The sequence below is a fragment of the Leptosomus discolor genome, chromosome 1 (assembly GCF_034619465.1).
Source record: "Leptosomus discolor isolate bLepDis1 chromosome 1, bLepDis1.hap2, whole genome shotgun sequence".
NCBI lineage: Eukaryota > Metazoa > Chordata > Aves > Leptosomiformes > Leptosomidae > Leptosomus > Leptosomus discolor.
In genome coordinates this window covers 191,542,537-191,661,886 of record NC_141391.1, presented here as the reverse complement: position 1 = coordinate 191,661,886, position 119,350 = coordinate 191,542,537, and the positions used below count along the sequence as shown (strand labels likewise).

At 40.3% G+C, this 119,350-nt stretch overlaps 1 protein-coding gene across 1 annotated transcript; it reads right to left on the bottom strand.

Annotated features, from left to right (window-relative positions):
• Positions 1-8,435: 8,435 nt before the first annotated feature.
• On the bottom strand, positions 8,436-99,794 carry CFTR (CF transmembrane conductance regulator). Its single transcript, XM_086473119.1, has 27 exons — positions 99,742-99,794; positions 86,643-86,753; positions 85,226-85,337; positions 78,364-78,579; positions 77,366-77,455; positions 75,845-76,008; positions 75,246-75,371; positions 71,330-71,576; positions 69,614-69,706; positions 68,906-69,088; positions 64,660-64,851; positions 53,065-53,159; positions 50,311-50,397; positions 48,713-49,445; positions 47,488-47,616; positions 44,564-44,601; positions 43,104-43,357; positions 41,989-42,068; positions 36,828-36,978; positions 35,494-35,721; positions 33,241-33,341; positions 25,136-25,378; positions 21,820-21,975; positions 13,802-13,891; positions 10,554-10,726; positions 10,098-10,203; positions 8,436-8,642 (listed from the first exon to the last, which is right to left on the bottom strand). The coding sequence occupies exons 1-27, from the start codon at positions 99,792-99,794 to the stop codon at positions 8,436-8,438; spliced, it is 4,458 nt and encodes a 1,485-aa protein (XP_086329245.1).
• Positions 99,795-119,350: the final 19,556 nt, after the last annotated feature.

Here is a 119,350-nt window from a genome sequence, read left to right as displayed (position 1 = left end):
TCTGTTTGTGTATATACTGTACATAAATATATTCTATTAAGTTCACGTGTTAAACTGCATTCAGATGAGTTGCACAATATGTACAGCAATGGCTTAAAGCTATTGTACATGCATTTTAAAGACATGTTTTTATCTTCACTTAATGAAAAATTAATGGAATGTGGCAATAACTAAAATGATTGGAAATGCAGATCAATTACTTTCAGCTACAAGCCATATTAAATACTTTGATTTCCCCATCATCTGCCTGCTGAATTGTGATTTTGTTTCTCCCAAGCTTCTCTTCATCTAAAATGTCATGAATTTCCGTTATAACTTTTCTCTTTTAGAAAAGGAAAGAGATTGAGAAATTAAAATGCAATAAAAGTTATTTTTCTCAGACTCTTATTCTTTGATAGAATTGAAGAAAATGTGATCATTTATTAACTTAGTTTTTCTTCTATACTGTAAAAACTTTTATATACTTCATTAGTGTTTTAAAAGTATCTGAGAAATAATAGTGTTTTACAGAAACAGGTTTTACTGAAAAGGAATTTGAGCACAAGCTTAACTACAGTATTATCAGAGATCATGTAGTAGCGATACCACGAGTTACTATGTAATTATCAACTTCTATTGTGGATTTAAGATGTAATTGCCGTGAAATGATACTTGAGTTGCAGTTAAAATTAAGTCTTTATCATATTTCCCCCCACTACAGAGGTAGATCGTGTTCCCACAAGGGAGAATTGCTATGAAGGGAGTATTTACCCCGTATCCCCTTACGGTAGCTACGTTACATACTTGTGAGCTGTAGTAACGTGTAAACGCTCACTGTCTCGATACCTCATCTGGTAGGCAGAGGAAGGGGCAGAGTTTTCTTGAGATGAGGCTTAGATGCCTTCCGATGGGCTACCAGGAGATGGTTTTGAGAGCTATGGACAGTAACACGGTCATGCCTATAATTTCCAAAGTAGCATTTTTAATCAAATTAAGCCTGGAAGAGGAAAGGATTACCTAACTGTTTCCTAACGCTTCACCTTTGTATGTAAAACATTCATCCCAAACCCATGTCAATAAAATTTTTGTACTGCATATTGTCTGTTTCTTAGTTTGTATGTGTGTGTGTTGTCTCTATAGGTACAGAATATTACAAGCTTATTTCTGTAATCATTTCCTGCACAATATTTTTAGAAAGTACCCTGTCTTTCGGTAATCACTGTTTTATTAAAACAATTTCTTATGTAACAGTAACATATAACTGAATACTGATGATTTCTCCAGAGGTTGATTTTTTTTTTTTTTTTCCCTGCAGTAATTTTGATGCTGAAAAATAGGATGCTACTTTTGCAGTCGGTTCTTAGCAAAATTGTCAGCTGCAAACGGCTGCGGGTCAGAGCAGTGGGTCTCAGCAGTCGGGATCCCTTACGTGCTGAAGCGGTGTGAGCAGCGGTGTGGTAGCTTGTGTGGGAGGCTCAGGCATGGACCTCGTGGTGAGGAGGAACACAAAATGGAAGATGTTTTCTGTAGTGATCACACGAGTTGCAACTTCAGGAGTTGTAATAGCAATAAATCCCTTTTTTGTTTTTTAAAAGAGCTCTAAGAAAAGAAGAAAAATCCTGACATGCTTCTAAGCCAAGTTTGTTCCACATTGAAATGTCAGACCTCATTTAGATCAAGAGTTAGCAGTGTGTTTCTGTGTGGGAAGATCTTAGAGAGAGTGTCCTACAGCAGGTTTTGAGATACATTTTAAGGCTCTGTATACTGTCTGTGAGAATCAAAATTCTGTACTTTGAGTGAAAAATCTGCAGAAGACAGAGTGACTTTGATCATCTGTTCCTGGTTTGAAAGTTAGGTCTCTTGCTAAATTTAGCATTGCCTTTCAATGCCCTCATTATCCTTTCTTTTCAGCCTGCTGTCCTAATATCTCTCCGCCTGCATCTTTTACCTGGTTGACTTCTACCTGCTATCATTTTGTTTGCCTGTCTTCCAGTTCAACGCAGTCTGTGATCTTCATACATCTTTAATCTCACGGTATTTTGCAGGTCTCCTAACCAAATCTTACCTTCTGTAGTAACTGCTAAGCTGTCTTGTTAACGCCATATCAGTTCCTGCCCTCAGATGGTGAAAACCCCACAGCCATAAAATAGTTTGCATGTGAACATACTGGCTTCTCCGTTCGTTTATCCTTTGGATTGTGACAGATTGTGCAGAAGCAAGGCAAGGCTCTGTGCACGAGTTTAGGGCTTCACTGCAACTTCAGGTTCTTCCTGTGGTGCTGCAAACAGCGCTCCTCATACATGGCTTGTAGCATCAACTGCTCTCAGTTTGGGTTAGTAATGGGCAAAATCCTTCTTATTCGTTCCTTCATATGTCTTAAGCAGAGAGGGTTTGAGTGTGTTGCCTATGGTGGACCACGCTGCTCCATGCTGCACTCTGCTCCCATCTGTCACCCCTTTACTTATCTTTAAAAGAGGTGAGATAAGTGAAGAGAGAGAGACTCTGTCTACGTGGAGGAGTATCTTGGAACGACAGGGAAGCTTCTAAGGTTGCATCCATTCTACAGGCCACTAGGTCAGTGAAAAGACTTATTTTAGCCCCTGACTACACTGTGCTCATACTCGGCTCAGTCTCCAACCAGAGGATCATTCTCATCCACCAATGACCTTGGTAAGCCCTGAACATTCCAGCACTCTGCTTAAGTCAGTCCTCAAAATAAAAGCTTTCAGCATGTCCAATTGTTCCTCAAAAGAATGTCTGAATCCATCAGACAATGTTTGCCTCAGTTATTTAGTTGCTGAGCATAGGCTCCAAAATGAAAAGTGGGAAGAAACCTGTGCCATCATTCAACAAAGGCAGCAACTTTCATCAACGAGCAAAATCAGAGGGCCAGAATTTCCGAGGCATGTCTCTTCGCACAGTGCAGCTCCAGTGATTTACAAAACAAATCAAACACCTCCAGCTTTGCAGTAAACCTGGAGAAGCAGAATAGCCTCTACAGGTAGAATATGCTTGTGGAAAGAGCCAGTTTGGAGAAAGGGTGAGGAGGGACAACTTTCTTGGTGCTAACTCTGGCTAAAGTGATATTTATGGTCAAACCATAATTACTTGTAATTACAAAGTGGGCTGTTCTTTAGAAACTTGAAGGCAAAGCGACTGTCGAAGCAGCACGAGGTGTGTTTGTGCTGAGCTGTAGCAAACTCAGAAGGCAGAAGTTTGCTTTTGCATACAGTTAAGATATCAGAAAGAAAGGACTGTTAATCCCAAGGATTTAGAGGAACAGAAGAAACTCTGGAAGAGGGGTAATACTTTCCCAGCACAGTGGAGGTCCAACTGTAGTTGGCTAATAGTACCTCAAAAAGGAGCCAGGGTGAGGTCCCCTGTGTCACACAGTGCAGGCCAGGCTTAGGAGAAAGCAGAGCACAAGTAACAGGCATGTCCAGTCGGTCGCATGTTCCTTTTCCAGCTGCAGAGGCTGCACCAAGTTCACAGGCTCATCACAGACACGGCAGCAGTAATTGTACGCCCCTGAACACATCAGAGTGACCAAAATTCAGTTTTATGTACTATGTTTAAAAGGTTTGGGGAGAGGCAACTAAGAAAACCCATTCACACATTAAAGCTTTGATCACCATGAGCAGGAACCTGTTAAGAAAGAAGAGAAAATAACAGGCAAGAAATTCAGACATCACTTGAAAACCTCCAGTTGCGTTTACAAGGGTTGTATTTTGCAAATGAAGTAAGTCCTGGTGAATAAAATCAGTAGTAATATTGTTTATCCTAGGAACAGGAAATTGTTTTTGGAAAACATGGGAGTTTCTAAAGGAAATGTGTTACTGTATTGCATTGCACCTTGCTTAATTTGCAAGATTTTCAGGCAGGGATTAATTGTCCATTAATGAACAATTGTACACACAGTTCTAAAGTGCTTCCCCCCCCCCCCCAAATGTTAAATCATAGCCAAGTAATGGCAGAGCTAAAATAACAAATTTATATCAGGAAGAGGAGAAAAAAAACAGACTACTTTTTAGATAAAATAATTAAAATGCAATAAATTTTATAGTTCTGAACTGACCTCCAACAATTAACACCAATTCAGAATTAATCTTAATGTGAGGAAATGTTTTAAAAGCACCTTTTCCAAGGGCCACCACATTTCAGAGAAATAAACCTGCTGCTCGAGCAGGGCAGAAATCAAGAAGTGCGGAGGCCATCGGGTGTTTAGCAGTTCTGATGCTGGAGGAGCAGGCTGCGGGATGTGAGGCTTGTGGAAATGGAGGAGGTGGAGCTTAAGAAAGACTTTGGAAATAGATACTTGATGAATAAAATACTAAAGTCGGTGAGGCACCAGTTAAGCAACTGTGAAAGCAAAATTGTTTTTTGGAATAGCCGGCTTGTTTGACCCCAGTGAGATATCAAGCAGTTCCCACTAGTGACAATTATCAAAGTTGCTTTCTGTAGTTATTTTGCGTGTAAGATTTACGAAGATGGCTAAATGTGTACGGTTCAAGTTTGTTTAGGCTGATCTTGCTTGGCCGTTGCTGTCCTAAGAGCTTCTTAGTGCTGCGTTAGCAGTTTGGCCACCCTTTTCTTTTCTGTGCTTAAGGAGAGACTTGGATCCTCTGCAGAGTAATTTCACTCTTTTCAGCTTTCTTTGTTTTTTTCCTAGCAAGCTGTAAAATTAAATCTTCATGATGTGTAGTGTAAGAGTCTGCATGCTCTTGTCTTTGGCCGTATGTTGCACACCACCACCCCCTTTTAATAATCCAAGTGTGTTTTTTAATAACAAAGTGCTTTGGGAGGAGTATTTTTTTTTTTTTTTATCTATCAAATGTATGCAAAGTGAAGCATGTGAAAAGAAAAATCCTCTTAAATAATGCTCAGCCTGTGTTTATGAAGGTCGTTGTTTGTTCTTTTCTCCCACTGTGCTGGGTTATAGCCTCATTTTCTTTCCTTTTTTTGTTTGTTTTTTTTTCCCTCTTGTGCTCCATTTTCCACCATGAACAGCACGTGCAATTTCCCAGCTCATCTTCAGGCAAATAACCGCGAGAGCTGTTAGCCCACCGACAGCAAGTATAAGAACGTTCTAGAAGGTAACGTGCTCCTCTCAGCCTTTGTTGGGAAGCAGATGCTGTCCTCCTCCTCGTTATGGAGGCTGGTACTGACTTACCATCCTGTTCCAGCCCTAACTCCAAAGTGTCTGAACCCGTATTTTTTGGACTGAAAGAAACAGCACATTCTTCTCCAGCCTTTTCCCACTTGCCCTCCGAGGGCAGAGAGAGAATTCCTGCAGCATCTTGCCTGGGGCTCTTTGGGACAGGCAGTGCGGTGGTGGTAGGCAGGTCCTGGTGGCAGAAGCTGGTTTGAGGAGTGGTGTGCTACAGGGCAGGGGCAGACGGTTGACTTTATTTTTCCCTTCAAAGCACTCCTTCTGCGTGTTTGTATCAGCAGCTTCCACGTATGTCCTGTCTGCTACGTGCTCCTGCTGCATTTACCTTTTCCTTTCTTGAAATGTTTCCTTGTCCATTCAGTCCAACTTGCCACCTCCTAACTCTCTCTAACAATGAGACACACACCCCCCCCCCCCAATTAACACTGCTAATTGTGCAAGCTTTCAAGCACACGCTGATTCTGATGACACAGTGGTTCTTTTCTGCTGATCTTTCTGCATAGCCTTGTTTATTTAGATAATAAACTCTCCAGCATGGTATGTCTGCTGCTCTGAGTAACATCCTGAAGAGGAGTGATCCTTGGCATTCCTCCTTGGGCTTGGCTGCGCTGCTCAGGCCCGGCCTCCCGGCCAGGCCTGGCCACGTACACTGTAAAGATTTGTTCAAAGGGAGAGCTGGCTGTGTGAGAGAAGTGATAGATACACAGCGTGAGGTGTGAACAGTTTCAGGGGGTAGGGGGAATGCAGAGAGGATTCAAAAGTGATGTTACTTCAGTATACAGTTGGGTTTCAGTTGTTAAAAGGGGTAAAGCAAGCAGAGCTTAGCAGCAGAGAAACAGTGGCATGGCAACATCGAGATTCGAGCATATCCAGGACTCTCTGTAAGCAAGAAGTGGAGAAAATCAGGCAAAGCAAGGATGCCTTCATTTAGCTTGTACCCAGGGCTAACCTGTGACGGTTGCTCTATCACCCGACAACCCCTCACCAGCCAGGGAGGGGAATCAGGGAGAGAAGAGATCTGTGGGTACAAATTAAACAGATTTGATGAAACAACATCAATGCCAACAGTTATACAGTTATACTCAGCCAAATGAATATCCAGTCATCACAAATGACTGGAGAGCAGTCCTCAAGAGGAGGAAGAGGAGAAACCCCAGCAGGAACCCCACAGGAGCTCCGCTTCCTTAGCAAACCTCCCTTCCTTTACAATGACCATGACATTATGGGATGGGTTACGCCTATAGCTAACTCAGGTCATGTGCCCTGGCTGACTCCAAACTGCTGCCAGCCTGCCCAGCGTGGCTGGGCTGTGATTCTGTCCCAGCCAAACCAGGACAAAGGAGAAGGTGACACAGCCACAAAGGAAAGAGATCCAGGTACGTGCTGGAAGACAGACAAGAATAAAAGATCAGTATGAAGGACGAAGTGCGAAACCAGTAAGACAGAAGGAAGAAGTATATTTGCAGAGGCAATGTGTAACGAGGGACAGAAAATCCGTGCAGTGGCAGTGCTGGAGGCACACGGGCGGGGGAGCAGCTGCTCCGTGGGATCCGGCGCCCCCTCGGGCGGCCTCGCTGCCCTGCCCGGCCCCGCCGGGTGCCGCACGGCGCCTCCCGGAGCGGGTTTTCGGCGCCTGCCGGCGCTGCTCGCCGCCGCTCCGGGGCCGGGCCGGCGAGAGCCGCGGAGCTCCTTGCCCGCCGCCTCCCACCCGGGGAGCGCCTGAGCGCCGCTGCCGCTCACCGGCCGGCGGCCGCGGCCTCCAGGGGCTCTTGGCGGGGCCCGCCTGGGCCGGGTCACGGCCCCGCCGCTCCCCCCAGCACCGCGGAGCCGCCGCGGCCCCGCCGGCGCCCCCCCATCCCCCGGCGCCGGAGCTCCCCCCAGGCCCCCGCCGCGCCCCGGGCCCGGGCGGTCGCAGGGATTCAGGGGCGGGGACGCGCACGGCTTGACAGGCAGCAGGGACTGAAGTGGAAGCAGCAGAACTGGCCCGCGCCCCGGGAAGCGCGGTAAGGGGTCGTACAGGCAGAGGTTTGGGGTGGGGTTTTTTTTGCGGGTTTTGGGGTTTTTTTTATTATTTAAAGAAAAAAAAAATAATCCAAAATGTCTGGATCACCAGAATGGTTTAGTGCACAAAGACAGCATCGGACAGTACCTGGCCTAACGCTGGGGCTGCCCTCGTTTTTAACAGCTCTATCATAATGTGACATCAAAGACTAGTAGCAAAAAAAAACAAAAAAAAAACAAAACCAACAAAACCCACAACCAAAACCAACAATCCAAATATAAAAATTTTGTACAAATATATTTTTCTTTATAGTACATAATCACTCTTAAAATACATCATTTCCTTAGTAAATGTTTGCAACAATATTAAAATAAATAAAATACCCTAGAGAAAGTTCAGTTTCATCATAAAACTGCAAACCGGAAGAGTATAAAAATTAATTTCATTATTAAAGTCTACTTCAGAGAGGCTGCTGCTCCTTTTTTTTTTTTTTCAGGCCGGAGCAAAAAGCACGTAAGGGTTCCACTGCCAGGAGTCCTGCCTTCCACCAGATACTGATGTCAGCCTGCATTCACCCCGCTGCGAGGGTGCGCAGGGTCAGCTTGACAGTCTCCTAGGTTTTAAGAGGAAACACCAGTTCTCCCTTAACCGTGGAGACGTGACAGATGTTGACTGGCTTGCAAGTCCATATCCTCTCTTCATTCTCACCTACACACACGGAGGGGTGCACTGGCAGGAAAGGGCATTTGGCCTTTTCTGCTAAGTTGAAATTGCAGTTGCTGCAGGGAAAACAAAGAGAAGGAAGTTTTCTGTGCGCCTTGCTGGTATGATCCCTTCATTTGTTTTCAGCAAGGGAATCCAAAGAAGCTTTTTACATTATGGTTTTTCTGTTTTCCACCCAGGTTTGAGTATTCTTCTCACATTCTTCCTGCAGCCTGGACCTCTCACCCCAGCAAGAACATTTCTAAAAGTTTTCTGAAACTATTATGTCGGGCAAAGCAGGTTACTTCTGCTTGCCATCTCGTTTGTACCGAATTAGAGCAGCTTTGCAAAAGAAGTCTGGTTTTACCATTAAAAGTGGCAAAACTTCAAAGAATATACTACCTCGCACACAATTAACCATGTGAAGGGAAGTAATTCCCAAATGCACATGTCGTCGCTGCAGTGGACACCTCCTGCGAGGTTCCATCTGTGCATGGCTCCCGCAGGTTCAGAAGTGCTGGTCCTGTCATCGTGGGGCACTGCTGACCATTCACTCCACAAAGAGGGTGCCCACACCGCGTCTCACAGCCTCGTCTCCTGCACTTCTTCCTCCGTCTCCTCCTGCAAGGCAGTGATCTTGGGTCGAGGTTTGCGTTTGCTGGAGTTCCTGTGGTGTACCGGGAGCAGCTTAAGGCGATCAGCGTGGCTGATGGCTTGTCTGAAGGAGCTCTTTTCGTTCAGCAGCTTCTGAATGGATTCATACTGCCGCAATTTATTGTCCTCGATTACCTAAAGAAACATACCACTCTGTTAGAGGGTGGATGGTGGTGCTGACAGAATTCAGCTAACACAAATGACAAGAAGACGTAACAGAGATCATCTGACAGGAAAAGCATGGTTTACAGTTTGCAATTTCTAATTACAATCATAAAAGCAGATGTTAAAATATTAACATGTTGAAAAGGTGCTCAAGTTACAAAATGCCATTGGGCTTGCTGGGTTCTCCTTGCAACTTGATTTTACCTCTGAGGTTGTTTGTTGAAGTCCACAGGTACCATGGCACTTCCCCAGCCCTGCTGAATTGCCAGGTTAAGAAAGCGTTAACTGCAGAAAACAGAGTTCTACCACAAGCAGAGGGAGAAGGCTGCCAGCAAGGTGCCAGGCCTTCTTTGCTTTCTTCTTGCCAAACAAGGAAGCGCTGCTGGCCTGTGTTTGAAGGAGACAACAGGTTTGCCCTGTATGGCTGTGCCAGCCTCCCCTCTTAGGCAGCAGACAGGGAAAAATCAGGCTCCTCCACTGGCACTGCAACACCAGCCTGTCTCGGGTGAGGGCACAGGTCTGATCGGGGAGAGCTTTCAGCACCTCTGTTGCTAAATGTTGTTCAGAGGGTGGGAAACCTGCTGCGGGCAGAGGCTGCCTGCCTGCCAGGGCACTGCTGACCCGACCGGACCCAGCCGAGTGCAGGATGGGCCGCGGGCTGGCAGCAAGGCTGAAGCCCAGAATGGGTACAGGAGCAGCACAGCCAAAAGGACGTACAACCTGCCTATGGACTAGCCTGCTTCAGCTTCAGACTGTATTCCTCCTGCTGTGCTTATACACCCAGAAAACGTTTCACTCTGTTAATAAAATGAAGGTCATCTCTCAAGGAAGAGTCACAATACAGAGGAAGGAACCTAATTTTTAAGAACAAGTACATAACTTGCCTTTTATTTCCTTTACTAACCATTTTTATATAACAAAGGAAATACGCCAAACTTCAATGCTTTGTCACCTTGATTAAATGAGAAAGGAATATTCACGTGGCTTGATGAAAGAAAGCAGTGGTTCAGACCATCAGATGCTTTCTCAGGAAACCCCTCTGCCCCATAATAGAGCCTCCCATGGCTCAAGAGCAAGTGCAGCTGTTTCTGCACTAGCGATGGTAAAGCTCTGTGGGATGCTGGGATTTTTCTGTAGCCCCTGAGCCAATCGGCAATGTAAGGCACCTGGATCAGCAGCTGGAAAACCTACACAACTGTCCTTCTGATTGAAAGAGGGAATCCACGCCTTCCATAATGTGACCCAGCTCATCTGGACACAGCTCAGGTGAAAGAGCAAACAGCAGCCTTCTGCAGGTGACTAGGTTCCTCAGCTGCCTTGAATGACCCTTATCAATCCAGACAACTTCATCAGTTCTGCTTGGTCTGTTCTGCACGTTCAATCAAATGCAATAAAACAGTACGTGAGACTACGAGAAAGGCTCACCAAAAATCGCTGGCACTCCAGCATCGCCTCCAGCCTGTGTTCGGAGAGTATCACCGTGCAGTTGGCAAACGCATGCTTCAAGGTCTTCCTGATCACCTGGGAAGTTCTGAAAGGCAAACGAGCATCAGCGTTCAGACTGCAGTGTACGTGCCAGCACAGCTCATAGCTTTATCGATGGTATTTAACAGTCTAGCTGTGTGTTACAAAGCTCACGTGCATGGACACCAATGGTGCTGTGTCTCAGTGTGCTGCATTTCTGCTGTGAAAGTGCGTATCAGCCGTAAAGCTAAGGCGGCAACTAGGCTTCCCCGATCCCCCATGCAGAATCACTAACATACATTACTGAAACCAGGTTTAGTAACGGACCAGACAAGATACAGAAGGTCTCCTCTGGTGGTGCTGCCTCACTGATTTTCTTATTTCATATTAGAAAATCGAACAAATGATCAAACTTACACAGGGTCCAGGTGAGCACTTGGTTCATCGAGCAGCAAGATTTTAGCTTTGCTGAGAACTGACCGGGCAAGGCACATCAGCTGTTTGTGGCCGTGACTGAGGACACAGCCTCCATCCACAAGAACGAAATCAAGCTGGCCTGGAAATTGCTCAATTACAGACTTCAGCCCAACCTGCCGGGAAGAAAAAGGGCAGGAAAAATCAGCGAGATCCAGTTACCGCTGCCTGTGGGTATGGCAACCAACGCCTTTGATTTCCTCGCCTTCCATTTCTGACAGCGAAGAGAAAATATAAATTGATGACAAGGACAATCTGTCCTATAAAGACTACAAGCTAGTATCTGGGCGATGTGAAAAGCACTGAAATATTTGACTCTTACAACATGCTAGGATTTATGTTGGGAAGTTGAGAGTTACTGTTTCATTTGTTTGTCACATACAATGAGTTTTGGCATTTTGACCAAAACATCCTGAGTTAGCAGGCTAGAGAAAGCAATATATTTGAAACTTTTTATCCAGCAGAAATGTGCGTCATTGGAAACATTAAGGAAAGTGATTTCTGAAAGGAAACCAGGCCTCTTTGGTTACTAGGAGGGTGAAAAGAAAGGACTAAAATTCACATGCTACATTACAGCAACAGAGAAAACAACCCAGGTCACCATGGCCGTTGTCTCTGTGGCTCTGAGAGCATTTCCATCTGCTCCTTTTGCTGCCCCAAAGGTCTTGTGCACTTTGTTCATATTAACGGCATCACAGGCTTCCCTCTAGCACTGCTGACAAAGTGTTTAGAGGGGTGCCCATGCCAAGTGAAGCTGCTTCACTTGGACCATAAACCAGAATCCAGCCCAGGAGATGTCTTCTGACTGTTTCTTCCAGTGCTCCTTTCTGCTCTCATTGGGAGATGCATTTTGTACACCTCACAGCAAAGCTTTGCATCTTCCACAAGTCCAAACCCACTGTACTCCTTGGCCTAATCAGCAGCATTTACAGAGAAATTTTTGTAAAATATGAGAACTGGGAAACATATGTGAGTTGCACTGCTCCAAAAGGCATTATAAAAATGCGATGCAACATGCATAGAAGATCCTCCCCCCCCCGCCCCTTGGATTTTTTAAATATTACTGATCTGCAATTCATTTTCTTTCCAGGGCAAAAAAAAATTGGAATTCCTCCTTCATGTTTCCATTTTACATGGAAACCATATTAAACTGTAGTGCGTGGGTATGGTTTCTGAAGAGTTCATGATTCTATTTATAAGCAAATTAAGGCCACTGCTTTGTTCCTCACTCCCCTTTTGAACATGCATCATGCCATTTAAAGAAATTTTGCAACTAATGGCTGGCAAAGGTGCTTTCTTCTTAAAACTGCACAAGGTCTCTCTGTGTACCTGTAGGGCCCAGACAGCTGACTGCAAACGTAAAAACTTAGCCTCAAAAGTTGACGCAAGCCTGACAGATTAAGGTCCTGAAATATGGGGGCAGTAAAAAGTGAAGCATCTGACATCTGTTCAGACAATGCCTCGCGCTCTGCAGCTGATTGCAAGGAGCATAAAAATGATGCTGATCTCAGCAAGATCTAAATCCTCAGCAGCCAACATGGGTCAGGGATAAGCTGACAGTTAACTTTCTTTCTGCGCCATGCTCCCAAAGTAACACCGACTCACTGTCGCTAACAAGCCAGATTTCAGGAGCATGAACTTTGTAAACAATCCAATCACTCCTACCAAGAAGTATTAAGCTCTTTTTCTTTTCTATTTGCTTTGCTCTCTCACTTGTGCAATGAAAAACTGTAGCACATATGGATTTGCCAAACTCCTTAACAATAAAATTTTTTTCACGCTGTTGTGAATGAGGTTTAGCTCTTTAAAATCCCAGGCTTGATTCAGGAGAATTTGAAGCAGAAGAAAGGGATGTTAATCCACACTCCATTTTTTCCCCAGCCTCAGAAAAGGGGAGAAGCATAGCACTGAGCTCCCCGTTGCCTCTGCTAGGACTAGCTGAAATGCTACCATCACATCATTTAACCAAAAATGTCATGATGTTTTTGTTTGACAGTAAATTACTCATAGAAAGTGTCTACTTCCCTCTTTTCCGAGCATAGGAAAGAAATTAGATAAATCCAAAAGAGAGAGAGCAGAGACAGCAGAGAGTTAACCTTCTGGATGGGAAAGGAGGAAGCTTTCGGATTAAGTCCCACACTTGTAAGCATTTTCTGATACTTGAGACTTGCTATGAGCAAGGAGAATGGCACCAGTTCATTACTGAGTCTGCATTTATTAGGTCATCCCTAACTTGGGAAGAGAAACCTGCTCTCTAGACTGCAGCCCTTTCCCTCCTGTAACTCTCACCTGCCTTTTTCCTCCAGGCAGTGCTGTGCCTGTGCAGCCCAAGGAGCACGGCCAGAGCCAATAGGTGGCATCTGACAACCGCAGTGCAGGGCTTCCGCACAGCACGGGAACAGAACTGCAAAAATCCGGCCCCTAATCTTGAAAAAAAAATGTTGCTAAAAACCTCAACATAAAATTAGAAGAAAACCTTCAGGTCCATAAAACCTAATATTCCATGAATCTCATTTTCCATGGAGGAGGCAGCTGCACAAGTGACACAAGCAGCACGTAAGCCTGAATGAGGCGTCAGAGGGTGCTCCTTCTCAGCTGGCTTTACGTTGGCCTGAGCATCGCAATTAACTGGAAAATACTCTGAGGAAAGATTTTTCTAAGCTGAATATAAGTATGTCCTATTGCAATAACACCGGTCTTATTTCGAGGACAGGCCACAGTCATTTTTCTTTTTTTTTTTTTTCCTGGCCTCCAAAACGTTTACTAGTAATTTTTACACATCTAGGTAGAAAAATGCCTTGCAGAGATTTCATATATTTGCCAAAGCATTAAAATGAGAAAAGATTACAGGACGTTTTGCTGTATCAGCTTCCTCCACTTTTTTTTTCTCTCAGGGTCACTCAGCAGAGCCAAACATAAAACCTCACCTATGCTAAGTCCCTGCATGAGGAACCCAGACTGTGCTGGGTATGGAAGTTTATCCCCTTTTTTTTTTTTTTTTTAACTCTGACAAAGGTGCCTTTTTATTAGGTAATAAGGAAACATGGTTTATAGCATAGAATTATCTTTCCTCAGCACTTTTTTTTTCTAAGACTCTATATAAAAGTAACATATCACACTCATTTGACCGACACTGCACTCTGCTGTAACCATTGCACCAGAGGGACATAAATAACACTGAACAGTCTTACCTCCTCTGCAACTTTCCATATTTCTTCATCACTCCACTGCCCATAAGGATCCAAATTCATGCGAAAAGTCCCAGAAAATATGAACACTTTCTATAAGAAAAAAGACATACAGACACAGGTAGATAAATACTCTGAAACACTGTGTAAAGCATTGTAAATTGTAAAGCATACATAGAAAGAATAACCTGCCACCATTACTAGACAGAGCTTATGGCACGTTATGCCATAGTTTTAGCGATTGTCTTAATAAAAATTTACCCAAACTTGCCTGAAAAACAGTAAAAATCACGTATCAGCAGTTTTCAGGACAGAAGATTCCTTTTATTTTCAATTTGGAGTAAGCCTCCTAAAAATTATTTTGGATTCTTTATTAGGTGAAACATATGCAAACAAAGAAAAGATCACTCATCCAAAGCATGTGTTCCCACAATTTTGTTTTGAGACAAAAACCCCCTTCTCCTGGATATTTGTTGGTATTCAGGGCCAGTGTCCTAAGTTGTTTTTCATCAATGAATTTTTCTTTTTCTAATCATGTGTAGCCAAATATATATTAGCCTCCTACTGTTACCTGACATTTCACCATGTCCCAGTCCTATCTCAAAACAGGGTTTTTTTCCTCCCTCTCTCTCACTGTCACATCCCTGAGACGTGACACAGCACGACCCGATTCACCACTGTAGCAGTGACCACCGGCTGCCTCCTACGAGGCCTCCCTGATTGACCCCACGGCCCGAGCTCTCTCCCTGCTCTGCCCCGCACCTCCCCTCTGTCACACGAGAGGAAGAGGATGCACGTTTCCCGGCACCGACAGCACATCCTTCTCTCACTGAAGTTACTACTCCGTTCTGCTTTTCTCATCAGTTAAGGCAAGCAGATTTAAGCGAACATCCCTTAGACGCACGTTTTGTAGCTCAAAAAGCAATGACTCAGACAAAATTAAATATTTGTTTAATCTCTTTTTACATGGGATGGTGCATCAGATTCTGGTGGAAATTAGGTTCTTTAAGGGACACTGAGGTTGCACAACATTTCTTAGGAGATAAAACCAGGCTATTGCTTTCTATGCTGCGAGGTACACCTGCTGCTTGTAGCAAGGAGAACTTGCTCTCAAAGAATGTAAGTGCCTTCTTGAGAAATATTACCATTTGCTTGCTCTTTCCTTGTACATACAGAACAAATACCAAGAGGAATGATTTGAGACAATTATTTTCTTCTCTTTTGTCTTCCTCAAGAAAATATTTATTTAGAGAAAAACGTGTTGAAATGCCAGCTATTCACAGCCACACAATTTCTGGGAGTCTTGGTAGTCAAATGCCTCTGAAAGCAGTGAAGGACTAGCTGTACCAGCAGAAAATGGCTGAGAGAATATACTTAGCAAGTACTTTCCCAGAGTTTGGACAGTCTACCACAACTTCCACCTGACCTAACCTGGGAACTTGGCATTCTTTCATCAGATTTCAAAGTGATTTATACACACTTTTACATTAATTGTTTAATTATGATTAATTAAAAGTTTCAATGTGGCAGAGGAAAATAAATTACATTAATTAATTTGCTTAATTAAGATATGTAAGCCATTGCCAATGATTATATACTGATAATAAATCAATACTGATTTGGTGTAAGAGAGAAGGAAATACCTGATTCAAGAGACCAGAGAGGAAAAGCAGCGGCACCATGGTGCCCTGCCATCAGCGGGGTGGATTTAAGTGCGACGATACCTTCACCCCACTGCCAGCAACACACTGACTGTGCAGCAGCGGAGGCAGCAGCACACACGGCTCAAAATCGGTGAAGCACTTTCGGTAGAGACTTGGGGGAAAGAGTAGACTCTTTCCTTCATAATCGTGATTGTTAATAACAATGACCGCTTCGGTGAAGTACAGCACAGCCCTTTTCCCATGCCCTGCGCTGGTTAGGTGGCATGAGCGGGGCAACATATTTGCAGCAGGATTAGACTCTTACAAGTAGTGGGTGCGGTGGAAATAATAACGCTGTAGAAACGGTGTCAGATGTGGGTTTGTTCACACTTTGAGCTGCACACATTTAACTAATGGAACAGGTATTTTAATTTCTCAATGGTAAAGAGTAGTTAACCAAACAAACCAGTTTTAAAGCAGATAGGGTTGAATGACATTCCTGCTGAAGTGCAGCAGGCAGAGAAATAAAGGGAACTACTTTCTTCAGAAACTGCTGTTATTCCTAATATATGTGCTTTCAAGAAGCAGGGCACTAAAAGCAAGCTATTCCCAAAAGTACTTCTTTTTTTTTTTTTTCCCACAAGGTAAATATTTCATTGTCCTGAATTCTGGTACTTCTCTCTCCATTTCAACATCTCCTTTCTCCCAGGTCATTAGATAACACATAGGGTTCACTCAAGTAAGTACCATGTGAGTCACATGGGCAGTTTAGAGTTCACTTAAAAGAAGCAGAACACATACCCCCCCCCCCCAAATTCTTAAAAGCTAGAAGTTTAAAGTGGAAAAAACCCCATTCCATGGACTTATGTGTTGTTTATAAATATGGAAGAAGTAGAAATAAGGAAAGTGCTGGAAGAGGGAATGGATGGCTGGGGAGCCTGGCAGCAAATCTGGAACTGTTTCCTTCTTGGTCCCTTGTTCAAATTCACCCAGGATGACAATGGGTGTGATCAACAAATAGTTTCTCAGACCTGACATCCACCCACAAGCAAAACACTTGGGAATATAAATATGGTTATGTTTATGTTCTGACCACCCCAAATATCATAAATCAACCCCTCTGAAAGGCATTAATCCCCCTCAGGGGCTAGAGCCTCTGCGTGCTGGTTACGGTGTGGGATACAACCAGCTTGTGGTGATAAGCTTCCTAAGTGACTTCTGATGTGGGGAATCAAGACCCTGGAGTACCTAAGCAAACACATACAGAAGAGTAAAGGATCAGTTGACAAGAGGCTGCTAAGCAGTGAGGGTATTCTGGTTGTGAGTAGCTGCTGTTGCAATGAAAGGTGACCCATGTGCAGGTCCTCAGCGAGACCCATGGACCCTTGTTCCCATACGCCCCAGGGCTGGAGAACCAGACAGCAGCTCCACGCACCGCACAGAGAAGTTAGAGTAACAACAATATGACCCCCAGGTAGCCTCCTCTGCTTTGTATATGCGATGGCAACAATATCAACATGAAAGAAAATCAAACTGCTCTGTGAATGCTTTAGTATTAGGTGCAGAGTTAGAGGTTTTCATAAATGTCCTTTGGGGACTTTACATTAAAATATTTACAGACAAGAATAAGAGCACGGAAGCAATGAAGACCTTCCGCAAGTTTTTTGGGACCAGTTCTGTAACATTCTCCCCTGAAGATGCTAAAACCTCTGCCTCCCATAGAGCTTACTGGCAAACACAAGTGCACGGCAACACTGAATCCATGGTGCAGGAAACAGCCTATGTACTGCCGAAAAATGAGCACGTGGGGTCGTTAATGTCCCCAGGTGCTTTGCGCGTGGGTCTGGTGCAGCAGACACTCCCCGGTGTGGTGATGCTGACTCGTCTCCATGCCCTGCAGGAATCTGGCTTCTGCAGGACCACCTCTGGGGAATGGGGCTGCCCTGTGCAGCAGTGCCCTGCCACACTGCAAAACAGCCACCAAAAGTGACCCCCAAAAGTGAACAGCCTTGACGTGTATGAGAGGCAATGGAACCATGCTAGAGACAGACAGGCAGAGACAGACAGATATAATGAACAAAATGAGACAACTACTGAAAAATTGCAACTATTAAGACTAAAGTTGTGAAATTTCACTTCTTAAGTAAAATAAAGGAGCAAAAGTGATTTTGGTTGTGGGGTTTTTTTGTCAGCTTGCAGTCCCACAAACTACAGTGATCTCATTCTCCACGCTAAGCTTGCTTTTAACGCTGTATGGAGTATTCACATGTAGAAAACAGTGTGAGTTCTGCTACAATGCAGTGGAATAACATTTAAGAAGACACCAGAAGTCACCCCGTTCCTTTGAGCTAGCAGCACCATATGGGTCTCAGGTTTCTCCTCATGTATTTTAATGAAAAATTGGCTGCAGGTCTCCTATTCTCCATTCAAATCTCTGAAGGCATTTTCTCAGTTTGACTCCATTAAACACTTCGGCATGCAATCTGCATGAGGACCTGTATGCAGAAGAACTTCAGTGGGTTGAAACCAGATGCAGCTGGATATCCTCACCTTGGAAACGTGGTGGGGAAACTCTTGCAGGAGAAGCATCAGAAAGGACTGCCCAGAAAGAAGGGATGACGGGCCGTGATTATACTTCGAACAGCCTGTTATGGCTGGGGTAATTGCTTTGCATGAGAATAACAAACGTCCTGCAGAGGCAGTGCTGTGGTCAGGCTGTGCTTCAGCAGCTCAGGCATGTGAGGAGCCACAGGAAGGAACTTCCTTGTGGGTGCTCCAGGAAATGTGTTTTATATGATTTACCCCTTCACACCACTGCAATGTGCTGACAGCTGGATTTGAGATCCTGAAAGAAACAGGGTTTTGCCTTTGCTCGGGCTCAGTGTGATCCCTGACCACCCTGCAGGCCATTCCAGCATCACCAGCATGATGGCAGTGTGTTAAAACATTGTGTGTGCTATGCAGGTGCACATCAATGAGGTTCCCACAGAGGAAAGCACTTCTTTTCTTCTAAATTGGGAAATTTAGGGATAAGGAACAGAAGGAGAGTGTTGGAAAGTTTTTATGAGGAAGCACGCCTCAGGTAGATCTCCGTTCTTTTGTTAGCAAAGCCTCTCCTGGAGACAACGAATACCCAGGTGTTGCTGTAGGTCAGCCTCCCAGGAAAGGTAAGGCAACTTTTTTCTCTTTTTTTTTTCCATTATGAAGCCATAGGTGAACAGCAAAGAATAAAAGGCCCCCTTTGTTCTGCCGGGAAAGGCAGGGTGGCATATGCAATTTCTCTTCCCTGCTGGGAAAGCGCTGGTGAAAACTTCATTTCGTTCTGAATGTGGGAACTTTTGAGGCATAATGTGCAGTTCTTTGGCAAGGCTTTGGGACAGGAGCTGCGAGCTGAAGCATGCAAACAGGCTGGCAACTCTCGTGACATTCCAGAGAATGGAGGGCTGGGATTATTTGGCATTGATCCATGAATCAGGGACTTCCAAACTGAACTAAATGTGTAATTCTAACAATGAATTAACAATGCACCTCAGTAGCAGAAGGGCAAGTTACACTGCTTATGTAATAAATGTCTCTTGCATTTTGCTGATGGCTGCAGAATGATGTTTTCTATACCATTAATGACTCTATATTAAGTACTCAGCTATGAGAATTATTAATCATACTTTTCACTGAGGCAATGAGGCTACTTGTTACCAAGCATTTAGTTTTCTCCTCAGTCTATGCGTTCCCAGGGATAGCTGGAGATGGAAAGCAGAAACCCTGCTGAGCAACCACATCCCAAGGGAAGAAAGGGCTGAGAGCAGAAGGATGACTACGGGGGAGACAGGGAAGCCCCTTCCAATACAGAAGGTTATACTTGTCTGTATAGGAAAATTTTGCGATGGAGTCATAGCTTATACTGGTAAAAGCATCCTTCACCCTGCACAGCCATCCTTCGGAGGACAGCTGTATAACATAACTGTCTGCCAAACTAAATAGGTGCAGCTGCATTTGCAGCTCACTGCAGAGCTAGCTCCATCTGAAGGGGTGACTTTTTTTCATACTTGCAAGCAACAGTCATGCTGCAGCAGTAATAAAGAAACAAAAGTTTACAGGAATAGATAGATGTGAAAATGTTGAAGAGAGGACAGAAAGTGTGATGACAGGTCAGCTATCAAAGGGCAGCTTGACAAGCAAGCCTCAGCTCAGCAGGTGGTGTGTGACCAACCAGGCTGTTGGTAGAGCTCAGGCAAGAGATGAATCCAACCAGTGGACTCACCACTACTCTCTTGGTTCTGTTTCGTTGAGGGTGCAACTTGGCAGTGAAGAAAGGGTCTGCTCTGGCAAGGTCAAAGTGCTAAAAAATAGCTGCCTTTGAGGAAATTTCAGAGCATGACAGTGGAAATGCACAGCGAGGAGAGAGTTGCCTTCTTTGCATGCCTACTTCAAATAAATGCCACTCAGGCTACTGTGGGATAACATTTTTGAAAGAGAAGCTATCACAACTCAAAACTGATCATTAAGTAGAAATATTAAATTTTGAGTCCCTCTTGTGTTTGCAAAATCAAAGCCATTGTGTTTCCAGCATGAGCATTTCAGCATCTTTTAACAGCTACCAAAGACAGTGCCATCAAAAATGCCTCGGTCAGAGTTAAATCCTACCTCCATGACACTGAAGTAGATCAGGAGTGACTATAGCGACTGAGTGACAGCCGTATTAGTTTGGTTTGCTGTATTGTGGTAGAAAGCAGAATTTAGCTTACATACCCAATGGAGGGTGAAAGTGAAGACAGACCTTTGCTTTCCTATGATCATTATGGAAAAGAAAACCACTACTTTGAAAATGTAAAACTGACATTATATTTTTTTTAGTTAAATCTGCTGGCTGTCCCAGAGTCTCTCGCAACTATTTTAAAGTACCTCATGCAGTCAGTACAAAACAGCTTTATACCACACATGTTCACTGCAGCTCACCGCTTTCTAAGACAGTAACTACCTTTCTAAGACAGCAGACTATCTGTAAAAGAAACCAGTATGCACAGAAAGCAGCTGGCAACTCCTTTATCGTGGGGATGGGATGGGGGAATAGCACAATAAGGGTTTGACAGCTGACAGTCAAAAGGAGATCCTTGGTCACCCTGGTTGGTCCACTCCTTGTGGGCATGTCAGGGAGTGGGCCAACCAGGGTGACCAAGGATCAAACCATACTTGTCAGTCTCTGGGGCTAGCAGCTACCCCTCAAGGATGGATAAACGGCTGATCCACAACTGGTGTCTCTCTGCCTCCCGATACCCCAAGTGACTCACTGCAGATTGCGGTCAACTGTTACTTGAATTAATCTGCCACACTCATAAGATTTCCAAAGGAACAAATACTGTCATGGAAAAGATTGTGTATGTTTAGTAGCTGAAGAACAATCCAGTGTATGGCTTTCAAAGAGGAGAAGGCCAATACCTGTTACTCCTGTATCACTGTTGCTGGGAAGGACTGACAGCTTTCAACAACAAAAACACAAAACATGGCATGAAAATTATTTAGTTCATTCCATCTGTTTTCACTCCTACCCTTACAGTGAGCGATCATTTTAGATTAGATTAGATAATCCAGAGCTGTAACTAATATAGGACCATGGTCCAGTGGCAGGAACATTGGCAAGGGACTCAGGAGCCCTAGGTTTAATTGTTTGCTCCTCCTTAGACTATTTTTCTCGTTCCAGATACTTGAGAGTATTAGGGTGCCTAAACCCATGTGAGGAGCTGCTTCCTTTTTTCATCCCTGAAATGGTATTACTTCCCATATGCCAGGACTGCTGCAAGCATAAATAACACAAAGTGCTCCCTTATACATGCACCCTAACACAGTAATGAGAGGTGACAGCTAAAAAAGTGACGAGTCCAAGTTGGGGATCAGCGAGTGGTCTAGTAAAGTACGAGAAAAGCAGTAATTCTGCTACCGGCCTGTCAGGGAAAACAGGCAATGTATAGTATCTACACATTAACCAGAATATGTGATGTAGGGCTTTAGAAAACAGTAGCTAAGAACACCACTGATTGTATTTTTTCTTCAGGTGGCACTATCTTATTTTGAATCAACACACAAACCGTTTCAGAGGTGCAGGGATAAGCAGGCTACAAACACTTCTGTTTGAGTATGTTACACCTTCCCATTTCTAGACAAGTTCTTGTGTGAGTAGCATAGAAACCCTCAAAAAGAAGAGCTTGCTGAGAATCACTGCATCCATCCAGCCATCCCACTCCCCTTTTCACATCATCTTTGCATTTTGTTTCTGTTTCTCAGCATAAAACAACTAACTACCTTCCAGCTTGAAGGTAACTGCACATATGGATATAGAACCCGTGAAAATAAAGGCACACAAATATACAATAATCTCATTACCTGAGGAATCACTCCAAATGCCTTTCTCCATTGTGGCACGCTGACCGTGTTCCAGGAGACTCCATCAATCTGGATATCCCCTTCTGTATTCAGCAGTCTTAAAAATGCAAAAAGTAAAGTGCTTTTTCCTGAACCAGTTCTTCCTAAAAGGCCCACCTGTAATGCAAATCATAAAAACAACCACATAATACTGCTCACATATTATACCACAGACCAAGGCAGAAACACTTAGATATCTCAGCAGCAGAGAACACTCCAAATGTATGTCAACACGATAGTAAATGTCATTCATTTGGGAATGATAAAAGCCCACAGCAAGGGCTGAACAAAACACTGGGGCAGACCCTTCTCTGTTTTGTCAGAATTAACTAAGATGAAAAATCTGTTAATCTACCCTCGGCTGAAGAACAGAAATTTGCTTATGTATTATCCTGATTAGTTCAGCTCTTTGTGCCTTTCCCCTTTCTTCTGCTATGAAGCCCTCTTCAGGAAAACCCCATCCAGCAGACAGAAAACAAGTATGGAGTGCACTTGAATCACACTACTGAGCTACTCTATTTGCATATAATGGAAAAGAGAGGGCCTAACTCTGATCAGACCATGAATTTGTAGTGGGGTAGGTTGGGCGTGAGGCAGTGGTCACAGCACACACCATGCCGTTACCCACCCCCAAGCAGCAATGCAAGTCCTCAACCTCCCCAGCTGGTGCTGCCTTTCCTTACCTCTTAGGTGGGAAGAAACATAATACACAGGGTTTTTTTTAAACATTGCGTTTCCCTTGTGGGATTGCACCAACCTGTTGCTGGAATGCACAATATCTGCGGTAACCACCAGCAAATGCTGAGATACTGCCTTTCCCAACAGCTGGGTATTACACAAATAATGATGTCCTGTCTGAGCGCGGGCTGCTTTTGTAGGGTGACAATATACATGTGAAGATGAAGAAGGAGGTTATTCCTGCTGTCTGGCATCCTTTTCATAACAGTGCCTCAGGCCTCTGAACGAGATGGGCAGTCTGCGCTGACTGACAATCTATTGATTGGGTAGATTTGTGTTCCAGTCTACAAAAAGGGCATGAGGCTTTACAGACCTGTTCGTCTAACCTCAGTTCCTAGAAAAACTATGGAAAAGATCATACTGGGTGCTATCAAAAGGCATTTAAACTACAATGCAATCATCAGGCACAGTCAACATAGGGTCACAAAGGGAAAGCCCTGTTTAACTAATGTGATACCTTTCTACGATAAGGTAACCCGCCTAGTGGACAACAGGAAGATAGTGGATGTAATTCTTCTGGATTTTAGGAGGGCTGTTGGTACTGCCCCTCACAGCATCCTTCTGGACAAGCTGTCCCACTGTGGGATGAGCAGCTTCACGGTGCACTGGGTGAAGAACTGGTGGAAGGGCAGAGCTCAACGCATTGTAGTTGGGGCTACATCTGGCTGGCGGGCGGTCACCAGCAGCCTTCCTCAGGGTTCAATTCTAGGGCCAGTTCTGTTCAATACATTCATCAATGATCTGGATGCAGGAGTTGCATGCACCATTACCAAGTTTGCTGATGATACCAAACTGGGAGGTGCAGTTGACCTTCTTGAAGGACAAGTTGCCTTGCAGAGGGATCTTGATAGATTGGAGCATTGGGCAATGATTAATGGAATGCAATTTAACAAGTCCAAATGCTGGATTCTGCACCTAGGACAGAGTAACACCAGGCACAAGTATAAATTGGGAGAGGAGCGGCTGGAGTGAATCCCTGCAGAAAGGGATCTGGGGGGGCTGGTCGACAGCAGGCTCAACACGAGCCAGCAGCGTACCGTGGCAGCCAAGGACAATGCCCTTAATAACATGCTTTTACTTCGTCAGCCCTGAATTGGTCAGGCAGTTGGACTAGATGATCTTTATAGGTCCCTTCCAACTGAAATGGTCTATTCTATTCTATTCTATTCTATTCTATTCTACCCCCTCAGCAGAGGAGAGCTCTCCCTTTTCCTCCTTGTTTTACACATGCTTCCCTATGGGGCAGAGACCAATCATCTCCACTTTAAAGAGCATGCTCCAGTTCTGGAAATGCTACCTCTGAGTCCAGGGTTCATCACTGAACTTGGACCAAATTCCTAAATCACAGCCATTGAAAAAAGGATCTTTGTTTTAATTGCTCTGCCTCCTCACTGTACGGTACAAAAGTGTTTTTCATTTTCCATACTCCATTGCTTCAAGGCATTTTCCAGGAAGTAAATCCACCAGACTGCAGTGGCACCTGCACCTCCATGCTCCAGGAATCACAGGTGCCTCTCTTCCAAAGGCAGAGCAGTTTTAGGATGGTGCTACAGGAAGTCAAACCCCTGATTGCAAAATTTTGGTGCCTTCAGACTTAGTAGATGAAACATTCAGCTCATGTAAACCAAGATATCTACCAAACCTGGCAGAGACTTGTGCTATCCAAACTAGGAGCAAAGAGCTGCCACATGGCAAGGCCAGGTAGCTGCCACTGAACCTCTTTTCTCATCCACTTGGGAGAGTTAAAATCTTCTCTTCATCCATATGGCTCCAGCTCAGGAAATCACACAAGCCTTTCTTCCCAACCCACCAAGGACAGTCTTCAGCATAAACGTAAAGCAAAGTGTTAAATCTCTTCCTAATTGCTGTCCTGAAACTAAAGCTCTTTCTCGAACGCAACCCCAAACATGCATGAAGATTAATTAGAGGTTTGTCAATCTTCTAAAGAATAGAGCGGTTTATGGTTTGTTATATAATAATTTGGGGTGGCATAGAGCCCTCATCGAATGGGCGAGACGGCACCTCCACCCTCTGGCCGCCAGAGCCAGTGGTGCGTTACCCTTGGCACAGCGGCAGGTATTCTTTCGTGCCCTGCTCCACCTGGGTCAGGCTGCCCCCAGCACCTGCGCTCACCAGCAAGCTTCCCTCTCCCCAGGAGAAGGCGTCGGATGACTTCAGGCACAAGAATACAACTTGGGGAACTGCTGCATACATATTTTATCAACGTATTCTGCTCCTTATGGCCAACAAACATCCCCACTCTGCTTCACTGAGGTGTGAAAAGCCTCAAGATTTCTAGGATAATTGAGGCAGATCTTCCTTACGTTTTTTTTGTTTGTAGCCAATAATCCTACAGATGAGCTCTTTTTAAAGAGGAGACATAAGACATTTCTGTTCTTCAGGTGCTTTAGATGATTACTTTGTTTTACAACCATTTCATTTACAAAACCTTTCTTTAGCCAATGAATAGGTTTATAATGACACTTCTATAGTTAAGCATAATAGAAGTCAGATCAAACACAACAAAACAGCATCTCACCCTCTGCCCTGGACTTATGGAAAAGGAAATGTTTTCTAACACAGCAGCTCCTCCTTCACCATATTTGGCCGTAAGGTCCTTCACAGTCATTTGGCCCCCGGATGGCCAGTTCTTCTCTTCCTTTGCATGCCTGTTTTCAATTACAAGGGCATCTGAAAGCTGCTTATTCTTCTGTGGCTTAATGTTTTTTGTCTCTTCTGTTGGCATGTCAATGAATTTAAATATTCGTCCGACAGACCGCATCTACAAATCAAAACAAACAGTATTCTAATTATAATTAATACTTAGCTATCAAAACAAATGAAATCAAGTTATTCCTAATTCCTAGCCAGAACAGTACGTCTCTTTTCTGTGTAAGTTATACCATGATATGATTCTCAAAGGTAAGCACTTCTTGTACAGAGCTCTAGATTCTGTTGCTCTTGTATAATGACATTGGTCCAACAGTGATTCCACTTGCTTCCCTTTTAAATGGACACAATAGTTCTTTCTACCTTTAAAAAATGTATTTTGAAAACTGTAGATGACCTGTATTTATGAAACCAAAGTATGATCATGAAAGCAATCTTGGAGTCTTCAACTCCTTCCTCCTGTAGGGAGTTGCCCAACCAAACCGAGGTTCCATAATTAATGATTGATCTCCAAAATCAGCAGACTGTGTGGAATTTGAAAGATGTAAAGCACTAGCAACAAGTAAAAGGAACAATCATCATACATTAACATCTGGGTATTTATGAGAAATTACCTATAGTTTTTACCAAAAAGTTAGTAGGAAGTTCCATGATAATTCATTTTATATATGTAATTATATATATTAGGTGAAATAATCAAGTCCTGTAGCTCATGGAACTTCAGAAAGAAGTTGCTAGTAGCACTCTTAGTGAATTTTCAAAGGAGCATGGGGCTTGAAGGCATCCTCTCGATTTTTTAAATTTTTTTCTTAAATGGGTCAAGGGTCAATTAATAATTTGTTAATTCTTCTCCTTCACTAGAACTTCACTGCTCAGGTGGTCAGAAATATTTTTAAGTCTATGGACTAGTTTGCTCTTGTACATTTATTAATTTTAAATTCTAAATTCTTTTTCTAGCTGCTTCCATTAATTTATGGAGGGCTACCTTAGATCCAGTCACCTTTTGTTCTCCAGGACTAAAGAAAATCCAGGTTTAAGCCTCTTCCTTAACATATGTTCTCCTTCTTCAAACACCCCAGTTCAAGTTAATCCTTCCTGTCTGACCAGAATGTACACAGCATTTTGGATGATGTTTCACAAGGACATTTTACAGAGGCATTGGTACTTTCCTACCTATATTATGAATATCTCAATTAACACATCCTAAGATCATACACTCTTTTCTTCACAGTCACATCTCATAGTCACCCTCTTAGCAGTGGTCAGCCAAGCTTTCCCCCATCTTAGCCATTTCTAAGTGACGAGATCCTTACTTACAACAGAGGTTATTCTTAGCAATCCCTGAATTCAAGACTTTGCACTTCAGTTACTAAAATCTATTTTATAACTGCCATTTGAGGTCACTTAATACCTTTCAACTCCCAGCATCCTTCATGCTAACATTGTCTTTCAGCTTTGTGCCTTTGGCAGATTTCTTCAACACAATATTTTTTTTCTTTGTTGAGAGCATTAAAAAAAGATTAAAACGAGCTCAGTCACAAATCTAATCTTTGTTGAGTAGCCTCCCTGCAGCTTAATACTTACAGCTTAATGCCATTTCCTTTCTGTCCAACTCATTAACTAGTTTACAGTTCTTGTAATAATCCTATCTCCTTCATTTATATAATTTCTGAAACAGAGCCACAGCCAGTGCTTTCCTGAAGACAAATGAGATCTACTACATTACTTTTGACTGGAAAATAAATCATCGAACACAGTTATCATGTTAGTCTGATGCAACCCCAATGTCAACAAACCAGAGTGAATTCACTCTGTAAGCATAGCATCTTTAATTACTTCTTCAAAAGAGTTTCTAAACACTGCTGCCATCCAGATTAACAAACTGATGGTGGCGTCAATGACTTCCTGTCTGTCCTTCTTAACCAAAAGTGACAGTTGTTATTCTATCATGTGCCACCACCACTGCCAGCTTGGTGGATTCATGTAAGTGGCCCTTACCAGATCTCCAGCTTCTCAGCCAGTTCTTCCTGAACCCTAGGCTGGGACGTCTGGCCCCACCTGGTCTGCATGCGTGGGGCGGCATGGTTTCAGCCTGGTTTCTCACATGTTTAACTGAAATGTCCAACTGCAGAACCCAATCATGCTTAGTTGAAGACTTCAGTTTTAGATGGACTGACTCACAGGTGGTGTACGTACAAACCGCACAGGAAACTTACGGAGACCAGGATTCTAACTCAGGCACTTCAGTTACATGCCCACAGCTAGGCTTATTTTTGCATACGATTTCCACCTCAGATATTGTAAATCTGATTTCTACCTTCTGCTCTTTCTTTTGCATTTTCAACACTCCAGATTAAACACTGCCCTTTACGGAGAACTGAGATCATGTATTTATCCAGAATTTGGGCCATTTGCAGGTCTAACTCTGATTTTGTCAAGTCTCTCTTCTCTATCTTCTTCTTGACCTCCAATGCACAGCTTGTTTTAGCTACCTAATCCATTCTGTACAGGCCGTCATTTCTAATATACTATCATTCTGGTAGTCCTAGAGTCTCCAAATTTTCCTATAGTTTTTCTCCTGTTATTCAGGAAACAAATTTCAGCCCCTTACTTGAAGAAGCCATGACTTGACTTTACATTCAGGTTCCTAAGTGCCTTAGTCCAACTAACTTAACTAACTAGATTCCCCATTTTACCAAAATTTGTCCTTGTAAACAAGAAGAGCAAACTATAAGATAGTGTCAATTCTTATTGGTCAGAATTATTTAGCAAAATAAATTAATAAATAGATAGATACCTGCATAGCTACTGTGTCCAGTAGGGCCTTGTTATTAGCATTTGTTCTCTAATCTGTATTCCCAGTAATGTATGTCTCTTTAGTGGCATTGTGGAAAACGGTTTGCATCTTTGACCTTCTTTAACTGCTTTTATATTCCTTCTGCAAAGTAATTCTAGCTGATGTATTACCATTCCTTCCTGCTCTTCAATCCAGACTGAAACATTGTAATGCGGATTTTCCATGTGGAAGCAAATTTATATACGATGCAAGGAAATACTAGGATCATAGCTTACATCTCAGCATCTTGAAGCACAATTGTGACAGAAGTTTTTAAAAGTATGCTAACACCCAGTCCTATCAATTACAATTTCCATCTCAACCACTGTGCAAGATGGAAAGGCACGGTCATCATCATGTTGATATGTAACATCATCTCATTTTGGTGATACAAACAAGAAGACCTTGGATCAAACTGACAATTTTCTTTCTATCTGGCTGTCTACAGCAACTCCCACAATGAGCACCATACCTTTATTTTAATCAGTGTCTGATGAGCACCATACCTTTATTTTAATCAGTGTTTGATGGTACACTTGTTTTCAGAAATTTTACCTGCATAGAAATATCACCACTTTAGAAATTAAGGTCTCTCTTGGCTTTATCAAGAGCTGTAAACATTTGTACAGGCAGGGATTCCCTATAATTGCCCAAGAGATCCTACCTTTATACACTAGCTAAAATCTGCTATGAAGTCAGCTGAACGAAGAGCTTTCCCTTGCAACAGAAAATTTCACCTCTATGTCCCAGCTCCTCTGACAGATTTATCAGTCACATCACATATGCAGATATTTTAGACAGCCTAATATTTTAAATCAATTCAAAAGGATGCTTTCTTGGTTCTGTAATTTGAATTATGATTTAGACCTCGGCAGAATGCAGCATAAATGTCAGTAACATTTTGCAAAGATATCCATTCTTCCTTTCACAGGTAGAAATGTTCCATCATTCATAATGACAGGTATAGTGTAGGTGACAGCAAGTTTCTTATCCATTATTCCCATCAGCAATGTGACTGCTATACTTACATTCTTTAACTAATGCTTTAGAATAAAGAAGTATATTTACTACTTCCATCTAAAAATGTCTAGAGCATAATACACTATTTTTAGCCTTGCCTAATTGTATTTTACTGAGATTTTAATAACATTGCAAATTCTTTAATTTACTTTCTCATTAATATCACTTAAACTCTTTTTAATGTTGAAGGAGAATTCATAATATAATTATGTAATGTATATTTCCAGAAAGTGGAAGAAGTAATTCTTTTACAAGCAATCTAATACAATTATTTTCATCAGGCCCGATGTTCTCTTCTGCTAGAAAGAGAGCAGTTACCCTCTCCAGACCAGGCACGCATAGTATCCATCGACCATGTTGCAAGACACCACCTCCTCAAAACACGCCATCTGGAAAGTGCAGTGTGCAATTGAGAGATCCTATGAGAGGCTGATCCAATGGCTCATGTTGTAAAAAAACCCTGTGCATTAAGTCACTGCAAAAACTAGGTCAATGCAGGCAGGTCTCACATCTTCTGCCATTACATTTTGGGTGCACTTATAGGACATACAATCCTCCTCCAAACTCCAAAAATGAAATACTAAGTTCATGTCAAACTTGTACTGAACTTTTTGCTCTTTCTCACACTGTTTTGCAGGCAGAAAAGGAAGTGTTCTAACAGATTTTTCTTGATTCTCTTCCCTTCCAGATGACCAACACCTCACTTTGAGAATTGTGATTCTGATGCAGATTTTACAGTCAAGTATTTAGTTTACTTAAGCTTTGGAAATTAACAGTGTTCTCAGGTTTTCTGCTGACAGTGGTAAAAAGCATATTAAGATCATGTGCTAGTTAAAAAAAACCAACCTAGGTTAAAGAAGAAATAGCATGGGCAAATAAAAGCATGAAAACCATCTGTAAAAGCACCATTATTTTTCACAGCCCTAATTTTTTCTTTGGTCCTCTTCTCTACCATGTACTACTTTAATTCTTCAGCATCCCTGATGTACAAGGTGAGGCACTGTGAGGTTTAGCAAGTGTGGTTTTAATATCTCTTTGGGGGATTCTTTTTATATCTCCTTACATAAGTAATCTTGGCAACAGCAAAAGCATGGCATTTTCTCTTTCCCTGATAAAAGGAATTGTCCTTCCCAGTTATATCGCTGCTACTGCAGGATACACATCAGTGAAGGAGGAGGTTATAAAGCATTAAAACAGTCCACTGGGATGAGTCAATGCTTATCGTGAAAGCAGCACTTACTGGAAAACTTATTCTCTATTTCCTTACGAAGGAAAAAAATTAAAAATACTGTAAGACTGCCTGGAGGCATAAGAAAAAGACTGAAAACTAGCTAAAGGGATATTAGCAGAAATGATCAAAGTGAAAAGATAAATCTAACCTAACTGGTAGCTTTAAATGAAACAATGGATAGCTGTCAGAGTGACCACATATGTTTAGGGAAAAAAAAAAAAAAAGTAAAAAGCAAAAGCAGAGCAGATAAAGTATCAGGGCTGTAGAGAACGAAATGCCAAAACCATTACAGGGTATTAAAAGACAATGGAGATTTTTCAGTTAAAGCCAAACCAGTTCAACAGAAATCGCTTCAAAGAGAATATTTGTGTATATAAAAACAAAATCCAACCTAGAAACTTAGATTTCTTCAGTGTGTATGCCAGTGTCACAGAAAGCTGAAGAAGGAGATTGTGTGGAATAAAGTCAGATTTGCCACCTATCCATCTGCTTGGCCAGTATTTCTTCCTGGACATTTTTTCCTTCTCCACGTGATCCTGCTTCCCTGTTCTCCTTCCTTTCTGTCCTTTTGCTTGTATTTATTTCACTGATGTCCAGTACCTTGCATATCTTGTAAAACAACTGAGTACGAGCTTAATGTTATGTACTAATTACAGCAGCTATGCCTTTGGACATGGGTTTCATCCACTCGTGGAAACTCCAGCTTATCTAACAACCAAAGACCAGGACCTACAAATGTGCTCTACACTCAGGCATGCTTGTGTGCAGGTTTGTAAGTGTGGATGTCACAGCTGCTGAAGGAAGAGCAAGAGTGATGTCATCTAGAGCGGTGTGTGCATATCTGCAACTGGAGACATCTGGAGACGTGTCAGTTCTAGTCAATCTGGTTCTGATGGGAGCTTGAAAGTACCCCTTGAGAGAAAAATGGAGTACAACTAAAATAGACTACTAAGTCACACACACGTCTCAAGGTTTTGCGGGACATCTCCCACCAAATAATTGTAAAAGACTTTAAAGAGGTAAGTGTAGAGAAAGCAAAGAGTGGGAAACAGTACACCTGCATCACTCAGCGAAGCAGTTTTGTTATCTTGAAACCATGAAGCTATTCTTACCTGCTTGTGCACAGGAACAGCTTTTCAGTGCAATGTAAACCATCCTGCCAGCAATATCTATTAGTTTGCCATCTGGGATACCTAAAAATCTGTGGGACAGGGGTGGGCAGCTTCTTTAAGAAGGCTATCATTAATATAATATAACCAGTGCTCCAGTACACTAATTTGTCTTAATATAGAGAAAAGTACTGACAAACATCTAAAGCAACTTGAGACTTTCTTTTCAGGGAAGAGGGCGTCACTTCCTTATTGCTACTAATAGATGACATGTTAACATCACTGGATATTAAAAAAGAGGAAGCTCTTCTTTATTAAAGCACTAGTGTGTCCAGCACCCTCTGAATCGTACAGTAAGACGTTCTGTTGCCCTTGTGAAACCCCTTCAGTTTGTATTAAGCTGTATAATACGTGCACATGATTCTTATACAGATCGTTACACTTAAAGTGATCACATTATGCCTCACAGGGCTAAGACGGACTTCATAGATGAAAGCTGACTGAACATTGTTGTCACTGTCGTGCCTTACCAATGGCATGTTTTACTTCACTATTGGTCATGCAACTGCTGTTCGGCGTGTCTTGCAGTTATAGCAAAGAAGCCCTTTCACAAAGTGCTTGCCCTTCAAGACAGGCTGTTCTAACAAGCAAAGAAAGAGTCAGCGCAAAACAAGCGGTGGACAGGGGAAAAAATGCGTCCCTGACTGGCAGTCAGCTTTCTGGGCTATCACCAGTCACACATGTAAACAAGAGATTAGATGTTATAAGTAAGTGGCTAATTCCCAGTTTTGGGGCTCTTAGGGATTTTCTTCAGGATGAAGGTAGTTGAATCGCTTACTTAAAAAGAAATATGTCAAACTGGCAAATAGTCTTTCACTGTGAACATCTGCCCCAACTATATTTTTTTCAAATGACAACTCATTTCAGCTAATCAGGACTTAATGGTCTCCAAGATCTGCCGTAAGAGCTGTTTGTTTCCCAGTACTGAAATGGTTGGCTCAAGAAGCTAATTTAGGGTTCAGAGAGGGTATGACTGGATGTGGGAGATTTTTTTTTTCTCAGAAATTTTATTTTGGTTTATAAGACTACTGAATTTTGTTACAAGAATTCTGTCTGAAATAAATCCTAGAATGTCTGAAATGTAAAGAGAGATGTAACTATTACACTTAAAAACATCTAAAACTTTCATACATTTAAGCTAAAGTATGATGAAAACCGCAAGAATAAACATATTCTTTTATGAGTTTCTTGTCTGTTTCTCGTATCTCACCAAATAGGTGATGATAAGTTAACCTTATGAAATATTCTGTTTTAAAGCCATTCCTAACTAATGGCCTTATGTCGGACGGTATTTTAAACAAAAGTAAAAAAAAGACCTCCAGGGAAGTCTAGGACAGATTTTTAAATCACCATTGATTTTGTGTGGAAGGAGCTCAAAAACATCTGTTGTGATCTGCTGTGCAAAGCCCTTAAGTAGACCAGGTAAGGTATATAATCATAACAAAACAACTCCAAGCCTTTCTGAAGATTTTCCCATCTACAATCTGAATCCTCAAATGCAATTATTTGCTGTTGACTATTCTAGTCCAGGAAAATTTTTTGATCATAGAAAAACTCAGTTTGTGCTGTGACAAACATTGCTATGAAAGGTATGAGGGGAGCTTTTCTGACACATCTGCCTGATACCCATCTCTGAAAATAACTCACTGAACACCCAAAATCAACAAAATAGGGCAATTCCTCAAAAGAAAGCACAGCACAGTGCATTTCATGCTTACCAAACTATCCACATCTATGCTTGAGTTTACTGCCCACTGCAAGGTTCCCATGATGTTCATAGCTAAAGTAAGTATAATGCCAACTCTACCTGGTCCATCACCTGCAGAGAGAAAAACACATTCAATTCATATGCAAATAAAAAGCCAATAGAAACCATAAAATTAGCATGTACCTCTTAAAATACATATTCACAATCTCTCCTCTCTTATTTCATGGAGAAAGCATGGATTTGTTAATTATACAAAGGACTGAGAGCTTAATCATCAGTTAAACACGTGGCTTCGGCACTGAATTCACTAGAAAACCTAATCTTGCTTTGGCAGAAGAAAAAATTAAATCTTGGTACCCTAAATTCTAAACAGAATCAGGCCTCTGCAATCTTGATTTCAGTTTCCTTTTTCCAACATACATGAACTGGTGAACTGACTCTTGTCTAACTAAAACACCACAGCTAACAACTTTAAAATTCAAAATAGTTGTGCTGGTTTACATTTTCATTTCTTAGACAAATAGAGGACATGTTCTCCTTACAGTTCCACAAAGATGCAGATATAAATCCTTTTGCTTTAATTGTCTGCTGTAACAAGTGTAGGATTTTCCAGGGATTTTCCTTTATGAGTTTATACAATACAATTTAAGCATTTAAATTGCCCCACTGTTGATTTTTAATCTCACTGTGTGTCAAATGGAATTGAGAATTTAAGCCAAATGCCTTTCTATGATTTCTCTATTTCTTCTATGGCTTTCTTCAACAAACTTCCTCCTGTTTTGCTTAAAGGCATCTTGTTAATATAGTATTTATAGAAGGAAACAATAAAAACAAAATATTCCTCCTGAAAGCTGACATATTAAGAAAAGGAATTTAGTGTTGCTCCAAGGACCTATTACCTGTAGCAGGAAAGTTTACAATGGTCGCCAGATGACAAATTTTCATGTTTTTAAGAAGTGCTTCTAACCTCTTTTCTCAAATAAAATATCCAGAAAAACAATAACACAAGAAACAGTTTTCAAAAAAAACCCTCCAAACTACTAAGCGTAAAAAAAAAAAAAAAAAAAAAAAAAAAAAAAAAAGGGAAAGCAGGGGATATTGTTTCCTTATAAATTTTAGGGGAACTAAAAGTCTCCTTTGTAACAAAAGTACTGTAGGTGCATATTTTCATGCAAATGTATTTTTGCGGTTTTGTTTTTTCTAAGAATCAGGAATGCTCCTTGTGCAGGAAACAGAGGATAGCATTTCAGACACAATACAATATTTGATAAAATGTACACTTTTACATAACTCCTTTCCAACACTGAAGTATGAGCAAATGAAATTTTGATATTGTTAGAACCAAAAATCTCCTTCACAAAATCAGCAAATTCTTGTTCATCAGCAACCATAGTATTGGAACTGCATTCAGATCCTGCACACCAAGTTCAGTGTAAAACTTGTGAGAGGGAGAATAATGCCCGAGAATCAAAATCGAAAAACATATATAACAAAAGCATGGTGAATTAAAAACTGTATTTGAAGTAATCTGTAGCTAAACCTGCTGAGTTTTTCCACAGAACTGAATTATTCCAACATTTTAGGGACATTGTTCTCTTATTCTCTGCTTGTTGGAGACTTGCTGTGCCTGGCCAGGTACTGGCAGCATTTCAAATACAAGGAAGATAGTAAGGTGTAGAGTGATTCTCATTCGTGTACTGGGTTTACTAGGAGTGGTGAGCCATTTTTCAGGGGATTTTGCAAACCTTCACATGGGAAAATGGGTCAGTTGGTTGGGAATTAGAGAACTAGATGACTATTTCTGCTATCAGTGTGGCTTTAAAAGATTATTAAAACTTTGAATGTCTTAGCCATTTACAAATGAAAGGAACGTTAACTTCTATTTACCAAAAACTTTGAGCTATGCAGATGATAATCAACACTCAAGCTCTTCAGTACACTAATGTGTTTACATTAATGTGGTTTAAACACACGAGATTATACTTACAGCAACTACAGTCACGAAAAGGAAAGTTCTGTCCCTTCAGGTATTATTTTCAGATTAATCCCTTTAACGAGTCCTCTACAACATCAGATTGCAGATAATAATGATGTAATTTCTATTTTAATTAAATTGTATTCACTATTCTGACATACTTAAATCAGTGACTCCAATGTATGCTAAAATTTGCAATGGTTTATTTCCCTGGGAAGTTTCTAAAGTTGAGCTGTTAAAACAGAAGCAGAAGACTTCCATTTCAGCACTCCAGTAAAGTTACCGTACCTGTAGTTATGATAGAGATGAATGCCACAGCAACAAAAAAGAGAACAAAAATCATTTCTATCCTCATCTGGAACCAGCGCAGTGTTGACAGGTAGAGGAACCAGTTTGCCGTGTGTAGGTTCAGGGCTTTGTGAAATAATGTCTCAAAATATGGCTGCCGCCCAAAAGCTCTCAGTGTCCACAGCCCTTTTAAGCTTGTAACAAGATGGGTGAATATAGGACTCCGAGCTGTAAAGTGTTTTAATTAGAAACATCATAAACACTCATAAGCAAATATCTTCGATATAACGCAAATACACAACCCTATGCTCTAACTCTCACTAGTGTAACTATTGTCAGTGTTTAATTTACAGATGTTGTTGCAGTACGTGGCTGAAGTAATCCTAGCACAGGATATACAATAACAGTCTTCGCATGAATGGGTTGAAATTCCATTCAGCGTATTGCCAGGAAGGGATCACATTAATTCTTCGTAGCTAGAATACTACTTGGGGAAGCTCCTGGCCTGCTGTAAGGTGCCCCAAGAAAAAGGTGGCTCCTTCCCAGCCAGAATGAATTCCTGCAATTCTGTTAACTCCATCAAATGAAATTTTTTTAGCACAGAGTACTTTAATGCTTTGGATTCAACTGCACTGATATGGTAATTTTAAGCAGACCTTGCATTAGATAAAAAGTGGTGAGCCAGTGCTGGATCCCTGTGAATGTCAAAGAAAATTAGATTTAGATCTGAGGAACTTCCGAATTAAATACACTTAAGTAAAAGGGAGGATGATCATCAGTGTTTAAGATTCAGGACTGATTCACTGAGGATCTGCCAGTTTGTTGTAAAGCCTGGCCACAGCGCCTGATTTGCAAACCCACCCTTTAGAATGGGGTTTTCCATTTTATTTGGAACGTGTTAGTCTCTTAATGGAGGGAGAGGAAGAAAATTTAGTCAAATAACTTATTCAGAAATTAGAATTCTTTGCAATCAAGATATATCCATTGTAAATTTTTCTTATAAAGAAATAAACTCATAGGGCATGTACCAAGTCTGACCACAATTTTTAAAGTTACATGTACTCTCAAGAAAACTGTATGTCAAGACTTTATTTGTTTTCAGCTGCAGTGGTGATAAAGCCCAGCTTTAAAAAGATCTTCTCCATTGCTCTTTGGTAGCAGAGCACTCAGCATTGGCTGGATCAGTAACAGCACTGGCTTTAAGGAGGTATGTGTTCTGCTTCCAGAGACAATGGCATCTTGCAAGAGAAAAGGCAAAGGAGAGTTGAAAGGGTGAATCACTTCTCAATTGATTTGTTGTGGATTTAGAAGTCTACCAATTTTGCTGCTCCTACCTTCAGATTCCAGTTGTTTCAGCTGCTGAGAAGTGTGGAGGAAGTATGCCCTTAACACAATAAAGGCTGCTATCACAGGCACTGATGCCAGGAAGATGTAGGGTTGTAATATTGAGACTACTGTTATAGCGCCAATCACAATCAGTATTAACTGTAGAATGAAAGAAAAATACTATTGATATAGTAAACTTGCCACTTCATAGACTAGAGGTTGGTGACGAATCTCCTTCCCATGGCAATTACGTATTATTTCAACAAATACACAGTACTAACCTAAGTAGGATTTGCAGCTGAGAACAAACCTCCATGAAAAAATCATGAATAACTTAGATCCATAACCTGTTGGTATAAGCTGCCATCTTTTCTAATAGATGAAAGAAGTGTTTTCTGTAGTACTAGCAGTATTGCAGGCTTCTAAATTATGAGGCTACACAAAAACAATGGCAGCTAGGCTCTCACTCTCCAGTTAGAACTGTAAGAACGACATTTGCAATATCTGCAGCAATCTCCCAAACCTACCAGTGCTGTCCCTGTCTTGTCTGGGCTAGGTATGCCAGACTGTCAGGAGCTGAGTGTCAGACTCCTGCAGGTTCCGGGCCCAAGTTGCGGGAAGTTGCATATCATCGCTTGCTCAAGGGACTGTAACCTGCATATGAAACTAGCACTACTACTTGTCCAGGTCAGAAGGCAGGAAATAAGTTGTAAGAGGACTTCTGGTATGAAAAATTAGCAGTTTCAGAAGGAAAAAAATGGTTTAAGGTGACAGATGACTCAAAAGGAACAAAATCATTCCAGAGTTAATCTATTTAACCCACCAGAGACTACTACCATTCTCATAAGACCTCATCCTCAGTAGCTCCAGAGAGATTTAGCTAAATCAGGCCTTGATCTTCATTCTAGAAGCACCTTTAAGCACTTAGAGAGTTTTTGTGTCATACCTAAATCTAATGAAAATCAAGTACATCAGTGTACACAGAATAACAAAGCTCTGCTTTGTATCTGGGTGTTACCTTTTACAATAAACAACTACATCAAACTGCAAACTTATCAGCCTAAAGCAACTGCAAATGGACAATTTGGACAAAATTATGAACATCGCATTGAAACATCACTGCAAATGCCTAGTCAGCAAAGAAATAGATGAAAAGCAAAACTAATTTCACATTAGGAAGAAACCTGCAGTTGGTGCTTTTGCTACTACATCCACATAAACTCAAGGAAGTATTTAAATTCCCAGTATTCCAAATCAGAGGTCTTTCATGAACAGGTAAGCATGTTCCAGGTTTCCCAGTCTTTTTTTTTAATCAGAAATCTGAGCAGTACAATAGCAACATCAAAGTATATGAGATTAAAAAAATACTGTAACAGCTGAACTAGTTAAAGATTTCTTTCAGTATTTTCCTCGGTTCTCTTAAAAGAATGGTGACACACATGGGTTATGCTTGTGCAGGTGGTATAAGGCTGGTCTGTAGCAATGCAAGAACGGATTTGTGTTTACTCATTATTTCAAACTGCAGAATCTAGTACCTCTTGTATCTTTAACTGTTAAGAAGTAAATGAGCTGTTCAACTGATACTGAGCCAAGTTATACGGCGCTCACATTACTTGAGATTACACAGTCATTTGTAACGTAAACAATTCCTGTTTCCATCATTTACTCAAATTTTGCAAAGGCCACCATGATGCCATATTGTTCTCACTACTAGTCCAACAGTTATTTCAGTAAAAAGCTAAATATGAAATTTTGTGTTATTTCATGAACTCCAAACACTCCAAATGACACCTTCTCTAAAAAAGGCAGTAGCAAAAATCAGCACACAAGCCAGCTACATTGGCATATGGTCAGGGAATGGCAGCAAAGGGCTCATGCAGCCCAGTTAAGAGCCACAGTGCTGTGCTGCAGTGACCCCAGGTGCTGAGTTTTCAGGCCTGGGACAGAGGCCAGATGAAGAGACACATTCCAATGCTTCCTCTGTGTCACAATTTTGGAAAATGCAGCTGGTGGTGGAGACAGCAATTCAGCAGGGCTTCAGGGTGTAAATGACTGCAGCAGCCAATCTGGTTAACCAATGGGGGTGTATCATTTAGGGAAAGCACGTCATGACCGTAGGTATAAATGTCCAATGAGTTCACTATGACCTTTTGAGTGTGACTGTATTAAAACTTAGGGACAAGCAATATATGCTAGCAGCATCTCGCATGAAGGATCTCCAAAAAATGATGACCTCACTGTAAGCACTGGCAGAAGACCAAGATGGATGTTAAGATTAGTGGTAACACTACTGCAGTCATTAGATGGCTTCAATTCATACCAGAGATGTACAGGTACAGGTCAGATGGCTGCCAGAGAAAACATCACGGAAGCTGTCTCTTGTCATTGATGTAAAGTTGATACCATTTCTTCTTTTATAGGCAACGGGATATATCCCAATGACTGGAAAGTAACCCTGGCCTCTTTCATCCTGAAGCCTCATTCATCCTGGATGAAAAGTGCTGCTGCCTAAAATGGAAGCCCCCCATATATGTCCTAACGCCTAGACAGAGTCATCTACCAACTCATTCTCATAGAAGAAGGAGCAAGGAAGCTCTAAAATTTTCTGTCAAATTCTTGAGAAAAGCTCAGAAGTCAGAAGGATGAACTTACAGAAACATAAACTGAAGGCTAGCAGAGACCAAGTCTCCATCTCCACCAGACTCAGACTTAGGCATCCCAGTACATTCAGAAGTTAGACTTTTCTGTACATCTCTGCACCTGGGAAGCAATAACCACATGCACCGGTACAGGCTGGAGGCTGACTGACTGGAAAGCAGCCTTGCAGAGAAGGCCTTTGGGGTCCTGGTGGACCATGAGGCAGCAACACCTCCCCTTCAGCAAGGGACCCCCAACAGCAGCAGCTTGTCAGAAGATCAGGGAAGGTGATCTTTCCCCTCTCTTCAGCACCAGTGAGACTGTATCTGGAATGCACTCTGCAGTCTGTGATTCTGTGATTCATACTGGAGTGAGTCCAGTGAAAGGTCCTGAAGATGATAAAGGGACTGGACCATCTCACGTACAAGGACAGACTGATAGAACTGGGATTGTTTAGCCTTAAGAGAAGGCTTAGGGGGATTTTTTCACTTTGTATAAGTATCTGACAGTATGTATTTTATTTATATAAATTATCAATTTGTGAATATATGCAAATAATTTTTATAAATTATATATATTTTAAAATTATATTATATTTACACAAACAGCAGTATGTATTTGATGCAAAGCAAATAAGCCTGACCAGATTCTTCTCAACAGCACCCAGTGGGAAGATAAGAGGCAATGGGTACAAGCTGTAATGCACAAAACTCCATTTAAACATAAGAAAAAGCATTTATATTGTGGGGATGGTCAAACGCTGAAACAGGTTAGTTAGAGAACTTGTGGAGTCTCCACCCTTGGTGATATCCAAACTCCAACATGGCCCTGAGCAATCTGCTCTAGCTGAACCTGCTTTGAGCAAAAGGGTTGGAGATGTCCCAGATCCTAGGTCCAGAGGTCCCTTCCACATTCTGTGGCTCTGCAATAATCAGCACAGACGGAGAAAGTCATATGTATAACTTTTCTGTATCTTTCACAGGACTCTGACTTCATTCATTAGCAAGAGTCCATGGAAGTCTGAAGCTGCCAAACAAGTCTGAATCTATGGAGGATCAGAAGGAATTTTTTATGAAGAGATGACTGGTAAAAAGCATTCAAGGCAGTGGGAAGGTTCAATGATCTTCACTAGAAGAACCTGGAAAGACAGAGCAGCTTAACATGCATGTTCAGGAGCCTCTGCAGTTAGGACTGAGGAGACAGAGGTGAACCTATGGGACACTAGAGCATAGGTTAGCCTCTGAAAGGCATCAGAACAGAAAAGCCAAATCTAGGGATTTTCCTTATCCTTTAAAACATGAAAAACTAGCTAGTTTCTTGTAGAGCATTTGAAATATAGAGATAGACTAAAAAAAAATAATTTTGGAATAACATCCCTATGGCAGATGCAAAATATCAGAAACAAAATGGTCACACCAGAAAAGACAGTAGTGAATTCTGATGACACTGAAGATGGCATTAACGATTCAGATTCCATGCTTGCTCATTCAGCAAATTTTCATGACGGCAACAGGACTTGAAGTAGAGCTGCAATGTCCTTGAACTTCTTCAAGTGGAGCCACACAGGCCTCTCTGAAGTCATGAGCCAAAGTTATCAATTACCGTCCAAGATATAGGGAAAGGGATTCAGTTTTGAACAGATTGTCATGTTGGTAGGGACTGTAAAGCAGAGCAAACTCAGATGGAGACAGGCAATCTGTGCAGTAGAGTGTCTGAGTCAATTAAGTTGGGCCTGCATATCTCCTGAATAAAGAGGAACAGGAGGGCCAGGGAAGATTTGTTCTTATTCTTTAAATGTTCTGTGAACAACCTGTATCTGAGGAAAAGCTGGCATTGCAGCATTAGTGGTGGGACACTAATGAGGGGTGCTGGGATACACACAGAGCCACAAAGTCCCAGAATATGCAGGATGGGGAGCAAACAAAGGTATCCTTCTTGAGAAACACTGGAATTGCCTCTATCTCTGTGTTTCCTCAACGTTCTCTTTCATGTGGAGAAATTGGAAGGTCATTCAAAACTCAAGATTTTGCAATGCGTGGAGTTTCCCAGGAGGTATTCTGGAAACAAGCCTTTCCATCCAAAAAATAAAAAGTTCACAATTTTCCAACTCTTAGGGATGTAAAATTTCCCCAAGGAGTAGAGTCATCTAAAGTTCTCCTCCATCACAAATAGTTATCCAGCGCCTGACAGACTCAGCCTAAACCCCAGAGACTTAGGGGAAGCCACGAAGATGCAAAGGATAAAAGACAAAATTAGGCAGTCAAATTTGTCTGCAGGGCAAAAATGTTTCTGAGCTTGAGCACTAGAAGTCATTTGCAGAGTGGCAAGTACTTGCACATATAGGCAAGTACTCAAAAAAGAATCAATGAAGTTGACCAACAAGATAAGCAGCTATGTAATATAGATATACAGATGGGAAAAAAGGGAGAGGGATTTAATTCCAGTTGTTATCTCTTCTTATTAATACGATTTCTTTTGCATGATGTATGACTGAAATTTTACAGCAAAATTCAGAACGTTTATTCTACAAACCTGAATGAAGTCAAATACTGTAAGTGGAAGTAAGTCATCCAGTACTGCCGTATCTTTTGAGAATCTGTTAAGTATACCACCTATGGATTAAGAAAAAAAAGTGAAACATTTTAAAACACCCAAAATCCTACATTTATTACTTTAACAAAAAGTACAACTTTTTCTGAATAGAAAATATTAATAAGTACAAAGTTTTTTCTAGTACAAGTAATTCCACCAATTTCAAGAGCTACACCTTCTTTCCTCATGGAGGAATTTGGCTTCTGCTTCAGCTCTTGGAATCTCAGAAAAACCCCAGGAAAATGTAATAAAAACAAAGAAACGCAATTAAAGAGGACAGAAACAGAGGCATGAAGCACAGGGTCTGTACCCCTTATGCATCAGGCTCTGCTGATGCACAGATAATTTGCACATCAGCATTTGTATGAGTTTGTACACCAGTTTCTTAGCCTCTGAGCAGAATTACTGTATTAATCAGCAGGTAACAACAGAATTAAGAATATAATGGGAAAATGAAGGAGAAACCCTATGTTGTATTGTCATTTACCAGTGTCTCCTGTAATCTAGTACGCACCAGTAAGAAGGATACAGGACAGGAATTTCACATACAGTGGGAGATGGAACTTGTTGCATCAGTTATATAACGAACTCTGTATCAACTCCAAAGCCAAATTTGAATATGAAACCCATTATTCACACTAACTGATATTTTATGCCATTTTAGTAGGACTACTCATGAAATAAAGCACTATTTATTATCCACACCTGACTCCTTGTCACTCATCACATAGCTGACTATATCTTTTCTACTAAGTTTTAGGCAAAGTCTATTCATTAGAAGTTACTCTAGTTTTATTGCTTCAAACAGTTAACAGTCAATTTTCTCCAACTTACAAGGTGATATTTCAGAATCTGAATTGACAACTGAAATAAGTCACACTTAAAGTGCAATCAAGGTTCATTAAAAGATTCAAAAAATACTTTATGTGGCAAACTTTTAACATTCAGCTTGACTGAAAATGTAAATGGAAAGCAACAGTATCCTTTAACAGAATGAAAACTGTTTAATTGAAATGAAACCCATACATGAGTCAATCAGTTCCCATCTCAGTTACCTGCTTTCCAAGAGTTGAATGTTGATATAGGTGCATGAAGAACTGCATGCAACATCTTTTGATGAAGAGTTTTAGACACTGTTATAAGCGTATGCACAAGGGGCAAACCTCTGAAGATTCCCATGGCAAGCAGGGTATCTGCCACTCCCACGTAGATATAAATGATGTAGTAGGTGCTAGTGTCAGTGACAATCACAGGAGGTTTGTCAGAGGTGCTGTTTTCTGATTGTGTTGCATTTGCTTTCAAAGCTGTCCTGGGTGATGGAAATTAAAAATAAATGCACTACTGGAAATTGCGAGTTTCTTTCTCTACTAAACAAATAGTACTGCAATGTTTGTCTGTTTTAAAACTATGTTAATGATTAGTTATATATATTTCCAGTTATTTGTTAAATATTGTCCTGTATGTATGAAATACATATTATGAACTACCCCATGTTCCACTAAGGCAAAGTTCTTCTTTGTGTGTTCAGGAGTCAAGGCAATAAAAGGCTTATTTATTCCCTCAGATACCTTTGGTGATTCAGGTACCTATCAGCATTTGTAGTAATTTCTGAAATTAGTTACAACTGGGCAATGAAGGGTTTTTACCAAGATGGAAATTAAGCCATTGGTATATAACTACAACCCCTCCAACAGTTTTCTCCAAACTACTGTGAAAATGTACTGCTTTGCTAGTCTTTTGCAACTGATTAAACTGCCTGCTTAATCACTGACAAAACTAGCCTAATTGAGGAAAATGCATCCTCCTCTTTTAACGAGAAAAAACAGTTTAAGTGTTGAAAAAAGTGAATTGCTATGGAAGTAAAATGCTTTAGGTGGACTATAAAAATCAAAGGCCTTAGTGACCTATTGAAGGGGACATCAACATAAATCTCTCCTCCTCCTGATCAGACCTATGTCACCGTATGCTTTCTATACTCAAACATGCAGACTTAGTGCTGCGGGACAAAAACAGGGATCAAAAGCCTTAACCCAGGAAAAGCCACACTGCTACTCAGTATGTTTTAACCTTCATCTGTCTGATCCTGTAACTTCTGGGAATTTTTCATAGGTAAACAGAGGAAATTGTACAAATGGGGTCTTACAGAAACTGCTCCCTTAAAATGTTCCTAAGCAAATGTCTCACCTGGTACCTCTGAAAGACAGCAGTGAACCACAGTGTATTCAGGATAATCAAGTCCATGTATCTCTAAAGTGAGCTGATCCCGGAAAAATCTTGTGTGTGTTGTTAGGTGCTCAATAACAAGGCACACGCCATTTGATTGTTTCACTTAAAGAAGCATCAGCTTAAAATACCACCTACATGAGGTATTTAGATCATTCATCTATGAACCATTGTATTGAATGCAAGCTAGTGCCTATTCATATAGAATTCTGGCAGAATTTATTAATTACTTACAGCAAAAATCAATATAAAGGAGACCTCAAATTCTCAATAAATGATCACCACTACTTACTTTTTAAGAAACCATAACCCGGCAACAGAAGCAGCTACCTGTGACATAAGAAAACAGAATAATTTTTTTTGTCTTATCACATTATGTATTTTTTTACTTAACTTCTTTCACTGACTTTATAATTGTTTTTTGAGAGAGCATTATAAATGGATGGAAGTCAAACTTCCCTGAAACAAAAACCTCATCATATCTGCTCCTCTTTCCACAGAAACCATTTAGCGCACCCCACCAGGAAAGCTACATTTAGACTTGTATTACAATCAGGGTCTCAAGTGCCTAAATATTCTTTTATTGTTTTTTACTGTACTATTAACAAAGGCTTGCTAATACTTTCCTAATGCCAAGGAACATGCACTGTATGCTTTAACATATTTCAAGTTTTAAAGATTAACATTTCTTGGTGACCCTAAAAGTGTAAGTCTCCCAATACTTCAAAGGCAGCTGTTCAAATATGATTTTCTAAAGGTTTAACATTGTTATATTTGTTGTTCTTGCTACCTGGTAGCTACATTTGATAGACGTATTTGTCTGATATTGTTTGGCTGCCATTCTACTTAATTTCCACATTATCTATTTTAATATTTTTTTAATGTGGAATTAAACCCTTTTTATTGTGAGATGCTTCAGTGATCAACAGATGTTTCCTCTGTTTCTTGTCTGTCTACTGAGACACTGGAGATCTTCATCTATAGTCTACCACATTTCAGTCTGCTTTATTTCTGCTTATGATCTTTTTTCTAAGGGTTGAAACACAGTTGCTGTGATCCTCTTCCCATATATTTTTATGGCAGTGGTACATGAGTGTATTGCAATAATACCTCAGCACATAATTATTCTCCTTGGGAACTACTAACTTTTGCAGGTCTTACACTAAATAACTCAAGATTGACCGTGATGCCCTGAATTTAAGCATTTTTAAGGATCAGGCTTCTTTCACAATAGTGTTTTTATATCTCCCAATGGAATTCTGTTCTCAGCTTGACTCCTCACAACAGACAAGTTTTTTCAGCTGTGAAGAAGAAAGTAGATGATATTGTGACAGCATAACTTCACAGAGCCTTTCTGTATGTTTCCATTCAAAACTACATCTAGGAAACACAGCTTTGAGCCACTTAAGTGAGCTACACACACGCACACACAAATCTAGGAAGAATGTCCAACTGATGCCCTCCCTCTTTATGGTGATCTGTGTGGACTCACCTTGGAACTTACAATACAAACCAATCCATTCTAAATCTAAAATAGTGTCTCTAGGGTTTCCACAATAGTCCCACCCAGCTCTGAAGAGTGTCAAAACTCCGCTTTCAGTTTACTTGTCACTACTCTCTCACTTCAGGACTTGGATGTTCATCACTAGCCTCTCTTCATTGTTTAAGGTTAGAAGGGTACCAACTGTTAGCACAGGCCACATAACCACTTGGCATGGTATTTCATCTCATGCACAAAGGTTTGCTAAAGGTTATATACTCTGTGCTATGACTGAATATCTTCCAGTCCATTAATTTGTCAATAGGCTTTTACTTAAGCAATAGTCACACTGGAAAGTTTAACTTAGATTGATACATTCTTTATCATAAGATTTGTTCTTCAACTAGAAGATGAGGCTTTTGAATTATTTTTAAAGGCTTTACTCTAATTTAAAAGCAAAAATTTGTGATCAAGATTAGAAATGTAAGCTGAATATATGGGGATAAATCTATCTACCTCAAAGTTAAAGGTTCCTTTTTCCCTACAACTCAGCTTTGCTGTTGTAGGTTTACACAACCATTTTGCACTACCATGAAAATAAAACTTACATGGTAAGAACAGCTACACATCTAAATACCGTCTTGCTAATGGAGGTGGTTTAAAAATTTGGTATCTCAAACTAGATCTAAGCTCCAGGCTTTATTCCTGGTCCAAAAGAACTAATTCAAATCACCTGCAACATGACATTAGTGTAAATTCAGGACACTATCAATCATATCCTTCTCCAGGTTTGATGATACTAGAAGTTCGAATGCCACCACAGAACTGCTAAAAGCCTTTCACTCACACAATGAGCCAGAAAGTAGTCCTATATTCCTAATATATTCTTCTCTTATCTCAGTTCAGGTTGCAAAATGCCAAGAGAAATTGGTATCATATTTTATAAGTTGACATATGAACACAGTCTCATTCATCTCCCAGTCTTGTCTCTGAAACATGTTCCTTCCCTCAGAAAACCCCTTGATTTAGGATATTAATTGTAAAAGAGGACACTATGAGATTCTGTATGTATGCTAAAAGTCTTTACTAAATTGGGAATCAGGCAAAAAGCAGGCAATTTCTGTTATAAGAAAAATAGTCGGACTTGCATGATCAGGCAGATGTTTTTCAGCACTTCTGACAGTGTTTTCCACTATACTTGGAAAAAGTATTCTCTGTCCACTGCAGGAACACCCCGTCCATCTTTAAATGGTGTCACAGGCATTCAGCTCTCTGCCTTACTCACCACTCTTCTTTCACTAAGAGCAAAGCTACTAACTCATTCATGAAAGCAATTCTCCAGAATTTATGTATGTGTTCATCAAAAAAAATCTAGTAATTATTGTTGTTAACCCGCCAAGGCTCTGCAAAGATATCTTTTAATGGAAAATGGAAGATTATTCACCTTTGAACAAGACACCTGCATAGGGCAACAACTCCTATTTATGGTACCACACATCAGAAAATAACCAAGATAATTTGAGAAGGTGGGTCTCACCAGTCACTACCTTTGGTGAGATATGTTCATCTCAACAGTATAAAAGTCTTTGCAATATCATTTAACAGCAGTTGCCAATAAGCGATACATACATGAGCTAATGTCTTGATGCTTTATCCATTTATCCTTTTATCACAAAGAACACAGTTCAAACAAACGTCATTTGTAGCAACATGACATCAAGTGTAGATTTTCTTACCTCAACTAAGAAGACAGTCACACACAAAATTAGAACAAAAATCAAGTTTTTGTGGATGGTAATGTATCTAAAATAGGTGTTCCATGTGGTAACAGTACCCATGCTTTCAGCATCATCAGTGAAGCATTCCTGTCAAAAGAATTGATAAGACCATAGTAAGAATGGCAGTATCTATATATGAGAATTTATGACACATGAATGCTGCCATTCCTTCTGCTAACTCACTCCAAATAATTGAAGTGCATCATTCAAATTGGCTGATAAAGGCTGGACAGGAAGGTACTGACTGGTTGAGTCATCTTTGATATAACACTGTTTAGACATTACTTGAAATTTTCAGACAACACTGAAAGAAACAAGATTTGTCCAGCACTACTGGAAGCCCAGAAATGGTTAATCAATAGCTACTTTCTTTCAATGAAGATTATTATTGTGCTGTTAGAGTAAATTTGTAAATACTCTGAGGGTTTTTTTTCTTCTGAGATCAATAAAGAAAAACAAAAATGGGTAGTGCTTCAGCAAATTATGTGTTTAAATATTTCTTGTAGACTTTTTTCCACCTAGAAACTACTTCAGAAAATTTTCCTACCCTGTGAAAATCAGCTGCCAGTTTTGAAAACGAAAGTAGTTCATCACAACCAGTTGATAGTTACTAGAAAAAAGGAATTTTGGTCCAGTTCTTGGTATAAAACTCAACCTTAATTGCATAATTTCTAGCACACCCATAAAAACAGAGTCAAGTCCAGTTTACTCCTTTATTCATTACCTGTATCACAACATACAAGCTAAGCAGTGTGACAATTTCACCAAATTTGATCAAATTCCAGTTTTAAAGACTGTGCTAGTATTTCCATAAGCCTTAACATTTCAAAAGTCAATTTTACATAAATGTTTTAAAACAATGTTTTTCATTGTTATGGTTTCAAATTTCATTTTAGCATAAGTAATCTTAAAGGAAAAGTGCAGGAGATAAAATTCTGTATTGAAATTCCCTACAGACAGCATTCAGGAACCATTAAAAAATCAGGCAAAATTTTTGAGGATTTCAGTGATTTCAAGATGATATTTGAGTTAATAAATATTCACATTCACAGATATTCCAAAAAGCTATCCCACAGAGAAGTACTGCATTAGGAATGACACAGTCAAATACAAAAATATATGAGGATATTGCGCTAAACTATCACCATATCAAAACCCAAGATAAATGCAAATGAACCCATACCTTCAAATCCTCTTCATTGATTTCATCAGTTATGTCTAAGACACTGTCTCGAGACAGACGCCTTGTGTAGATATCTATGTCAGAAGACAGGTTTGTCTGAGGCACCATAGACATTTTCCGAAATGTTGTACTTCCCTTTTTGGAAAAGTTTGGTCCATAGCTCACAGAGGTGCCCGTCATCAGGTTTAACACAGATTGCCTCCTCCGAGCTTGCAGCATATGGTCAGCGTTCAGCATGTTACTCCGAAGCAGACCTACGTCTCCCTGTTCCAAGTCAGGTACCAGCGAGAGCCTCCTTTCTGGTGGGTCATTGTGGCCATCTTCTATCCCATTGACCTGCATCCCATTCTTCTGCACTACTGAGAACTTCCTATTTGCATTAAGGGGGTTAATAATTATGGAGTTCTTCCTTTTGTCATTAAAATCTGATGTTTGTTTAAAAGATTGCTTCTTTATTTCATTTCGTGATCCCATTCCTTCTCCTTCAATGGAAAATCGACGGAGAGTCTCAGTTAGAATTGAATTTCTTCTCTCTGCACTGAACTGATCAAAAGAATCAAACCCCATCAGCTCTGAGCTGAAGTCTGGTCGTTGACCCTGAAGTTCAGAAAATGTTCCATAGAAATAACAACTCCCTTCATGTAAAATTAATATTTTGTCCGCAATCTTTAAATGTTCCAGTTTTGAAGTAACCAAGATCCTAGTTTTATTTGCCATCAACTTGCACACACAGCTATAAAAGATGAAAGTGTTAAAAATTAGATTTTTTTCTTCATGATTAAATGTTCCTTTTATCCCTTTCACCTTCAATCTATTTGCCTTTACCTCCCCCCACTCCCAGTACAAGCAGTCTTTGGTGCTCCCTCAAACTACAAAGGAGGTGGTACGGCTGAGATGTGTAAAGGGTGAGTACTTTATCGGAGGAACCAAAAAAAGGGGGGAAATTTAATGATTTTCAGGTCAATCCAAAGATCTCAGTTCAACATGAAAATGAAACATTTCTCTTCATCTTAGGGTTACTTAAATCTTTTGCTACCAAGCTTAAAAGTATTAGTCACTTATGGTGACTGAAAAGCTCATGGAATGGCAGTGTGTGTCCTATGGTTTTGAGCTACACCATCAGGACAAGCCAAAATTCCTTGCCTTTGGCCAACCTGCTGCCAATCTCTTGGTTAGTGGGTACTTTCAGGTGACCAGTCTTTCAGTGATGAGAAAAACAAGACAAAATATAGCTTTTTGTAAAAAATTATACTCACAAAGAAGGGAAGTGTTTTAACATTAAACACTTTCTAGTACACAGACACACCAGATATAAAGCCATGCACTCTGTCATCAATAGATTATATCAAGCTCAATATGTTGAGATGCAAGAGGGAGCAGTAATGCTTACTCCTGGCCCAGGCTTGGTCCCAGCACAGTACACTGTCCTACTGCTAACACAAAACACTCAGTTATGAGAATCCCTAAAAATAAAAAGTCCCAAAAGGTATAATTTTGATCACTTCAGTATTTTTTACTGTTATTAAATTTCTGATCTTGGTTTTACTTTGTGCTGCTTGGTGAGATTCTTAAATACAATCTATCAAAACATACGGTACCTTTCAAATATCTCTTTTTCTGTAAAAATGTCTAAATGTCCAAAAGGAGAATCCAGAAGATACAAATCAGCATCTTTGTACACTGCTCTGAACAGAGAAAATGGAAATGACATTAGCTTTCATAAGTCTTATAAATCTACATAAATATAATTTAAAAAGAATGCCTTTACAATTTTGTCTCAAAAACTTGTAATTGATAGACTTTTCTACAGCATCAATATGGAGCCGGAGTTCAATGTTAAATGTGCTTATAAGACACCTTTCAACAAAGCCTCTCCTTGCTGCAGATCACATTACAAACTAACTCCATTTTCTATTAATTTCTGTGCAATCAAAGGAAGCTATTTTTCCAGCTGCTTTTTCCACAGGTTACTCTAAAGATCTGTTTATGGCCTGAATCTGACAGTCTCTGTGGGTGTGCAATGAGCATTTAAATGGGAATTTAGTACCTACTGTAACGCCTACTGGTGCCTGAAGGAATATTACATATACATAAATAAGTGTGTGAAAAGACTTAGGTCTCAGCACTTAGTTTTAAAAGTACTTCGAAATAACCGGTGAGCAAAGACAATTGTATTAGTGAGCCATGATCTTGTAAACATCTGAAATGGGACTGTACAATATTTCGAGTTTGGGACATGAAAAACTATTTGTGGCATTAGCACCTTAAGCTGTGTGTGCCTGGACATGGCTCACTAAGACATAAACCAGTGGTTGAGAGATCGGTTTTTTAAAATCAATTTCAACAGATGTTCAAAAGGGCCCCTTGCCTTCCTCCATGAGTATGAAAATCATGATGCAATATGAATTAAGGTATAATTAGTAAAGAAAATTTGGACAGCTGCATTATGGTAACTTTTTAAAGTACTTTAACAATGAGTTTTAAAATTATGATATTAAACAATGTGAAAATACTTAACCACCAGGAGAAAAAGCCCTCAATAATAGTATATTATGTTAATAAACTAAGGAACTTTATTGAAAAATCCTGTCATGATGGATTTCAATAACCATACGTTATGATGTAGTGGCTGCACAATAAATAAAAGTTCGTACTGTTCTTGGCACTTTCACCAGCAAAAAGTTTGCAGGTTTCTTCCTGGAATAATGGTAGCACTCAAATTATTGCTACAATTTGTATGTTGGACTTAGTAGCTATAGATGACTGGCTTTAGGGTACCGGACCAGGGAGCTAGCTCAAACCCAGGGCATGCACTGTTTTTTTTCCCTTGGTCCTTTCTTTCCCCCAGTTGTAGCTGCAGGCACTGACAGAGCTGTGTAAGAAAGATGGACTCAGGCAATCCCCATCTGTTTCTCGTGATGGCTGGTTGATGGCACTTCCAGCAGGGATTCTCATTTCACATGACTTTGCACAGAGTACAGCAGACACACGTATGCAGCCAGTCCAAGCAAGTAACACCTAGCTTATCAACAGTGCAGACGGGTACAATCCAGGGTTGTAATCCTAAATTTTCTCCTCTAGCTTTCTCACATCTTCGTCTGCAACCCACACTTCAACACCTGTGCATCTTGCAGCATGCTGAGCTTAGACTGGAGTGCAAACCAAATGTAAAGCAGATAACAGCCACTGTCTTTGGGACATTTAATTGTTTTAAAAATAACCATTACAAAGCTGACAATAACCATATTGTATCAGTTCTGTGACCCTCCAGTAAATGAGCTGTGACCACCTGAAAAGTGACAGACATGATTATTCATAGAATCTGGGAAATACTTCACATAAATACTGCATTTTAAATGAAAATTTAAGTGGTTGGGTTTTTTTTTCTCTGAAAGCTTTGCCTGCTCCTCCCCTCCTCCCTTATCTTACTGCATAAAACAGAACCATCCATATACCTCTTCCCTCTCACAAATCCACTAGAAAGATTCACACTGAAAGCCTCTCTGTTTTAAGGAAACCATCTTTTAGCCTCACACAGACACGTACACCTTTTATGGGATGTCAGTGTAGATCACCATAATGTGATTTTACTTCTCCCCAGCGTTTTTGAGCATGGGAACCAGCACAATTTGCACTTGGCACAGAAATAAATGGGGCCATTTACACATCAGAGCAGTCATTACTGAATTTCTGATAATAGCTAAGCGATTGCACTGAAACACATAGCTAGTTTACAAGACAAACATCTATGTTATTGTTCTGTAGCCCTCCGAAATTACTTACTAACGTTGGAAGGTCAAACAGAAAAGGCAAGACCATTATTCACAGGTACTGATTAGACATTGCTTTCCACTTTTTCTTTTTACAACAGAAAAAGACCAAAACTACTAGCAAGATTTTCTGAAACATGGTATTTTTTTCATTTTTGTTACCTGTAGACAGGGAGTGTGTCATTAACCAGTATATAAACTACTTAGTAGAAGTGTCATAGCAGGGAAATATCCTGGAACACTTCTTACTTATATCTTTGTATGGGTTTCTTCGGTACTTAGAAAGCTACACTTAAAGGTCTGAATCTCCAAATGGCAACTTGCATCAGGGAGGGGAAGATACATCTTCAGCTAAGCCATAGCATGCATCTGACATCGAACTTTTAAAATTCAATAAAGAAATATGCAGGTGTATCACAAACACAATTGCATGGCAAAATTCAAATCTCTGACAGTAAAATGAAGTTCCTGATATACCTGGAGGATATTTATTTAGCAAGACTTGGTCCACATGTATTAAAGTACTCAGTCATAATGCTTTACTTATACATGAAAGAGAACACTACTTTGAGAGAAAAATACCTTGCTAGTGAGATTCGTGCTCGCTGGCCTCCACTCAAAATGATTCCACCTTCACCCAGCACTGTATAATCTCTGTCTGGGAACTTGGAAATGTCCTGTTAACAAATATTTTTTTAAGAATCAGACATGTATTTTCCATATCCAAGAAACTCAAGCTACAGACTGGATGGAAGCATAGTGTACAACAGTGTGCAGACAGGTTAGACAGAAGTTGTAAAAAAAAAAGTCCCACAAGAGGTTTATTTCTTTCATTTGTTTATGTCATCAGAAATGGTGATAAAAGAAAACATATCATTGTACTGCAGAAAGCAATCACAGGCTGCAAGATCTCAAGAACAAATATTTGTCTTAATTGCTAGATCTCCATCAAAGCAAGGAATGTACCTTCATACAGTATCAATCCAATACATTGACTGTTCGAGTTTTCTGTCACATAATCATGATAAATGTACTTGCCACTGAAGTTAGGGACAGGAAGAAGCAAACTCTGTATCTGAGCTCTTCAAAACCAAGAGAAATTTATACTTCAGGCAGGTTTATTAAAAAACGCTTGCACAAAATTCCTAACCAGTGATTCCAGAAATGCTCAAAGTTTGCAAAAGGTTTGAGAGCCAAGTTCCACCGCTTGGGCTGTAAGTTACTTACAACTCATGACTATGCTAAAAATTAATCTTTACCCAGTGACAAAACCAGAAAATATAATTTCACTCTCATGTGAGACAGAGAAAGGAGAAAAGGCATCCTCGTGCCCCTCTGCCAGAGGTGGCCAGAAATTTTCTTGAGAGGAGTATTTAGCACTGAAACAGAGGATCCATGCAAACCACAATAATTCATGGAAGTGGAGACATCGAGAATGGCTTGTTTGCCTGAAGGTTGTCTAGTTTTTCTACTTTTGCAGTTGCTCCAACAAAAACCAATTCTGCCTTCAAGCCTTACCTGGCCTATGTCCTTAAGCCAATACAGTGACACCACTATCACTGTGGTGGTGGTAGTTTCAGGGGACTTCTCCCAAAAACATGGGCTGGATGACCTCCCTGTGCACCAGAGCATGAAGGTTTCCAGCGGATACAACTCCAGGACAGTTTGCCATGCACTGAGCTGGAAGCCCAGAGTATCCCGGAAGCTCCCAGTGTCTGTGCTCCCCACTTGGCAGCACTGGACTGCCACTCTCACTGCCTGTGCACGCCCTTGTACTCCCAAGGTGGGGATCTCCTTGCAGCCAAGGAAGATGACCAAGGTATCTGATACCAGATAAAATTGTTTCCAGTGTTCTCACGCTTTACAAAGATTTTTCTTTTAGTGCAACTTCTGGAGGAAAAAAAAGCAGCATGCAAAAGTGAGCTCCTGGGAGCAGGCTTTAGGCAGTGCTCTGGAAGAGGTAGTGTGTTTTAGGGTCTCTCCTCCCCGAGGCAGCCAAGGGGCATGCAGGAACTCAGCTGTCTGCATGCACTCTGCAGCACCCACAGAAATCCTGCAGCTTCTGGGAAAAAGACTGGAAGACTGGTGAAGAACTTCCAGGGCAATATGACCTGGGATTCTAAGAGGAGCTGCTCTCTATAAGTTTGCATGTCACACAACGTCAGATATAATCCGATTTTGATCACCCTGCTGTGATTTTGACTGTTAATCACTCTCTTTTGGGCAGCCTGTTGGCATTCCAAGCCTCTGAGGTTTTGCAGAATAAATAAATAAATAACAATCCTTCCAGAGAAATGTTTCCTTCTTCCTCCCCTGTAAATTGCCCTGACCTCAGGAACAGAGTGAACAATGCTGCTCAGCCCTGGATCAGTGACAGATGAAAGGTCCAGCCACTCAAGGACTAGAAATTGACTGCCTAGCCTGTCAGGAAATGGGAGATTCTCCCAAGTCTTTAATTTGATAATAGCGTTTACTTCCTGATTTAGAGGATTCTGACCTTAAAATCAAGATGCTCTTATGTATGGAAAATCTATTGCAGGTGATTTTTAAGTTCTTCTCATGTTAACTAGTTATTTCCCTCTTGTAAAAGGAGAATCATATAAGCAAATCCCTGGTACTAACATAACAGCTGAGGCATTTGCAGAAAAAAGGATGTGAAAAACAGTACCAGCAACATTTTTAAAAGAAGATTTTTCTGAATGTGACAAAATTTTCTTCCTATAGGTCATGAATTATTTAGAGAGAATATGTGACATTCTGGCATAAAAGCTTTTCTGGCACTCAACTTGAGATGACCTGCTCAGATCACTTTGTGGTTTCACTATGCATGTGGGAATCATGTTATTCATCTGTAACTTTGATATTTACCCAATAGCTTAATCTGAACATTGGGATTTGCATGGTTAAGTACCTAGATATCTAAACTGATTTCAACTGTTCCCATTTCTACCAGTACTGCTGCCTGTAACGGTGCTGGGGCCATTGCTGTTTCCTGATTCTACTTCTTCCAGAAAAGCCCAGGTGAAGAACTGGGCCCCGTGCGTCTTCCCCTGCAAACAGGGTAAAATCCTAGCCCTACTGAAATCAATTCCAGGGCTCCCATTGTTTTAAATGGTGGTGGGATTTTGTCAGATATATTTCTTTGCACGTGTGTCAACATGGAATTTTAATCAGACTTTTAATGAGTTCCCCTTCTGCTCTCTTCCACCCTTCACCTCAGGATAATATACGGCATGGAACAGACAAAGAACCTTTCAGGCTGTAATTATAATAATTAAAAAATGTTTAGTAATTTCTTTCAAAGGCGTAAACAGAGTGATGAAGTCCAATAGACACACAATGCTATTTGTTGGAACATGCATTACCTATTGTAAAAAAGTACATAGGGCTGGTCCAAACACATCCTTGCTGTCATTTTATGCAGGAAGTGAAATCAAGCCAGGGACAAACCTAATGTAATGATGCTGAACAGCACAAACCCCAGTATACTAATGAATTAGCCACTGGATTTTCTTTAACATAGCTTTTTCACAATGATTAAATTGGGAAACCTATTGGTAACTAATCAGAGAAGAAACCCCCCACAGTTCCCACAGACATTAATTACTTTCATGGCTGCTTCTAATATCAGGAGCTAACAAATCTCAAGTTGTGCACCCAAGGAGAAGGTACACCTTTTAATATCTGTTTATATTTTTAACAGTGTAAATGTCATACTTATCTACCTCAGCAGCAAAGAGATGACCTTCATAATACCTTTGGGCTTGGTATGGAAGAATACAGCCAAGATAGTTTAAGGTAATATCTCTTCTCAGGGTGAACAGGAAATATGGTCTTATTATAAAAAAATAAAACCTCAGAATGGACTTCACACACCAAGTCTTTTCTGTAGAGACTGTTTGTTATCAAAGTAATTTGATAAATCATTAGCAACAACTAAGATAATAAAGCCCGACAGAAAATAGTTTGTAAGAACCATGCCTTTCAGCAAATAGTTGCTTTATATATCCAAGGCTACTCAAACTACTCAAGCAGTTATAATGATAGAACATACATATTTTACTTATGGGGCCCCTCTTTCTTCCTTAATCTGTCCTTAATGATGTGACTTTCAATCTTCCCTCTTCTGCTTTCCCTCCAAAGAGATAAAAGTCATGAAACTGTAGGAACAGAGCAGCAGTCTTGACTATCTCCATTCCATCTTCACTAACCCTTTCCTCTATTTCACTTCCATTTTTTCTACAGTCCCACTATCTTAACCATCTATCCCCTTCCTTTTCTTCATTGCCATTAACATTCCACATGTTTATTTCCACAGTTCCCAGAAAATCCCCCCCTTCACATTGCTACCTCCTTCCTACCTGCCAAAGTACACCCATTTTTACCTTCTTTCTCTGTTTTAGAGAAGCTGCCCCTGAATACACTTTGCAATTCTCTTTCTGTAGTATGGACTATTTGTAATGAATTAGAAGAAAAATACTGAAGCCTTTATTGTATAAAATGCCAAGTAAAGCTAAATACAAGCTAAGCAGAAGCAGCACCAAGGGTTTCCAGCAGGAGCTGCAATACTGTTCCACCTAATAAATAATTTTTATCTTTAGTTATAAGAGGAAAATGTACTCTTTTGCTTTGCTGCTTTCTCACTAACACAATTATTTCTGTACTTCCAAGCAACCATATTCAATTCTAATATACCAACAAGGTAGAAATGGAACTGAAAGAAACCTCCAGATTTGAATTCAGTGATTACTGAAAAACTTTAGATAATTAATTTGAAACGTCATTTTGCAGAATGCATAACTTTCAATTTGTCCTGATTTTCAGAAAAGAAATTACCTTGGAAATAACACAGATATGAACTAAACTGCGAAATTTGAAATTTTAAAGTTTTGAAATCAAGTCTGTGTTTCAGACTCATACATACTAGTGAACATTTCTATTAATTTTTAAAAGATGAAGAATTTTCAGTATTTTTTTTTATATCTTGGCTTTTGGCTAACCAGCTGAATATACTCAAGTCCTCATTTTCCAGAAGCCAGAAAAACAGATCTCTTTAAATTATTTCAAATCAGAATTTTTTTAAAAAGATTATTTTATTTAGGTAAATAAATCACTCCTATGATTCCTGAAGCTCAGGCTTTTGTTAGATTCCAGCTGAACCATTTATGAAGGACTTCATGATTCAAAAAGCATAAGCTTTGCTTTTGCAAGAGTTTGTAACCTTGAGCAGAGTGTCAGGCTCACCCAAAACTCGCATGAATGCTGGCAAAACTCACTTTCTCTATGGTGAAACATTCCCGAAGAACAGATTTTTGAAATATGAAGTAATTGGTATGCTGCATGTGGATAGGTTAAAGGCAGAGTAAGGGAATAAAATATGATTCCAGAAGTGACACAGAAGGTAGGACAACATCCAAGGTAACCAGTCCAGAGCCCTGTACCTAAGGGAAAGGGGCAGAGGGGAGAGTTGTCTTGACTGAAATAAGTTTTTAACTAAACGATATCAACACAGAACTTTGCAGAGAGGCTCTGTTAAACATATTTACTTGACTGCCGAGAAGCTTCTTGAAGTCAGTGCATTTGGGAGTTGAGTCTATTTTTTTTCTAATCAAGATACTCCCATGTTATAAAGAAACTGTGCTAGCCTATTTACTTCCAGTTCCCCCAGGGAATTCACTGTGTCAGCAGCTTCACAGCTGACCTGCCCACGACTTTGGGCCATAGACAAGAATTGCAGTTAGAGGAGTCTGCTCATGCCAGCGGATCATACCAGTGCAAGGTGGAAAAAGCATAAAGGTAGCCAGCTTTTGGCCCCACGTGTCTGAGATGCAATGGCTGTAGTGAGAGATTTGAAATATTATCTGGACTTTCTGTCTGAAAGAGGTATTTATGCTATTTTAGCTGTTTACATTAGGATGAGATGAACTTCACCTTGACATGCCTGTTGCTCTCCCCAGCTGTGAAGACAAGCTAAGTAACTTGCTCTCATGTAGTTTACACTGCAGACTTGTACCTGATTAGATAACCAAGCCACCTCTTAACATCCTCTTGTAGAGAATTACCTAGTACAAAGCACTCAGTTCCAGACTTGAATCCTTATTGTTCCTCTCTTCCACACACTTTGTAGTTTGCCAATATCCCTTGTGAAAAACAGGTACAAAATCAGGGCACAAAGAATTTCACTCACTGACATAATAACCCCTCAACTCCGACTGATGTAGTCATCTGCTAAACTCCTCCCTGCCAAACCAGCCAACCAACCAAAATCAAACAAACCAGCAGAGATCAAAGGGGCTGGAGCAGTACAGTGGGATTCAAGGATATATGTTTCTGTTGGAGGGTATCCTTGACATTGCAGTGAACTCATCACCCAGGAATGGATGCCATCCCTTGCGAGGAGACACCAAACATGCAGGAACATAAACCAACCAGGGCTTGGCCTATTAACTATCTCTTTCTGTAGTTATTTTCTCTATAATCTAAGCTCTTACATGAAAATGAATCTCCTGAAGTCCCTGTAAAACCAGCTCAAAAAAACACAGGATCTGGCCACAAATTTCTTTAGTACTATTATATGATTTGATTTCACATGGGAACACTTCCTCTATTTGCATGCCATGTTAAACATTACATTCATGAGCAGCTGGTGGCTCTCAAATCAGAATATGTGTTTACTTTAAAAGTGGTAATCTCTTAAAGGTAGTTTGCCATTATGTGTTTATGGCCTTTTAGGTAACCATTGAAGGATCAAATGAACTAACTAGGTGGAAAAATATCTATCTTACATTGCAAAAAGGAAGTCATGGAAGTATGGTTTCAAAACTAATGAATTACTGCACCCCTTCAAATGGGATACGATGTTTGTTTATTTTTTAACAAGAATAACTGTAACAGGCCTGCTTCTGCAGTCTTGACTGGAGGAACACATTCTCGTAGGATGACTTTGTTCATTGTTAACAGTACTTAGACACAAAAGATTCCTGTTTCAACTGCCAAAGGTGTTACCTTTTTAACTTTGCAAGCACTAAAATCAAACAAAAATCCCACACCCTGGGTATAGTAGGTTATTAATACTGATTTTTCAACCTAAAAATGTGAAAATCAAGCCACACTCCTTCCTCATTTTTCATTACAACAGTAACAAGGATTTTGCAAACCCAGCTGGCTACTCCCACAAATTCCCATTTATATTCATGTTGCCCCTGCCATGATACTAATACAACCCTTCAATCTCCAGGGAAGTTTCACTTGTTGAATTACTTCAGATTTAGTAGCAAGTTTCCATAGAGATATAAACTCAGTTCACATCTCCCAGTGGTTTTTGCTATTGAGTAATGAGAATAAAACTCAATTAATTATGCAGGGTGGTTTCTCAGTGTTAAATTTGTTCCTACTTGGTCCTCAATTTGAGGATCTAGGCAAAAGTTCACCTTCTCTTGTTAACTGATTTTCATCATGAATGTGATGAAAAGTACTTGATAAAAAGGGTAAAATACCTTGTCAAAAAAAAACCCCAAAAACAGTAGCATAAGCCAAGGCAGCACCAATTCATCTTATCTTACTTTTCGTGTACCTTTAAGCTTGCCTGTAGGGACTCTCTTTAGGAAATGAGTTCAGAATCTGTACCGATTGCATCTTGGCTTCTCTCTAATAGCATGCCAATATAAGATTTTAAAGGTAATAGATTTGTGATAGTACCTGCACACTCAAAATTAAATCCATTCAAACAATTTCTTTCAAAAAAGCTTCTGAATAAAGGACAAATGGCAAGAACTACTGATCTGTGCTGGAATGGTTTGATCTAGGAGTTGAAAGTCTTGACCTCCGTATTCGCAAACTGGGATGTTTATTTTAGAAGATGTGTTAAATTAGGTACCCACCCAGCTTGCTTGCTAAAATACTTGCTGTTTCTCAAGGAAAGGAAAAGAGAGGAAGAAGGCAGTGGAGAAAGAACAAGCAGCCCTTCTCCTATGCCTTTTTGTAAAACTTTTTTTACTATGATGTTTTACAGAGTGTATCATATAATGTAAATGTATTTGCATTCCCTTGAGTTCAACATCACACAAGAGTAAGGGCAATACCTACACTAGATTTACTTTGTGCTAGGCTTTCAGAAATAATTTTTGTCAGTAAGGCTGTTTCTATAGGATACCAAGAACACTAAGGTAGCTCTTATTTACTCTTAACCTCTGCCCATTTACAAACTCTGGTAATTAGAACGACATTGTAACACATGATTTTGCCTCCCCTGATGCCCTACTTACCCTCAAAGGAAAAATATAATCAAGAAATGTAATTATAATCAAGTTCTGAATAATTTCACACATATAAAGCAGGCTACACTACCACAAAAATACACATATGAGCTGTACAAACAGAAGTTTAAAAAATACCTTAGGCATGCTTCTACTGATGCACATACAGATGCATTTGAGAACCCTCCTCATGCTTCTTCAGTATTATGTATCTATACAGTGACTTCCTGAAATTATGACAAGCAGTGGTACTTAGAACTGACAAACTTTCCCCACTGAGCCTTTGACACACAACTGTCTTTCATTGTGGATCCTTTCAACAACTCAGATCTCATACGCTCGTACAGGGTTGCACTGTGGTGCCCCTTGCCCTTGGTACCCCCACATGCCAGACGAGGCTACAGAGCAGAGCTGTGAGGACCAAGGACACGAAACCTATGACACTATACTGCTGCCACGTGCGTGCTATCAAGTGGGGCTACACTCAAAGGAGCAGCATTAAAACACGTTTCCTTTATGTAGCCTCACAAAACAGTATCTACTCTGCGACATGATTCACTGCATCTGACCGTTCATCAGTCACACACCTGTGTGATGGGCATTGGGTGAGATAACAGTTACGTTATGCACAAGAAAAAAGGATACTTGAGAGATGTGTACACACTAATTAAGCCTGTAAACCCAGGCACAGACTGACCTACTAATGTATTATGCATTACACAAACATACTTTGTTAAACCATCCTGACAGAGTATCTGTGAGGGATGCAGTTCTCCAACATATCATAATAATTTTCTTTTTAATATTCATCTTCTGTTTCACAGTATGACATCATGAACAGGCGTACTGGCACAACTGGAGGGTATGTGAATTGCGGCAAGGCAACAAGAATAAGAAGCTGAAGGCAGAAAGCTCTTAAACTGAGTATACAAGTCAAGGAAGTACAACACGTAGCTACCTGAACTCTCTGGACTAAAAAATGTCCCATTTTAGTGTTCTAAACTGCTATATACTTACGTGAGTTCATGAACAAAACAAAAGAAATAAAAGAAAATCCTTTTGTTGCGCATAGTTTCATTACTTTCCAGTAATGTTAATTGTCCAAAATTCATTAGAGAAGAAACTATCTTTTTAAAATTCCTTTCGATGGTTCCATACACATACAGAACAAAATGTAAAGCTACAAGAGCATCTTTTATAAAAACATCAAAAATCCTTCTTCCATCCAAGAAAAACCTACCAAAGTCCACCTATTTTTCAGGTAATGGTTAATATAACCAGATTTGCCATTCTTTAGGACTTCAGGGAATAAAAATCTAACACATAACACATTCTAATCTCTAAATAAAGATCTGATTTCCTATACAGTGAAAATTTTATTCTTGGACACCAAAAAATATGGAAAGCTCTGTGAAATATTTACTTGCACTTTCCATCCTTTGTAATTACATTGACATAAATTTATCTGAAGTAGTTAGCAACTCTGAAAAGGCTGTAAGTGATAACTCCTTAGAAAATGTACTATGTACCAATTCAAAAAGTCAGGCAGAAAAACACAGCACTGACTTTTCTGAAAATTCTCATGCACCCCAAATTATTTAAGATACACTTGCTTAGTATAATTTGCATAGACCTAAAACAAGGCACAAAGCACCTTGCATGAAATCACCCAGCTTCAGTGTCCTGTTCTGTTGACAGACAAGAACAGGCTATTCACTGTGTGCCAGGAAGCCCCAAACCTATGTAGATGGTGTGACATGATCCACATAGAGTGACCTGTAGTATTTTATTGGCACTGATGAAGACAAAAGAAAAAAGGCATCAAATTTAGGAATTACACTAGATCTTCCGTACGCTTCCTCTATAGGGTGATGGTGGAGACGGCAAAGCAAAGGGGAGCATTTCGCAGGTATGTTACTTTTTGCAGTAGTAATGCATCTATTTGCCCACTGGGTCAAAAAAGATAGCTTTGCATTCCCAAAAAAGTTTTTGTGAGCATGGAGCTTGGAAGTAAATCTCACTTAGCCACCATTAAAAGCTGTATGTTAACTGACTTTCAGCATATGTGCAATAAGGAAATAAACTCTCTTATATCATCAAATCCTTGAAGAGCCCATATAAGAACTAGACTCAGCAACAGGCCTACATTGAGGTGCACTACATAACTACCTAAGAAGTTGCAGAGAAAAGGGCAAAGTGAACTCACTTAGGCAAAAACACTCTAGTAGCTCTCCTCTCTGAACAATGAGAACACACACAACCCCAATCCAACAAAGCATGAACCCTTGTTGCAATAAAGCCCTAGAAGGTCATACTAGGGAACAAACAGGGAATTAATATTTGAAATCCATCCTTCAATCTGCCATACTAAGTCCTGTTTGGTAACTAAGATGTGACAGCTAACAAGACTAGAAAGCATTATAATAGGAATAAGGTAATGCACCTGGCTTCCTTCCAGACCATTCTGCCTTCTCTTCAGGCCAGCCCAATTTATTCATTTTCAGTCCAAAAGAAAATAACCTTATAAGTATCAAACTTGATCTCAAATAATGAGCCCTGCTAGGAGGTGAAGCATATCATTCTGCACAGAGCTGCACCAACACAGATCAAAGGTGGCTTGATTGAGCCTGTTTGGAGAACAAAGGAGCTGCAGCCTACCGAGACACCAAGCCGTCCCACCAACACCAAAACAACAAGCTGTCCTGCTGACATTGAGACACTGAGCTGTCCCACAAAACCTGAGACACTGAGCCATCATTAACCACCTTCTGCTTTAGGAAGGGCCTGGGCTGGGAAGCGTCTTTGGGCAAGGACAGTTTTGAACTGCTGAAGTCAGTTGTTTCTTGGAGCTTTGGCATTAACTACAACTTTTATGACCAGGGTTAAGAGCTACTCTCTTCGGAAAGCCTGACACAGAAGTTGTTAATTCTCCTGTCTTCAGAAGCTTTCAAAGAAGATTTCCAGCAAACCACAATCCAAACACAAGCTGAAATGGCCATAAACATATAAGAAAAGCTTACTTTATCGCTTAACTATACCCTGGTCTGAGATAAAGCACAGTAACCTCATCTTATTTTTTAAACAGACTGGCTATTGTTTTCTTGCTTGACTGGCGCTAAAGGAAAATATGTTTCACTGTGTGGCCTTAAGACAGATCCTATTAAGCACAGGTAAATATTTATTGTTTTCATCTACATGTTACAGACAAAATGCCAGATCTTAAGGCACAGCAATAAGGGTGGAAAGGTCTGAAATTCTGGCTCCTTTTGTATCTTGCAATGTGAAAAGATATCTTTTCATACACTACCCTCTGGCATCATCAAACACACACAAGGACATTTTCACGCCATTGTACTAATTGTGGGCCACATGTCACATAAAGATATATCCTGCAATAATTTCCAGTGTGAGAATTTTGAATGTGCACACACAAAAACCCAATTTCAGTCAAGATTTTCCTCTAAATAACTCAGGTTTGTGACACAGAGTTCTATTTATCCCCGGAGCCATTTTTGAAGTGCAAAAGAAAGGAGGAAAACAGGTTAATTTCCAAGAATTTAAGGAAAGCTTCTTTATGGGGAAGAAATGTGAAAAAAAATCGTAGGAGCAATACTTTTTACATAATTTCTTTAACATTAACACGTTTACCCAGATTTTTAACTAGCAAGGAAGACTAAGAAGGCAAACACCTTATAATATCTGAGACAGTTTATTTAGCTCCTGTTGTGTAAACTACCAGAACTGGCACTGTCAGTGTATCTCCCAAGGAGCTAGCAACAGGCTGGCTTGAAATGGGGATGCCAGGCCGAGTTCCTTAAATCTCAGAAATGTCTCACTTGCTTAAAGCTCCACTCTCTGACTTTTTATTTGGGGTTTTTCACATGGGTTGGGTCACAGGTCTTAAGAGTCCTGGATGACTCACCTCTTCTAGTTGGCAGGCTTTGATGACACTCCTGTATCGGTATTCATCATAAGATACACCAAAAATTATGTTTTCTTTTATTGTTCCAGGCATGATCCAGGAGACTTGAGGTGAAAAGGATATCCTTCCACTGTGTTTAACTTTACCCTGCGAAGGTTCCAATTCTCCCATTATCAACATCAGAAGAGAAGTCTGAAAAATCATTAACACTTGGTTAATATATCAGAGATCTGTGCAACCATAAGAAATGCTAAACAAAGTGAGAGTCACTCTGCTAAGTCACTTAAATGGCACATTTGTCTTATAAAGAATGTCCCTCTAAGTGCTGATCTAGTGTAAGCTGCAATTAGTGGGTAAGATGTGTATGGTTCTGAAAGGCCTCTGAAATGAGAGGAAATTCATTCAATAAAAATTGTGCAAGTTATCTTGTAAGGAATGTATGCTGCTGCAAAAGTATATATTTTAAATTAAACTTCCAGTAATTTTACAAGGTAAAAATGTGAGTATCTGTAAGGCACACACAGACATAAGGTATTAGTATTTATGGAGAATGTTATTTGATTTTTAACATTATCAGTGACTATTCTGTGTGTTCTTTGTACAACACAATTCATGTTTACAATTTTGCTACTGTTCATAAGCCTTTTAACTGTACTGCCCTGAAAAATGCAATTTCTTTGTGTATGTGTATACAATTACTCACAACCATTCAGTGCGGTCTCAGTTTTCCTCTACAACTGTTAACTCATTTACGTGAATACATGACCTAAGTATATTTACTATTTCTCTTCATAAAAGAATTGATTGCAATTTCAGTACTGACATGTTATAATTTCGAAGTTAATCAGTAGCTTGTAGTAACCTTGTCACACATCACTGGCAACTAGATCAAAGAATAGAATTGAGAAATACAAGGAAAAATATGTTACAGATCCATTCCAGTGGTGTTCTTATCACTCATAAACAGTCAGCAAAGCTGGGACGTAACAGCCAAATACCTAAAAATCTGTCTAAATCACAGTTTCATGCTGTCAAGCCCAGAGATCCTTTGACAAGTTGTACAGTATGCGGGGGGAGTCTCATGAGATTCTTTCCATTATACCAGAATCTGACTTTTCCAAAATGCTGAGTAAGAAGTTTCTGATCTTGCAAAGGACAGCCACTTAGTATGTTTTGCACACTGGATGTTAAACTACTGTATCTTATGCCATATAACACAAATGAAAAAAAAAAAAAAGAAACCAAAACAAACCAACCAACCAAACAAAACCAACCAAACCCAACTCTATCTAATATTGAAGCAGTGTTAAAAAACTGATGTCAGGCTTCATACCTGTTATAGATAACATAAGTGTGGAGTCTGTTTCACAGGCTTGACAATTCCTGGAATATACAGTAACAGTTTCAAGCAACACGAAGGAGACTTAAATTTAGAGGGTGTAACGGAAGAAGAAATTTTTTTTCGGGGGGGGTGGTGGTGAACTTTATTTTTTGCAAATTTATAATTTATAGGTGTATTATAAGCCTTTTATTGCCTTGAAAAGTGCTCAGTGTAACGTGAATTTGTGTAACGTGAATTTTCCTCAACTTCCTAAGTAGCTGAATAAAAGAGATATACATACGTCCATCAGCACTTTCCAGTTGACATTTCTGAATTACAAGTTTCAGCTTTATCAATAGCCATCTGGGATTATCAGCAACATAGGAAAACTATTCTGTTAATTCAGAAGTATCACAGTAAAATGCACCTCAACATATCAGCTTGAGGACAACCTCATGTCCTGAGTTCCTCATTCTGTCCTATTGGTATCATTACTGAAAAATCATAGAATCATAGAATAGTTTGTGTTGGAAGGGACCTCAAAGATCACCTAGTTCCAAGCCCCCTGCCATGGCAGAGACACTTCCTACTAGACCAGGTTGCTCAAGGCTCCATCCAACCTGGCCTTGAGCACTTCCAGGGATGGAGCATCCACAACTACCTTAGGCAATCTGTTCCAGTGTCTCACCACCCTCAGGGTGAAGAACTTCTTCCTTGTATCTAGTCTAAACCTGCCCTCTCCCTGCTTCCAACTATTTCCCCTCATCCTCTCACTACATGCCCTTGTAAAAAGTCCCTTTCCAACCTTCTTGTAGGCCCCTTTCAGGTACTTGAAGGCCACTATAAGGTGTCCCTGGAGCCTTCTCTTGTCCAGGCTGAACAAGCCCAACTCTCTCAGCCTGTCCTCACAGGAAAGGTGTTCCAATCCTCTGACCATCTTGGTAGCCCTCTTCTGGACACACTTCAGCAGCTCCATGTCTTTCTTGTGTTGAGGGCTCCAGAGCTGGATGCAGTACTCCAGGTGGAGGGCAGAATAGAGGGGCAGAATCACCTCCCATGACCTGCTGGCCACACATCTTTTGATGCCGCCCAGGATGCAGTTGGCTTTTTGGGCTGCAAGTGTGCACTGTTGGCTCATGTTCATCCTATCATCCACCAGCACGCCCAAGTCCTTCTCCCCAGGACTGCTCTCAATTCACTCATTGCTCAGCCTGTATCTGTGCTTGGGATTGTCTCGACCCAGGTGCAGGACCTTACACTTGGCCTTGTTAAACTTCATGAGGTTGGCCTGGGCTCACCTCTCCAGCCTGTCCAGGTCCCTCTGGATGGCACCCCTTCCCTCCAGTGTGTCGACCTCACTACACAACTTGGTGTCATCAGCAAACTTGCTGAGGGTGCACTCGATGCCACTGTCCATGTCACCACAAAGATGTTAAACAGCACCAGTCCCAGTACCGATCCCTGAGGAACACCACTTGTGACTGGTCTCCACTCAGACATTGAGCCACTCTTTGAGTGCGACGTTCCAGCCAATTCCTTATCCATCGAGTGGTTCATCTGTCAAATCCATGTCTTTCCAATTTGGAGACCAGGATGTTGTGCAGGACAGTGTCAAAGGCTTTGCACAAGTCCAGATAGATGATATCAGTTGCTCTTCCCTTGTCAATTGATGCTGTAACTCCATCATAAAAGGCCACCAGATCTGTCAGGCAGGCTTTTCCCTTGGTGAAGCCATGTTGGTGGCCACAAATCACCTCCACATTTTCCATGTGCCATAGCAGAGCCTTCAGGAGGATCTGCTCCATGATCTTGCCAGGCACAGAGGTGAGACTGATGGGCCTGTAGTTGTCCCAGTCTTCCTTTTTTCCCTTTTTGAAAATTGGGGTGATGTTTCCCCTTTTCCAGTCAGTGGACACTTCACCAGACTGCCACGACTTCTCAAATATGATGGAAAGACTTGATCATATTGAAATTGATGGGTCCTTTGCCATTGACTCCAACAGACAAAGATTTTACCCCATGCAATCAGAGTATGTTCACCAACAATTTGTTAAACAGGAAAAGAAAAGTTGCCAAACGCATAATGAATGTTTATTTTGACTTTCATGTCTCCTCAGAAAACCCAGTGAAGATGAAAGACTCATCTAATTACTTGCTGTTCAAAGTGAATAAAAGTATCACAGTTCAACTGATTTTATATTAATGAGGTTAATCGGATGTGTTATCTGCAAACTAAATGTACTGATAACATTTTTGCGTTCTAAAATGATGACTAATCTAAACCACAACTTTTCTCAAAACCCCACCAGCTTCAGCAGCACCTCCCCAGGCTTTCACCTGGGACTCAGGGAGCCTGTCTGAGTGAGGCACTGTAGGAAGCAAAGCACAAGCGACCAGGTATACCACATGCCCAGGGCACCCATCTTGGTTACCTGGCTAATCTGTGTCAGGCTTGTCAGGGTATTGACTGTCTTGTGTTCAAATTTTTCCTTAAAATGCTAGCAAGGCAGGGAAAAAAAAAAAAAAAGTCTGCTTCCTAGCACACTGAGCCACCTGGATATCTATGCTGTGATCTCCAGTTTATTGTTTTAAGGGCAGGGATAGTCTCACCACGAGGATTAACTTCAGGTTTCAGTCTGCATTATTCCTGCAAATCTCCTTTTACTTCCTATGGAAAATAGTTTTGCCATTTAAATCTCTATTTTCTTACTAAGTCTGTGTCCTTGTACGTACAAAAAACATCCAGCAAACTCTTTCTTATATTGGCCACAGAGTAAAACTTCAAATAACTATTGACCATTTTATTGAAACTTACAGTTTATTCATAATTGTTCCTGCGGTCATCATTTTTTCAGCAAGCAGTTAACACAATATTATTCCTTAAAGTTATTAGGACTTTTGTTGAAACAACAGAAATTGAAATACCTTGCCTGCTCCAGTAGATCCAGAAACAGCTAATAGCTGTCCCTTCTCAATCTTGAAATTTATATCCTGAAGAACAGGAGAGGCATGAAGGGGAAAATTACTGAAGAAGAGATTGTCGTCAGTGTTAGGAGCTTTGCTGTTGTTGTTTTCCTGGTTTGCTTTTACAAACAGCTCTCCAATTCCCTGCAACATACACAAACGTGTATTTGTATGTACATAAAAAATAAATAAAACATGCATATGTGGACATGCAGACAATACTATGGAATTACGAAAACATACGAACTTACCTTTATAATGCTACTCTTCCTACCTATAACATATTTATTAAATTCATAAATATATTGGTTTTCATGTATGTATTGGACTTGCTCCTAAATTTGTAGATACAAACAAAATTTACCTTTTCCAAAACCGCTTTCCATGACTATACATGCCATGGCCTGATTCTGTTTTCAGGCTGGCTTATATCAGAAATAACTACTTATTACAGGCTTTAACACTTATTAAAAGGTCTCTTGCAAAGTTTCTCAGCCGTGGATAGTTTGATACCATGCATTAATTACTTGCCATATATTCCTTGCCTGCTGATAGCTGAAGCCAGTCAAAATGAAGCAGTGTAGGCTGCTCCTTTTAGAGAACACCAAGCAAATATCGGTAAAAAAGATACACTCTGTATTTTAATTTAGTTTGGGTAAAAGTACTAACCTCATCCCAAAAAGCTGTTACTTTGTCCAACTCAACCCCAGTGGTTGTTAGATTATACTCCAGGGCTTTATATTCTTTTTTCAGCAAGAAATCCTAGAAACATCATGAAAGCAGATGAGAGGACATGGTAAGGGATGACAGCCATATCACACAAAGCAGTACATACTTGCCAACACTGAGCAATAAATAATATTTCTGATGGTGTTATTGCACTGTAGTGTCTTAAAGAGAGGCATAAATATAACTTATACAATGTCTTTCAGATGCAGAAGTAAATGTTTTTGAAACAACTAATTCTTTCATTGCCAGTGAAAACTAAACCATAAATGTATTTGGTTTGGTTCTGGTTTAGAAAGAATACCTCAAGTTGGCACTTCCTTTGCTTTCAGGACTTGTATCAGAAAGCTTCACCCCTCTGACCTTAATCCTTTTCAAATAAAGCTTTGGTTTTGGAGTAAGATGTGGAAGTTCGCACTCTGGCAAACAGTGAAACAAAGCAGCTATGTGCTGCTATCTCCCTATTCCAAAACTGCAAGAGTTTAAAAGAGTTAGAATGATGTCTCTACCAACAACAACAACAACAAAGCATATAATGATCCTGGCCAGTGCTTCACAAAGAGGTGCTTATTTATGGATTCCAGAGCACCCACAGAGCTAATATCCCCAAAGACAAGCATTGGGCAAAGTGAGGGCAGTGGTACGACAACTGGGCTTGCCAGTTCTGTGACAGCACATTGGATACACTCTTCCAGAAACTTCCATTAACACCTAGGGCACCTAAGAGCAAAAGGACTGCCTAAATTGGGACCCAATAAAGCAGCCTTCTGAATGTCAAACAGAAAAGTTTATGGCTAGATATCTCATATTTTCTGCCCAGTTGAGAATCATAAAAATCCAATACCTGCTGCTTATTCTATATTAAGGTTCAGATTTCTGATTAAGATCTTTAAGTTCCATATCAGGTATTTTTAACACACTAAAAATAATGAAATCTATGATTTACCAAAAAAATCTAGAAATATGTAAAAAAAAAAATAGCCTAAGATTTCACTCCAAAATAGAATAAGAACTCTTTTCCTGAGGAGTGATTACAAAACAGTAGATAAAATAGATGGAGCTAGTGAGAATTCACCCTGATTTGACTCTGCAGATAAGCCTCTCACGCTGGTGTATGAGCCATTGATCTCAGCAGGTAAGGTAGGTAATAATTACTTGACCGGTGCCTTAATTATGTTTGCTACTTATAATGAATGAGATGCACATTTGCATAAGATGCACAATCTCCTGCTATTGTTGCCACTAATAGCTAGGAAAACAGAAGATCAGTGACCGCAACTACTGGAAGCCGTGCTATATAAAACACATACTAATTTTGTACTTCCTTTTCTGAAGGAAAAGCATCTCTTAAGCACCACAACTCACGCTATATTTTTATTCAGTTCCTTATTCTGCAATTAGAAGAAATAAATAAATGCCATTGTTTCAAAAAAAAGCAGCATGCAGGTAGCATAAGACTCCTGTGGTTATGCTGCCTGGGGAACCACATAACAATATCAAGACTTATAATGACATTTCATGGTGTGTAGTCAAAGCAATGTATAGTATATGTGGAAAGTCTGCATAAATACTGTGCACTTTTGTTGATCAACTGACAAGATAACATGCTATAAAGAATTAGCTTACGTACTTGGGAAGATTTTAGTGTATGTACCCTACCTGTATTTTGTTTATTGCTCCAATAGAGTCATACCAAGTCTGTACAGAACCAGGAAACTGCCTGGTCACTGCCATTCGAAGAACAATGCAGAAGGAAATGGTGGTAAATATTTTTCGGAGAATAATTCCTTTAATCACAGCATATGGAAGCACAGCTAAAAACACCACAAAAAAGCCTGAAAAGAAGAAGGCTGAGCTGTTGAAATATCTCACATAAGCAGCTTTTCGGGTAAGCTTCAGTTCAGTTCTGTTAAAAAAAACCAATACAAATAATTAGTAATGGATTCCACATCTTACAAATATTTTGGATGGAACTGTTGGTAAAACAATTAACTCAGAGGTTCATTCATCCTTCTTATTTTCTAGCATTGCAGTTAACAATTTTTGGACCTAAAAAATACTTGGAGCCAAATTTTGGCATCAGTGTTCAGAGATGTCAGGCAAAATAACAATGATCTATGTCATGATTTAGATACCTCATAAACAACAAGCCTCTACAACTTCTGGCACAACTGACCTTAAGCATCTAATGCTGTGGTATATGATACACTCCCAGAAGCATCATCTCATACTCATCTGGTCATCTAGATACATAACTCCCCTAGAAATAAGATAATTTGAAATGCCAGATTTGCTATTCATGATCATAAAAAAACTAAGAACAATTCACAATTCTAATACAGTGTCATGGCCTTTTGCAGAGCACCCTCCTAACAGCTTTACCCATGAAGTAAGGCATTAGTTAACCTCAGCTTGAAGAGGTGGAAGGCAGGAGGCTGCTCTCCACCTTCCTTTCTCCATAGAAGCTCAGTCTACAGAGTAGCCTACTGATCGCTGTGCAGTCAGAAATACAACTAGTGATTACTCCTAGCTGCTTTCACAATGTCCATGCATCTCACAGCAAGCTATTAAATAAAAAGAGAAATCATCCAGGGAGCGTAGTTAATTTTCCGAGTTGATAGCCCTAACTCACACTGCTGAAGCTTTTTGTTGGCTGCTCTCATTTTGACCCCGTTCACTTCACATTGCCCAGGTGTCCTGCAGCTCAGCTTTGCCAGAACAGAGGCACCTCTGCTGCAGTGAAAGAGCAATTGCTCTGCTGCAAGAGCAATTAACTGCGGCTAGAGATGGAGCTATACCCCAAGGCACCCATTCACTGGGTGAGTGCTCTAACCACTGGGATACTGAGCAGAATTTCAAAGTCACGTTGGTGACAGTAATACCTGGTGTTGCGAGGCTGAGCACCATAACCTTTATGTGTCTTCTGGTATTGAGCCAACATCCGCACGCAAAGTCCACCCAGGATTTTGGAGCTGTGTGGAACCCCCTTCCAGTTCCACACTATGCATGCATGAGACTTCCACATGCATCCAGCATCTTACTGATTTTTGTCAGCCAAAGTGTTCTTAAAAGTCCCTGACAGAAAGTCCGAGCTCAGCTGGTTTTGGAGCAGAGCATTTCTTGTTAAATCTGTATTTCATGAGAGGCCTGAAGAAAGTAGCCAGACATGCAGGTCACCGCCAGAGTAGTAGCCAATGCCCTGGAGAAAGGGCCTTCTAAGTCCCTCTAGAGCTTGTATCACATGGTGTGTGGCAGAACTGAAGAGGGATATCAAAGATTTTTGGGCTTGGTGCTCATCCAGTCCCACATAAATGCATGGGTAGAAGCTATCAAAAGGCTCCCCAGTGCTCAAGCGCATACCTGCTACTCCGAAGAGGGAGAATCAAAGCACTAACCCTTTTCAGTATGCTCCCAAGTACCAGCCACAAGCTGACCCAGCCACAAGCAAAAGTTTGCCAGAGGGGGGTCTGGCTGTGATACAGGCTTGAGAGCTCTGTAAATTAAGCACTCATTTGGGACAGGTCCTGTTGACACAACATGGGCACTTGGAAAGAGATGTAACGGACACTATGAGCCTCATATATGTATAGAGTGTAGACCAGTGTATGCCTGTTTTTGAAGTGATGCTGCAGGAATCAGTACAAATATGTGAGCTTGAGATTCTTTGCTTTATATAAAGATGTATCTTCCACTGACAAAGTATTGACACTTCAAACCTTGGACTTCACCTTCTTCAGTGCTATACTGTGATTCAGGGGAACAGTTTGGTGTTGTAGTTTTTCACTTCTCTGAACACATTCCCTATTCAGATGCCTGTTACAAACAGTTATTATCAGTACAGACTTCAGGGGGCACACAGGACCCATATTGGTCCCTCTGAAGTGTCACAGATCCCCAGAGGAGCTTGCCTGCAGCAGTCGCACCTGCAGGATGGCCAGCCCTGGCAGCTCAAGTCTGCCAGAATAAGGGCACAGGTCTATCTAGTTCATTAGACTTGATTAAACTGGGTTGCATCAGAAAATGCCAGCATGCAGAAGCAGTTTGTTAATGACTGAGTTATAATGCACTGTTGCTAAAATACAGGCAGGCTTCATGCATAAGGTCTCCTCTCCTACCAGCTTAACGAGACACCTAACTGGGAGGCCCTGCAGAGCTGGCTCAGCAAGCAAAACTCAACTGAAACTGACATTCCTGAGTTGACCTGCTCTGGTGATGTCTTCACCAACTGACACTAAGTGTTGGATCACTCAAAAAAATACAGTATTTTGGTGCAGAGAAGTAGAAGAGACATACTTTGACCTTGGAATATTGCTAGAATTCTTATATTTTAACAATCCATGCAGAATATAATAAAAATTTATTTCCAGCATTACAAAACTCATTATAAATTATTGTAGAAAATACAGATCATAAAAATGACAGTCCTTTTTCCAGGTTTCTGTGACCATTTTGTGGACTAAAATTTATTTAATTCATTTCTACAGGATTTGCTCACAAGTTGTCTCGAATTTCCTAAAAGCAATGCATGTGACTAGGGACACTAGGGGAATCCTAACCTGGTTCCATCCTCGAGCTGGAACTCCTGGCCTGGATTCAGACTGAGTTTTCCCTGATCGCTTTCAGTAAATCATTAAAAATTTCAAGATCTTCCTTATTCTAAAGGTAAAGAACACTTCACTTTCCCTTCATTGTCTTTCAGAAAGCAGCTGAACAAGAAGGTGTTTGTGTAATAATATCGTTTCATCTCTTTTATTTACAAGATAATGTGACACTTATTTCTTTTATTTTCCCAATCACACACCTGGCACAGAATTTTAAATCTCTGTAAAGGACTAAACAAACACACGGCAGAGCTCTAGTGCAGTATCACCCATCAATCAATATGTCACCACTTCTCCCCTCCCCCAGGACTCCCTGTTGGTAACAAAGACCTCCTTCCCATAGCTCTAGCTAACTAGGTTAGCTCTTTTACCTCCTTTCTGCTTCAGGTCTGGTAGTTCCAGTTCAATTTTGATATTAATTGAAGAGAGAAGCATTATACAAGCTATCTACAGATACTAAATGTTAATGCAGTTGCAGAGGATGAATACATGAAGCTGCACTACTTTAATCTTTTCACAGATTGCACGTAACGTTTAAAACCAGCTTTATTGCATTTCTCAGAAAATGGCTGCGGAGGACTCATACTATTTCCTTCAACACAGAATAGGAAAGGCTGTAAAGCTTTAAGTAACCATCACAAAAGGGCTTTTTATTGTCAGATGAGGATAGGGTTGGCCAGAAACAAACACAGACACCACAATTGTTTTACCTGCGCAAACTCACCACTGAAATATCAGTATAACAAATGAGGAAGCAAATTAAAAAAAAATTAAAAAATTCTCACCTCCATAGTGAACTTCACAAATTGGCAAAAAAGCCAAGCCGCAGTGTGGGAATGCATAGTTAGTTTATGGAGGATTCATATTTGTGTGCTTTACTTCTTATCTAACAAGACCACAGGTGGCGTATGTAGCCACCTAATTTATTTTTTCTGAGCACACAAAAAATTTGACTAACAAACGAGAACACTTACTCACGGATGCTTTCAATCATTTTTTCCATTGCATCTTCCCAACAATAGGCTTTAACCGACTGTATATTTTCAATTATTTCTGAGGTGATGACAAGTCTCTCATTGATCTTCCCTGCCCTCTTATTCCTACAAAGCAGAAAGGCAGTAGGTCAATCTTCATCTTTTTCATCCTGTATAGTTAGTTTGTATCCCACTATATCTTATGAAAACACTTTTCCCTATATGCCTATGTTTAGAATGTTTATTTTAACAATATTATTATGAAGAATGTGAAAGGAATTATTAGAAATCTAGTAATTGTTTTACTAAGGAGAAAATATAAACTCTAAAAAGAATAAAACAAGTCACTAACAAGGAGTTTTAATTCTACAAAGCATTATCCCTATTTACTGCATGTTAGAGCTTTCATTCTGTTAAGCTGAGACAGTTGCTGCTAAATAATAAAGGCTTGTCTGTGACTTTCTCAACACAGCCAACACTCTTTGGACTCCTCTTTTATAACAATGTCATAACTAAAGATTCTTAATCAAGTGGTATAAACATCTTAAACCAATGTGTTTCAGGAAAATCTATTGAAATATTTTAAAATATCTCGTCACCTGTATTTCATCATCATCTGTCCCAGCCAGGCTTGGAAAAAGGCTAGGACTATTAGAAGAGCAAGTCCAGAAAATGCAGAAGCTTCTAACATATCCCAGAGCAGTCCCATCAGCAGTGCCACTTGTAAAGGTGCAATCCACACAAAATGAGCCAGAGCAAGACCCTGCAGAAGCCCGCAGCAGAAAATAATACAAGTTACATGTGTGCTCTGAAAACTACATGAAAAGGAAGAAGTCATTAAAGTGACACTTTGAAAAATGTAATGAAGAATGGTTCGAATATTTCCAGTAGTAAAACAAGTTTATAAAGGAGGATTTGTGATCCTGAGCACATAGCATTCTGGGTGTTGATTATGATGACAGTGCAGCAATAAATATACATTCCACACTTAAACACCTAAACTTCGATTTTTGTAAGGCAAAGTTCAGTCTGCAATTGTCTCTTCGCTATGTATACGCACAAGGAAAAATCCCAGCTTTGTAAAAGTAAACACAATTCACTATCAATGCTGGCTTTTTCAACCACTGCAAGATGAGAAAAATACACAGAAGAATCTTCAGGGAGGCAAATATTACTTTGGTGAAGAGACTGTTGTGTGAACACAACTAATTCAAAACAGATTGCTGCCTAATTCAGTTGTGTTCCTTCACATTGAGGAGGTTTTGGATTGAATCCTGTCATCAGGCTGCACAGAGATCTCTGTTACTGCAGCTACACTGCTGCAATGATAGGACACTTGTCCAAGCTTGTTCAGAGCCAGCTGACATTGCTGTATACAGTAATGTAGTGCCCAAAGCAAAGACACCCTACAGTTCCAGCCATGCGTCTACAGTCTCTCTGACCTCGCTTGTTTCATAGAAAGCAAACCTCGTACTACAAATGCGCCAATTAAACACAGCTGAACAGAAGTTCATAGAGTTTCCAGTCCCCAAAGCCATTAGCAGGGATTTACTTCTGTGTATTTAACAAAAGAGAAGTTTTACAAGAGACTCTGGAAGTATTGTCTAAGACAGATGTGTTGGGAATGATTCCTAATAAGGTCTTACATCAACACTTCTTCACTTTTAGGAGAGTGGGTAACAGTAGCAACAGGATGCTGAACATCACTGCTTGTTCGAATGGACAGGATCACCCCAGTAAAAAGGTGCAGTGGTCACGAAAAGAGGATGGAAGGATAGAACCAGGAAGTTCTGACCTCTGTGAAACCAGCTGTGTAACCCAGAGGTTTCCTGACAGGTTCTCACTGGACTGTAGAACAAGAATGTTTTTATGGTATACCTGGTTTTTAGGTTTCCTCTACTAATCAGCATAGGAGATAAAGAATGTCCTAAGTATCAGAACAAGCATTTCCATGACCACATGCCAGCACATTTTCTTAAGGTAGTGATTCATTTTATATCTACAATGAGGGCAGTTTGTCATTTATGCTCCTTCCTTCCTTAATATTTGTCATGAACAGCTTGAAGTATTGCATTTGTATTTGATGGATCACCCACTGGATTAAACAACTGATGACGTACCTCATCAAATTTGTTCAGATTGTTGGAAAGAAGACTAACCAATTGTCCAGTACTTATTTTATCTAGAACTCTGCTTGACAGTTTTAAGATCTGTAAAAGAAAACAAAGCCATAGACAGATGGCCATATAACTCATCCCCATAAAACAGAATAAACACAGAGAGAAATAATAAGCAATGGTACAGTAGTATAAATAACAATTCACTTATCTGCTTATGCTATAAAGAAAGTCTCATTAAACTTGTTATTTATGTCACTTGAATTTAATGTAGCCATTAAATTGCTTTACAAATATTGATTTATTGACATAGCCCTTGCTTTCTGTTGAATATTTTATATAGATATATATGCAAATGCAAGTTTTAATTAGGCATGCATGCTGTGTGCTGCTGTGCATCCTCAAAAATCTCCTACTGTGCCTATCTTGACAAATATTTTTGAAAGATGTTTTCACAGTGAGCTTTATACTAGAGTAATTGACGTGTTTGTTTAAATTAGCTGCTTTTGGTATTGGTAAAACCAAATACCTTTTTAAATCTTTGGATTTGTGAACATGTGATGCATCAGTACCTGTTGATTCTTCATGCTACAGAGATCTCACACAGTATCATTCAAACTCAATCCCTTCTATGTTATATTTATTGTTTAAATCTTCGCCTCTAATCCTCTTTTGAAAATATGCTTTGGCCACCAGCATGTGTTATTCTTCCTTTGCAACACACATGCATAACAGGAGCACAGTGGTAGAACAATTAAGGCATCTCACCACATATCCAGCAAGTCTGAACTCACACAGAGGCTGACTTCAGTCAAACCAGCTTGTAGATGAGCTTTGGACTTAGGAAACGGAGAGCTGTCAGAAACTCATGTTAGCCACATTATTCTTTTGTGTACTTTGTGTACCTTGACTCACAAAACTATCAATCTTTCAACAAACTGGGCCAAATGTTACGTAGGCTACAGACAGAGGTTTGGCTTTGAGTGTAAATGAAACAATACCTTCTTATAAATCAAGCTAAACATAGCTATCCTCATTTGCATTCCTATGTGATGAAGACCAAATATAGCAGGGTGCATGAGTAGCGTTCTCACAAGGAAGAGAAGGCACAAGCCAATGCCTAGGTAGTAAGCTATGGATCTTTCGTCAGAGTTGTCTGGATCATAGGAAGCTATTATTCTTCCCAGCAGAAGAGGTTGCACAGATTTGGTGACTTCCTGAAGATGGAAATGAGAAAAACAATTTTGGTCAGTAGTTTGTTCATTTTTTCAAAATGGTTAACGTTTTAATTTCAAGTCCTGCCAACTGAGATGTACAGCTTTATATCTTAAAAGAAGAAGCCAGGTCTCTCTGCTGTGTAAACCACAGAAAGTTGCAGCAACTGCACAGAACAGACAACTCACGGCTGTCTTCATCTGTGATGCTTCTGCAACTCCACCAAAGCAAATCTAGTTTTTAAATACCGTTTGATCATTTTCTACAAAAGTGAAAATGGAGATGAGCTTCCATGTTTACTTTTCAGAGTTGTAATGGATTAGCCACATCATATGACTGAATCCAGTTTAGCAGGCTAGATCTCTGTTTTGGCCCCTAGGGAACAGTTCTCACTGCATTTTACTGGACTTATAGAACACAGGAAGACTCAGAGCTTCTGAAATTAATATCACCAAAACAAAACAGTGAGGATATAGCTAAAACATAAAGTACATGGAAACAGCAACAAAATAAAAGTATAAACAATTTGAGTCATCCTACTCAACAGTTCTAGACATTGTATCCAGAGTTGTAAAAAAAGCAGTATGAGACGGTGTAAATGGTTTAATAAGAGTCATAAGAGTCCCAGAGAGAAACCAGTCCCTCCTGCACTAGCAGCCCCAGCTCTTCCCACCCCAGGATGAGCAACATGGTAGAGAACCAGAGTAGGAGAGGAAAAAGGTGATATCAAACTGCTAAACTGTAAGGCATCTACATGATCTGCTGTAGCCCCAACTTTACCTTAGCAACCCCACTAGCATTATCTCACCTTTGCCTTCCATTTCCCTTCATGCCCCCATCGTTCTCACACTTTCACGCCTATAACCTCATCCTTTTCTATCTCTGCCTCTTTCCCCTCTTTTCTTTCCCAAGAACTGCAAAAGCCATCAGTGTGCTGCAATCTAATGATTTGCTTCACCTTCTGCATGAGCTTCTGAAGGGTACAAAGTATGTATGTGCTCCTTTGCTTCTTTGTTATATTCAGTGTAAAAATACTTAGTGCTAAGAACTTTTATGCATATTTCCTTATCCTCCTTTCTCCTCTGTCTCAGCAGAAAGCATCTGATACTTCAAAAATAGCAAGAAACTATTGAATTCTTTTTTTGTACTGATGTGTTAAATTTTGCCAAAAATTTATTAGCACTGCCTTCCAGCAGAAAACCACATAGACCACCATACAGAGACTGAGAGAGAAGGGAACTAGTGAAGTTCAGCTGTAATGAATGTTTTACAGTGATAAATAGATTGGGAAAATCCCCTTCTCGTTTGAGTTCCTGTTGGTCTCTTACACAAGAGCAATCCCAAGTACTTCTACAACCTATACTGTAACCCCTTTTGAATGTCACTGTTGGTGGAGCTGATAATCATCATTCACTTTTTCCACAGAAGTGACAAAATTTTACATCATCTCAAATAGCATACCTGTGCTACGCGCTGCATTTCCCAAATTAAACACCACTCTGCCCCAACACAAATGCTGTAAACCTGGAGGCAGCTTTGACAACGATTTCAGTGTTACTGGTAGGCAAAGGGAGGAGTGTTTATTAAAACACACATGACCCAAGGCAGCTGTGCTTAGACCATATGCATCGCAAAGCAGAAAACCGAAACTCACCAAAACTCACAAAATACAAAACAGTCACCTCTCAAGGACAATGCGGTGCTTTCATACTCTCAGAGATTCCAAGATAAGCTTTTATATATAGGTTTAAAATAGCAAGACTTTTTTTTTTTTTGTATTTACTCTTATTCTAGTGAAAGTGCCACGCTCTTCTGCTGTGTTTGTTGTGACTATAAAGGTATTGCATACACGTCTAGCTCACTGGAAGAAAAGGTGATTTACAGACTAAGGGTAGAATAATGGCTGGCAATAAGCCAAATCATTTGCTATCTCATGGGGCACAAAAATCCACTGGTTTACAGTGGAGATTTATCAGCTTACTTACTGAAGGTATTATTATCTAGTCTACATACAAATGAAAGCAGAACTACCTGGTTTTCATTTTTCCTTTTGTAAACTTCAAATTACCCACTGATTCAAATACAGATAAATAAACTGATGAGAATGACTTGCCTAAAAAAAAGGAATGGGATTTGTGCACCTGACAGCAACTGCAGTTTTCTAGAGTCATGTTTTTCCTTCTTCTGTCCTTGCTCTTCCCTCTGCATTCATCATAGGCCACTGAGAAACTCAGAAACATCCCCCTCATAGAAATTTTCATTAAAAGAGCAAAGATATGAAGAGAAATAGGAGTGTGACACAAGATACCGTGCTAATCTGACCTGGTATGGCTATTCTTATGCAATGACAACTTTTACATTGTGTGTATCCCTCCATATGCTCAATCACTCTGCATTTGAAGACAATAATGCACATCTCTGTTTTGGCATATGCCCAAGAAGTGCTTCAGGACTTTCATATCCCTCCCTGCCTCCCCACTCACACCCATGACCTATATGCAAGAACCTCAGGAAATCCTCATTAGGGTCCTTTGGGATATGATACTAAAACCATTTCTAAATTAATGTTAGCAGCTGCTGTGCCTGAGTGGAAATATACATGAATATAAGATGTATATAAGAGAAAAATGTAAGTAGAATCAAACTGATCCTCACAGCAAAGTATCCAATTTGTTAGCCAGTACCATGCTAAAAAGCAAGATTTTTGTTTCACCGCCATACAACCTTTTCTTTAAGTGGCAAGACACGTCTGCTGATGAGGTGAAGCGTGGAAGCTGTTTCAAACAGCAGGGTAGCAGATACATTAAGCACAGTACCTCAACGTGCCTAACACAACACTATTTATGAGGGAGTCGTAGTACTCTAGGGGGCCAGAGTGCAAGTGTCCACCCTGCAATAACATCATCACCTACAGCGCGTGAGGGGAAAGGGAGAGACAGAAAAACTACTAGACCTAATGAGAGCAAAGCTGTGATGCCAGTTGCAACGACAACTACACAAACAGCAGGGATGTCAGCAGAGTTTCAACCACACTCCAAGAAAGGTGCCGTGAAAACAGCTCAGGGGTTAGACAAAAGAGGAGCTGAAAGGAAAGTGAAGTTCAAAAGAATGCACAACTTGGTTGCACCTATGCCAATACGGTACAACATCCTGTCCCCATTCAAATTAATGGCAAAGCTCCCATTAATTTCCGTGAGCAGGGTCTGAAAAGAATACCAGCAGCTTTCGCAGCAAGCTTTTCCTCTTACAGCTTTCAATAAAATGAAGACTAATGATAACAGAATCAAGGGCTTAAACTAAGATTTGATCTTTCCATGTTCATTGTGAAAGACGCAGATTTTGTTTCCTATGCACTGAATTCCACATGTCTGCAATTTCGCAAAGATATGAAGAAGAAAAAAAAAAAAACAAAAAAAAAAAAACAAAGAAAGAATATGGTTTGAAAATCCTGCAGTCCTGTTCTGTCCTCACCTGGTCTAAAATTGTACTCCATTAAAAGAGTCCACACAGAGAAACCAACCCTGCACAGTCCTACATGTGCATGCCCACACACACTTCACTTGCCTGTACTCTGCAAAAGGAAGTTACCCTCAAAACTGCCTGCAAAAGCCCTCAGACACTGCTCAACTTTTAACAGGAATACGTTACTGTGCAAGTTTTGGCTGGCAGACTCTGCAGGAATACCTATTACTGTGGCTAAATTTGTAGAACTGCGGGCTGCTTTTTAAAATACAAACCTGACGTGAATTAGGAGTTGCTGGCTTGGTGAGGAAAAAGGTTGAAAAGGCAGTAATGGGATGGCAGGAGCAAATAAAAGACAGAACTGGGTAGCAGTCCACAAAGAATGGGTCTTGTCCCAGAGAAGAGTCACCAAACAAGATGAAAGAGTATACAGAAGGGTTATTACACAGCCCCTTAGGTAGCAAAAAGCCCTGTCCTAGATGGCCAACTGCCTACCCAGACAAATACAAACAATTGACTCATCAGCTTCCATTCTAGCCACATTGCCTCCTGCCAGCCCTGAACAACACTCAAATAGCCAGAGAGTAGCCCAGGGTTTGGTGCAGAAGAGCCCTCCAGAGTGAGCACAGACAGCACTGTAACCATCATCTCTCCTTTCTCCTCGTGCAGCCCTTGTGTATGGAGGGGGAAAGCACAGCCTATCTCTTTGAACCAGATCTGCAGCAGTGGTGACTTCAGACTGAGGTAAGTGACAGTGAGAGGAGACCTGAGGCTCTTCACTAGTGACAAGAGTCCAGCAAGTTGGAGACACTTGAACTGGGAGAGAACAAAGTTGGCTTGGGAGCAAATTCTTTGATTTGCCTATTTTTAATCAGAATTTGTATACACACACATGTGAATGTATCCATCCATGAGAAAGAAGCAAAAAGATAACATGTTATCATGTAACAGTATTCTATGTATTCTTTTTAAAATCAAGCCTTGGTGCTGAGAAATTTCAGAGTTATTCTTTATCAGATACACTTGGGGGACAGTCTAAATGCGACCGCAAAAGATTAAGGCCTATCACGGTTTTTTTTATTTTGAATCCATGAAGCAGCATGACAGACTGAGGTACATCCCAATTTTTGTATAGACTAAAAAGACCATGAATGCTGCCTTTTAAGTGAAGAAATTCCCATTTTCTTTAGAGAATTTCTTCCTCTTTCTTTAGACCATTTTATTTTGTGACTTTCTGGTTCTCCTACTGATACTCCTGGACATGGTGTTACAAGAGCAGTCAGTTTTTCCATAATTCTTAGGGGAAAATCTAATCTGAAGTGAAATTGTGGTCTGTTATTACTTATCCAAATCAACAGTGATCTACACCAGAACATTCACATCATTAACAGTCCAAATTAATACACTTAGGAATATTTTACAGGATTTTCATCCCAGGACCCTAAATAAATTTACCTATTTTGTAACGTGCAAGATCAGCCAGTCTTTCACACAGCCATGTAAACAGGAGGGATTCCATGGAAGTTTATTGGAGTGAAACCATTCCAGCATAAAACTAGCAGAAGTCAGGCCGTAAATTTGATGCTTAACCTGAAAAATGCTCTTTGACCTGAAATGCTGCCTGATGCATTAAAACTTTTCACCCTTGAAAAGTTTTCTTTTAATGCTGAAAGTCTGCATGTAGTTAAGGACTTCTGTTTTGGTTTTCAGGATACTCTTATTTATGTCTCAAGGTGGTTTTATATAAAATTATTGAGGGTATAGGTGTTGGTGTGGTTTCCCTTAGCATACACCTGGCACAGCTGCCATAGAGCAGATTATGATCTTTCCTCATCTACCTACTAGAAGATCTACCTAGCTTGAAATTTCCCTTCTACAGAGGAATCAGTAGCAAGTTCATGGGCATGATGACAACTCTCCACACTACTTTCCCCCTCCTGCCTGGGAGAGGGGTCATTCCAATGGGCATGAAGGTTTGCATGTCTATAACTCTGCTATTATTTTAGAAGAGTTCCCTGGGATACTCAACAGAAAGCCAGAAGAAAAGAGAAGTTTGGTTTTATAGCAAGCAATGTGAACTTCAGAGACATTTGTGGGCTCTTTTCCACGGATACCCCTTACACTCTTCTTCTGCCCAATCCACGATCTTGAAAATACAGCTAAACTAGACCACATTCAACACTAACACCAGTGGAAACAGTTCCTTTCTGCATCAGCCTTCCAAAAACAATAAAAAACTGGACTAAAGATCCATCTGACATCTGAAAACCCTATCTGAGCACATCTGACCATTTTGGGCTACTTGGGGTATTATAGCTTCAGTTTCTGATACCACAGTATTTTGAATATAGAAGCATGGAGTGTAATATCTCACTTTTACTACTAAATTGCAGAAACTTGAAAAATAACATAGATATTTAATGTGCATATTAGTTAAGAGTAATTTTCAAATTTATGGTCTGACTATCCAACATACCCAGTGAGATGCCACTAACAATAAACTATTTTCACAGCTCCTAACCCCAGTGATAGGATTGTCAAACAGGCAGCCTTTGGTAACTCAAGGTAATCCTAACTAACTTGCTGGAAAGGTGGTAAACATGATCAGTTCAGACTTTCACATTAAGCTCCTGATCACACACTTTGGAGCACTAACAGCATCACGATGCAAGGACATTTCACGTGGTTACTTATGCAGAATTTTTACCACTAATGAAGACAACTTGTCTATTGCATACATAAACCTGAATAAAGCATTGAATTATGAAACTGGTTGTTAGCCACATTGACAAAATTGGCCAAATCATGTGAAATTGCACTGTCATCTGTTTTAAGGGTAGAAAATTCTTTAGAAATTTCTTAAAAACTGTAACATAACCACTTTAGTTCAGCAGTGATGCAAAAATTTAGGTGCTCTACCTGTACTTGGAGAAGCATATGCCAGCACCTAGCACTACATACATTTCAAATTTATTAATATGTATGTTTTAAAGATATTAAGACACTATCAGAAAATACTTTTTTTTTTTTAAGGTCTCTTGAGTATCTCTCTGTCATCTTTATAAGCAATACACAGAGCATACTTTGCTAGCTATCCACAGGATTCTGTATTAATTTAGCAATCCCTAAGATTCAGATCTATTTATGGAACATCAACAGTTTACCGAGGAGAAGAACGAAGCTTACCCCTAAATACAACATTATTCCATAGAACATAAATTTCCAGAAAAAGCATCGTCGAAGAGCATTAATAAGTTTGGGTTTTTTCTTTGAAGTTGCCAGCTCTCTGTCCCACTCTCTGAAAAGGAATGAAAAAACAAGACCGTTAAGTTGCGTGAGCAAATATATGTGTCTATGGCTCTGACATACTTTAATTCACTCAAGTATATCCAAGGAGATTTAGCTAAGGTGACTAATGAAAGAAAGCTTTGCAGAGACCCCAAAGACCTGGCCTTCATTGACTTGATAGATCAATAAAAGTTCAAACCTAGTTCAGCCACATATTTGGCAGTTTTAAATACTCAGCCATACATCACCCTGCAGGGAATTAATTCATGAAAAGGTCACATTGTATGTTTCAGAGAAACCTGCTGTACTTAAGACCAAAGCACAAATAATAGGGGGGAAAAAAAACGTTTTGGAGCTCTTCCAGTCTGCAAAAAAGAAAATGCCAACAAAGCATCAAAAATGTCACTTTTCTACTTCACAGCATTATTTTTAACCTCTGTTGCTGGGACAATAATTTTCTTTTAGATAATAAATTTCTGATCAGAAGCAATGCTATCTACGGAAAGCATATGTTTACTCAAATTTCAATTTAATTCACAGATTAAAGCACTCCTAAGAATTTACACAGCTAACTCTTTTCTCCATTTTTGAACAGAATATTAAATAACAAGAATATTCCATTCATAAACTATCAAAATGCATTAAGCATGCCAATGTTCTCACTACTTTCCACCAGTTTTGAATACTTATGTCACACTGCAATCAAGTTTAATTGGATTGCCACAACAGTGCAGACATGAACTGCCCTAGCACACCAGGAAAAGCTACACCGGAGGCTAGGGGAGAAGGACCTGATTTCAGCACTTGTATCTGTAAGAGTTAGTCCCAAGCATTGCACAGTTTCTGAATCAGGTCCCACTGAAATAGGGTAGAGAAGAGAGGAAGCCTAAATGAGGAAAGTCAGGGTAGGATTTCTGCAGAAGCAATTAGTCTTTCAATAGTGGTATCAAAGGAAAATAAGAATGTTACTTAGTTGAAGAAAAAATTAAAGCAAGGTTTTACAAGGATATTTTGGGGAGAGAGAACAGCAGAATAGGGAACTAACGTTGAAACTGTGAGTCAAGCCTCACTAGTCAATGGACAGATGTCACAGGTACCTGTATACAGCAATATAGAGCATCTAGGTGATATACCTGCACCAGCGATCCCAGTCAGCTCCAAAGGACAACTGTGTGATGAACGAGGACACACTTGAGCCAGTCAATGGGTGCAGCCAGCTGGTACCCAATGCTATTTAAACATTTTATCCAACAGCTTTTTAACGAAAATTGTAGTGTGATTCCTGAAACAATGCTATTTCATTAATCCTTCATACCTTTCTAGTTTTTCAGAAAGATTATCGGCAGAGTCCGCAGAAGGGATTTGATAAATATCTGACAGCTCCAACCGTCGTCTGTAACCTTTTTTCAAAATTGGTTTTGTCCATCTAAGCAGAAAAAAAAAAAATTTAAAAATCACCAGTTTCTGAGGTTAATCCTGGAGTTGCGTTGTCTTATGCTGAATATTTCGTCCTCGGCACCCAAGTATATCGATGTGCACGCACACACACAATATGACATAATATAGTGCAGCTCTGCAATATACATACAAAACTATATTGACATACATAATATTAAAAGAATAACTGCAAAACTGTTGCATTTTATCAGTTTTGGGGTGGGATCATGCCCCAAACTTCCTATTCAGTCAGTAGCAGACAAAACAGGGGATTGATACCTTTGTACTCTATTTCCAAAGATGTGCTGTGTCCATACAAATGAATAATAAATCAGAACTACAGTAAATGGGATGTATAAGTTTCACTTCTGTAAGACAGAAAATCTTAAAACAGCTTGAGTGTTCCTTTGACAGTTTACATTGCAGTATGCACTTAACAACACACTAGATGGTTCACAGGACTCCTCGTAAGATCTTCATTGTGGCCATCATATGTAAACATTTTGCATTTCTTTTTTCATATGTCATGTTTAAAAATTTAATACCAATTTAAGAGCATGCTGAATCAAATCAAAGCAGGAAAAAACTCCAGAATTGCTACTCTATAGAGAAAATCTTAATAAGCCGTTACTAATTTTATCGAACAATTCAGTTCCTGAAAAGCCTATGGATCCTTGAGTGCCAACTCATACAAAATTTTACAGCCAGTTCTGCTTAGAAATCTTTTTGAAAGCACAGGACTAAAACAAAACATGAATAAGTAACCATAACAAATAATGGTGTATTTTGAAACTATATGAGTTTCTGCTTTACTGCTACTGTTAAAAAAATATATCCTTAAGAACATTAAATGCCTGTGAAAGAAGTTGCTTGTGGTTGATTGCTGTCATGCTTCCATATGAATACACAGTTTGCAAAAAAAAAAACCCACAAAATACAACCCTGCATGACTTATGATTATGATAAAAGTTATGATCTGCACAACCTCAATCATTTCAGAGTTTTTTCTTTTAAATTGTCTTTATAGACAACAGTTAACAAAATTGCAAAAGAAATGCAATAGTGTTTCCCATGGTCACTTAGAAAATACAAACAGCTTATTGGAGATGCTTACCTGTATGCCCATCAGAACCTGTATCATACACACAAAGTAATCCACATTCTCAATTGCAGCCTCTGATGGTGCAGAGAGGTTGATACAAAGGTAAAAGTCCATCATTAGACACTACACGAGTGCAGAAAGACCTTAGCACAAGAGCCCAAGCCTATTTGTGTGCAACTGTGTGCACACACATGCACATTCCAACATTTACTTTAATGAAGTTATGAATCGTATGAGGTACCAGTCTATAATCCCCATAACTCAGTAAAGAACAAAGATATTTTCTAAGTGAACAGTTATATCGCATCCACTGCAAAGAGAATGTGTTCTAAGAAATTAGAAGATTATGCTTCATTTCCACAACCATACTACGGCTTCAGATGGGCTTTAGGTCAGTCTGTGCACCACTGTAGCTGGGAAATAACACATGATTCGTGGTCTGTTACAGCAAGGCAGCTGGGAGAGTCCACTTTGGAGAGTCATTGGTAAAACTTCCATAAACTTTACAACTACTGGAAACAGGAGCCAATGTTTTCAGGGATGTAATAAGATGGATTAGAAGAAACCTTCTGAATTTAAAATAATACTGTTACATGTAAGTCTTTCGTGGTCACTGCAAATGATGATAAATCAGGCATTGATTTGTATTTTGCCAGCTCCTGATGGCAGAAAGGACCAGTCGCTTTTGGCTTTGTGCATGTCTTGTGGAGAAATGGCTAACCCTTGTCCTTCAGGGAGAGAAACTCTCATGGACTGGCTTCACCAGAAGTTCTGTATACACAGATATTTTGGCAATGATAAAATACACAGATATTTTGGCAATGATAAAATACACAGATATTTTGGCAATGATAAAATGAATACAAGTTATGGGATGCTAAACCATTACTGCAGCTAATGCAAGTAACTGCTTCCTAAGCAACCTCTTTAATTCCCAATACCGTAGCTAAGTAATAACGTTGCTCAGCCCCTTAATAATGCTTTGAGACTGCAATAAGCAATTCCCAACCTGTCTTGACAAAAGAGAAATGCTTGACGGTTTCAGAGTTCCTATGTTTTGGGAAAACATTTTTCATTGCACTGTTTCCTTTCACACATTTGATTTTATTTATACTTTTGATTAGCACCTACCCTGGCATTTTGCCAGCGCCTGAAGTAACAAAACATGACTGCATTTAGAAAGTGAGCAGAGTGGTTGTTTTATCACTTGGGGAAGGCAATATGCTTAGCAGATCTATTGTACTCCCAGAAATGCCTCTTTGTTCTACTTGATGCTTAACCCGGTGCACTTACCAGTGCCACCTAAATTATGTGGTTCCTAAACCATCCTCCTCTCCCAAGTCAACAAGTTTGATATAGACTTAGCGCAGCCCTTGTCCTCATCTCTCTGCTCGTCAGGGTAGCTGCAACTATGCTAAATTAATTCCTCCAGCCAGCTAAAGGAGTGGTGCTGCCACCTTCCCCTGGGGACCACCTAGTCCACAGCCAGGTTCCTACTGCAGGCTGCTGGCAGGGCTTGCGCAGAGACGTTCATCTCCCAGCTGCCCTGGCCTTGCTCGGAAGTCCCACCCTAACTAGCTCTGGCCAATTTGCAAGCTGTGCCAAGTGGCTTCGGGTTAGAGTGGTAATCGTGGGAGGAGCTGGCCTGTCACGTGCTATTTGTCTCAAGGTAGATTTTCATCAGCTGCTTGGGTTGTGCTGTCAAAAACTGTGGGAGACAGTATATATTTTAGTAAAAGGAATATATTATACCTAGAGTACATAAATATCTCCTAAAACCAACCTTTGCCAGATTCCAATAGCATCCAGCTCTGGATTCTTTTAACTGGCAATATAATCTGTAGTTACCAATGTTTCTTTATCACCAGGTAACACAGCTCAATCAGAGTCTGTCAACAAATATGGCTCTTCCATTTTTTGTTTTAATAGAAATTATTTGCCAGCATTAATTCTGAATTTTTTCTTCTTGTGGTTGCTGAGGACGAGAAATTTCTTTTGAAAGGAAGAGAGCAAGAAGGAAGGGAAACAGATTGGCTTTACAGCATTACGTTAGCAAATGCCACCGGATTAGTGGCAGGCATTTAATGAACTCTTTCACAGAGAAACCTGTAGTGCTGTCAGATTTTTGCCACTAACTAGGAATGTTATTATGGGTACACACACATGAAACCCAGCAGGGGACAAGTTTCAAGGGTGTACAGTAGGAAAGAAGAAAAGCAGGAAAACAAGTTCCACCTCTATTATTGATTGCCTGTAGCAAAAAATACCTTATGAGCTTGATATGTAAATATAATATACATAACATACTGTTTTAACTTCTCTTTTGGTAGATTTCTAATGATCATTCCTTCGCCAATCACTTTAGCAACATTTAATAGATTTCCTACTACAGCTACTTCTTTCTCCAGCATGTTCATTCTCATCCCACTCAAGCAAATTGTACTGATAGGACAGATGTCTTTGGCTTTCCAGAGAGTATTAACACAGACTGTTAACTTGTCAATAGGATTTGACTCTCCCCCTTAAGGCTGCTTTGCATGTCACTGTAGACAGAAGGAGCCTCCGTGTTGCTAAGCCAACTGCCCAGGTCTCCCTCCCGGGTGCAGGGATTCCCTGGCTCCATCAGGCCCTTCAGGCCAAGAAGCACAGGGCATCGGGACAGCAACAGAGCAGCACGGCTGGGCTGTCCAAGACCTGCAAAGCACAGCAGCTTTCTTGCAAGGGTACCTGATCAAGGTGGTACCATTTCAACAAGTGTCCTGGGCACAACACAGCAACATCTGCTGAGCAGCTCAAAGGCTTCACTTCTTTCTCTTACAAAGCACTGGTACGTGTGCGCAATATAGTTAGGCATAGTGCCTGTAGCTCCTAAGGACCTGGACCTACACCCTGACAGAGAAGAGTAAGAAAAGCATCTCTGGCATTATCTTATCCCTTCTTTTAACAGTTAAGGGAAGGGGGAACAAGAAAAGTGCCTCCGGCTTTATCTTACCCCTTCTTTTCACAGTTAAGGGGAGGGGGCGGGGAAGATGATCAAGCCATGATTATGATGCTTTGGAGCACAAGTTTTACAAAGTGTTTGTAGAGCCACAAATTCCTACTGACTGCAGGAAAGGACTGAGGTGCCACATAGATCTCAGGCATTCCTGAAGGGTCAAACCAGACTGGACTCTGCCAGAAGCTCTGCACTCCCATCCTCTCCCAAAAGATATCCATCACTCCAGCAGCAGAACAAATTGTAAATTGTTGCTTGTTTTGTACTGGAGGTGGCAGCTCTACTACACTTGAAACTGTTTCTCCAGAAGAGCATCTGCACCACCAGCCCTCTTCTCTGAGCATCCCGCAACGCAGCCGTAAAGGGTGACCCTAGCTCTGCACGATCCTTGCTAACAGATGGGACAAGGCAGTGCACCCACGGAGCACAACTGCCAGGCACCACAGCCTAATTCCTGAGCCCTGTTTACCCTCAACAGAGTAGTGTTGGGGTTATTTTGTTTCAAACAGTAATCTGCTGGAATAGCATGTTATATATTCCGAAAACTATACTAAACCTTTAGCATTTCCCGCTTTAAAAACAAATAAATGCAATACTGAGCTTAATATTTACACATAATTATTGCAGGGCTTCGACAATGAAAGGTAAATGCTAATTTCCGCTTTTTTGATTTCCCCTGGATCACAAAAAATAAGATTTAAATTTCTTCACTAATAAACAATTCTTCCTCATGAGATGTTATTTGACATGGAAGATATTTAGCTGCAATATCATTGACTCTGCCACCAGCTGTGAGCAGCACCATTTTAAGAATAATCAATGTTCTGCTGAAACCCCAGGATTTCAAATGGGAATCTTAATTAGGATTACTCCACAGCAATTCTTGAGGAAGGCTTGCCTTTTTATGCCAGTTTTTGCAAAGTGACACTTATTCGGATTATTATCTAATCTCTAAATGCTTTTTGAGATTTAGATTTTTAGCAGAAATTCAGTACTTTTTTCCTTACAGTTATATCATAACAAAATATTTCAGTTCACATAGCTACCAAGAGCTGTCTGAAAGAAAACAAAGCACATTAGGGGTACAAAGATATTTTAGTTGTGTAAGATTCAAGGAATCAGAATACATTCAATGTACTACAATATGTCAATTGTTTCGATAGCAAAGTCAAGTGTAATATATACCTCAACTATTTCTTTAACAAAGCTATTAAAATAGTGGTGGTGATGTGCTGCGAACAGGGTTTGCAAGGCTGTTTCAGGATATATCTACAATGAGACTGGCTAGGAGAGGATGTTTCTTCATCTTCATTCTTTTCCTCAGTTATATATGAGAAAGATTTCTTTCTCCTAGTCCTTTGAAAGACCAAGGAACATTGCAGAAAGTTTGCATCAGCAAAACTACTGCAGAGCTGTGCTATTCATGATCGAACTGAATTTTAAAATCTCCCAAACGTGTCACTAATGTGACAGCAAAAAATTTCACCCAATTTAGCACTCCACTGCCTTAGCCATGCATTTATAGATACATTTCATAACAAATTAGCATTGCACATCAGGTGCAATGGCCCTTTCCAAATCTGTAATTTGTTCCAACCAGTGACCGATATGTGATCAGGTATAAACACCTTCACAAACTGGTGAACACATCTGTAGCAGTTCAAACAGAGGAAGTGGAAGGTAGGAAGAACTTATTAATTTTTTTAAACCAATTATCAAAATGTAAATCACCACTACAGTAATATGGAATTAATCCTGAATTAGGGTCTGCTTCTCTTACTACTTGCTCTTTGCCATCCTTGTATCCTCATATTTATTACTACTACTCCTCAGCCTAACCCTTGCAAATTAATGAGAAAATGTCTCATATATTTTGATTTCCAAAACTATCTTGGGCTTCAAGCAAAGCAACATTGTGGGGGTTTTTGGGTTTGTTTTCTTTGTACTTGTTACCTCCAGAGAAATAAAAGCATTCCAGATTTTATAGATTAACCTTACATATTAAAGTGAAATATCAGATTGACTCCAATACAACAAAGGTTCACATCCTTTATTTTAAAAGTTGAAAAATTATTTTATTTAAAGATAAATACCAACATTAAAACATGGGAATATGCCTGAAACCAACTACCTTTCCCAGCTGTCACTTAGGATTTTCTTTAGAAGAAACCTTGCCTATGGACTCAAGGCACTAGTATTGCAGCAGGCCACCCCAAGCCCTGCCTTTCACGATCGATCACCTCTCTCGCCTGCCCTCTCCTGAAGGAAGGATGCTTAATCCATATTTGACAGACAGGAGGATTCTGGTTTCAAGGGAAAAACAATGCTGTTTCAAAACACGTCTTAAAAGCCTACTTACTCTCTCCAAATTTTGGGAACTTCATGACAATGCAGCCTTGGTTTAGCTACTTTCAGGTTGTGAAAATTCTCATGCAGATCCTTTTGCTTATATGAGGGAGTGACATGTAAACACAGCCTGTGAGTTCTTGCTGATGTTACTCAGGCATACCCCCTCTCTCATGGAAGGCAGTTGAATTGCATCCACAAGTTTACATTGCAAAATTTTGCAAAGTATATCAGTGAAGTCTTCTTATATGCTACAGTTTAATTTGACCTTTGATTGACTTATTTTAGAGGACATAATGTGACACGCTATTGCCCAGATGTCAGGTTGGCACCATAGTGCCCTCACAACCGTTATACCTATGTACATACGCTGCAAAGCAGGGAGGGTGAAGAAAAAAAAAAAAACAAAACAGCAAAACACCAAGGTAACGGCAGCCTGTAGAACTCTGCTGCAGTAAGTCACAATATTCTTACCAGTTTGAAAATTAGCATATTCAAAAAACATAGATATTCAGAGACTGAGACTCTTTTGTATGAAAAAGGTGATAACTGTTCACTGTAGAAATATTCTGAAAGAACTTTTCTGGTTTACACACCAGAAATACCCGTGTGCAATTAAAGTCCTGGACAGGAGATCTCAGGCAGTCTGCACTGACTCCACCACATGCTCCCAGAGCAAATCACAGTCCTTGTACACCCCACTTTCTTCTTGACAGAACTAATAAGGAATATTCTTTTTTATCCCATCCTTTGTGCTATCTACTTAGACTTTAAGATCTTAAAAACAGACTTCCTTATCAAATACTTTCCAGTGCTGAGTAGAGCAGACTTCCAATTTCTGTTAGAGCATTTAGAAGTCTCTATAATGCAGATAATAAAATAACTTTCCATGTCATAGCCTACAGTATTAAAAAAGAATTCAAGGATTTGGATGGATTATTTTCTATCCCAGCAAAATCAAATAAGCATGGAAGAGAATAAAAAGGTACAGACAGGTCTGCAAACCTTTCAAATGCTTGATCATTTCATTTTGAATATCAAGATGGTAAGTCTTCCTCCTGCAGGAGGAAAAGAAGCTTTACATATATTTCAGAAACTCAGGTGCAACTTAACACAGGTAACTGTGCTTCAAAGGTATAAAGCAGCCAGAGAAGGTCACTGTGCTACGGACATGGGGTTTGCACTTCTGCTCATTAAACCACAGATGCAGTATCAGGCTGAGCCAAGGACACAATTTAAATAAGGTATTCCTGTGGCTGAAATTATTTCAGAGTAGGAGACTCGGCATCCTTTCTCCAGTTCACTTCAAGTTTCCTAATATATGGAAATATTATTAGAAGTCAAATTTTCAAAAGGAGTCCAAAACTTGCACACACATCTTTGAACCATCTAGGGGCTGACTGTCAGAAGTACTGAGAGCTTGCAGTTTCAAACAGGTCTGAAGGGCTGGCAGACCAGCGGGGTCTCCAAGGACCACTTGAGGCAACAGACAAATGATCAGGCAGCCTCCCGGGGCCATAATCTGTGCTGCAGCTGCATCTGTGCTCGGTTATCACCAACAGCCAGGATTTATGATTACCTGGGATCAGTGAAAGGCAGGACCTCAGGACTAGACCCATGAAGGGTCTCAAGAACGTACTATATGAAATTTGGCTTGTATAGTTGTCCCAGCAACTGAGCCATCACACTGTGCAATTCAGTCCACCTGCTCATAGCCATCAATGTACACAGAGGCTCCCCACTCAGAGAGGAAATACGAGCAAGATGCTGCAGCTAGGTATTGACAGGGGACGCCCCAAATACATGTTGGACATGACAATTTCCAGACACCTGCCCTCCAGAGTCAAACTTAATAGATGTGAATTAGGTCTTTAAGCTTCCTATACAAATACCTGGGATTTTTAATAACTCAAGATATTTTCAGGGGAAGTTTTGAGTACAAATGTACACATTAAATCCCAAACTTCTCCCACAAAATAGGCACATAAAATGTTCTCTATTCAGGAATCAAAATCCTAAGCACCCTCTTGGTATTAAATCCTAACTTACACAGTTCAAGGATAGAGCAGGGACTGCCTAGAGCAGATCTGGCTTTAGTTCCTCTCTCTGAAGGGATTCAAAGTACTTCTCATGAGAATACCTTTTCAAACCAGAAACTATATTGGTCAAGGCACTCTCAAACTTGAAATTACAACTGAACTAAGCTAGAAAGAGCTTATGGGCTAGGTACTTTCAGAACTTAAGTCCTGGATTCTGTTAGTCACCCTAAAGGCTATTAACAGACTTCATTAAAAGCACCCTCAAAACAGAAATCAAGACTTGCAAACAAGTTTCTTACCTGGTAGACTACAGAGTCACTCTTGCTTTTATGCTTTAAAAAGAGTAGCTGAGCCAGAGACAGAGAACTAAAACACCTTCACTACCATACACTGGTCCTACTTACTAGAAGAGGCGAGGTGTAGAATCAAATTCCTTTTCCTCCCAGCACACAGATGGTAGAAGGCATCCAACGTTTATCCCCTACATGCTAAATTGTTCTTGGAACCACCAGACAGCCATATAAAAAGGCGGCACGTTCCTTTTTCTCTGGTTTGGAAAGAAAGAAGCAACTAGAGCAGGTCTGATGGACTAAGACCACAAGAAGCCACAGCACAAAAACTGACTTAATTTGTGTTTCTTGTTTGGATTTAATAATGAATCAGGCATTGAACTACTTGGTCCTGCCAAGACAGTTGTCACACTTGGAATGTATGAAAGCAAAAGTATATGCTTAGAGAGTTGGACAGGAGCACAAGGATTGCATTTTTGTGAACTTGTATTTAAATATCTAAATTTGCATGTAAAAAAAATAAATAATCAGAATTGTCCCAAAGTTGCAGCCGTTTCCAAAACTCCAGCAATAACCCTGTGTTCCAGTACCCAGGTAAAAATTAATTAGTTTATTAACTTGCCTTAATAAAACCATAACAATACTTCCTGACCTCAGTTAACCTGCAATAAAAACTAGGTAGTTGCAAAGTACTCTGATGTTGTTTGCTACAAAAGGTATAGCCTTGACCCTGCAAAACTTCAAGAACATAAGTGACTGTTATAAAGACAAAAGTGAAGCTTCACAATGAGTATGAAGTTAAACACAGGACCATCTGGCCAGTTTTGCATAAAAGTGTTTTTTTTAAAATTTAAAATTAAATTTAAAATTTTCTTTAAAATAGAAAGTTGTCAGTGCACAGATAAATGTCTTGCATGTGGTTGGGAACAAAAGGGATCAACTATGAAAATGTAATATGGAAAATAAAACAAACCACAAAAGAAACCCTGAAACCTCAAAACCTCAGTATCTAGTGGTTTATGAGTGTCATCCCAATAGAAGATCTCAAACCACTTGTCTTCACACCTCATTTCTTAAACACCAAAAATCAGTTTCTAAACAAAAATTATACAAATTTCAGGATGAAAGTTGATTTCTAACGTCTACATACTTTCTATCATGACCACCCCAAGCAATTCTCCTTTTTTTTGCCCCACCAGCGTCACTAATCTTGGAAATCCATCAAAAAGGTAACATTTTCCTTAAGATACTACTCCTTGTATACACATTTAGTTTCTCACTTTTTGGCATAAAGAATTAAGAAAAAATGTACAAACAATCCTGACACATGTCTAAATTATTCACTTAGGAGCAAGGAGCACCATTCTGCCTTTAACACATTTCAACCTATCCCTCCAGCCCAAACGTGACACATTATGAAGAAATAAAACCTTGCCAATAGGTTTATAGACATTGGTATCAAGACGCTGATAACATCTAGTACAATATTAAATAATATTACACTTATCAGCAAGATTTCCTGAATAATAACGACTAATACTTCAGCACCACTTCTGTAACGTGACCTTCAACTTACTGCATTATATTCAGATTGGTACTTCACACATAATTGCATAGGAGTGTCCTGTAAAAGTTACTTCACTGAAGCATTCTGCAATGTTGTACTTGAAAGCAACTATTTCATCATCATTGGACAAGCAATCTTTTTCCATACACACCTTTTTGGTTTGTATTTTTTTATAAAAAAATAAAAGAAAGAATTGACTACTTATTTCAGATTAATGCCCTTGAGTTCTGTCTCACATGTTTTCATGGAAGTAAAGCATGTACTAAGATGTAGGCACGTCCTGGAGTGTTTTACTAAATACAGTCAGTATTAGAAAACAATGATGTGTGTAGACTCAGTTAAAACACTAACAGAATATTCTCACATTTTAGAAAACCTTTTTCCAATCTCACTTATTATTCACTATTTTGTGGATGTTACCAGTTGTGTGGACAGGTCTCTTGTCACTGACATGCAGCAAGTGCTTCTGACTTTGTAAAGCTCATCACAAATAACATACTTCAAAGTGCTGTGAAATTCTTACACCTTGAGGAATCTTTGCTCTGTGATAACTCACCTTTTAATAATCTTTAGTATTGACCCTGATCTACTTTCGATGAGACAGAAACTGACGGAGTCCTCAAAGACCGAAGGGATACATTTTAAAACACGCTAACATGTTTCAACACTATAAATAATGTCTGTTTTGAAAATGCTTATCAGTTTGTTTATTTTTAAGAGAAAGACATCCTTGCTGCAGATTTGGACGTAACGCATTTTCTTATCTTGTGGCTTTTCTGACCTTTTCAATTACTTCATGTAATATTTGTGAAGAAACAAAGATATTCACAGTGTATGTGCTAAACCACAAGGAAGTAGAGACATCATTCTGAAGGTATTAGAAATATACTAGATACTTTATAGATGTACACAAACAATTTTGGCTGTTCTTACCCAGTGAACTGAATGTTTACTTTAGTAGCCTTTACCCAGTGAACTGAATGTTTACTTTAGTAGCCTGATTTTTCTATGAAACAACGTTATTACAAAGTTTTGTAAATAAATTTCTCTGCTCTAGTCAATATTCATTATAAATATCTCTTTAACTTTACATACTTAACAATTATCCCTCCAGTTACAGTCAGATAGCTTCTACAATATAATGTATCATGCATGATAAGCATGATTCAAACGTCATTTAATTGACTTAAAGACTATGATTTTAAAAGACCAGGTCAGGCCCAAGGATAGTTAATCATGCCCTTAATGAGCATGAACTGCAGCCACTTGCAGCCACGAGACCTTTAACTGATCAGAAGCATACCTGCTTTACTTGATTGGCATTTTTTCTTGATGCCTGCAGCATCACAGGAGCTAAGAGAGCACTACTCCGATAGAAGCTTTACAAATGAATAATATTAAGTAGAACAAGGGGCTCCTTGAGCAACGAAGTTAATATCAGCTTTATTTCCTACAGATTTGTATATACACTTGACAAGAGCACTGAGTGAAGCTTCTTCTATGGAGAATTTGTAAAGGCTTACAGTCACATCATCCACACTCCCTGGCTCTAAGAGCACTTGAGAGCAGGTACAGCTGCAGCACCACTGGAGGACACCTCTGGGATCCTCACCTTTGCCTGGCTGTTTATAAAACTCTAGGAAGAGGTTATATTTGGGATCTTTCCCCACTATCACATCTGGCTAAAATGAGCCAAAGTGGAGGAGGCAGGCAGAGTGATTCATACAGACCCACTTCCCTTAAGAAAACTGAAAAAGGTCCAGGACAACCTGCTGAAAAGGCAAACTACCCCAAAAGGATTAAAAAGTGAGCTAAAAGCCCTCAGTTGCTCAGACAGAGCCCTCGTGCTAGTGTTAGGGTTTCGCATCAGAGGCTCCCATTTCAGTCACCATGTTCGTGTCTTACACAAGATTTCCTCCCTTCCCTCCCTGCCGTGCGAAAGACCCTCACATAACAAAAGGGGGAACCAGCACCCTGGCAAAACCAGTGGCGTGTGGGCCAAAGCCAGAAAGATTATTTGCTCTTTCCAGTTGGCAGTGTCATTTCTAGCAATGTCACGTAAAACATGTTCAGGCTTCTATATTGCCTTATGAAGTATGTTGTGCCCAGGCGTTGGTATTGGCTCCTTCTCTTTTTATTTGAAGTTGGGAGAAAGAAAAGGTGTCAGGGACTTTGCTTGTAAAAGACACTTTCAAGGCTCACCAGGAACTGTTTCCAGTAAGACCTTACACTGCACTCTCATGCTGAGCAAATGATAAACACCCCAAAAGCCAGACAGAAGGAATCCTGCCCTGAGAGCATTTCCCCTCTGCTCCCCCCACCCCCCACCCCGCCGAGTTCTCACAGTTTACAGTGAAATAACAGATTAACTAGTTGAGCAATTTACCAAAGGTTGCTCAAATTATGCCATAAATTCATCTCCGCAGGTCCAGCGAGGCTTTATGACACCTGACAGACAGAGCCCATTCCTGGCGCTAAAACCCCAGCAACAACAACAACAAAAAAGCCAGATCTCGTTTGGCGACCAGGGAGGCTCCCACCGCCCTCCCCGCGGACCTTCCGCCCGCCGTGCAGGGGGACGGAGCGGCCCCCGCCGAGCCCCGCGCACCGCCCCTGCCCGCTGCCCCGGGGCTCCCACCTGAAGAAAAGTTTGGAGAAGATGTTCGCCTTCTCTAGGGGGGACCTCTGCATGGTGCCCGGGGCTGCGGTGTCGGTGCGGAACAGGGGGGGGGACGGGACTGGCGGCAGCCGCTAATCGCCGACACCTCGCTCGCCCGCTCCGCTCACTCCCGCCGCTCTCCCACCTTATCCGCTCGGCCGGCGCTGATGTCACCGCCTGCAGCTCCTGCCCCGGCCCCTCTCCCCGCCTCTGCTTTGCCCAGGTTCAAAAGCGGGAGGGCCGGGGCCCCGGCCCCCGCCTTGCCCGCGCCTCCCCTGCCGCGCCCCGGCACCGCGCCCCGCGGCTCCCCCCGCGGCCGCCCTCTCCTCCCCGGCTCCCCGCCGGCTTTCAGCCAGCCCGTTACCTCCACCTGCCGACTCTGCTTCGCCACTCGCCCCACGCCGGGCCCCCAGCCTGGCCCCCCCAGCACTATCCCCTCGCCCGACCGCGGCCGCGGGGGAGAAAACACCGCTCCAGACGCGCCCCTCGCCCCGGGGCACGGAGCCCCCCTGCCCCCCCCCTCGCTCCCCGAGCGCGCAGCTCCCCGCCGCAGAGCTCGCCCCAGCACACCGGCCGCTGCTGGCAAACCCCCCGAGACCCGCGGAACCGCAGCGGGGCTTGGCTTTGGTGGGCACCCCGAGCCAGAAGCCCCGCACCTGTGCGTGGTCCCGCGGGAGCGACCCGAGGGGGGAACCCCCGGGGGCGGCGAGCGCTATCACACCCGCGTTACAACACACGGGCGTCGGGTTGACGAGTTTTCTGGCAGGCGCAGCCCCCCGGAGCGAGAGGACGGGGAGCTGAGGGCAGAGCGGTGCACGTTCAGCCCCAGCACCCGGGTTCGACACCGAAGCCGGTCCCGGGGCGCTGCACACGTGCCGCGGGGGCAGACTCGCCGCTTTCGGAGTGCGCGGCAGAGAGCGGGCTTAAAACAAGGCAAAGATGACAAGAAGCAGAAAAACCAACCTGTGCTTTAATTGTGTATAAGGCTTAATTTTATTTAATGTTTTCTCATGAAATTTAGACACTCAAGTTTCCTTTCACTTCTGTAACTTAAAAAAACATGGACGAGCAAGGTCACGCTTCCCCAAGCACGCAGCCGTTCCCCTCTAACGTGGCTCTCTAAAGAGGCAAATGTGCTTCTCCATGGACTCACAGATGGTGCCGCAGTTTAACCAGCTGTTCCTCTTCGCAAACTTCGCGGACATTTTTTTATTTCACCGCTTCTCGCTGCACCCTGCTGTGTTCTCATCAGGAATTTCTCTTTGCCTCGGCACCTCTCCCTCGCAGGCTGCGGGTAGCTACGAAGCGCCCTCTTGCCCCGTCCCCGCACCGGGCTCCTCTGTGCCTCAGCCCTCCTTCGGATCCTTCGCCACTCCGCTCCGTTAATGACAAAACCAGCCAGAGACACGGGGCAGGCAGGACTCCAGGAAACTGTCCGCACTTTATCATGTCCTCGGACAATGCGTACAGGCAGGGCTGAACCCGCCGCGCTCCAGGACAGCGCCGCGGAGCCCTTCGGCCTCCTGCCACCTAGTGGAGCCGCGCCCGGGCCGGCACCCCGCACCGCACCGCACCGCACCGGGCCCGGCCCCTCGGGCGCTTGGTGCCGGGAGGGCACCTCCCGCCGCGCCCAGCCATCAGGATGCTCAAGCAGCATCCCAGGTCCCATTCAGGTCCCTCCTCTGCCGGAGCAGGGGCAGGGCCGGGATCCCCCACGCTCCCATCCACCTCCGAAGGAAGGTCTTTGGGTAGACCCCGGCATGCAGATCACCCAAGTCTCCAAAATTCTTTCAGTTCGTTAGAAAATCGTGAGATGCTCATAATCTAAAGGCAGGCTGGAAACCGAGTCTGCTCGGCAATACACACCCCCCTGCTACGGGCTCTTCCCCTTGCTAGCCTTTGGATCTCTGCTGCAGGTGAACAGAGCAGAAACCGAGCACAGGATTAGACTTTTTTTCTGTAATTTACTTTCAAAAGGGAGGTATGTTAGACATCTAAAACCTTCCCTGGATCAGGTCCAATCTGCTTGAAATGTCAATGGCTAATGGAGTGTTTTTCCTAACGGTATCTCCCTGTTGCTGTCACCACCAGAGCTGACTTAAAAGCACTTGTAGCAAATTTGGGACTAACAAATCAGTCATTTTGACTATGGAATTTTTTACATACAAAATTCCACCACCTTTCATACATCAAGCTCTCTAGATCCCTAATTTTGAACATTCCTTCTCTAAACTTAGAGTATTTCTTTGCCCACTTCCTTAAGTACCAGCTACGGCTGTGCTCAGCCCCCCCAGAGCCCAGGGAGTGATTACTTCCCCGCTCTGTGATCCAACAGCTTTGCAAACAACTCAACTACTTTCACACACACCCCCCCCCCCCCAGTCACCAACTCCTAACTAGTTGCATTTTAGAGTTATTTTTCTTGTAATTTTCCTCGTGACTGTTTCCACAAAGTTTCCACTGGTACATTTACTTACCTTTTTTTTTAACTGAACATTTTGTAGTTTCAGAGCAACTGTTATTCCCAGTCTCAGGGATCTTGAACATATCCCGCTGACATGAATGCGAAACTTGTCATTAGCATTACTGTGAGTAGGAATAAATCATAATATTTCTATTCTCTCTACGGACTGAAATATCTCTAATTTTAATATTATTGATGAATTTCATTTACATGATTTCTTTTACTTCTACAGAAATGCGACCTGACAGGACAACAGCTACTTTATCCTTTAACTGCATCCACATCCACCACCTATCTGGCTTCACTCCGTATCTCTGAAGATGTAGTGAGGCCGAGTTACAGAACCAGGTGGCACAGGGACAGGAGGACGAGACAAGGCTGGTTTCCTGTGCCACCGCTGCGGTAACTCTGGCTACCGCACTTGTGTGGGCGAACCTCAACCAGGCGAGAACCAGCGTGCCGTGGTCAGCCCGGAGTCACGCACATGGGTAACAGCCTGGTTGGTCAGACGCTTCCATGGTCACGGCAACTTGACGTGGTTTATACCCTGAGGGCTGTAAACCCGGCCGCTCCTGCCCTTGGGTGCACATTCCCCCTCCCCTCCAGGGCCACCAGACTGCCCCTAAAGCTGCTTAAAGCTTCTGGTCCAGCTGAAACCCCCCCGCCCAAGTGGCGCATTTACAGTGGGATCTGAACTCAGGAGGAGGAAAACTCGCTTAACGCTGGTGCTGAGGTAGCAAGGGTACGAACCCCACGGCCAGGGGCAAGGCAGGAGAAAGGCAGGGCAGGGGGAAGACTGGCTTTGGCTGCCATGGAGTCACCAACGGAATTTTGCATTCCCTTTCCCAGGTACGGCAACACATCAGGGGTTTGGAGCTTTTCTGAGTTTTATTCAGCTGATTTTCAAGGGTAGAAGAAATTAATTATACTTGAATCTTTGATTAGCTAATGTCAATGGACAAAGGGGCAGAAATTTGTGGAAAGAGTATGATCATATTAAACACCATCTCCTTCGAAAATGAAGCTGAAGAGCTGCCAAAAGGAGCACTTTAAGTCATTGAGTTTTTGTTGCTGCTTAAAATGAAGAAGTGTTTTGTTCAGTCTTGTCATTCCCAACTTCTGAAAACTTCATTCTTTAAAATAGCCCTGACATTAAAAAAACGGTTCTTTGCTGCAAGGATAGGGAGAGAGAAAAGAGGTACCAAGATTAAGTTTATTTTCTTTTTTTGGTGGTTCAAGCAACCAAATCTATCAATCAAATTTCTAACCAACCCTCAAATTTTTCCAAATCTTTTAATTAACTGGAAACTATTTTAATTGCAATGTTCCATTCAACCCAAAAGCAGTCTGGTCTATTCTGCAGATTTTTTTTTTTTTTTTTTTTTTTTTAATAAAAGCAGAGAAGTTGATCCACAAATCTGACAATGTTCTTTCCCTCAAGCTTCCCTGTGCCCAGCCGGACTCTAGCACACCTGGGTGCACTTCCTCATTCCAAGTGATTTAAATAATGGTGGGAGACCATGCTTCAAATCCTCTTAGATGAATGCCCTTAAGATACGGGTCAGGTGCAGCTCCTCAATATCTCTCGTGAAATGGCTTAACTTCATCTAACTTCCAACTATTCTTGGGAGCAGGAAAAGCAGCCTGGCCACCTTTCCATCAGGTAGGGCTTTACCTTACAGTTTTCATTTACAAAGAAAAAATGATTGTCTCAGAGCTGCTCACACACCAAGGTAGAGACAACCTTAAAAAGGGTTCAAAATGGTAAAGCAGTAATGATGAAAGAACTTTTGTCAACTAGAATTATACGTATAATTTAATATTCAACAAAAGCATTCTACCTGATGGCTTACAGATACCCGTTCTCAGCTGCTGAAGTCCCCACAGCACTCTCTGGTTGTGGATAGCAATGTCTCACTTTTCATATTGCTTGTCAGTTTTGGCTTATAGTACTATGAATTCCAAAGACCTTCTCTACTCCCAGGAAATGAAAACTGAATCATAACCAAGATAGAAGCTATTCACAGACAGTTACCAGGCAAATAGATCTGGAGTTCGCATTCGTAGTACTTTTATGATGCAGATGGACAGAATATTCTGGTTTTAGATGCAGAAGATGCCAGGCTGACAGTTGCTGGATCCATTTACATAAGCAAAAACTGTATCCCAATGCATTGTCTTAATACTGCTAAAATTGCTTCAACCAATGCTTTCAGTGTTTGCAGATTAAGATTCCTAATCTGTGCACACCAGGTATTTCTGGCAAGCAGTCATGCATGCTTTCCCACATTGCATCATCAGTATCTGACTATGTCAATTCAACACATGGTCTCAATAAATCCTGAAAACAGGAAAATTAGTTTTCCAGGGAAACTAAGCAGATCTTCTACCAGGCATGTACTTCTGTGATAAAAGGTGGGAGGTGAATTACTATGAAAGTACCTGACCCTTCACTCTGGACAGGCAAAATGGGCAGAAGATGACATTTTGATAAGCTCTTGCGTGGAAATCATGAAAGGGAAAACAGCAACGAACACATCACAGGCCTGATGCAAGGACAGAAGAATATCTGTGTGTTGGTGTTTAGTGCAACATATACTGAATTCGCAGAGGTTGATTCTACAGACACTCCAGGCCAACATCTTCACAGCACTTCAAACTGCATATAGTTTTCAACAAAAATTAGAACACCACATTAGAAGGAACCATCAGGCAAAAGTCAGACATGTTCACATGCAGCTATTTGGTCTAGGAAGTTACAACTGCAAGAATACCTTTCTAAACGGGAAGGTATTTTTAAGCCTTTTGAAATTGTTGATGCACAATAAGTGAAGTGAAAATGTATTATTTCATTCAGAAGCACAGGATTCTGTGACAATCCATTTCTATTTGTACTGATGGATGAACCCCAGTGCATCAAAATCAGTACAAACTTTTAGATCTGCTCAAGTGTCATCTTCATCTGCCTTGCTACACAATCTATCAAAGTACTCACTGAGGTCTTGCTGATTAAGCTTACATCGAATAAAGTCCTGGAGGAACTAGAACCTGAGAAGAGGAAGTTTACAATGTGGCCTTGATTATGTAAGAAAGTCATATTACTCTTTTTTAAGCAAGATTTCTAAAAGATTTGTTAAAATGGTAAAAGTTCTGCTGGTAGTAACCCTCACAATACCAAGATTTGTGGAGTGTTTCATCAGTTTGGACGCAGTTTAACTGGAAATGAGAATTGTCCTGGCAGATATGACACCTGCATTAAAAAAAAAAAAAATTAAAAAAAGTAAAAAAAAAAATAAAAGGAAGAAAGGAAGGGGGGAAAAAAAAAGAGACACTGTTGACAAATATTGAAGCTAATGAAAACAACCACCTCAAATCAAGATGATGCAGCAATATAACAGAACAGTTATTGGATGTATGGGCACACTCTTGGACCTTACACTTGATAAAACGTATTTGGTTCTTTGGAAGCTGCAGTAGAAAATGAGCTGGAGAAGGTTTTCTGAAGACTTCAGGTTTTGTTTGCTTTCAGTCTAGAATAAATGTGAAAGAAGTTAAGAGCCTGAGAATCCACGTCTGACAAGCTTGCAAGGTTTATGTTTCCAAAGATAGGTTTAACTTCTTCCTCTTCATTCTGTCATGTAATAACACTAGAACAATGATATTATTGAGGTTAAAAGGGCAAAAATCCAAGACTGATACCTTCTATGACTCAATAAAAGGCATATGCCAGCAATCTTCAACAGTTGAGCAAGAAAGATCACTGAACCACCTAGAGCATAACAAAAAGTGCTTAATTATTTACAGCTGTTTAAAAGAGAAAGAGCTTAAGCTCCTGACTGAGCGCGGAGATCGGCATCTTCTTTACTGGAATCTTACTGCAAAGATCATGCAGCGTAAACTCTGCCACGAGAATCCATGCAGTGCAATGAATCCTTAACCCTCTGCTTTTTGAAAGTGTGCTTAGTTTGGTACATGCTATCCTTGCCTAAATTCCGTATGGGTCCAAATATTTTCTGACCTTAATGGAAAAAGGTTGAAGCAAGCATCACCATTACTCAAGGTACTTACCAAAGTAAGAATCGGTCTTTCTTTCTAGTCTTGAAATAGTCTAGAATTGCCTCTGTGATTACCTCTTCAGGAAGGAAGTTGCCTCAATCTCCAGGAAAAAAAAAAAAAAAAAGGAGGGATCACCATCTCCCTAAAAATACCCAAGGACCTTGAGCTCACTGTGGGGGGTAAAGGGGCAGACAGCACTCCATACGAAGACAAAGGGCTGGGAGGCATACAATCCCCTGTTCTCCATGCAGTTTTCTCAGCATTCTCACCCATGTCCATTCCATTTCCAGAGGACATGCTGAGACTCAGGTTAGTAGGTCAAAGCCCCGTGTTTAGCCAGGCTTCAGAAAACCTACAATGTTTTCAAGTACAAAACAACAAGGATTGGGCTCACTGACTGACATTTTCACAAAGGGCTTTCTCCCAGCCAAAATGATAAGTGATGTCTTTTTTTCTTTTCCTTAAATGGCAGCTGACAGCAAAATATTACGAGTTACTGAGTTTAATTAAAAACCTTTCACGTTGGACACAATGGAAAATTTATATGAGGTGAAAAGTGCTTCTCATCATGGGATCTTGCAGCTACTTATGCTAAGCCAAACAGGTGCAGCTGTATTTTAAATAGTTAAGATTTTCAAGGCAAAAAGAAAGACCTTTGAATTTGTGTAAACTTACATAAAGCTGTGATTTACATAAGTGACAGTAAGAGAAACCCACGATTACACAGCTATGGAAGATAGCTGCCAATTTTTTTCCCCTTTACCAAATACTTTGTGACTTTTCTGCATGAAAAAAAGCTTACGTTACAGCAAAGTAAGAATCATGTCAGACAATCACAGCACAGTGATACCAGTGACAAAACAGGCATCAGCCTTCAAGAAGCTGTCCGCAGAACCAGATGGAAAAAAGCATTCCTACACTTAAGAAGGAATCCCCGAAATTTAGTAATTCCAATGACACTTTTAAAAATTGCTAAACCACTGGAACATAAAGCTTGATCACCAAGCCCAGCCTGCCACTGTTGCAAGTAAACCTGCAGAGCAATTCAATACTGCACACCTCCTGATGCTGCAGGCCAGGAAACACTTCCCAGTTCTAGGAAAATTAAGGTTTATTGTAAAATACTGGCTACCACAGTTAACACTGCAGAAATAAGGGAGCAAGGGACCTTAAGGGCACATAAAGCAACTCAGGCCCCAGACTTTTCACTTAGTTACTTACTAAAGAAACAAACTTCACACACTGAGGATATAATGGCTGATATGCAAAGGAATAAAAAGCTGGTCAACCAAAGATTAAGGATTTTTGCTAAGACTTAAAAAACTGGTGATGAAATTCATGCTCCACTGACCATGAACCTCAACCACGATTTCCCACACTGTAAGAGACCTACCTGGGCGATCATTCCCAGATGAGTCTTCAGAGTTTGCTCTGCTAAAGCTGTTCCACTTGAAGACAGCCAAGCACCCACAGTCATGAGCTGCTTAGTGGAACCCAAGTTCCAATCCTTCATTTGAACTCTGTCTTTCAAATTAGCAATGATGTGGATTTTTTTCTGAAAGGGAAGGTACTCTTTCATAGAAGAAAAACAAAACACCCAAACCCCCCAACTCATCAGGTGTCTCAGTTTCTTCCCACAGCAGAATGAAGAATGGATAATATCACTGTTTTCTTTGGTATGAGACTGGACAGAGCTGGGAACAATGGGCTTTGATAGAAAAAGAGAAGAAAAAAAAAAGATAAACTTAAGAGCATTAAGCATTGAAATGACATGTTCAAAGAGTTCTAAAGTTAATGGAAAAAAAGCATCTTCAGATTAGAATTTACAAAGGCTCTTTTGAAAGTTCATTTTTATTTTCCTACCCAAGGGTTTCTATAATTAGCTAGCTACAATAATGACTACTATGTTGTCTAATGTCAGCTTTAAGTGGACAAGTGTAACCCAAATATGCTCATAACTACCTCCCAAAACAGCCAATATTCACAATATTTTTAAGGCAGAATTCAAAAAAGCCAGGTATACATGAAAATAATTATAACTCACACATTGGTTTTATTACTCAAGAAATGGAAAATATTTGCAGATACAACAGTTATATTTCTAACTGCATTTATCACAGAAATTAAAAATAGGAATTTAATACTCTACCCTTGGATAGACTTCCCCCTTGCTGGCATACAAAACCTTAATATACACTTCCCTCTGTCAGTATAAAAGGAACAATATGATCTATTCATACACTCTAATGGGTTATAAATTAGTACACCCATTGAGGGAAAGAACCAGCTGTGGGTCTAATTGTAAACAGTACAATGAAACGTGAGTGGACAACACAAGGTGTAAGTCTAAATTATGAGATATTAATTAATAATTAAAATATTTCATTATATTATAGAGAAATGTAACAATTTCTCATCAAATACTTGCCCCATCTTTTCTCAGAAACAATGCAACAATATAGCAAAATTTAGAGAACAATAAAAAAATTACGTATTTGAAATACTATATGGGAAAGACAAAGAATATCAAGCACTTCTATTTACACTTTTGCATAGTACATAAGTAAGAGGAAATGTTTTTGTTATTCAACACATAATTAAACTGTGAAAGTCAATGACCCACGACTTTGTTACGCTTATGAGGACTCAGGACAAACAGATATTTACATAGAAAGGGAAATATTTAACACATTTACACCGGTTATTTATCAAAACCTGTAATGCCTTTGTCTTAAGACAATCTCTGTTTATATGAATTTAGGAGGCAACATCTGGTTTATGTAGGCTATCACAGAACATTCTGTTATTGTAGCTTTACTCTTTTCACTGTGGCATCCTGTACAGGATCCTGGCTAGGGTTGGCAACCACAGTAGATTGTCATATGCATTTGGCTGCATGAAACTAAAGAAGTTTTTATTGACACAAAGTAAGACAACTTTATTCTGAAAGAAATACAGTACTGCTTTAGACTCTCCTTTTAGAGCTAGAAAATAAGGAACAACATCTGAGTACTAGCAAGAAAACTAAGGAATGGGAACACTTATGCATCCATTGACTATACAATAATTTCATTTTTAAAATTAGAAAAAAAAAGATATATATTTTCAGTTTATTTGCTATTACCTTATAAGTTGTTTTCCCTATTATTGTGATACTACCTACGGTCAGCTAAATCAGGATTCTACTGAACACAAATACATAGAAAATTACACCGTTTTTCCTCAAACTGCTTCCCAGTTTGAAGGTAAGATACGACAACTAAGTGAGACAAGCTTTCAGACTGAGAGAAAACCTGTAACAAGAAGAGGCAGCAGCACGCATACTAGAGGCCCCTGTTTCAGCTCACTCTTTTCCCAACCTCAGCCAGCTTTCTGCCACTCTGAGTAAAGTAGACCAAACATGCTTTTGAAAAAGAAGGTCCACCCACTTAGGGCACGCCTAGGAGGGCAGGAGGATGCCTGGGATGCATTAAGAGGAGAGAAGCCAGAAAGAGAAGTAGCTATCTGTGATTTTTAGAAAGAACGAGTTAAACAGAGGTGTGGTGCGATTTCTTGTCTCCTTCCTCAAGGGATAAGACAATTAATAACAGCAGTAAAAAGATCAAAGCTAGAAAAAACAGCTGAAGGTTGTGTTCCCTGAATTCCATACAGATGCTGAGGGGAGAGTAGAAACACTGAAGGCTAGAAGAAAGGTACTAACAGAAATAATTAACTTCTGTTCTTCAAAGATTAAGCCAGGAAAGGAAATGAAAAGAGAATTTTTAAATGGATACCATGCTGAAAGATACAGCTAAAACTCTACTGATATGGCTGCCACAGCTCGTTTCATGTACTTATTGATGGGGAAAAAAAAATACTATAAACAGTAAAAAAAAAAAACCCGACCAAAATTGAAACCAATATATCTGTCTTGAGAAACATCATGGGAATTCTGGATACTGAAGATACAAGGAGGAGGCTTTCCTAAGCCATGAGACATTTCTCTTCCATTCAAGCACCTTCCTGTCTAACTACAAATGTCTGTATTCTACTACAAATGCCTGGGGGAAAACTCACGCTCAAAACAGAGGGCAGAACATCAGGTGCCTACATCCAGTCTAACACCTTCTCTACATCCAATGAACTTGAGTTGGTAGCTTGTCATAAGTACTCTGCTTCAGCAGACAGGAACAGCAAACAGATTCCATTGCAAAATGAAGGTACCCTTTTAAAAGAAAACTTAAAAAAAGCGTAACTTACCACTATCCAGACATAGCTGACATTCAGCAGGAACCTTGCTAATGCCAGAAGTCCAAAACGTTGATCTAAAAAACAGTGAAAAATGAATATCCTCCATATAACAGAGTTTATGAGAAGGGAATGTTGAAATTTTCTCTGTAGTTATATCAGTTGTAAATGCATAGAGACCAATCGATTCCCACTTGGGATATTCCCCAGGAATATATCCACAAGAAATGAAATTAAAACAGGTGTGGATCAGTGCTGCCTCAATAGGAGAGCAACTACTGAGTGAGGTTTCCCTGCCTGATCCACGATTTTCAGGCACTGAGTTTCTATTAAAAAAAATATCCTTTGTGTTCTTCTAGGAAGCTGACATTTTTTCTGAATCATTCAGCCTAACTGGAGCCAGGATCCACACCCGTCACAGGCTTGCAAAACCTAGAAAGCTTCAGATATCATTTATCTAAAAAGGGCCCTTGGATCCTACTTCCTGCAATTTTATATATCAATATCTTTAGTACTGAAAGAACGAAGGCATGGAAAGGAAAACAATAGCCCATGTAACCGAACCAAATGGGATGTTTAAGTTTCTGCTGCAATTCAGTAACAGATAAAGCACATGATGCAAAACCCAACCCAATCAAGACAAAAGTCTTTTTTGCCTTTTAATCATCTCTGGATCAATTAGGTCTATTACTCCCACATACCATGCCTTTGCTTAAATCCATTTCCAAAGAGCATTTTCACTGCTCTTAACTGAACACTACATCACCAAATGGAAAACACTGCCTTTCTTTATACTTAATCCACTGTTCTCATTATACTTTTGTCATTGCTGTTTTGATCATTAACTGTATCACTAGAAGTGGCTTAATAATTACTCATTGCTTCTAGAAGCTTTCGTATAAAATTCTTCCTTTTTCCTCATGTTTTCTGGAAAAAATATTAATCTTTTTTATATCATCACCTGTTGAAAACTTCTAATGCTATTTCAACAGACAGTTGGCAGTTTTAGTAAAGTCTCCCAAAAGTATGGCAACAAATGCAGCAGTGAGATTAACAATTCAACAGAGCAATCAGATGTTTAGGTTGCTTGATCATAGCAGGAGAACCATCTGTAATGAAAAGCAGTCTCTTCCCAGAGGTCCTCTGCAATAACAGTGTAACAAGACATACACCACTATTCTGCTGAAAAACTCCCCAAACCAAGATCTGTATTTATCATCTTGTGCTCAAATCTAACACAGTTCCTCACTGCCCCTGCCGGTAATTTATTAGACATTAAATACTTTAGGTGATTAACATTATGCACTCATGTCTGAAAATATTCATTCTGTCCCCTTGTAAAAAGTTTAAAAATGTCAAACAGACCTTTCTAAACTTTTTATATTTATAGGAAGTCGGGCATTTCACAGTCTATTTTAGTTTTGTAGTCAAAATGGGTTTTTTGCAGTTATATAGTTTTATCTTTGTAAAATTGCTGTAATAAATTGGGAAATTGCATCCCCTATTAAGTAACAGATTAAGGCGTGACTGTTTGATGGTGCTGAGCTACATGCTTCCTCCACATTTAAAAAACAATCATTGCTGTAGCAAACCCTGAATGTCTAACAATCACAACCCCAAGATGTTGCACAGAACATACTACATTTGAACCTACAGCACCAGTTGTCATTGAAATTGATAGATGCAGGTTTAAATTCATGAATACCTATTTTTTCCCATTCTTTCCAGATAAGAAGTTTTTATGACTAGATATGAAAATCCTTATTAAAAATCTCAGATATAGGAAAGGAAATAGACAACAAAGGTACAAAAAGGAACATCTGCTTGTTTGTTCACTGCTACAAACAGGAACAGTGTTTCACAGGAAGAGAAACTTCAGTATCATGCACAGTGTTTCCAAACCAATAAATCCGTAATGCAAGCAAAATTATCTTGATAAAGAGGAGAAAGTGTGTGAAATCACACATAACAATTACACAAGACAAAGGACATCATGTAAGTGATGTGAAACAATACAGCGTGAAATAAGGCAAGTCTGAAACACCAAAAAGGAAGGAAAAAAAAATAAATAATCAAGGGCACAAATAGGAAGCACAAACACCCCACCTGTTCTGTGGAAAATACTCTGGGAATTCTGATTCAATAACGCAACAAAGGAAGTGGTGATAAAAATTCAAATGGAGTTGTGAAATCTATTGACAGAAGTGGGGTACACAGACCATGCAGGGTAGTTATGCTGTTACGTTTGGCACTGGGGTTATAGCTCAGTCACTGAATCAGTTTACTGGACAGTACAGTGTAGGAAAAAGATTGTGGTCTAGGAAAAGACCTAGAGTGATGTGCTTATTTTTTTAACCCATAAGACCTAAAGCTTCAAATATATCTGAGATGACAGTTGATCCCACTACTTACCAAAGACAAGAACTACAATAACTGGCAATAGAAAGGACCAGAAAACTCTTCCCCTTCTAAGGGTAGGGAAGTTCTGCAGATCTCCCTCTCAAGACAAGTTACACAAAATATCTATCAAAAAAGTTATAGGTACGCTGCATTTTGTTGCAGTGCAAGGGTTGAGCTAGATGACTTCTTGAGGTCTGCTACGACAAGTTAATGCCGCATGTTGAGAATTCTTTCCCTGGGTCAGTTATGACATTGTGTCGAGTGTATGAACCCACGCCCATCCTCAGATACAGTCTTGTTACGAGCTTTAAGAAATGCACACAAAAAGGTATGGTCCTGTTCTTATCCCTGGCACAAATCCAAAAATTGCAAGTCTGTACCCATCAGAGCACAAACAGATTTAGCCCGCCATATCTCAATTTGCTGCCTTCATATACCCCATTTACCGAATTAATGACATAATCACAAGACTTTTCTCAAAAATGCCAGAATATGATTCCAAATGGAGATGGGATTTTCAGATACCTATCACTTGAGCAGTCACTTCATTGTGTATATGTGCTGCACGCAGCTGCAGGCATAATGTGGACATGGTCATAGGTCAAGAGGTCTGTGTTCACTCCCTGGTCTAGCTACAGAAGGTAAAAGAAAATCAGTAGATGGGTAACTACTCATCATTTCCTCAGAAATTCTTTAGCTTCTCTCTAAGTTCCCAGCTGGTGAACTTTTTCCCCTATAGCTCTAAGTTTCAGAGACAGCTAGACAAAGAGAATTTGTATAGGAATTTAAGCTAGGTGCCTCTGCATAAAAAGCCCACTCACACTTGAGCAAGACAAGGCAGACAGTAGACTTTCTGCTGGCAACATTTAAATAAACTAAATTGTGTCAGCAAAAATGACAAACAAGAAAATTTGCCTCAACCCAACAGGACTGTTTATTGCTTTTGCTCAAATAAAAATGAAAAGTCTGAAATGGAGAGACTGTCTGGATACTAGAAGCAAGCATTAGAAGCCATCTAGGAACTACCATTACACAGGGATCCTGCCCTTAGAGCACATCATGCACTCTCAACGGGAAATTCTTTGTTCCTGCCCTGACGCTGTACTCACTACGCCAGCTTTTGTCTCACAGATCTGGACAACAGTTGGAAGCAAAATATCTTGGTACCAGTCCAGGAAAGATGAAAGTGACTCTGACAGATGTAACAAGCATGCAAAAGGCAGAGCTGCAATGGCATATTCTGTCAATACATACATCCTCAATACCTGCTCCTACGCATTATGGTCCCTCTGTCATTTGGCATTCCAAAATTGTCAGTTAACAGCCACGACATGACATGACATGACATGAAACGCCTCTCTGCTGTTGACTGTGATACGGTCTTTTCCACACAGAATGTGTTTTCCACATTAGAGTATGTTACAAAATGATCAGCAGATGTCAAGGGCAAGTAAAAAAAAAAAGACTATTTTGTTAATGCATACAAATAAAAAGGCCTAAATAACAAGTAGATGCTAAACAGAAGTCCTATTTACATACCAGAAGTAGAAACAATGCAAGCAAGAAAAAACCAATAAAATTAATTCTAAATTATTTGAAAGCCTAAATTATGCTTAAAAAAAATCATGTTAATTCCTTACAAAATTAGTTCCTTTCAGCAAATATTGCTGTCTGCTCATTTACTTGTAAATACTCACGCTATGCTGCTTAGGTAATGTACATGATGCTTAGACTAGGTTTGAATGTCATATTTAACAGGTTTTTTTTAAAATGTGTTTCTCCACCACGTATTCTTGCTATATGACATCAAACATACATACAGAAAATTACAAACCCTAACTTAAGCTGATTAGAATCAAAGAGTTTACAAGCATATTTAATAGCCCTGAATGAAGTCGAGACTTATAGGAGAATACAACTTTCCTGTACGCGCCACCTAAAACACCTATACATCATGCGTAATTTCAAGGGTTAGTTCTAGCACTAGGCAGTTTTTGCTACAAAGAAGTGACTAGTCTGAGAACACATGAAGTCCAACGACGTATTTTCTTTTCTGGTATGTCTTCCCCTATCTCTGAACAGGTACAGGTACAGTGATGGTTTCAGACCACTGTATGGAAGAACGCATGTTTAGGAACTTGTAACAGACTGCCATCCTCTGCCTTTGTTTAAACAAACAACTGGCAGGACGAAAAAAGCAGCAGAAATCTCATGAGCTGCTCTATATGAATGAGTGTAATACACTGTAATGCTATCTTATGACTGAAGATGAGAAAATGGCACCCTCATACTACAAATACAGAAACTAAATTTTGTTATCTCTTGGCATGGGAGTTTTCACTACAACTGTGCCAACTACTGCCATCTCTGTGACTGACAACCAAATTTCCGCTGCCTTCAGCTAGCGGAATTTTTTGTACTAGGGGATAAAGAAATAGACTATTTCTTTAGACTGTTGTACTGTGACACAAAGCTACATCACACAACCTACATGCCTCATGCACTAAAATTAATAACAAACATCATTTTCCTGCAAGCAGGCCTAGGACCAAATTATCTTACTAAGAGGAAAGCAACAATATTTCAGATTACACACCTTTATCGAAGCTGATTCATAAAGCAGTACAGGAGAGTTCTGTCATAACAATGTAGCAGAAATGGGTCCAATGTGAACAAGACCCATTAAATTAAATATTGCAGTATCGGTAAATGTTGCAGAAAATAACAACAAAATTATTAAAACATTAAATAAAACATTACCAGAAGTCAATGTGTTGACATTCATTAACCTGGTGTGACAATTCAGGAGAAATCTATGTGACTTACGAATGGATTCTTAACTACTGCTTGTTACAAAACACAGTGCATTTAGTTTAGTAGCTCAGAATTATAAAATCACTTTAATTTGAAGATCTCAAGGTGCTTTGCAGACGTTAACAGATTGGGTAAAGTACATACAAGCACTATGCTGAACACCAGCGAAAACAGAGTCATCTCTCGAATATATCCTATTAAATACTCTTTCTGATGTGCAAACATCCACAGATCCTATGGAAATCACAGAAACCTAAACATATCCTTACATCAAACTCAAGACTAAACATGATTTCTAGCAGGGTACAGAAATCCTAATACAAAAGGTCAGTAGCCACTCATCAGGGTTTACATCCAGCACAGTAACCACCTGACACAGCAGTAACTGGCACTCAACACTTTTGAGTCATCCCAGACTAGAATGCTGATGTTTCTGGCATTCACTACTGCTGGGTACCCGGCAAGCGCTACCTTGGAGGTACAGGCTAGGCCCAAGCTTCGTGATGCCTTTCGTGAAGCAGGTTCACGCTCAGCTGTTCAGAAAATGATAACTCTTAGCAAATGACCGACAGCATTTCCTCTTCCTGTATCTTGCTTCACTTGTATCCTTTGACTGCAACAGTGATAAGCTTATAATGCTACAACTTCAGCATGAACTACACATATTTTCTAGAAAAAGGTCTTGTGGAATGACGGAACATCATTTTGCATCATATTTAACCACCATGCAACTGGCTTTCTGTAAATATTTACAGCACTACAAGCACTTGAAATAGAAAATAATTGTCTACTGTGGCAGTCGCAGTCCCTGTTTTCTTCTACTCCAAATTGCCATACTATCATCACAATCTAGTGAACATTTTTTAAAATGTATTTTCAATATTGTATTCTTTTTGGCCCTTGTTCTTTTTAAAGATTCAGTCTGTCAAGCCCTTGTAAAAAAGCTTAGTAAATATATTCTTAATGTACTGATCTGACCTTATTTTAGCCAAAGCAATGCCTAGAGATGCATGTCGTGTTTTTAATGTTACCTTGTAGAGGAAAGTCTGAAACAAACAAGGAGTCATGTTTGCAAAAAGCCCTATCAAAACTGTTTTGCAGCAGTCTCATCACAAGACATGAAGAGATTTTTTTTTTAAAAAAAGGGAATAAAAACAGTAAGAAAAGGAAAAATGTTAGAAGTTGTTTTCATGAATTTACCTTTCTTCAAATTTGTCAGTTACTGTCGTAACACAGAGGGCTCAAGGGAAGACATTGCTTGTTACAAAATGGAGAAAATCTTAAAAGCTCTTCCGAATAGCCAGTACTACTGAGCTTCACAGAAGTCTGACTTGTCCACTGGCCTCCTCTTCTCCTCCTGACACAGGTAACCTCCTCTGCCCTCAGCTTGGTAGAAATCAAACATTACTTCTACTTTCAGTACAAATACCAAATTTCTTTCCTTCCCTACCTTGTCTTCTTCCTCCTTTGGAAAAGTCTACGCAGAAACTTAACAGGTATTGGATAATTAACACAGCTTCCTTTCTTGCTGTGATGCTTTTAGCTCCTGGTAAAATCAAGCAAGATCAACTGGAGAAGCAACAGAATCTTACCACACAAGGGAGGGAGTGAAATAGCATACCTTGTTCTTCAGAGCTGGGATGGAAAGGGTGGTTAAAAGTAGGAATAAACAGGGAAGCAGACTAGGTAAAACCAAGGTGAAAGAGCAGCATACTTGTATCTCTGCTGAAGTCTTTAGACTTAATTTTACTATTTGGATATACAGCATTTAACTTCGAAAAATTCCAAACCTAGTAAGAACTAGAATATAAACACTTCTAAAACCTATTATGTTAAATATATGAATACTGCAGACAAAAGTCAAAAACCAATCACACTGAAATCCCTTATGGTATACTTTTTTCCCCACAGCATTATGACACAGCCTTTAATTATATCATCACCTGGATCTGAACCTGCCTACACCACTCTAGATAACAGAAAACAGGTATGTAGGGAGAAAGTCAAACAAAAAACCAAACCAACAAAAACAAAAGAGCCTTGCTAAGGCCATTCATTCTTCAAGGACTTTCCCAAACTGAGAATCTCAAATCAGATATCCTGACACACATTTCAACTTCCTAGGAAAATAAGATTTAAAGCACACTCTTGTGTCTGTTCTTCTAGATGATAATAGTAAGAAACCTGTAAGTGTCACGACTGCAAGTTAATTCTATGAAGTCAAAAATCAGGCAAACTATGACAACAAACTGCCTAAGCTTTGCTACTGCTGGAAGGGAATTCCACCAGCTTGGCAGTATTCTCTAATATGATTGCACCAAAAGATTTTAAAAAAAGTCAGAATATTGAATTTCCGCATCAAACATACGCTTTGCATGTCTGGTAGAAGGTCTGCATTACACAGGGTCAATTAAAACTTCTGATGCCAAAACTGCACACGTAAACAAGCAACTGCCATAAGCAGAATAAACACAAATGGCTAGGAATTTCCAGCCCACCAGGAAAAAGAAAGATTTTAGATGTTATGATATTAATGAGGCATTCAGTAAGTAGGTCTAATTGGAAGAAGAGGAAGGGGATTTTTGTTCCCCCCTGCAAAATCAAAATCATTGAATTATGTGGAAAATATAAAACTTTTCTGAAGTAGCTGATTAAAAAAATATTAAAGCACTCACAAGTTTTTGGTTTTGGTTTTGTTTGTTTTCATTCTATGGGAGAGGACAATAAAGCATTTAGCCTGTGAATGCAATTCACAAAATTTAGGACGACAGTGGATTACAAGGGTGGAAAAAGACTATAGGGTGCTATCCCAGCTGAGCAAAGGATTGTTTTTCTGTTAAAAACAATGACAGAGGAACATCCCACTGACAGGACCAATTGGTAGACAGCAACAACATCAAAGAAATAGGTCCCCATCAGAGAAAATTACCATTCCCCTCTCTTCTCCATGGTATGATACATCACTTGTCTCCTTGTGATAGATACATCCTTATTACAGTCCCACAGTCCTCACACTATTCCCATGATATATGTCTCAATGTCTCTTTTGACATAATGTCAAGTGGTAACCAAACTAAGGTTACTTAAATGAGGCTTTTAAGTAGATACTAACAAATCATGGAACAGCTCAGTGGGGAGACAATGCTCTTGCCTACTAGGCCATCTACCTGAAAGTGGCTCAACTCACAGAGGGACATTTGCCTATTACAAAAACCTGTCTACTTGAAAGGACCAGTCCATGCTCACTGCCAAAGGGGACTCTGGAGATTTTGCAGAAGGTTAGCCACGGGGTTCATCGGAGGTTTGTTACGATTGGCTGATGTGGCCAAGGAAATCTACGATCATGGATCATTAGTGCAAGCCACGTGGCCCCATTTTCCCCCCATATACATCTGGATTTCAGGTACATCCCATGATAGTTTGGATGATCTGGTTAAATAAACATGTATTTCAAGAAGTAACATAGGAAAGAATTATATGGGACAAAGTCAAATCTGTTCATTGCAGAGCCTTATCGTCAGGCAATTGGGATTCGACAAATTTAGTGCAAGGTAAGTTTTGTAGGAAAGCATTATGAGAAAGAAATCTAGAGCAAACAGTTGTTTTGGCAGCTTATACATCTGCATT

What these genes read in the sequence shown, in the direction of transcription:
- CFTR (XM_086473119.1), bottom strand. Translation starts at nt 99,794, where the DNA reads ATGCAGAGGTCCCCCCTAGAGAAGGCGAACATCTTCTCCAAACTTTTC. An exon ending in ATGATTGAAAGCATCCGTGA is followed by an intron (nt 71,577 to 75,245) that starts GTAAGTGTTCTC and finishes TTTTTTTAACAG; the next exon opens with AACTGAACTGAAGCTTACCC. An exon ending in TGACTGTCTTCTTAGTTGAG is followed by an intron (nt 44,602 to 47,487) that starts GTAAGAAAATCT and finishes CTTATGTCACAG; the next exon opens with GTAGCTGCTTCTGTTGCCGG.